The sequence below is a fragment of the Trifolium pratense genome, linkage group LG4, assembly GCF_020283565.1.
Source record: "Trifolium pratense cultivar HEN17-A07 linkage group LG4, ARS_RC_1.1, whole genome shotgun sequence".
Lineage (NCBI taxonomy): Eukaryota > Viridiplantae > Streptophyta > Magnoliopsida > Fabales > Fabaceae > Trifolium > Trifolium pratense.
Window position 1 is genome coordinate 12,928,310 of NC_060062.1, and position 140,868 is coordinate 13,069,177.

At 33.5% G+C, this 140,868-nt stretch overlaps 18 protein-coding genes, 1 long non-coding RNA gene and 4 other non-coding genes across 29 annotated transcripts in view; 15 read left to right on the plus strand and 8 right to left on the minus strand.

Annotated features, from left to right (window-relative positions):
* Positions 1 to 4,409: 4,409 nt before the first annotated feature.
* On the plus strand, positions 4,410 to 10,795 carry LOC123882002 (protein STRUBBELIG-RECEPTOR FAMILY 3-like). Of its 5 annotated transcripts, none has more exons than XM_045930774.1 (17): positions 4,410 to 4,606; positions 4,930 to 5,148; positions 5,737 to 5,866; positions 6,212 to 6,283; positions 6,374 to 6,439; positions 6,526 to 6,597; positions 6,712 to 6,783; positions 6,873 to 6,944; positions 7,030 to 7,095; positions 7,261 to 7,326; positions 7,460 to 7,875; positions 7,967 to 8,445; positions 8,667 to 8,938; positions 9,377 to 9,515; positions 9,660 to 9,796; positions 9,884 to 10,040; positions 10,335 to 10,795. In XM_045930774.1, exons 2-17 carry the CDS (start codon positions 5,040 to 5,042, stop codon positions 10,431 to 10,433), a joined length of 2,424 nt encoding a protein of 807 aa, XP_045786730.1. In that variant the 5' UTR covers positions 4,410 to 4,606; positions 4,930 to 5,039; the 3' UTR covers positions 10,434 to 10,795. The 5 variants fall into 5 exon arrangements, with proteins under 5 accessions (XP_045786730.1, XP_045786733.1, XP_045786731.1 ...); XM_045930777.1 differs by having other exon boundaries at positions 4,968 to 5,148; XM_045930775.1 differs by having other exon boundaries at positions 4,434 to 4,606; positions 4,981 to 5,148.
* Positions 10,796 to 13,278: 2,483 nt separating this feature from the next.
* Positions 13,279 to 20,046, plus strand: LOC123882004 (secretory carrier-associated membrane protein 1-like). Of its 2 annotated transcripts, XM_045930780.1 has the most exons (13): positions 13,280 to 13,611; positions 14,553 to 14,609; positions 15,483 to 15,584; positions 15,674 to 15,736; positions 16,343 to 16,376; positions 16,457 to 16,579; positions 18,149 to 18,211; positions 18,296 to 18,389; positions 18,861 to 18,906; positions 18,992 to 19,059; positions 19,279 to 19,327; positions 19,478 to 19,543; positions 19,631 to 20,046. In XM_045930780.1, the coding sequence occupies exons 1-13, from the start codon at positions 13,552 to 13,554 to the stop codon at positions 19,715 to 19,717; spliced, it is 912 nt and encodes a 303-aa protein (XP_045786736.1). In that variant the 5' UTR covers positions 13,280 to 13,551; the 3' UTR covers positions 19,718 to 20,046. The 2 variants fall into 2 exon arrangements, with proteins under 2 accessions (XP_045786737.1, XP_045786736.1); XM_045930781.1 differs by lacking the exon at positions 15,483 to 15,584 and having other exon boundaries at positions 13,279 to 13,611.
* Positions 20,047 to 21,092: 1,046 nt separating this feature from the next.
* LOC123882003 (H/ACA ribonucleoprotein complex non-core subunit NAF1) lies at positions 21,093 to 24,658 on the plus strand. The gene is made up of 3 exons (XM_045930779.1): positions 21,093 to 21,755; positions 22,609 to 22,686; positions 22,861 to 24,658. Exons 1-3 carry the CDS (start codon positions 21,219 to 21,221, stop codon positions 24,130 to 24,132), a joined length of 1,887 nt encoding a protein of 628 aa, XP_045786735.1. The 5' UTR covers positions 21,093 to 21,218; the 3' UTR covers positions 24,133 to 24,658.
* Positions 24,659 to 29,198: 4,540 nt separating this feature from the next.
* On the minus strand, positions 29,199 to 34,298 carry LOC123924391 (protein ULTRAPETALA 1). The gene is made up of 3 exons (XM_045977268.1): positions 33,192 to 34,298; positions 31,062 to 31,386; positions 29,199 to 29,555 (listed from the first exon to the last, which is right to left on the minus strand). The coding sequence occupies exons 1-3, from the start codon at positions 33,403 to 33,405 to the stop codon at positions 29,381 to 29,383; spliced, it is 714 nt and encodes a 237-aa protein (XP_045833224.1). The 5' UTR covers positions 33,406 to 34,298; the 3' UTR covers positions 29,199 to 29,380.
* An 8,590-nt stretch (positions 34,299 to 42,888) lies between these two features.
* Positions 42,889 to 47,977, plus strand: LOC123921419 (beta-glucuronosyltransferase GlcAT14A-like). Of its 2 annotated transcripts, XM_045973958.1 has the most exons (5): positions 42,904 to 43,226; positions 43,850 to 44,328; positions 46,356 to 46,431; positions 46,562 to 46,677; positions 47,180 to 47,977. In XM_045973958.1, exons 2-5 carry the CDS (start codon positions 43,977 to 43,979, stop codon positions 47,686 to 47,688), a joined length of 1,053 nt encoding a protein of 350 aa, XP_045829914.1. In that variant the 5' UTR covers positions 42,904 to 43,226; positions 43,850 to 43,976; the 3' UTR covers positions 47,689 to 47,977. The 2 variants fall into 2 exon arrangements, with proteins under 2 accessions (XP_045829913.1, XP_045829914.1); XM_045973957.1 differs by having other exon boundaries at positions 42,889 to 44,328.
* A 1,639-nt stretch (positions 47,978 to 49,616) lies between these two features.
* LOC123924174 (protein LTO1 homolog) lies at positions 49,617 to 56,914 on the minus strand. Its single transcript, XM_045976964.1, has 3 exons — positions 56,655 to 56,914; positions 52,566 to 52,757; positions 49,617 to 50,266 (listed from the first exon to the last, which is right to left on the minus strand). Exon 3 carries the CDS (start codon positions 50,244 to 50,246, stop codon positions 49,836 to 49,838), a length of 411 nt encoding a protein of 136 aa, XP_045832920.1. The 5' UTR covers positions 50,247 to 50,266; positions 52,566 to 52,757; positions 56,655 to 56,914; the 3' UTR covers positions 49,617 to 49,835.
* Positions 53,454 to 53,882, minus strand: LOC123922128 (uncharacterized mitochondrial protein AtMg00310-like). Its single transcript, XM_045974874.1, has one exon. The coding sequence runs from the start codon at positions 53,880 to 53,882 to the stop codon at positions 53,454 to 53,456; it is 429 nt and encodes a 142-aa protein (XP_045830830.1).
* Positions 56,915 to 59,652: 2,738 nt separating the features above from the next.
* Positions 59,653 to 62,927, plus strand: LOC123924742 (uncharacterized protein DDB_G0283697-like). The gene is made up of 2 exons (XM_045977708.1): positions 59,653 to 60,154; positions 61,398 to 62,927. The coding sequence occupies exons 1-2, from the start codon at positions 59,963 to 59,965 to the stop codon at positions 62,670 to 62,672; spliced, it is 1,467 nt and encodes a 488-aa protein (XP_045833664.1). The 5' UTR covers positions 59,653 to 59,962; the 3' UTR covers positions 62,673 to 62,927.
* A 1,076-nt stretch (positions 62,928 to 64,003) lies between these two features.
* LOC123924743 lies at positions 64,004 to 66,113 on the minus strand. Its single transcript, XM_045977709.1, has 4 exons — positions 65,873 to 66,113; positions 64,777 to 64,847; positions 64,561 to 64,641; positions 64,004 to 64,266 (listed from the first exon to the last, which is right to left on the minus strand). The coding sequence occupies exons 1-4, from the start codon at positions 65,976 to 65,978 to the stop codon at positions 64,255 to 64,257; spliced, it is 270 nt and encodes an 89-aa protein (XP_045833665.1). The 5' UTR covers positions 65,979 to 66,113; the 3' UTR covers positions 64,004 to 64,254.
* An 813-nt stretch (positions 66,114 to 66,926) lies between these two features.
* Positions 66,927 to 67,667, minus strand: LOC123922130. The gene has a single exon (XM_045974875.1). The coding sequence runs from the start codon at positions 67,665 to 67,667 to the stop codon at positions 66,927 to 66,929; it is 741 nt and encodes a 246-aa protein (XP_045830831.1).
* A 3,094-nt stretch (positions 67,668 to 70,761) lies between these two features.
* Positions 70,762 to 74,123, plus strand: LOC123924757. Its single transcript, XM_045977726.1, has 2 exons — positions 70,762 to 71,180; positions 73,201 to 74,123. Exons 1-2 carry the CDS (start codon positions 70,850 to 70,852, stop codon positions 73,896 to 73,898), a joined length of 1,029 nt encoding a protein of 342 aa, XP_045833682.1. The 5' UTR covers positions 70,762 to 70,849; the 3' UTR covers positions 73,899 to 74,123.
* A 2,539-nt stretch (positions 74,124 to 76,662) lies between these two features.
* On the plus strand, positions 76,663 to 78,675 carry LOC123882157. Its single transcript, XR_006799707.1, has 2 exons — positions 76,663 to 76,961; positions 78,396 to 78,675. It is a non-coding gene; the product is annotated as an uncharacterized LOC123882157 (long non-coding RNA).
* On the plus strand, positions 76,831 to 76,970 carry LOC123882592. The gene has a single exon (XR_006799913.1). It is a non-coding gene; the product is annotated as a small nucleolar RNA snoR134 (small nucleolar RNA).
* Positions 77,250 to 77,337, plus strand: LOC123882582. The gene has a single exon (XR_006799905.1). It is a non-coding gene; the product is annotated as a small nucleolar RNA U36a (small nucleolar RNA).
* Positions 77,419 to 77,510, plus strand: LOC123882526. The gene has a single exon (XR_006799854.1). It is a non-coding gene; the product is annotated as a small nucleolar RNA Z223 (small nucleolar RNA).
* On the plus strand, positions 77,662 to 77,778 carry LOC123882536. The gene has a single exon (XR_006799863.1). It is a non-coding gene; the product is annotated as a small nucleolar RNA Z278 (small nucleolar RNA).
* A 657-nt stretch (positions 78,676 to 79,332) lies between the features above and the next one.
* On the plus strand, positions 79,333 to 85,376 carry LOC123921308 (external alternative NAD(P)H-ubiquinone oxidoreductase B1, mitochondrial). Its single transcript, XM_045973799.1, has 10 exons — positions 79,333 to 80,044; positions 81,081 to 81,351; positions 81,580 to 81,783; positions 82,112 to 82,362; positions 82,593 to 82,812; positions 82,918 to 83,022; positions 83,284 to 83,547; positions 83,645 to 83,766; positions 84,828 to 84,947; positions 85,049 to 85,376. The coding sequence occupies exons 1-10, from the start codon at positions 79,956 to 79,958 to the stop codon at positions 85,134 to 85,136; spliced, it is 1,734 nt and encodes a 577-aa protein (XP_045829755.1). The 5' UTR covers positions 79,333 to 79,955; the 3' UTR covers positions 85,137 to 85,376.
* Positions 85,377 to 87,361: 1,985 nt separating this feature from the next.
* On the plus strand, positions 87,362 to 92,053 carry LOC123923304 (external alternative NAD(P)H-ubiquinone oxidoreductase B3, mitochondrial-like). The gene is made up of 10 exons (XM_045975990.1): positions 87,362 to 87,453; positions 87,997 to 88,258; positions 88,667 to 88,876; positions 89,087 to 89,337; positions 89,797 to 90,013; positions 90,151 to 90,255; positions 90,582 to 90,845; positions 90,957 to 91,078; positions 91,220 to 91,339; positions 91,676 to 92,053. Exons 1-10 carry the CDS (start codon positions 87,362 to 87,364, stop codon positions 91,761 to 91,763), a joined length of 1,731 nt encoding a protein of 576 aa, XP_045831946.1. The 3' UTR covers positions 91,764 to 92,053.
* A 477-nt stretch (positions 92,054 to 92,530) lies between these two features.
* LOC123923209 lies at positions 92,531 to 93,026 on the minus strand. The gene has a single exon (XM_045975893.1). The coding sequence runs from the start codon at positions 92,927 to 92,929 to the stop codon at positions 92,663 to 92,665; it is 267 nt and encodes an 88-aa protein (XP_045831849.1). The 5' UTR covers positions 92,930 to 93,026; the 3' UTR covers positions 92,531 to 92,662.
* Positions 93,027 to 97,455: 4,429 nt separating this feature from the next.
* LOC123921146 (protein THYLAKOID FORMATION1, chloroplastic-like) lies at positions 97,456 to 101,969 on the plus strand. The gene is made up of 5 exons (XM_045973561.1): positions 97,456 to 98,029; positions 99,077 to 99,344; positions 99,579 to 99,795; positions 100,634 to 100,749; positions 101,643 to 101,969. Exons 1-5 carry the CDS (start codon positions 97,825 to 97,827, stop codon positions 101,743 to 101,745), a joined length of 909 nt encoding a protein of 302 aa, XP_045829517.1. The 5' UTR covers positions 97,456 to 97,824; the 3' UTR covers positions 101,746 to 101,969.
* A 9,129-nt stretch (positions 101,970 to 111,098) lies between these two features.
* Positions 111,099 to 111,896, minus strand: LOC123922131 (pollen-specific leucine-rich repeat extensin-like protein 1). Its single transcript, XM_045974876.1, has one exon. It carries the CDS (start codon positions 111,894 to 111,896, stop codon positions 111,099 to 111,101), a length of 798 nt encoding a protein of 265 aa, XP_045830832.1.
* A 4,971-nt stretch (positions 111,897 to 116,867) lies between these two features.
* Positions 116,868 to 124,207, minus strand: LOC123881687 (diacylglycerol kinase 5-like). Its single transcript, XM_045930409.1, has 13 exons — positions 124,052 to 124,207; positions 123,579 to 123,785; positions 122,750 to 122,872; positions 122,517 to 122,645; positions 122,086 to 122,171; positions 121,671 to 121,794; positions 121,308 to 121,356; positions 120,794 to 120,876; positions 120,554 to 120,621; positions 119,513 to 119,587; positions 119,182 to 119,269; positions 118,783 to 118,899; positions 116,868 to 117,343 (listed from the first exon to the last, which is right to left on the minus strand). Exons 2-13 carry the CDS (start codon positions 123,771 to 123,773, stop codon positions 117,023 to 117,025), a joined length of 1,458 nt encoding a protein of 485 aa, XP_045786365.1. The 5' UTR covers positions 123,774 to 123,785; positions 124,052 to 124,207; the 3' UTR covers positions 116,868 to 117,022.
* A 16,355-nt stretch (positions 124,208 to 140,562) lies between these two features.
* LOC123922132 overlaps positions 140,563 to 140,868 on the plus strand; it is a 1,266-nt gene continuing 960 nt past the window's right edge. Inside the window, exon 1 of the mRNA XM_045974877.1 lies at positions 140,563 to 140,868. This exon is cut by the window's right edge and continues 43 nt beyond it. Within this exon, the coding sequence (XP_045830833.1) occupies positions 140,563 to 140,868 (306 nt within the window).

The window sequence follows — 140,868 nt, forward strand, 5'->3', positions numbered from 1 at the left end:
TACTCCCTCTAGTCCTAAATATAAGAAATAAAATATTTTTTAGGTTCATCGAAGAAAAATATGTATCTAGTCTATATTATAGACCAAGTACATTCGTTTTTCAATGAATCTAAAAATGTTTCAAGGAGTACAATATAACGTAGTTACTGTGTTAAAGTGTAACTAGAGATTTGATTAACTAGAGATAGGAACTACAATATAATATAAAGTTTCATTCAATTCTTGTTTATTTAGCTGTATATTCATACTTTAAATCTTTAAATTGTCATATTCTTGTTAGCATTTTAAAATGAGATTTGGGGTGTCAAATAATTTGACAGTGCACTCTTGATTTCTTCCAAATTTTTTATTTAATTAATATCATTTATTGATGTGACATTAAAATCTTATAATGAAAAAAATTTAGTTAGAAGGGGAGAACTCATTTTATGCACGCAAAAAAATCTCATACAACATGAAGTGAGTTATAAAAGACATATCGATCAACAAAATTTGATTGTACCAAATTTTGATTTATATGTTTATTTATTTGTTTATTTATTTTTTGTTTACAATGAGTTGAGGATCGAACCTATGACCTCTAACATACTACTCAAATCCCTCACCACTAGACCAAACCTAGTGACTTGATTTATATGTTTCTTATGAAAAAGAAAAAGAAATGATATAATATTAATAAGGAAGTGATAAGTGTAGAAATCGTCAAAAATAAAAGGCTAAATTACACTTTTGACCCCCTATGTTTCAGAAAGTTGCGATTTTGGCTCCCTATGTTTCAAAATAGCAGTTTTGGCCCCCTATGTTTACCTCCTTTTACAAAAGGTCAATTTTGACCAAATCAACGCTGATGTGACAAGTCACTTAAGTGACTCAGCTGCCACATAAGCTTTTTTGTCACTTATTATTATTTTTAAAAAATAAAAATAGAAAAGAAAAAAAAAAAAAAAAAGCACGTGAGGTAACCTGCAACAAAAAAAAAACACATAACACGTAAAACTGTTTCTTCTCTCTTCTCAATTCCAAAAATTTCTCTCTTCTCAATTGCAAAACTTTGATCGATTTCGACTGTGAATCAATTGTAAGGTCTCTTGTTCGATTTCTATCGTGAATCAATCTCAAATTTTGTTGTTCGATTTCTCTTTTCCTGCTATTTCGTTTTGAACCCTAAAGTACCTTTGTTGGAGATGAAGACCATATGTACTGCGTGAAGGTGAAGGTTTGAGTAAGACAGAGGAAGATTATAAGAGCTTTGTTGAAGAGGAATGATGAACTGAAAAACAATGAAATTTTTTTGTGATTGTCGTGGTAATCTTGGGATTGTTGTTGATGTTATGTTTTACCGTAATTTGCATCATCTATTAATGAATCAAATTGTGTGGTGTTGTTGTTATATTTCAAATCAATTTGTAATGTTAGAATTGAAATGAAAATGAAGAAGAACTTGTTCTATTTTAATGTCCTGTTATTGGTAGCCTAAACATCGATCATCTAGAGATTCAATTATTGTGAGTTAACAAATTTGCTTCTCATACTGATTAATCAATAAAACAAATTGGCCATCTAGAAATTTGTTGTATATGTTATTCCTCAATATGAGATGTTGTAACAACAATATCATAAAATGAGACTTATAACAGCTGCTTTAACATGATATTGTCTTATCAATACTTCTAACACAGTGAATGTATTGTTGAGATAAAGCCTATTATGCTTTGTTAATCTTAGATAGCGGCGCGTAGCGCCGACCCTCAAAAATGCTATAGAGGTAAGAAGGAATGCAATATAACGGTGAGGATGAATGCTATAGCGGTAGCGGAAAGCAGCCTTATAGCATAGCGGAGAGATGGTCTAACGCTACGCTATACCGCTATATCGCCGCTATTAACATCATATTCTAACTTAATGGCCTGTTATGCATATAATTCATCATAACTTTTGCTCACCATACAAAGGCCTATTTTGCATATAATTCATCATAACTTAAGTGTAGTGGAAATAAGTCTAAACTGAAAGTTCCAATACCACAAAATTTCAATATCAATCTGTCAATAAGTGTAGCATTGCTATAAATCCAGACTGGAAGTTCAAGACAATTTGATCACCAAACTGGAAGTGTACCAATGTTTTTTTTTTGTTACCGGTTACCTCACGTGCTTCTTCCTCTTTTTTTTTTCTTTTTTTTTTAAAAAATAGTAATAAGTGACAAAAAAGCTGATGTGGCAGCTGAGTCACTTAAGTGACTTGCCACATCAGCGTTGACTTAGTTAAAATTGACATTTTGCAAAAGGGTGTAAATGTAGGGGGCTAAAACTGCTATTTTAAAACATATGGGGCCAAAATCACAACTTTCTGAAATATAAGGGGTCAAAAGTGCAATTTAGCCAAAATAAAATAAAATGAAGTGATAAGTGTGCAAATTGTTTTTTCTTCTTCTTGATCTATTAGAGAGGGGTAATTTAGGGTCAATTTAGGCCTAAAATCAACCACCCAAATTATTTTTTCTTTCTATTTTAATTAAATAAGTGTGATTTCCACGTATATTTAGTATTTCTTTTATTTGTTTTTGTGATTTCATCGTCCTTTGTTTTGATATTCCCGACTTAGTGCGGAGTATTGTTATCTCGTTTTGGTACGGTGTTCATTTGTTTCAGGTTGAAGGATTAAGGTTGATTCAGTGCAGATCCAATCAATGACTTTGGTGCCATCAACGCTACAGATCCGAAGGCATGAATATTTCAAAAACTTAAATATAGTTAAATATGTAGGCTTATGCAATATGCCGTTTTATGCTATTAACACGGATGCTGTGAGTTTGTTCGCAGATTCATCTTTTTTGTTTTTAGCGATTTTGAATTTGTATTGCATCGATGTACTCTTATCAATTTGAATGAATGAATACCTTTTATTTAGTAAAAAAAAGTGTACAAGAAAATAATTAGTCAAAAAAAAGAAGAGTGTACAATAAAATAAATAATGAATGCTTCAAAAAAAATAAAATAATGAAGTGATAAGAACCGAAATTAATTGATAGGGGTCATTGTCCATTACATTACATAGATTTTCTCCGACCTTTTAAGCTCTTTTCCTTCTTTTCCGGCTGCTTCTTCCTTTTCGCAATAACAGTCACTTTTGGTAGCTACAATGATCAATTGACTTCTTCTTCATCAGTCTTTTATTTATGAAAAAGGCTGAGTAATGTTTCAAAAATGATATAATTATTTTAAAATTTATGTAGTCAATATATTTAATATATAAAAAATGTTATTTAATGTAAAATTTATTTTTTTATCTTTTAATTAGTGTTTTTAGAGCACTAGTTAACATTTATTTATTTATTTTGAAATCTTTTACTCCTTTATCTTTAGTTATAAGATTTTTTGTTTAACAAAATTGTCTCTAAATTTAAGGACGAAGATAGTATTTAAAATGCTTAAAGAGTGTCGTTGGGGCACTCGTTCGCATTTCTCTTATTTTATTTTTAGGGTCTTGATAACATTTGACATAAGACACATTTTTTTTAGTCAAATAGTCTAGTGGCTAGAAATTCCACCCAACACACTTTAAAGAATCTAAAAGTAGGAAATTTGTATTGAAATAAGTAATATTTGGACTTATAAAATATTGAATGCACAACTTTTAAGGTGAATATTCTCATTCTCATATTAAGTTTCTTACATATGCCGTTATGAGTTATGACACATTTCAGCGTTCTCTTTATTTTTATTATTTATTTTTTTAGTATTCTCAATATGGAAATTAATTATTCCACATAATATTGACGTGGAAACCTTGTTATAGTTATCCTTTTATAGTCTATTGGTACATTTTTTTTCCCTACATAGTTCTTCTTGCCTATTGATAAGTAAACATAAGATTTGAATGCTCGCATAAGAATTCTTTCGCACCATTCATCATTTCTCTTTTTCTTATGTCTTTTTTTAAGCACTGATCTAAACTATTCATTTTTTTTTTCTTTCTCTTATTTTTCTCTCTTTATGAATCCATCACTCTTAGACGAGGAAAATGAGAAAGAGTTGAACCAAAAAAGTATGAGAAAATCCAAATTTGTAACCGTATCCAACAAAAAATGATAATATGAATATTTTTTAAGGGTACGTCTTGCTAATGTGTGCTTGAAAACACATGTTGAGGAACTTAAAAGTAGAATTATTGTATTGAAAATACAATAGTTTGACTTTTAAAAAATAGAATGCACAACATTTAAAAAAAATATTTTTATATTAAATTGTTTATCATGTACCATTAGGACACATGTTAGCGATTGTTTTAGAATATTTATTGAAAAGTTAAATATTTTAATTTCTAATACATTTATATATTGTGTCAAAAAAAAAATACATTTAATATAAAAACATATTTAAGGCTTTCAAAAATCTACAAAGAAAATAGTACTTTATAGCGTTGCTAATACTATTACGCTATTTGTTTATTGTTTATGTATTGACTCTTGACTACACAGTACACTTCCTTAGAGAGAGAGAACCAGACGGTGCTGCTGAGAAGCAACAACAACAACAAAGAAAGAGACTTTCAATAGACAACCTTTGCTGCTTTTACTACCTTATTCTCCTCGTCTTTCACAAAGGTTAGGGTTTTTATCTCTACTTTTATAGTTACTACTTCCTCTTATTGTTCTTGTAATCATTCTTATTATTATATTATTAATTTTTCCTTTATTTTTTTATGCAATGCAATATGTGTGCTTACTTACTTACGTTTCCATTTCAATCTTAAACTTCAAGTTTATCTTTTTCTTATATTAATAATAATCTATTCAGCTCAAAAATATTCTAACTTTTCTTTACTTGTTTTTTTTTTTTTTTTTAGAAACTAAATATCAGGGGCATTTTGCATCATTGTTCTGTTCTTCAGTTAATTTGTTGAGCTGTGCTTCTCTTTTTGTTTCAGTTTTTGGAGTTATTGAGTTGTTGAATTGATTTGACCAGTCTTGTTGTTCAGTTGGAAATGGTGGTTTTGTGAAGTTGGTTAAAGAGGTTTGAAGATTAAGGTGGTGTTCAATGGATTGGAAGAGATCTATTTTGAAGATCTATGGACATGTTGTTCTATTGGGATTTTTGTTGATTTGTATAATTCAGATTTCAACTGCTGTTACTGATCCTACTGATGGTAAGGATTCCTTTTAACTTTGTTTCTCAAGTAAATCACTCTAGATTATCTATTGGTATTAATATTAATATTATAGTGTGACGTACTTTAGGGTGGAACGGAACAGAGACCACTAAAACAATTATGTTGTGGAGTGTAATTTAGAACCATTGTTTCGATGATGGTTGAAGATTATCTTCTTCTCTCATATGATATCTGCCGGCAATAAAATAGGATTTTATGTTCTCAACTGTGAATGTTTGTAACTATGTAGCACCGACATTTTAGACTAAAAGTGTGTCTAGTGTTTGACATATGTCGGTGTTGGCGTGGACACCGACGCAAGTGGTTAAATTTAATCACCTCAAATTCTACGTGTATTGTCAGTGTTCAGTGTCTGTGTTTGTGTTAGTACTCATAGCTGGTAACTACACATTAAATATTCAGTCTTTGTCTTATATTGATTGGTGTGTCGACGGTTACTTAATTATGTGTCTGATTGGGAACCAGAACAGAAAATTTATGAATTAATGCTTTTAACATATTCTTGATCGATTATGTCATATATATGTGGTTTATAAGATTTCTAAAATTTTGTGATTGTATCAGTTGCTGCACTTAATAGCTTACATTCTTCATTGGGATCTCCTCTTCTACCTGGGTGGGTTTCTAGTGGTGGAGATCCGTGCGGAGAAGGGTGGCAAGGCATTCAATGTAATGGTTCGTTCATACAAAAAATGTACGTTACATCTTTATCCCTTTGACCTGATTCTTCGTATTGAATTATTTATTGATATCTCTTAAGTTTATTTGTTTATGGACATGCTTTATAATCGGACATCATCTATGTTTGATTTAGTAGTGTAATCACTATTGTACCGCGATACACCATTTAGGACAATGGTTCTCAAATGGTGGCACTATAGCACTATAGCATAGTAGAATTTGAACCAACTGCTATTTCCCACAATCCGCGATTGGCAACACTAGTTTGATTCAAGTAGCTAGCTTACCCCACTTAGTGGAGAAAAGCTTTTTTAACAATAGAATATCGTAAGTTTTCTTATCATCTTATTTGTGACAGTGTTCTAAACGGTGCAAATCTGGGAGGAGAGCTGGGTGATAAACTTGCAACATTTGTTTCAATCTCAGTAATGTAAATATTCTCCTTGCTTTATGCATTTATCTATAATATATATGTTTTTTCCGCATTATCTTCATTGCTTGCTGTGTATTATGGAGGTAGCGATCTGAGCAACAACAACATTGGAGGAAGTATTCCGTCCAATTTGCCAGCTACCATGAGAAACTTGTAAGTAATAACTCATATCTGTAATACTTTTCCTTTCCGTTAAATTCTGTTAAAAGACATAATGGATTTTAACTCATTGCTTGCAGTTTTCTTTCAGCCAACCTGTTTACTGGAAGTATTCCAGCCTCTTTATCGGCTTTAACTGGACTGAGTGACATGTGAGTTTGTTGCTTGCGCTATATTATATTTATTATTTTAAATTTGTATGGTATCTGATGTTACTTTTCGTGCAAGTTTATTTAACTACATTATAACAAATCATCTCCTCTCAGGTCTCTTAACAACAATCATTTAACCGGAGAAATACCAGATGCATTTCAGTCACTTACACAATTGATCAATCTGTATGGCCTCATTTTAAACGATTTGAATTAAGATTATTTTCTTCTTTATAGTTTAGACATATTTTATAGAACAATTAATTGTTTTGCAGAGATTTGTCAAGTAATAACTTGAGCGGGGAGCTACCTCCTTCGATGGAGAACTTGTCATCTTTGACCACCCTGTTAGTATTTTGTCTTAGTAAGATCAAACTATGAGCTATTTTCATTTGTCAATTATCATTGAACTCACAATTTCCTTGCTGGCAGGCGCTTGCAGGATAATCAATTATCTGGGACACTTGATGTTTTACAAGACCTTCCTCTGAAAGATTTGTACTTTTCTTAACCATGTTTCATATAAATTATGACTGATATATTGTTAAATTTTCATTATAGATTGTAGAGCTTTCAGCGGATGCATATAGGATTAGATGCTATCTTTTAAATTTTAGTCCCACTTGATTTTCTGTTAAATTTTCATCTTTCTTGTTTGAGCAGGAATGTCGAGAATAACCAATTTGCTGGACCGATACCTCCGAAGTTGCTAAACATCCCTAAATTCAAGTGAAAACCTAATTTTTTTTTTTTTTTACATATTGTGCTCTATTCTGTGTTATTTATTGATTTCAGTTACATCAGAAATTTTAATATGTTATTTATTGCTTCTGTAACTAAGATGTTGGTGCTTATGATGCAGACAAGCTGGAAATCCATTCAATGATAATTCCACGGCAACTCGTGCTCCCGCACCTCGCTCCCCAGTGATAGCACCGCCAGGATCACCACCAGGAGCACCGTTTTTTGTAGTACCATCTTCTGGTTCTGGCCCTGTACCTACTAAACAGGCTGATGGACCGACTGCAGCGACTAAGTCAAATTCTGGGAAATCAAACAAACATACCAAAAGGGTGGTTTTGATAGCTATTGGCAGTGTTTTGGCATTCATTATTTTGGTACTAGCACTCGTTCTATTTATTCCAAGATGTGGTAGAAGGGAACGACGGGTTGACCGAAGGTCCAGGCGACATCAAATTGGTGCATATGGGGATGAAAGACAACAAAATCCTAGAGATTTAGGGGCTATAGTTCAACCACCAATTCAAACAGAAAAAGGCAATTAAATATAGCTTTTAGTCCTTCATTTAATAGTGCCGCTGATTTATCGCTTAAATCTGTTAAATAATTTTGATTTGTTTTTTAACAGTACCAATACCGACACGGGATGTCTTGAGGCCACATACTGATCGCCAAGAAGAGCCTAGGAGAGCATGGGCTGTTCCAAATGCACAGGATAAGCAAGAGAAGGATGTGCTAAGAATGATGGCAATACCAAAGCCGGTTCATCATGAGATTCCAAAGCCGGTTCATCATGAGATCGATATCAGTACACCAGAAGTGTATTCTGTGCCTCCGCCTCCACCACCACCTCCTCCTCCTCCACCGCCACCCCCACCGCCACCTCCTCCTGTTCTTCCTACTAAGAAGATGATTGTTGAGCCAACAATTCCCCATAGAGGAACTAATGCCGGTCCATCCTTAAGAAGTTCAATTCAACCTCCTACTTTTGCGAAATCTTTCACCATCGCATCCCTTCAACAGTATACAAATAGCTTCTCTCCAGAAAATCTTATAGGAGGAGGCATGTTGGGCACTGTGTACAGGGCAGAGCTCCCTGGTGGGAAGGTACGATTTTTCCTCGACCTGTCTTCCTGGACTTAAATCACCCTTAGACAGCCAATAATAAATACATTTGTTTCCTTTTTCATGAATAAAATGGTTAATGGCTAAATGCATATATTGATCCATCACATGTTTAACTACTGAACTCGGTGGATCAAATATTGTTTCAGATATGCCTTGATTGGATCCTTATTTTGACGTTCACTATTTTTGTGAATTTTTAGCTACTTGCTGTAAAGAAACTCGACAGAAGAGCCTCTGTTCACCAAAAGGATGATGAGTTTCTTGAATTGGTAAATAGTATCGACAGAATAAGACATACAAATATTGTTGAGCTCATTGGATACTGCTCAGAGCATGGTCAAAGGCTTCTGATCTATGAGTACTGCAGTAACGGATCACTATATGATGCACTTCACACAGATGAAGAATTTAAAGCAAAACTATCATGGAATGCTCGCATTCGGATGGCACTTGGTACAGCTAGAGCCTTAGAGTAAGTCAAGTAATCAATACTGTAGATAACAAAATTGCTCAAGCTTTTTTAATTTGTTGTTTATAACAGGTTCAAGGTTTCATTTTTTAAGCACTTATCATGATAAGTGCTTACGCTATAAACACTTAATTAAGCTGTTTATCTAAACAGGGTCATTGTGCTCTATTCTCGTTATAAAAGACATGATAATTGCTAAACTCCATTTCAAAAACTAGTTCAATAAAAAAACATACGCTACTGAGTGCTATCCAAAAGAATGATTTTTATCTCAAACAATAAGAAATCTTTGCATAATCTCTTTACAAATCTATACGATATTCCAGCTTATTGCAAAAAAAGACATTCAAAGTTGAGGGATGGGAAGATTTTTCTTTGCTTTAAGTTGTTTAAAGAGAATCATTTGAGATTCTAAATTTAATACTTCTTGTCCATAACAAGGTATTTGCATGAGCAATGTCAGCCGCCTGTGGTACACAGAAATTTGAAGTCTGCCAATGTTCTCCTTGACGATGATCTATCTGTGCGCGTATCTGATTGTGGTTTAGCTCCATTGATAGCTTCAGGGTCTGTAACTCAGGTATGAAATTATTTGAAACTGCAGAAGTTATTTCGACATTATTAGGGTAATGGTAAAAAATTTATAGGTTTGTATACCTCCTGATATTTTAGCAGTAATTAATGTTAAATTGCATATATAATATTCCATTCCATGTATTGTCAGCTCTCGGGGAACCTGCAATCAGCTTATGGTTATGGAGCTCCAGAATTTGAATCGGGAACTTACACTTACCAAAGCGATGTATACAGCGTTGGAGTAGTTATGTTAGAACTTTTGACCGGCCGTCAGTCCCATGACAGGTGAGAATGCATATGCAAAACAAAATACTTCAGCATCTGTTTGGACAATTTATGCAGTTAATTCATTGTTTGGAACATCTCTATCAGGACACGTCCACGAGGGGAGCAATTTCTTGCTAGATGGGCAATTCCCAAACTTCACGATATTGACGCATTATCAAAGATGGTTGATCCTTCTTTAAATGGAGTTTACCCTGCAAAGTCATTGTCAAATTTTGCCGACATTATTGCTCGATGCCTTCAGGTGAGTTTTTATCAGTTTCAACATAAATCTCATTTATTGTTAGCTTGTTTATCTCTATCCAAAGAAATTAGTATATCAGTTGTTGTGTTGTGAAGCACGGACACTCCTCAGATTAGGTATATCCTGATGTCGGACACCAACACAACACCGACACTTATAATTACATTGAATTGTGTCATTTTCTCAAATTATTATCGGTGTTGACGTGTCTGTGTCCGTGCTTCATAATGTGTTGCCATTTTTCTCCTGAACTCTGGTCATCTAACTCCAATTAATTTATTGCTTTTAATGCAGCCGGAGCCCGAATTTAGGCCAGCAATGTCAGAGGTGGTCTTATACCTACTAAATATGATAAAGAGGGAGTCTCAAAAAAGTGATTCAAATGAAAAATGAGGATGGTGGTGATATTTGTTCATGAATTGATGTTCAAGGATTTAGCTACTGAATAAGATTAATGTGCAAAGATATCAATCATCATATACATGTTACCAAAGGAAGGCCCCATTTGTTGTCTCCACACTTTATCACTTCATGCTAACTGCTCAACATTCAAAAGAAGTTATGTCCAATCCAATCAACTTCATAGGATTGTAGTGACCAACACTCCTTTTATGTATGTAGTCTTAATGTCTTATGTTATCTGATAATTTCTAGTTCATTAAACTATGACATGATAGTGTTTGCATAGGTGTGTTAACTAACCCATTTGTTTGATAATTGTTTCCAAATTCTTAATAATGAAAATGTTATTCTCATGTGCATGCATTTTTGTGGTTTTTATGTTAATCCTTGATAACATAAGTTTGTTAGTCATTTGTACAAATTCAACTCAAGCATTGTAATTTAATATTGATAGTTCTTTGTAAGCTTTCAAAAGATTATGTATGCCTTTTTGTTTGTTGCTGCAAATTTGGTGTCTTAGAGTATAGTTGCGTTTGTTTTTTTTTTTGAACGGCGAGTATAGTCGCGTTTAAGCTTCAAAATTCAGACGAGAATATAGCCCGGTCTACGTTGTGGTTTGTTCGTAAGATTTGCAATTGTTAAAACGTTATTGAGCAGTGTAACATCACTTAAATGTTGTGTAATTTGATCCCTTCTCTACTTACTAAAATAAACGGACACGTGTTAATGTTTAGCAAACTTTATGAAAATTTAAATTGATGGGCACTCACTCACCTATGAATGTCACTATGTCGCTATTAAACCAAATTTGGACGATGGTGTGTCACATAATAGATCCAGAAAAAGAATGTCTGCTACGTGACGCTTTATGCTAACCCAAAATTTGACATTTTTTTGGGTACATAATTTGACATTTACCTTGAGTTTAATTTAGTACCAATATAAAATTGATATTATATAATGTCTTTGCCAATTAAGTTATATTCACGCATACATATTAAATTAAACTTTACAAGTTATCAGTAATCAACCGGGTACAAAGAGTATCCACCGAAAAGATAATTAGATGAGATGTTGCGGGTGTTTTATAGCTTTGTTCAATACTAGCTTGTGTATGCAACATTGTTAAAATTATCATAAAGTTCAAATGATTAATCTCTGCACTGCGAAGTTAATTTCAACTAGTACGGGAAATAATTTAGTAATTGTTGTATGAGGGCTTCTGGATAGTTGGCAAGAACAATCTTTTAGTTAGAAAGTAGCTAATTGAAGAAGATGTATACTAATATACAAGTAAAAAATAGTTGGGTGTATCTTAATATATTTGAGGGACACAATCGTTTGCACCGAAAATCTACATTTGTTTACAAATTTTTATATGTCGCAATCAAGAAACAAAATCATTTGAAACAATACTATCCTTGTAGTTTCAATTTATTTAGGTTTTGACTCTGTAATTTAATTCTTATACTATTTTTTTATTAAGAAAAACTATTTATTCAAATAATAAAGTACATTAGAAATATAAATTCAACATTACTAAAATGAAAATGATAATATGCAAACTGTTAATAACATAAAACGACATATTTACCATAATGTCTATAAATCATGTGACAAACTCAAAATAACTAAAATACCTATGTGTAACAACCACTTCCCAATCCAACTCCATCAAAATTTTAAGCACATTTTGCTTGCTGATGAGAAGGGGACAGTTACCCGTAGGAATGTCTTCTTGTAGTTTTCTTTTTCCCAGATGTTATCCCTCTTTGTAATAAAAAAAAAAAAGAAAGTTATTGTTGGCATACACGCGTGTTTGGTTTTTATGTTTAATTGCATTAGATCGCGTTCAACTTAAAGAAGCAACTTATAGCATACATGTCTCTTTTATTAATGAAATTAAAACCAATGAGATTCCTAAAATTCATGTGTAAATCTATTTTTTTTTTTTTTGAATTCAAATTAGGGGCCAGCCCAAGAAAGAAATTAAACACTAACTAGCCGGGGGGAAGAAACAACCCTAAAATCATCAGATAAGACTTGCAATAACTCTACGGTTCTTGGTAAGCCATCCAGCCAACATCCTGATTGCATCTCATATTTGTACACTATGGAAATAATTTTATGCAGATTTTAACTCGTTTAAAGTCATCTTTAACAAATAATTTTTTCCTTTCTTTCAAAAACCTTGAGTTTGTCCAATATTTTTATTTTATTTTGTATAACTTCAAGCTTTAGGACAAAGTTTAAAATTACATATAAATAATGTGAACACATGAGTTTTTGTGTATACTTTTCATAATGACAATAGTATCATTGATTTATTTTAGTAACAACAAAAATCTTTTATTAACAAACTCACTATAACATAAGACACATTTTTTTTGTAACAACAATTTTTTTTTTTATTAACAAATTCACCATAACATAAGATATATATATTTTTCTTGAGATTTTATCAGCTTTTATTTATTTAATTTAATCGCTTTTATTTATTTTTCTCGATCATAAAAAAATGGAAGAATGTACTATATATTTTAGAGTTTAATGGATATAGCAGACAAGGTAAAATTTTTTTACACACTCAACCAATCACAACTTTTCCGCCACGTCACTCCACTTAACCCCACTTTATATAACACAAGAAATGTTGAAGCATTTTTATGTGATAAACTCTGTCTGTGTTTATGTCCATTAAAGTCTATGAAGTTTATTATTCATAAATAAAAAAGAATTAGTTTCTTAACCGGTGATTCACTTTAAAAATAATAATTAAAAAAGATACTTGAAAAAAATAAATAAATTAAAAAGATACTAAAAAGTAGTTCAAAACTTGAAGCGGTGGTTATCTTTTATCTATGCATGAAGCCTTCCGTTTCAATTTATCACATTCATTCAGAGTGTATCTTTGGTGTGCAGTTTCGGCGAATAAAGAGACAAAATCGGAAGCCGAATAACCCGTAGATTCCAACGCCCTATATCTCTTTCTCCTTCTCTCTCTCTGTGTGCACATTCTCTATACTGCACACTAAATTCACACACACACCACTCGCCGTAACTACTCCATTCATTCCGATTCTCAAAGATCCCTTCATTCTCTCACACAATGAGCCGCTACGATCCAAACCCTTTCGAAGAAGAAGACCTTCACGTCAATCCCTTTTCTGTTAGTTCTTTTTTTTTACTTTACTTTATTTTCTGTTCTTCTTTTTCACTTTTCGTTCTTGCTTAATTGTTGTTGATAATCGTGTTTCGCTTTGTAGTTTAAGTTGGATTGAATTTTGATAATGATTTTGTAATGCACAATATTTATCATCGGTAATGATGAAATGTGAATGTTAAGTTCGCAATTTCTTTAGTGAATTCTCTTCGATTGCAATTATGTTGAATTGATTAACCTAATAATTTGAATCGTTTTAGGCTGGTAAAATTTGATATAAGATGTTGAAAAATTCATTTGTACTTGTTTTGTTGATCTGATGCAAATGGATCTGATTTTGTTAAGAGAGGAACTATATTGTTGTTATTGGATGAGATATGACTTGAAAATGTGTTTATAAGTGGGTGACATCCGTCATCTTACAAGCCAGTTTTGTAGGATTTTGGACGCAAGCAAATTTTAAGATGATATCATAGTTTATTTAAGATCCATTGGACCACCTGTTATCAGGCCACTCAAGTTACACTCCTGATGTTTGGACTTGGGCTTAAGGGGGTGTGTTGATGGTCTTTATGAGATATGACATGAAAATGTATTTATACGCGGGGGATCTCCCTCACCTTACAGGTTGGATTTGTAGGGTTGAGTTAGTCATAACCCCAATTTTAAGAAATATGCATGAAAATTAGCATCATGTTTTCTCAATCAATTATTGACGGCATCATGGATTCTCAATCAGTCAGTTCTTTAATGAATATATAGAGTTCACATCTCACAGAATTCTTATATTTCTTGCATTTGATCTTTAAATGGGTTTTGTGATTATTAAATGAAAATTGATAATGTATTTATACCCTTAGTGATTTGGAACTATATTGAGTTCTTTTTGGTTTGTTTTTTATTTGAAGGACCAAAACATTAAGCACTTTTTTTGATATTATTATTAGGATGGAACAGCCAAAGGACAAGGATCAAGTTATGGCGGGGGAGCATTTTACACTACAGTAAGTTTTCCCTTTTCTCTAACTTATACCATTATATATTAACATATAGCACTTTGCACGATAATATTTTGACAAAGGAATCCATGATTGTTTTACCTTTTGATACACATCCTCTATATTTTGACTGTGCAATTGTAATAGGTGTTGCTAGAATTTGAATGTTGAAGTGATTTTGTAGGATTTCTCCCTATTTAATCAATCTAGAGATTTATATGTACTTGATAGGTTGGGAGGGACCCATTCGTAAGGTTCCACCTGAGGAAAAGATTTTGTGCAAGGTGCCTGAGATAGGTTTAGTTTTTAATTTTATGGTTACACATGTTGGTAATTACTGATTTGTGTTATTCGATTGTTGAAGTTTATTGCTTGTTGCTGAGTTTCAAAATGTTAGAATGGATTCCCTCTCTTTTTTACTTGTGGAGGGGGTCAAATTGAATTTGCTAATATGCTGTTTTGTGTTACCATACGTGATAAAATTATTTTAATTGCAACCAAAGGGTCTAGAGTAGGTAAAATTTGGACCGACTTTACTAATATGCTGTTTTGTGTTACTTAACACTGAGAGCCAGTTCGTGGAAATTATTTTATGATGGGTTTTCTATTTTCTTAGTACTTTTTGTTTCTTTCTTTTATCATACGTTGATTTGGTAGGTCTAGTGTAATTGCTTGGTTGTGATTTCAGACCATTTTATTTCTGATGATTTGTCAACTTTATAAATGGAGCAATCGTTGTAAAAATTATAAGGGAGTAGTTAGAAACTATAATGATTTGGTGTCCCTTTTGCCATCACTTTTGGGCTAGTTTCGTAAAACTTCTGTTTCTTTTCAAACATGAAACTTAAAGAAATTATTGTTTATAAATTTACAATGTAGAACCCTGGAAGTGTTCCTTCTGCTACCTCAAAACTCTCACCCCTTCCTCCCGAGCCTTATGATCGTGGGGCAACTATTGACATCCCTCTCGATAGCTCAAAGGTAGACTGGATGTGAAAATGTTGAAATATCAAAACTATCTGTTTCAATGTTGTTATTGCCTTGAGATTTAATTATGTCCTTCATTTTAGGATCTCAAAGCAAAGGAGAAGGAGCTTCAAGCTAGAGAGGTTGAATTGAAAAAAAGGGAACAGGTGATTATTACTTCATTACTTGATATCTTTAGAACACAAATACATATCTTGTGCTTCATAGTCGTGGTGGCTCACACGATGCTTGCAATTATGTGGTGACCAAATTGATAGTTTGAATTATTTTTGTAGACAAATTAATTTTTAATATTTTATATTGGGTCAATTCATAGTGAGACAAGGTAAAGAAAGTGATTTACACTGAAATTCAATTTAGAACTGAAACTAAATTCAAAACTGAAAATCAAAAACCACTGAACGGGCCTTAGATAGTCAAACTCAATATTTTAAGTGCTAATAAATTATTGCTATTGGTTAATATTTGGGACCTAACTGTGGTGCTTTTGCACTTTAATAAATTCTTTGTTTTGATGCATGGCGGTTGGCCACTTGCCCTTTTTAATTTATTACATTTGTATATGGATAGACCTTCTGTTGAGTACTTAGTTCAGTACATTAGTTACCTCTACCTTTCATTTTTGGATTTTAATGCCACATTACTATAAATTTACTTGGCCATAGTGATATATCTCATGATATTTGTGTATCTCATGGAGTACTATCATTTGTAGTAGTCAGGAAATTGATGTATCTCATGATATTTTGTAGGAACTAAAACGAAAAGAGGATGCCATAGCACGAGGTATTTTAGTTCATATATTCACAAAGAAAGTAACATAAACAATCTCTATATTTTGGTATTTTACAATTTCTTTTTTCCAGCCGGTATAATCATAGAGGAAAAAAATTGGCCACCTTTTTTCCCCATCATTCATCATGACATTGGAAAGGAAATACCGATACATCTTCAAAGGATGCAGTATGTTGCGTTCGCATCATGGTTAGGTATGTTGAACTCCAGAACTATTGTCTAGAATGTTCAGGTCATAACTATCTACTTTCTTGCCGATGATTATTATTAACAAAATCTAGATTTTTCTTCTTGTAAAGATTCATAATTAGTACTTGTAGTTGAATTTGTTATTCATATGGAATCTTTTACTATAATTTTTTTTTTTGGTACTAGAAGTTTTTACTATAATTAACTAGATGAAATACACAGGCATGTATATGACCAACTCAAGATGAAAATTGTATTACCAAGTCTTTCACTTCATATTGACAGATCATGTTATTAGTAATTTTGCCAGATGTTTTTATTATGTTCTTGCTGAATGTGTTGCCCAAACTTTACTATTTAAAAATGATTGGCGGAAATTGTTCCCTTCAAAACAAGCATAAAAGCTACCGCATAAGCATAGACTGACAAGTTTTTCCATTATTTAAGACATAAGAACTACAATAGGTACAATAGGGTAGCTTATATACATGTAGAGAAACAAGGCAAACAACTAAATACAGTTAACAAACAAGAAAACATATTTAAGTTTTTTTTTACAAAGAAAACATATTTAAGTTAAAAGCAAAAGAAAACAGACATTTGCTGTTTCTGCCTTGTCCCTTGAGAATGATGGAGTTGGAGGCCACCTTAACAATTTGAGAATGCCGTCTCGTAGTAGAACCCTCTGCTTTCATTTGTGAGACACATCATGTGCTATAAACTGGCCATTTGTGGGAGGGAAGGTGAGTGGTGAGTAAGGGGTGAGGAGGAAGGGGCAGAGAAGGGAGAAACTTTTAAAATTTTAAAAATGAAATGACGTTAATGCAATAAAACCTTACAAAAAAAAGCCTCACACGTTACGCTGGTCCATCTGTGCCTTAGCTGACATGTTATGCTGAAAAGAGTTTCGTTTTAGTAAATCTGTAGATATTCTTTTCTGCTAAATGCATTATTGGCTTGTGTGTGTTTCCCATTCATTGGTTTATCGGTTTTTTATTTGAATTATTTGAAATTGACATTTTCTCCATTCTCCAATGAACTATAACAAACTTAAAAAAAATTGGCCAGGCATGGAAAATGTTGTGATAACATCTAACTTTATTTAATTTTCTCCATTCTCCAAGATAAGGTTAATGCCAACTTTTATTTTATTTTCCTTTGGGTGAGCAGGTGTGATCTTCCTTTATCCACCTCAGAACCCATTAAAAGTCTCCCTCCCCCATTTCATTAGAAATATATCGCATATATCAGAATTTCTAAACATATCTCATAATATCATCATTGTATTTTAGAATACTTTAGAGTATTTTGGATAATTTTTTAGGAGCGGTTTCTATATTCTATTTCATGATTTGTTTTCTAATATAATTAGAATTATGAGTTTAGTAATTCTACAAATCGGGTTTAGTATCACATAAAAAATAAATATCAATTTGAGATCATACATTACTTCATGCACTCTTTCCCTCTGAGCTATCTAAATCACTACTTTCAACAGCATAATTTTTCTTATCATTTATCTTTGACTATTGTTGCCTTGTATCTTAGTTTTACAACTTTGTAATAATCTGCAGGTTTGGTTCTGTGTCTTTTGTGGAATATAGTAGCAGTTACTACTGCTTGGATCAAAGGAGAAGGTTTGTCTTACAACTGAAAATTGACCCAGCAGTCTTTTTAGGTCATGCTTCATTTACACGCGTTTTTTTTTTTTTGCCATGCAGGTCCAACCATTTGGTTTCTAGCTATTATATATTTTATTTCTGGTGCTCCAGGATCCTATGTAATGTGGTATCGCCCCCTTTATCGCGCTATGAGGTAATGTTCAATATGTTTTAATACTATTTTTTTTTGTTTAGCATACAGATATCTGTTCAAGTTTTTTTTTTCAGCCTACTTGTTTATCTAAAAAAGAAAATGTAAAAATTGATTATCTATATCTTCAAGCAAAGCTTCAGTCAATTATGAAACACAATATTTTACTGTAAAAGCAACTGTAATTGTAAAAAATTGACAAGCTAGTAGGTACAAAATTCACCTCATGCAATACCTTGAACTGTTCTTTTTTGGGAGGGGACACCAGAAAAGGGGAAGAAATAAGAGGGTCGACAGAGTGGGTGGATTTCTATGGATGGTTTACCATCGTCCAAATTGTGAAAAAGCATCGACACATAAATGCATTTTATGAATATTTATATTGTGAACAGGAACCCCTAAATTATCTAGATTCTTTGATGGGTTATTATTGATTTTATTTTGTTCCATGTTCCGTACCATCTTGTTTTACAGGACAGACAGTGCTTTGAAGTTTGGCTGGTTCTTTGTCTCTTACATGGTAAGTTTATATATTTTCTCACTGTACTCACTTATTATGCACTAATTTTGTGAAATGCTCATCTTTTTTTGTTTTCTGCAAACAGTTGCACATTGCCTTTTGCATTTTTGCTGCAGTTGCTCCACCAATTATCTTCAAAGGAAAATCTCTCACGTGAGTTGCTTCTAATAAGTTGGAAAAATTTTACGGTGCATAATTTTTATGTATTATTGTGTTAGGCTTGAACGTATGTTCTCCATGGTTTTGACTTACTGTATGCTCTCCATGGTTTTGACATAAGCTCATCAATATGGCAAAAAAGAACATTTTTTATTTTATTTATTTCGTTCTGCTCAAACTAATGGTTGTAATGTATACCAACAATGTGAACAGAGGTATTTTGGCTGCAATTGATGTGATAGGCGGCAGTGCATTGGTTGGGGTATGTTCCAATTATCTATTTCTTGGCTTCTATAGTTCCCAAGTTTCTTGGGTAATTCAATAGTTGGATATTACCATCTTGTTCCAGAGGGTATATTTTGAACTTATAATTTCACATTAAAATGATGTTGATACTTGTGCTGAACTGCAGATATTCTACTTCATCGGGTTTGGATTTTTCTGTCTCGAGTCACTGATGAGCGTCTGGGTTTTTCAGGTTTTTATAATCTTAGCACTCTAACAGTGGTAACTTGTGTTCTTTTGACTCTGGTTTCTTATTTGACTTTTAATTTTATATTGACAGCAAGTATTGATGTACTTCCGTGGAAGCGGCAAGGCTGCAGAGCTGAAGCGAGAGGCAGCCAGAGGGACAATGATGGCAGCTCTATAACTTGGCATTACCAAATGTGTTCACCAATGTTATACCCCAAAACCTTTATTTCTTCAGTTACTAATTTCCCTGCACTTTTTCCGCCTTTCTTAATACTTGGATGTTTTTTCCTGGCTGCTGGGGCTAGGGTTGAGTTAAACTACACAATTAAAGAACTCACATATGTTGTGCATATATAGAAAACATTGTTTGAGATTGCTCCCTCAACCCACTTCTTTTCCCATAGAATATTTTTATAACAAATGGTTCATCAATTCAAACGAGTTACATGTTCTGCTGACATGACGCAAAGCAGACCAAGGTCTTCAGCATAAGACTTTACTCGCTAAGTTTTTCTATTCGCACGACTTCTATTTATATTTTTCTGCATATTGAATGTTTTTATACGCTTTCGGAATAAAAGGTATTACAATATCCATCATCTTCATTGGATTGTTCTTCAGCTTGGAGGGTTGGGTTGTTCTTCAGCTTGGAGGGTTTTATATTTTGAAGTTTCTTTACTTTTGACCTTTAGAGCAACAAAGTTGTTTTTCTTTGATGTTTCTTCGTTGAGCTCAATTTCTTGTTTTTCTTTGATGATTTTCATTGAGCTCAATTTCGTAAACTCTTGTGAAACCAAGTAGTTATTTTGAGAAGTATGGTAGAGTCCAACAAACAGCCTAAGAAAATAAAAAAATTGATTTTAAAATTGACAATCTAGTATAAGATTGTTTGATTGTTTTTTTATTCTTTTATGTTAATAGTACTTCAAGAAAAAAGAACTTCGACCTATGAAGCATGAGTACTTAAATATGAGCATGTTCATGTGCTTTCAAAGAGCTCACAATAACTTCAAAGAAGATAGAACAATCTCACGATAGATTATCAATGTCCTTAAATGTCAAATTCATTCAATCCAAGAAAAAGGCCGAGATGAAAAGACTTATTCCAATATCCTCACGATATGCAAAAAAATATTTTTTTGACAAAATTAAAAAAAAAACATATTTAACCCTTTAAACTATTATATTTATTATTTTTTTATATTATTTAAATTTTTAATCAAAAAAATTAGTTAAACCAATTACAAGAAAAAAATGATCGTACTTTTTTTTTGTTACAAGAAATGATACTACTCCTTCCGTTCCAAAATAAATGACGTTTGACCACTATTACATTTGTCGATCTACAACTTTGATCGTTAATATTTGTAATTATTTATTATGAAAAATTATAAAAATTAATTTTTTTTGTTAAGTAACCTAGTGGCTAGAAAATATTCATCGAGACAAATTTAACATCTTATACGTTAATATTTATATTATTTATTATTTGTAGAAAAATAAAGTGAAATTAAATTATGTCATATGAATAGTACTTTTTTAATGTGAAATGTACTTTTAGTCAAAACCCCCATGCGCCTATAGTTAGGGTTTAAGCAGCGAAAGCAAAACAGCTCCAATCCTCGCTCTGAACCCATCATCCAATTTTTATTTCGATTCCGACCAATTTCACTTTAACAATGGTAACCCTAAACAACAACGGTTCAGAACCTGACCCAAAACCTATTGCGGCGGAGACACCAGAACCGGTACCCGAAAATATTAGTAACAACAACGGGTCGGAAATTGACCCGAACCATGTTGCGGCGAAGACACCGGTAACAGAACCTGAAAAGCTTGATACTTTGGGTGATGAAATTCCTATTGAGAAAATTGTAGAAAAGATTACGTTAGTGGAAGATTCTCCTTCAGTTGAGGTGAATGGGAATGAAGAAAAAGATGAGAAAGAGGATGATAGTGAAAGTGAGAGTGAGAGCGAGAGTGGAAGTTCGGAGTCAGAGGCTTCTTCATCATCATCATCGGCGTCATCTTCATCATCCGAGTCTGACAGTGATGGCGATGAAGATGACGACGAAGATATGAAAGATGAAGATGAAGAGGGGGAGATAAGTGATTCTGAGGAAGAGAAGATGGTTAGTTGGAGTCCTACTGTTGATGGTGATTTTGATGAGGAGGATGTTGCAGTAGGACCAATTAGGTCAAAGAATGAAATTCAGGTATTTTTAGTTTCTTATTTGTAAAATGATTTTTTGTGTAGCATCATTGAGAATTATCTGTCTTTTTATACTTTGATAATTCAATTATATTTTTATCACCGAAACATGTTATCGAGAAAGTTGTTGTCTGGTTCATCGGTGAGAAAAATTGATTTTGACTAAAATTGAGTTGAATGTAAAGTGATTTTTATGTTTGGATACATTCATCTAAAAGTGAGTTGAACAAAAATTGAGTGCAAAAATCAATTCTAAAATTAGAAGCTACAATATCTAGCTTCAAGTAGAATCAATTCGGGAGGCAAACTCGGTTCTACTTTAGCAAAACCAAACATGTCAAAGTATATTATACATCTCTAGAATCAATTTTGACTCTTCAATAAGTGAAACTAAACATACACAGTTGGCAGCTGCCAATGACATTGATTTGTAGGGGTCTGGTTTGAACCTGAAATTTTTCCCACTTCTCCTCCACATTTAAAAGTGTGCGAGTCTATTCACCAGGTTAAAATTAAATTAAATACTTAACAACACTGTTACAAACATGTGGTGGATTTGTGTCCCTTTCTTTATAGTCCCATGATTGATGTACTTAACTGCAGTTTGGTTTGTTCTTGGGGGACTGTTTTGTGCTAATTTTGAAAGTCTAGGATTGGTCCTATTTGTCATGTTAATTTGAAGGTAGCTTTGGTTGGCATTTAGAATTGAAGAGAAGTTAAAATATGAGAAACTTTGAAAATCTCTTGACGCTAAATGTGATGCAATAACTATGGATGAATTTTTTTTTCTTTTATTGAATAATGCATAATAGTTTGACTAATTTTGAAAAATCTCTTGACTGGTGTTGACTTTGCAGAATTTGCCTCCAGTTCCTCCGGTGGATGTGACTTTAGAACCGCACCATAAAATGCTACCCGTTGGAGTTGTTATGTCGGTAAGCTTACAGATATCTCATCACTTATTTGAGGATCAGAATAGACGTTTCAGTATTGATTGCATGTTCTGTTTCTTTATTTTGTATAAATTTTATGTTTGTTATTAGATTTGATTATGAAGTATATCAGATGGGGTACCAATAATTGTTAGAATCAACTTTCTTATTTGACAGACTCTTGGTGCTCAAGTCATTGTCGAAGGAGTGGAGAAGCATGAACCTCTTAATGAGGGTTCTATTCTCTGGCTGACTGAAAGCCGCAAACCACTAGGTTTAGTTGATGAAATCTTTGGACCAGTGAAAAACCCGTATTATATTGTGAGATACAACTCTGAAAGTGAAGTCCCTGCGGGGATCCAAGGGGGAACAACTCTGGTCTCATGTGTTCCAGAGTATGCGGATCGCGTGCTTAATAATAAGGATCTTTACCGGAAAGGCTATGATGCATCTGGTGCGAATGATGAAGAGTTGTCTGATGAAGTAGAGTTTTCAGATGACGAGAAAGAGGCTGAATACAGGAAAATGCAGAAAATGACAAAGAGAGGGGTAAATGATCAAAATCCTGACAAGAGAAAAAACAATAAAAAGAAATTTTCACCAAGAGATCATAGGTTACCCACCATCCCCAATGCACCTGCGGCAGCACAGCGTGTATTACCTACTTTCCCTCATGCACCTGCAGCAGCACAAAATGTATTACCTACTGTCCCTCATGCACCTGCAGCAGCACAGAATGTATTACCTACTGTCCCTCATGGACCTGCAGCAGCACCATTGGTTAATCATGGAAGTTGTTCTCCTTATTTAGGCATTGGACAAGGTGGAACTACCACAGTTTCTCAAGTTCAGCCTTTAAATGCAGGTCCTCACTTTGCTGCAAACGGAATGTGGACAAATCAGACAATATTTCAACAGCAGCCACAACCTTCCCAGCTTCCAAATGCATTTCCTTCAAATGGCATGTCATATTATCCACAAAACACACAATTTTCTCTACAGTTTCCTGTGCCAGGAAATCCATTTCAACAGCAAATGAATCCCAATCACGGAACTCACTTCCCAACTATGATGACTGGCGTACAGCCCAATATATTTGCACAACAACCAATGTATGCACCGGGGTTTGTGGGTCAAAACCAAATGCCATTTGATTCAAGACCACCCTTCCAACAGATTCAGCAACAACCTATCTTTCAAATGCAGCAGCAGGGTTTTTCACCCAATGAGTTGCAGCAACGACCTATCTTTCAAGCACAGCAGCAGGGTTTTCCACCTAATGAGTTGCAGCAACGACCTATCTTTCAAGCGCAGCAGCAGGGCTTTCCACCCTCTGAGCCTAGTTCTATTTCTAGCAACCCCTCTCAATTTCATCCAGGTTCATCAGGTAGCCGAGGGAGACCAACATTTCGTGGTGCCGGTAGGAGAGGATGGCGACCTTCTAGGTGACGTTGAATTGATTGCTTGAGTTGGGCTATTCTGCAGGGATTGTACTTGCAAATTTTCCTGCAGCCTCTCGAATTATGAAAGGAATTGATGGGATCCTAAAAGGGATGAGTCGAGTTCCTGGTCTTTTAGTTACATGTGTCATTTGTACTTGAAAGTATATGTCATCTAATCATCTGTACTTTTTCTTTTGTAATCCACGGGATCCCCTGTTTTCTTTTGTAATCCCTGTGGTTTATAAGCTTAATGCAGCAAGCCCATTTTTCTTTTGTAATCCGAATGTCATCTCATCATGTGACTTTTTCATGCCTGAGCTAGTGAGCTCTATCATTCTCTATACATCAGGGAGGCTGCTGAAGTGAATCAAAGCGTCTTATCGAAAGCACAGAGAAGGCGGCAAGTAGGGTAGGAGTCACAAGTTTGATTTAACTCTTTTAAAGTGAGCGTTGTACTTTGTAAAATAAGCATGTATCACAAACCTTGAAGGGTATGTTTGTTTTAGTTTTTAATATAATTGATTTTGAATGAATTTATGTCCATTTAGTGTTTAGGAATGATGTTTTTAACTGTGAATTTTAATGTAGTGTGATTCTTGGGAACCAATTATAATAGGCTCTTGCTAACGAGTGTCCTCGGCACTCTTTAAGCATTTTTTTTTGGGTGATAAGCACTTTTTAAGCATTCTATTTAAAGAAATTATTATTCTAGAAAGTGAAATATTTCAATTCTCAATGCATTGACTTTACACATTTTCATAAAAACTTACTATTTAAGATACTTAAAGAGTGTCTCGAGCACTCGTTAGCATTTTTCGTATAAATATTACTTATTAATAATTTGTATTTTGGTACCGGCTTCTATCGGACAACCAACTATTGATTACTAACAAAACCAATTTTAATAACCACATTAACAAATAATTAACTCTACTGAAAAATAATTCAACTCATAGCGACACAAATCCTAGGTAAGTAGAGCTAGCCTCAATTTACTTTGGTAGTCTGTCATTTAACAATTCCAGGTTCAGTTTCTATGTCCTGGCTCTACTACTACACCATACACTCCTCATTAATAGAGGTTCTCTCAATTCAGTTTCGTACACAACAAAAGTGTAATAAATACAAGATGCGTCAAAACAACAACCTAAAAACGAAATAGTTTATGGGCCTGTTTGTTATATATATTTTTTTAAAATAGATTTTTGTAGTGTTATATAATTTTGTGTAAAAAAAATTTATAAAGAAACTTTTTATAAAAGTTTCAAATAAAAATTTGGTTTGAATAGTTATTCTTAAAATGTGATTTTAGGTATTTGATCATTTTATTGAAACTTTTTTGGATATCAAAATTTCGAAAAATCACTTAATTTTTGAAGCTATTTCAAATAGATTTGTCCTTTCATAAAAATCATTTTTGAAATACAACTTTTTCAAAAAATTGTGATTTTGACTATGCTTTGATCTTCAATAGTGTGTATTTATGTTATATGATGTCAAAACTAGTGTTTCAATTTAGAAAAAACAAATATAAAAAAAAATCTATTTTTTTAAAAGCGGAAACAAAAATCTATTTTTTTAAAAGCTGAAACAAATGGGCCATATATTATAAAAAAAATTGAAATAAAATTCTTTGATAAACACATTCACATACAACACACAAAAATAGCTTCATTTTATCTCAACTCTTCCTTGTGAAAATTTGACATCTTAACCCTCTTGTTGGGTCCATATTAATTTGATGACGTGTGAACTATTGGCGCAGCAGAAGCATGAACTTGATTGTTCTTGAGCGCGGCTTGCTCCTTAAGCAAGTGCAAGATTGGTTTACTTCAATCTTGTGTGACAACAAGAATATAGAAAATGTGAGAGAGTAAATATTAAAATGGGAGAGGACCCATAAACTTAACGTCTTAAGGTTTTGGGTGAAAATGTGATGTTAGAGTCACTTGTAAGGTTGCTTAATGTCCAATATGCCAATCCTATCAAGTGAGGCTCCCCCTCACGGCCCAACAGTGGTATCAGAGCCTGATTGATGGAGCAATAAGTGAGTGGTAAATGATTGTGGACACGGAAAGACTCACATTTGAGGGGAGATGTCGAGATCTGTCAAGTGTGAGAAAAAGTCCCACACTGGTTGGAAGAGTTGAGGTTGAACACTTTATAAGTGAGAGGACCCATAAACCTATAATGCCTTAAGGTTTTGGGTGAAGATGTGGTGTTAGAGTCACTTGTAAGGTTGTTCAATGTTCAATGTGCCGATCCAATCCAATGAGGCTCCCCCTTCTTGGCCCAACAAATTTAACGTGATTGTTGGCTTTCATGGTCATGTGATTATAGGTACTCTTTTCTTGATCATATGATGGTATTCGCCAATAAGTCTAGCTCTCAATGTGCCAATCCAATCCAATGAGGCTCCCCCTTCTAGGCCCAACAAATTTAACGTGATTGTTGGCTTTCATGGTTTTCATGTGATTATAGGTACTCTTTTGTTGATCATATGGTGGTATTCGTCAATAAGTCTAACTGTTTCTCTCGGCATCTGTCTTTTAAGTCATTTATTTTGCAAAGAATACATGTCTTTCTCATTCATTAAATATGATTTATTGAATCATGCATGTAATGTTAGAATGAAATTATATATGTAAGAAATACAAAGTAATCGTAAATTTTCTCTAATACATTTATATATTTATATATCTATTCCCTTTATCCCAGTAATTGTCACATTTGTAAAGAGAAAATGAAATTTTTAATTTTCAATTTAATAGTATTGCTTATTTTTGCAATTGTACACTCTAATTAATGGTATGTTTATCATTCCCTATTTATTATTCTAAAATTTTCATTTATGATATTAGAAATAAAACAATAGTTAGTATGAGTAATTGGTAAAATCATAAAAAATATATATATATATATATATATATATATATATATATATATATATATATATATATATATATATATATATATATATATATATATATATATATAAAGCAAAACCCTTTATTTTTCGTTTAATTTTAAGTAAGATTTAATCCTTTATTTATTTTTTTCACGATTTTTTAGCCCTTTCTCCATTTTAGCCCTCTCTTATGTTATGGTACTCTTATGGGTTTTTTTTCTTGTGCACTCTCAATCATAAATATATGTAATGTGCCGAAAGAGCTTGAAAAATTGTATGCAAACATGAATGAAGGACCAAAAAGGACAAAAGTGATGCGAAAAAAAGATAATTTTGCAAAATTAAAAAAGTTATTTATCATTTTTTTTTTCTTAATCTGTGCGAGTGAAATGATCAAATGTAATTTTGAGAAATATTGTAAGACGGAGGGATACTATTTATCAAATTTATAACAGTTTAAATAATCACATAAAATTTTCTAATGTTCTATTATTTTATGCACAAATTACAAGTTGAATTAACAACCACCTTCAAATGAAATTTAATTCTCTCATTTGTCTTCATATATTCTTTTGTATTGGCCTCTAGAAGGTCACTCATCCGACATGCTCATGGCCCCTGCTTATGATCCTTGACAAAACTTGATTAGTTTTGTGTTCTATTCCGTGACGGTGGTAGATGATAACGATCATCGAAGATGAATTACATTTGGATAAGACACAAAAGACAAAGTTGTCGAAATTGGTGATTCTTACAAATAGAGTACTATTAAAGTTCAAGCAAGGGGTAATTTTCAAATATTCTACCTCAAGGTTGTTAAACATAATAAGAGTCTATGTAAGCTTTGAAATAGAATGAGATTGGGAATCTACGACAACAACGAGAGATTAAATTTCATTTGAAAAATGGAGTGTGGCTGCATAAACCCTTTGTAAGCTATCTACATAGGCTCCACACATTCTCACAAGTGTCACAAGTGTTTACTTAATATGTATGAAAATAATGTACAAAACAACTATTCCAATATCTAAATAGTTGTAAACATGTACATTGTAAACTTGTACAATGAGTTAAGTCAAGAGTTTGATAACTATGGATGTCCTTTCATATATGTGCTTACGTTTGTCTCGTAGAAACGCAAAATCTTTTAAATATAATAAAATTATTATGTTATAAAAAAAAAATCATTCTATTATGGAATCTCTTAAATATCTTATTAAAAATGTTCTTAAAAAATAAACATAATTTATTGATAGTAAATCACCATATGTGACAAATGAAAAATATAATATTAGCAATCATCAAATTACATGGAGATAATTGTTGGTGACAAATAGTAAAATGATACATTGCTGCATAAAGATTTCCCTTTATGAAAATTAGGCATTGCAACAAAATTTGTAACCACCCGAATCCGTACCAATTTTGACGAGAATTCTTACTTTGACCGGGTGTAAATGTGGATTTTCTCTGATATTCAAAGTCGAGGTCGAGCCCGAGGTGTAGATGTGGATTTTCTCTGATATTCAAAATCGAGGTCGAGACGGGTTTTTTTAATGGCGTATATATATATAGTTAAAATTATCTTCTATAATTTGTTTTTCTTTAAATTATTTAAAATCTATCGATTATAATTATTTTATGTAGAATTGGATTGAATGTTCATTTTCTATAAATTGGAAATAATAATAAAATTAATAAAAATGCTATATAGCAAAAACATTAAAAATAACATACATAAATTGGAAGCAAAGTCTTCACAAATCTTAGTTCAATTGGTAGAACGTCATAACTGATATTCGAACTTCAGTCGCTCCACTTTGTGTGTTGAATTTTCAAAGACATATCATTTCATCTATCTACCAAAAAAGAAAATTGGAACTAAACCTTAAGTAACTCAATTTAATAGTAGTATGTTTTTATCTGCACTCAACTTTAAAGCTACTACCAATTAGCACCTACCATACAACAAATAAATTTTGTATGTGTATAATACGGTACCTTATTTAAAATATACCTAAATAAAACTTATGGAACTCAATTAGCCACTTAAGATTGCTCCAACGGCCAAAAAGTAAAGGAACCACTCCATAAAGCTATGTAATCAAATATGAAAACCCCTTGGAAGCTCATAGAAGAAAGAGGAAGAGAATAGAGACATTGTGTAAGAGAATAAATTGTTAACATTGAAATTTATGATCCAGTAAATGAGAACAATGAAAGATGATGAACTCATCACACTGGTGATGTCCAATTAGGAAAATTAAGCATTTCTAGTTTTCTATAGGCATAACCAGCCCATAAGAACAAGTATTGGGAACACAGTGCCATTGCTAAGGACTCAGAATCAAGCTTTTGCATTGCTAGTAAAGTCAGTACATGTCTGGCAGCTGCAATCCGAAAAGCGGCAGATGTCACATCCAAAGCACACACAAGAAGTGCAACCTTTACATGTTGGAGATCGACCACATCCTCTGTAAACTCTTCGACTTCCTCGTTCTTCTTCATCATCGCATGTTATCCTGAAAAGCATGATATTACCAAGAGGCTTCATAAAAAGGAGGTATTTCTACCTGAATAATTCTTTTGAAAAGTGAAATTTCATGTCCAGTAAAACCAGCAATACATATCAAACAAATATATAATCATTCCAGAGGGCATAACAGTCTAAGTAGCGTCAACAATGATAATCTAGATGGAAGGTGAACCATGTTGACAACTCGGTAAAGTAAAGCTACTTCCCATAATTGTGTAGCTTTTAAGAAAATTATATTCCTTCTGCTAAATGGAATTGAACACAAATGCAAAGCAAACCCAATATAAAGATCACATTAAAACTGATGTAAAGGACCACTAGAAGAACCAGTTCAGATATTAATAAATTATACACTTAGTAGTAATAACATGGATTCTTTTTTCTTATAACCATTTAATCAAACTAACATATTCAGAAAAAGTACTAGCCTCTTTTTAGTTCAATAAAAGAAAGCAAGATACAAGCCAAAAAGACAGGCGTGTCAGGTGATTTTTAAGTATGTTTGTGTTGGTGGTACATGATGGAATGAAGTGGAATGGAAAGGATTCCTTCAATTCCACAGCAAGATAACAAAGGAAGAGATTGGTTAAATTTTTAAAAATGGATGTTATCTCATTTCATTCCACTTCATTCTACCCTATACCACTAATCCAAACATATTGTTCCATAATGTCTCATGAGGTATTTGAACGGAGGCTCTATTCTATACAATACCACTTCAATTCTTTGTTGCAACAAAACTGTTCAATCTACGACAAGAAACATATACTTCACAATTTTGTAACTGGTCATTACAACACATATCAATCATATGAAAAATTTGCTTCAGAAAACTCTTTTTTTTCAAACTGGGTCTGGCTAAGTTCTTTTAGCACGGAAACATAAACGGTATCCTAACCAAGACTCGGCCTTAAGAATTAATTAGCATATGTTGTTAACAAATTACCAATCAAATATATTGCATACCCCAGATGTTATACGATAGATTTAGCAATTCTTTATCATAGTTCTGTAACAGTAACAGTCCATATGTAGTCTGACAATGCCTAAAAGAGACCGCACCAATGATACATAATTGCTCAACCGTAAAACAGTAATCTGATATGCTTACTTGAGTTTTTATAAAGTAATTTAGAGCAAAAACTGTCATAAGATATAGAGTACAAAATATAAGATATCATAGATTAGGACTGGATTCAATTATTTGTACAGCAAACTGCAAATTAGTAAGGATTGATAACAATATTCAAGATTTGTTGGACCACCTTCTATTGAGTCACTTTGGTCACAACACTAGATGTCAATCAATATAAAAAAAGAAGATAAAATATGCTATTTGGTGCAAACAAAATTCATTTGAAGCATGGTGAATTTATGAGTGTAGACTAGACAGACATTATTAAATCCAAGTCACAAACATTAAAAGCATAAGTTACCGACTTATTTTTTAGTTCGTGGTGAATGTGTACATTGTAAGGGAAAAGAAGCATACTTGTCATATGGAAGATCAGAACACTTCCAATTTGCATCTGCCACAGCATCATGGTGAATGCGACATTCCTCTTTAGATCTCAGACGAAATCTACGCTCTTTGTTACACTTAGTACAGCGAACAAACTCATCGCGGTGACCAACACGTCCACTTAGGGACCTCTGAGAGCTATTAGCACCTTTTAACACTTGATTGTAGTATTTGAGCAGTACTGTTTTGCCCAATGGAACCTTCTCACCATTAATTATAACCCAGATATTATTCTTCCATTTCCTTGCCGTCTCTCTTCCAGAATGTTTCTCAAATGCAGAAGGAGTCAACTTGTCTATCATTTAAAAACCATATGCAAGAAATTAATGTCATGGACAAAATCACTGTCATTACTCAATTCATAATTTTTGGGTTTCATAGAATGCAAGAAAAAAAAAATCAGAAATTAACTTTTAATTTCCATCATGGATGCATAAGGGCTAAGGCACAGTAAAATTACACAATCGCGTTATAAAGCTCCTATCACTAGGTGCATCACTGTGACCAAAACAAAATCATTAACTAATATTATCTGCAATTACTAAATCATACTAATATAATGACAGTGAAGCTATAACAAGAGAATCATTTACCTACATTTTCCACCACATTCATAAATTAGAGTCATATAAACGACATAAACTTGTATTCATCCCCCTCAAAACACTACCAGAGGGAGCAAGAAATATTTTCTCTTATCTTCTTTTTCTTTCGATTATCCATGAGTAAAAATTTAGAATTTTCATCCCAGCTTAGTCAAATGATCTATTCCCTAGCTAGTTGCTGATCTTTCAAATTAAATCATGAAGGTATGGTAGGATATAACTCTATGAATCATATTTTCTCAAGTTGGTATATTTCATGTATAAAATTTTGAAGTAATTACTTAAACACATCTCATGTAGTGAAATGTGGCAAACAAAATTCCCAAAGTAGCTGTCACTATTACACTTCCTGTTTAAATCAGTAAATCCTCATATGTGTCAGCAGAGGTACTGTATTGGTCCTTCTGCATCAACAGATATTCTACCAAGTTGATGTACTTGTATATATCATTGTTCAAGTAATGAAAGTAATAAAATAAGGCGCACCCTCGACCATTGTTATCAATGTAGATGGTGGATTATTTTGGCCAGCCAAAATCCACCATTTAAACATGGCCTTGCGGCCTATAGTGGATAACTGGATATATTAGATGTTGCAGCCTATGTATGTCGATTGGCACAAAATCCACCATGCTATAACATGGTGCCGGCGTGCTACTATGGCAGAAATTTGACAACATTGCATGTACATAGTGACGGAAAATTATTAGATTCTAAGTTTAACCTTGGTGATAGCATATATTCACCTCAGTTACCAACAAAAAAGGCTACATAAGTGGCATGGATATGTGCCTCCAATACAAAGAGCCATCATAATCATTCACACATAAAATAAGAGTGTGTCATCAAAGACAAGAACATACATAACATACATATTATAGATTAACAATACCTTTGGATAATTACTGCTGTATAGTCTACTCTGCAAAAGTAAACAGACTTCAATGACTTTGAAGAAATATAGTGTAACGACCTTACATTCTAGGATCTTACCACGTACAAATCAACTATAGAAAAGTAATATTCAACAAAAAAAAAAAAAACATATTTAATTTAATCTCACAAAAAGACAGTATGCTAATCAAGAATATTCAACATTGCATAATACTAACATTCATCTAGCATGATCATAAAGAGTATCAAAACAAAAGAGTTCATTGAGACAAATCAACATACACTTAAAGTGTCAAATAACCATCACAAATTCCAAACACAAAGCAGATCAAAACAACCTCATAATAAAACTCTTGACTCTTCAAAGTCAAACCCTCACCAAACCATAAACTATAAAATATTAACACAAACACATACACACCATACACGACACTGACACATAAACACCAGTGTCATATTGGTGTATCTGCTCATATCAGACATCGAACACGCCTTTAATCAGAAGTGTAGACAACTATCAACATGCACATAAACAAACAATGAGAGAGAGAGAGAGAGAGAGAGAGAGATGGAGAGAGAAAGAAAAAGAGAGAGAAAAAACCTTCTTGACAACCAGGGGTGCATTCACAAATAATTTGAAGGAAGCCACTAAGATAAACCCTAAGTCTACCAACAGCATCACCATATCTATGACTAGTACAACCACACATAACTTCAACATAATCATCAAAAAAATTCACTCCACTCATCTCTCTCAACTCTTCCTCACTAAACAACATTGACACCCCACTTTCATTTTCCAACCCATTTGCCATTTTCTCAATAAAAAGACTCTGTTTTTGAAGAGAAAACTATATGGGTTGGTGTAAAATCAAAAGTGCAAAGAGTGTATATATATATATATATAGGTTTCAAAGATATTAGAGATCTGAGGATAAAATGTTAAAATATTTTAGAGAGAGAAAGAGTGGTTGGTGATGTGGTTGAATGAATGCAATGAATTAGCTGGCGTATAGCAAAACAAATGTTGTGAGGTTAAAAGGGGTACTACTTGCATGATACTATGATGATAGTTGACATCACGAGAGAGAAGAAAAGTTTATAGAGAAATCATCTCTTATGTAACTATAGACTAGGGATAGAAAGAGGTTTTTGATTTTTGTGCTTTTGTTTGTGTACGAGTGTATCGGATTCGGATCCTCTCATGTGGGGTGGCACCGACCCAATAGGCGGCACCTACCCAAATTAGAATGTATCTATGTTTTTAGATGGTTTGGATTCTCTCCATTGGTAAAATGGTGTTGCTGCAATCGCAACCACTCATTTCAATCTACTATATGTGGTCAATAATATTAATCAGTGGATGAACAGCTGAGATAAGCATAGAACGAAAAATGTAGATATGTGTTTCGATTGGCTTTTTGTTTTTTAGTAATACATTTTTTTTTAATGATGATGTTATTTTAGAGTTGTATTGCACTTTGGGTGGGGATACTATTACTATATTTGATCTTGGTTGAATTAAAAATGGAACAAAAATTGAGTGGTGTTCAAAAGAAATGGTAGAAAACAAAAAGGTGGGGTTTTTGGAAGGAGAATTTGATTCTATTCTCTGCATAAACTGCAATTCTTTTTTAGGATATCTTGTATGAGAGACTTATTACAAGCTTGATATTTTCTCAATAAAAACATATAAGTATCAAAATGTATAGAATTAATTAAATGTTAATTTAGTTATATTATTATTTGACAAATTTGGTCCTATATATGCATCAAGAGTTAAATACTTTATTTGTTAGTTTCATTTTCTTAATTACTCAGAAATTAAGGGTTATAAATTGTACAAATCCAATTAAGCTTTACTCAAAGATGAGCTTAATAAAATGGAATGGGAAAAATGATGGGTCTATAAACCAAAGATAGTGACTACATAACAAGTTTGCAATAATTTTTTCTATCTTGTTTTGATTGCTACATGAGACATTACTACAACCACAGCCACAACCACAATAGTGATAAATAATGTATGCATGAAAACTTATAAGGCACTATTTCTATCCCAATATATATGGCAGAAAACTTATAAGAACAGAACTTGAGAACTTGCTACAGACTATTGAATAATACTACAGTTTTAAACTATTTACAGTGTGACTTACTAATCAAAGGAATATACATCATAAATAATTAAGATACATGAAAATCCTCCCTATAAATAATTAAGTTACTATTAGTTGCTAAAAGCTGTCAGAAATAATACATTTTTAAATAAAAAATGATACTTTCAACAAAGCTCTGAATTTGTTTTAGTTACTACATGTATTTCTTATAGAAAAACAGCTTTTCATGTGCCTAAATACTTTCACTTTCAAGCAACTTTTTTTAATCTAAAAAACCTGTGATATTATAAGTTAAGGTGTTTGGGTGGTTAGACTTCTCTATAGATGAAAAGTCAAGGAGATTAATGAGTTAGAACAACAATGACACACTCTTTAACATAGAAATCTCATGGAGATTAATTTGAGTTGGATCTAACTTAATTTTATAAAATCGACTTATAAAGTATTGTTTCCATTTATAAATATATGGTCAGATCATCTCTAATTTAACGTGAAATTCTTAATACACTCTTTCACGTCCAACATTATTGAACTTTGGTGTGTGGATATAAATGATGGATATGACCCCATAAGGGAAACATATACCATTTAGAATAATTTGCATTGAACTTAACTTAACCCTACGAAATCGATTTGTAAGGTATTGCTCAACTTATAAACATATATATGTTCATTAGGTCATCCCTCATCCAATATGAGACTCTTAACAGATTTCACTAAACTCCAGTTTTAATTATTTATTTTATGTCTTGAAAAGCTTGGCCATAATATTCTTGATGCGTTATCTACGAGGAAACCAAGGTCTTTTAAAGGCAGAGGTACATGTCGGTTCACATATATAGCTTTGCAAATGATTTTATTGATGCGGCAAGTGTGAAGTAAGTTAAGTCTCAAGTTTGAATTTTATAAGTGAGAGTATCCATAAATATAATGTCTTAAGGTTTTTGATAAAAATATGATGTCCAACTAACTTGGATAAACTAAATGTGAATGATCACCCGACTGCTTCCTCATGACCCAAGAGTGGTATCAAAATTGATGGTTCAACAAAAGATTCGACTGACTCCATATATTTAAAGTTTTCTTAACAAAAATGATCAGGTGGCGAGTCTCGTTGAATAGTGGCAATTATTTTAAATTTAGGAGATGTTAATTTGATACTCCCTCCGGCTTTATTTATAAGCAAAATTCAAAAAAAAAATTGTCCTTAAATATAAGCAAAAGTAATCAAATTTAACTCTATTTAATGTTATTGTTCCAAAAATACCCCTCATTAATTGTTCTACTTTATAAGATGGATGCATAGTCCCAATGTAAATTTAATGCATTGTAAAGGATAAATTAGTAAATTTAACAATTTTCTTAATAAATGTGAAACAACAAATTCAGGCTTATAAATAAGTGTTGAGGAAGCATCATCCAAAAACCTATAATAATTGAGTCAAAATAAAAAGGAAATAAAAAGGAATAGATATTGTATTTAAAATTAGACTTAACTACACATTTGGTGCCTTACGTTTATTTTAGGTTTCAATTTGGTCCATTACATTTAAAAAGTATCAATTTGGTCCCTTACATTTATTTTAGGTTTCAAGTTAGTCATTTCCGTTAGTTTTGTCACTAACACCGTTTGAATAGTACACATGTCAGTGTGTTCAACTGCCACGTGTATGTCCACATATGCAAATTGGCTGCCACATGTGACAAAATTTACGGAAATGACTAACTTGAAATATAAAATAAACGTAAGGGACCAAATTGATATTTTTTAAACGTAAGGGACCAAATTAAAATCTAAAATAAACGTAAGGGACCAAATGTGTAGTTAAGCCTTAAAATTAAAATGCTCTAATAGATGAGCCTAACGCTTCTGTTTCGTGAGAAGTCACTTGATTGATGATTTGTTCTTCAAGAGGTACTCAATTTGAGACTCGAGATGATGCTAACGCCGCAACTCTTGCGGACAAATTGAATTGGAAATACTAGCTAGGTGGCTGGTCATTCATGGCCGGTCTAGTCTCATATTGACTGCAGCTGCAGCACCAAGATTCCATACATATGATATGTGATCTGCTCTGTAACTTAAAGTGCAGGCAAACAAAGTACTGCGTGCCATCATATAGATTTTATTTGATTTGCAGAATATTTTACATTGAGAGAAGCCGCACGTTGTTCATAAATAATCTAGTATGATATCATGTACACCATTTTACCTATTTCTTACATTGTTTTGTTAATATTAAATTAAAATATTTTATATGATGTACAACATCTATTTGGTTTTTCGTATATGGATTTAATTAATTGCGGTTGTAAATTTTTATATTGTAGTAAAATGCAAAAAAAATAAAATAAAATGTGGTTGATGAAGTCGAAAAGACAGTTGTGTGTAGACTCCAAGTCATTTGTAATGCAGCCACAATTTCAATTTCAGACCACAGTATAAAATTTTGGTCTTAAGTACAAAGTGATATATTAAAGTTAAAACCTTATATTCAAAAGAAAAATTTGTGCAATAAATACATTGGTTATTTGCTCCCATAAGAAATTGAAAATTTCATTCCTAAAGTTTTATAAGTATAAAGGCATACAATGGGCATTATTAAAAAAAAAAAATAGTCATAGTTTTTGTTTTTTTGGTTTACAATATTATCAATGAAGATCGAACCTAAAACTTCATATATACTGTCTAAATTCATCACCGCTATATGTATTTGATTCACCTTAGATATTATCATACATATCCTGTCAAACGCATGAAGTTTTAGACAGTATACATGAAGTTTTAGGTTCGATCTTCATTGACAATATTGTAAACCAAAAAAATAGTCATAGTTTTTGTTTTTTTGGTTTACAATATTGTCAATGAAGATCGAGCCTAAAACTTCATGTATACTGTCTAAATTCATCACCACTCGTTAGCAAAACTCTTCTCTAAAATGCCCAAGATATATGTATTTGATTTGGTTGTCTCGAATCAGGAATGTGTACTATCAAAAAGTCATTGCGGTCGTGCAGTAAGATATTATTGATTGTCCGATCAAGATCAAATAATCCTAATTTTAATTATAGTGCTTTTAAGAATTCTTAAATAAAAATAAGATTATATTTTATAGAATGTCCAATCAAAATTGGACGGCTATAAATTAATATAGTGACTGGATGACTGAATAGAGAAAACAATGACCGCATGATCACATAGAGAAAACAACTACATCTAATTCATTTCCAGTTGTATCATCTTTTAATTATAGGAAAAGTTAATATGCACATTAAGAACACATTTTAAAAAAAATAAATAAAAAAAGGCTAAACCATTGAGAAAGAAAAAAGGCAAAATAATAGTAATTCCTTTTACTGTGCCATGCAACAATTGTGGCCACCAAACTCTAGTGCTCTCTTGTCCCAAATTACTACTACTATTTGCACAGCCTCACAACACTATTCCAAATTTCAAAAGATAACTTTTACAACTTCTAAATGGTGAACTATTATATGCTGTGTACTTTTTCAACGACAAAGCACTCATCATCATCATTTCAAACTTTTCCTCTTTAATGATCATAGTGTAAGATATCGGTCTATTACACTATGATAGACCGATATCTTACCGATCGGAGATCTAATGTGTAATTTAAGTTATCCAATAGTAATTATAATGTCACGTAATAAATGACGCTTAACGAATATTGAATAGGTTGTGTGATACTATATTAAAAAGAAAATTAGATTTTACTTATAATACGAGAAGTATCAACTATTATAAACACATTATTAGACTACATTTTATTCAACGAAGAACTCTTAACAAATTTATTTAGGTATTGACTGTGTGGCTCATCACTTTAGCCTGAATTTACAAGTTAGCTAGTTCAACAAATTTGTATTGTTTGTCCAAAAAAATTTGTATTCACATCTAGGATTTTCTAACTTTGCAACACATGGACGTTTGTTACATGTTTTTCCAATTTGAAACGGGCATACATATGTGTAAGTTCTATGTGGCTTAGTCCACATTTGGCACAAAAATGAAGTTGTTTGGTTTGGTTACCACTTTATCAACCTAATATTTTTGACTTGTTGGGACTTCTACACTCTCCCACGGAATCCTATGAATTCCTAGAGTTCATGCATTGCCACATATTTTTGGTCAATGCATTACCAGATCTCACATACTCTTAATTTTACAAACTTACACACTTTTAATATTCTCTCTTGATAATAAATAAGGATACAGGTGAAATGAAACATCTAACATATTGTTTGATATAAACTTTTAATTTAAAGGTGAATTTTGTAAAATTTGTATTCATTAAAGCATTATTAAACGGTGTAATATTACTCAAATGTTATATCAGTATAATTTGACCCGTCCCCCATGTATGTACTCCCTTTGTCCCGAACAAAATGTGTCTACCCCCTTTATGTAAGACCTTCGTACTAATGCCTTCAAGATCTCATCGACCATGGGGGACTCTAGATATTCATACCGTGTCTAAATTTGCATGCTGTGTTAAATATACAATCTCATCGAATTGAAATTTTTTGCGGTTAGCAGATTTCCACATTCACACAATCAAATCACGTTGGTGGCTATAAGACCATGGTTGAAAATCTATGTTGTCTGGTCTCGATTCAATGTGGAACCTATTTCATGCAAATTCATATATACGGATGGAATCCGAATTCAAAACTATCATCACCACCGCTAGTATGGATGTACATTTGCATGAGTCTTGATTTAAAACAGCGTGGAACTGCATGCTGTAAACAAAAAGACAATCTTGGTCCATTTACCTTTGGTCTACGTACACCTACCATATGTGTTGTGTCCTATGAAAGCTACATATAGATCTCACATGGTTCCATTTTTCAATGGTATGAGTGAAAGAGCATGCTTATGAGTCTGCATCGCAACAACTCTCACCAACACATGGTCATGCTAAAGCTAAAGTGAGGCGTGATTGTGGCCTTTCTGCTAATATGGCCAAAATAAGGATCCAAATCCCATTAATTAATTTGTCTTTTTGTGAGAAAAAAAAATCATGTAATGTTAAGTATAGTATAGGCGCAAATTTGAAGATGATTATGCTTACAGTTGCTCATCATATAAGGCATTGTGCTTCACATCATGTGAAACTTATTTCTCCTCATTATTTCATCCAATAATTGATTATTTATATGTATGTATGTGTTGTGTGCATGCTTGATATCTAAGTGGATTTGTCAGAATTATAGTGAGCTACCATAAGTTTATAAAAGATAGATTCACCTTGATTACGACAAATTTTGTGTGATACTTCTAATAAATCCTCCAAAATCATTCATTTCTTCAATTGAAAGCTCACAAGTTTGATATTTAACTAAAACAACATTGGCCTTAAACTATCCTTTTCGATTCATGGTTTTTTTTTAAAAATTTGTTGTCTTAACGATCTCCGATTTTCAATGAAAAGAGGTTTGATAGTTTTGTATTAGACTAAAAGATAAATAGAATATGACTAAAGTTTGTTTTCGTCAAAATACAATTGTAAGTTTTCTCGAATAATTGCTCAAACTATATTTACATTTATGTTACAACTTTGAATATTTTATTCTTTGTGGGCTCATGTTGTCTTATTCAGGCACAAGTCCACTTTGTTGAATTAGTTAACTTTTAGTTTTGTTTGTTAGCTGTATATATCTTGTTAAAGTAATAGAGGATTTTATACAATTATTTATTTAAAAAATTAAATATTCCAATTTTCAATAAATTTATTATTTAAAATTCTTAAAAAAGTGTTTTAAAAATACTCGTTAGCATTTCTTTTATGTAATTAGTGTCAATCTTAACATCAAATTAAGCATTAGTACTCCACCTAAAGCTTGTCATTGAACAAGAAGGTTCCACAACTTGCATGTTCATATCATTGATGCCAATTTGTGAAGTTTTCGGGTCTTGTATGCCTAACATCTCATGGAAACTTACATCGGTTGAGAGATGGTCTGACTAAGTGTTTATATACTAGAGGCAATCCTTAACTTACAAGCCAGTTTTGTAAGAATGAATTAGGCCCAATACTCATTTCTAATATTAACTGTCCTCCTCTTGAACATGGAATTGGAGATGTATCCAAGATAAAGCTAAAAGAAAATACAAGTTTGCACCTAGTAGAGAACCAACAAAAGAGATGATTACAGTGTGTAAAACAAAAACTAAACGATTGATAAAGATGATTACAAAACAGGAGATAAATAATTTTCTTTTTGTAGCAAATGATACATACAACTAGGTGGAAATAAAAGGTGAGAGCACTAAGCCCAAAATACAAGAAAATCCAAAGCAAGTGAACCATAAATCAATTGTTTATTTGTAAATACTTGCAAATTTATAAATAATAAATAAAAAATTATTTATTTGTATCATTTGTTTTACATAAGTTCAACCATAAATCAATCCAAACATGTAAATATGAGTATTGTACTAAATAATTTTTTATCCGAAAACTAATTAAGAGCATTAACAATAGAATTTCTAATTTTTTAATACACGTGTACACATCACTCATTTATAATTTTTTAATAATGATACAGTACTTCTTACTAAGCACTCAATATCTCCAACTCATTTACACTTAAAAAATTATAAACAAGTCTCACTAAAAACTCTCCATCTCACTAATAATTCTAATCATTACAAATGGATGTTGTTTTATTGAGTGAGGTGTATAATTATTAGGAAAATGTTAACATGTGCACCAAAGGCACATGTTAACATGACCCTTATTTATTATCCTCCTAATCTAATGATAAAGTCGTATTATTTTTAGTTCAATTCAATGTATGATATTGTAATATTATGCCAAATTATTTGTTGGTCATACTAACAAATAAAATATAAAATCATATCATATAAATAAATTATTCCCGTGTGTTGCACGAGTGGGAAATCTAGTACAAAAATATATAGCTGGTATTCAGTGCAAAAATATATAGGCATCTATGCGTATTTTACAAGCAGTTTCTATTAAGTACAATTCTTTTTTTTTTTTTTGACTTAAGTACTTAATTAATTGTAATTTGCTCTAATTGAAATACCTATTAAGTTCCAATATTTAAAAAATATGTATCTACCATTAAAGATTGTCTGAGGGATAGAGGAAAATTGGTCTGAGCCAAGTATAGCCAATGTAGAGAAGTATAAGTAAACAAAGGGGGTGTAAATACGGGAAACTTTTATTTTACTCTTTTCCTAGACTGAGTGTTGAAATTTTTTCTTTATCATTTTTCATCAATTTTTTTTTTTTTTAAATTTATATTTGGACCATTTAACCGGAGCAGTAAGTGGAGAACAACAGAGACAGTATTATTTGCTGTTATGTCTTATTCTCTGCAAATTCAACTCTCAATTTCTCGAGACATACAACAAAGAGAATCCCCCAACTTTAACGTTGGTTTTATGAAAACTGCACACTTGGAAGAAATAACGTGTAAAGCAACCCAACCACAAAATGGAGGGGTGTTTATTAGTAGTAGGTACTGTATCAAATATCAATATTATTATTAGTATTTTTTTTATATAAAAGTATCAATATTATTAATATTATTACTAGTACTTTTTGTACGGTTTTACTTCCTCTAATTTTTACTACAAGTACGGCTAATTTTATGATGAGATAATTTTTTTACCATGTATAAATTGATTTTCACCATTAATATTAGATTAAATTAGATATAATGCAAGATATTAATTTAATGGTAAAAATAAACTTATATATAATTAAAAACTTTTTTTTTTTTGGCTTTCACCACCAGTTTAATCTGGTTCGGGGATCAGTCTAACATCAAATGATTTCAATCCCTCCAATTACAGTTGCGGGGATCAATCCGTAGTATAAAAAACTTAATTTATTTATAAACGTATAAATATAATGTCTAATGATAGTTGTTGCAGAGAAATGTGAGAATATACACGAGTGCAGTTTTTTTTTTTTTTTGAGCAAGTACGTGAGTGCATCTTTGAATGAGCAACTTCTAATTTCTTAATATTTAATATACGAGAAATACATATAACTCAAATAAATAGTATTCAGACACACACATAAAAATATTTTTAAAATATAAATCATTTGAATTTTTCTTTTTCTCTCTTTTTTAAAAATGAAATGCAAACGTGAATAGAATAGTATAGTACATTAAAATCCACAAAAAATAATAAAGATGAATGATGAAATATTGCCAACTATGAAAGTAAAGTCACCGTCCCAGCAGAATACAGAATGGCCAAGCAAGCAACACCAACAACAGTACATACAAAAACTGCAACATCACAACCCTTTCCATTTTAACTTAACTCATAATCACTTTTCAATCTTCATTCTCTCTTTCTTCTTCAATTGGATCATCATCATCATCATCATTTTTTCCAACAAAACACTGTTCTTTTGTTCCTTTTTTTTGTTCTTTAATATTGCAGTTACATAGATCTTATTCTTACTTAGTTACAACAACTCCTTCAAGACAAAGAAACGTAAAAGGTGCATTTAAATCTCTGCTACTAAAATCTGAAATTGAAGCTTTTTTTTTTTCTTCTGAGTTTCTTTTCCATAATATAGAAAGTTATTTTGTTAAGTAGCTGAAATTATCAACACCCACCTTCAAAGATTGTAGCTTTATGATGAAGGAGTAATCTATTTTGATTTTTGAGCTTATTTCAAGAAGTGGGTCCCAATTATTGAAACCTAATATTTGTCATATCATATGCACCTTATATAGTTCCAAAATCAATATCTTAGCCATTAGGGTGTGGATTGATGCAGATTTAAGAATAATGTTTTATCCTGCAGAAAATCATGGACCCCACCTTTTTGTTGAAATGCTTGTTAAAAGGGTAGTTTTAGTTTTGTTGTGTTTTTGTTAATTATCAATCTTCTGAAGATTTGTGAGGTTTTTGTTGCTACTTTGGGTTTCAACTTATAGGGATCTTGGTTTTTCTGCAAAAATTCGATTTTGATATTAGCAGTGTTACAAAGAGTATGAGGAAAAATGTTGGTTCTTATTCAGGAAGGATGTTTAGTGACAAGAAATGGATTATACCATTTTTTGCAAGTTTGTTGGTATCTGTGAGTTTAGTTTTGACAGCTATTCTTGGATCGTTTAGTTCTGCTGGTGGGGGCGAGGAGTTGCCGTTGGTTGATGTCATTTCATTTAAGGGATCAGAGGATTCCGGTGGATTATTTGTGGAGTCGGATTTGGAAAGGTCTATAAATGCTAGCGTGGTTGTGAAAATGGAGGCGCCTAAGTTTGCATATCTTATTTCAGGCACCAAGGGTGATAGTCATAGGATGATGAGGACGTTAGAGGCGATTTATCACCCAAGAAATCAGTATGTTTTGCATTTGGATCTTGAGGCGCCGCCTCGAGAAAGGTTGGAGTTGGCAAATGCAGTGAAAGCTGATCCGATATTTAGAGAAGTGGAGAATGTGCGTGTTATGTCTCAATCCAATTTGGTTACCTATAAGGGTCCTACGATGATTGCTTGTACTCTTCAAGCTATTGCAATACTACTGAAGGAGAGCTCAGAGTGGGACTGGTTTATAAACCTTAGTGCCTCAGATTATCCTCTTGTGACACAAGATGGTTAGTAACTGATCTTTTACTTGCTTCTTTGATGTTATATATGCTGTTTTCCTGTAAAAAATGACTGCATAAACAATGATGTTCTTGGTTTTGAAAGAATATGGCGAGCCGTGAGCCTATACAAATTTGTCCTCCAGATTTAAACACACGATGCTATTTTTAGTAGTTTAAAAATTTGAGTGCCGACTAGCATACATCATGTATAGTTTGCTTTTGGTTTATAGCATAGTGTTGAATTATTTCCATTGGGCGCTACACTATTGTTTTGAGGACAGAAATCATTGTTAAAGTCGAATCTTAAAGTTTCAACGACAGGAAAGATTATTGAAGTTAATTGTTAGTTAATGTGCTCCATCCCTTGATTATATTGTTGATGTTTCAGGATTGTTCTCTAGGTTTAATCATTAGGTTTGTTCAAACAACTAATCAATGAACTAACTGTTTGTATGCTCTCAAAAAAATTGTTCTTTCTTCCATTTTAATGTTGTCTTTTGTGATAGAAGGTTAGCAAGCAAAATTGGGCTTGAGCTAATAAAACAAGTTTACCATGTTTATTGCATATTTCACTTTTTCCTTTGTAATTCCATTATTTGATTGTGTTGATAGTTCCAGGAAATTCTCTTTGTTATCTTCCTATAAGTTTTCCATCACATTCATTCTAGCCTAAAGTATCGGCTTTTTCCTAATCACCAACAAATGCAATATTGATTTAAATAGCCCTCCATAGGTTAGCAAGCCGTGTCTAGCTTTGTTAAGCAACGACAATAAAATACCAAATCTTATCCCGCTTGATATCATACTTTGAAGTCTTTGGTGAAGATTTTATGTATGCCTTGTCACCATTACCATTACATCATTTTGTTTCTGCTAGAGTTCCACCAAATGCCATTTTATGTATATATATGAGAGATCGTTCTGGATATTAAGATCACTTTTGTTGTTGCCAGATTAAATTTGTGAGCTAAAACTTGTAAGCATGTATTATATGGTGCTTATTTTCTGAAAGTTTAATTATCTAAGTGCACAAGGGTTTATCAACCCTTAGTCCCACTAAAACTAGGGGAGATACTATTACTGCTAGGTATTAGTCCAATCTAAACAAGGGAAAGTGTATTATCAAAGGAAACTTGAACAACACTGCACATATTGTAAGAGAAAATTCTCCCAGCCAAGTGAAACACCAATGGTCTCAAGCTAAAAAGCCGATGCCCAAATAGGAAACAGGCATGCCCCTAAAATATTGCTTTCCTGCCTATATAACAAACTTGGTCACTTTCTCTCACATTTAACCAACTCTTTTCCCTCCCTTTTTCTATCACACGCCTTGTATGAGACTAAGTTGGGCCTTAGTTGTTTGGAACTTCAGGGGTACACTTTGAAAAGCTACTTTATAACGAGATCCCGAAGTCAAAGGGACCCTTTATTGTAGGCTGTCCAAGAACCATAGGAATTGGGTTCTTATCAGATACGCCTTGTTCACAAAAAGAAAAATCACTTTACAGGAATATCTTTGAATCTAAGCAGTTGCTGAATCTTCTCAAGAATCACAGCTTCGTTCATGAATATATGTTTGACATGGACTTTAAGACGATTGGGTTATTTTCATTACAAGATCCATTATGATTGTACTATTAGAAAAGATGGTGTTGTGTGATATGGACTGAAGTGTAAAACATTCAAGATGATTATCCTTAGGAAGTAAATGGTTTAAATTCGTGTTGGGAGATTGACAAGTACAAAATGAATTCTGTTTTTGCCCCAATAAAATGTTTACTGCCACAATAGCTATCTGCTTAGGGGGATTTTAGTCAATAATGTGCGAGTCTTCTTTGCTACAAAATACAAATATATTAAAATTTTCTCTATTACTATAAATGAAGAGCCGTATAGTTCATATCTTGATGTTCAGAGTCTGTATTTGATTGAATTACATACATATCTCAAGTCAAGTCAAACAACGATGACATCTACCCCTTCCCTTTTAGAGGCTTTGTACATCGCTTGATAATTGTTTCCTGCTTTTGCAGATATGCTTCATGTTTTCTCTAATCTGTCAAGAGATCTCAATTTCATTGAACATACACGCATTACCGGTTGGAAATTGTAAGTGAGTTGTATAATTGCATATTTGAAAATTGCTGTAAATTCAACATTTGATGAGGTATGTGGCTTTTTTGCCGGTTTACTGTTTCGGTTGATTGACATTTCTTTCTATTACTGCTTATATGTTCAGGAACCAAAGAGCAAGGCCCATCATTATTGATCCTGCCCTTTACTTATCGAAGAAATCTGATTTAGCATTGACTTCTCAAAGAAGAACACTACCCACACCTTTTAAATTGTTCACCGGTATGTTTTGTCTATATTTCCGTACACATTTATTCGTTTATTGTTTTCTACAAATTTAGGCTTTGTTTGGTGAAAAGCTAGCAGATGGTGGATGAGCTTATTTTGTCTTAACTTATAGAAAATAAGCTACTTGATGAAATTTGAAGTGTTCGGTGAAGTTAGTAGTTGAACTAACCGATAAATATAAAATGACATAAAAAGGCACTTCTAATAAATATTTAATTTTTTTCAATTAAGATAATGAGAGCAAATTTTATACGCTATGAGCTCAAATGCTACTTCAATTAGCATCTCAAAAACCGTTATAATCTTGTGAAAAAATGCTGCAAGCCAATGGTTTGACCTTGCCAAACAGAGCCTTAAATTTAAATTAAAAGGCCCTTTCAAGGTAGCATGGCTAAGATCGTAAATATCTGGTTAGCTAGTCAGAGTAAATTTATTTGCGATTTGATGGCAATCAACACAGTAGTTCCCAATAATTTTGTTTATCCTTTGTGAACAGGTTCAGCTTGGGTTGTACTAACACGGTCTTTTGTGGAGTACTGTATATGGGGATGGGATAACTTTCCACGGACTATGCTTATGTATTATACAAATTTTGTCTCTTCGCCAGAGGGATATTTTCACACTGTCATTTGTAACACTCAGAAATTTCGGCACACAGCAATAAGCCACGATCTTCACTATATTGCTTGGGACAGTCCACCAAAGCAACATCCCATCTCTTTAACAACGAAGGACTATGACAAAATGGCCAAGAGCAATGCTCCCTTTGCCCGAAAGTTCCCCAAGGATGATCCAGTCCTAGACAAGATTGACAAAGAACTTTTGGGTCGGACGCATAGATTTTCACCAGGGGGGTGGTGTATTGGGACATCAGATGGTGGAGCAGACCCGTGTTCTTTGCGCGGTAACGATACAGTGTTTAGGCCAGGACCTGGTGCCGAGAAGCTACACAAGCTGCTTCAGGTGCTGTTATCTGAAGAATTTATAAGCAAACAGTGTTTGTGACAATGGGGTACACTAAAAAATTTATAATGTCAAGTGTACATAAAGTGGTTACATATATTTGATATAAAAAGTTAAAATTTTGTATCGAATAATATAGGTTCATACTTCATAGTACCTTTCAGAAAAGAAAAAAAAAGGTTCATAGTACGAAACAACAAGCACTCACAGTAGTAGTTTTTTGGTGCTTGTTTCGGTTTAGTTTTGCCAATTCGAGTCAACCATTTGTGCTATTACAACCTTTTTATTTTTGTTGAGTTACAAAAGGCAATCAAGTTTAATTTTCATAGCAGATTTTTATGGGTTATCTATTATGGAGAAATTAGTAGGTCTGCAATTTTACAAGCACTTTATTCAACATTTAACATGTGTGAAGTTGTGAATCATGTCTATGATAGGCAGTATGTGTAATACAAGAATTTAGGTGATTGCTCTTCTCCCCGATTTCCTCACAGACAAAATACACTATCGTGAGATATCTTCCGGTGAAATGGAGGATTCTCAGCAATTCAGGAGGTGAAGAGAAATTAGTATGAATTTATCTTTTTTTGAGAGATGATAACAAGTCCATGTAATATGTGGCCTGAATGCTCCAATCTGGTTAGACTTCAAAAGTGATGTTTTCTCTTCCCACCTCCCATGAATCTTTTATACTCTCCAATATTTTAATTTTGTCCTTGCAGGAAAATTTAGTTCGCAGAAACCGAATTTTTTCTAGTGCAAATTCAGAGTAAATTTCGGTTTTTAGAAACCGAAATTTGTTTTTAAGGCAAAAAAAAAAACTTCGGTTTCTACGAACCGAAGTTTTTTCAAGGGCAAAATTAGAAACTCATGAGGGATAAAAGATTCACAGGGATTGGGAAGAGAAAACATCTTCAAAAGTAGCATACTATTTCTGCTGAATTATTTTGTTGAGCTAGCTGCTAGCACCAATATTTGTACTACCATTGGTCCATTGAGGACATGCCTTTAATTCAAACTTGAAAGCATAACAGACCATTCACCACCAGAGTTTGTTTTTAGGACGTTTATCATTCATAAGATATGGCCCACTTTTGGAGTGAATGCACGTGGAATCAGATAAAGTGCTTTTACTTTTTGAACATTTTGTTCTTCAACTTTACTGCATGTACACAGTACAAGTACATCAACTTTTTTTTTTCTGAATCAACACGCAGTACATCAACCTAAACTGTTATTTTCGGAATTGGATCCTATGAAGTCAGCAACCATGCAATCAGGCTGCAGTCAGAAGTTGCTAACCGTCTGATCAAAATTGAACGCATAGATCTTGATGCAGTTTTAATTTTCTAAAATATTAAAGTTTCTGACTTTAAATTTAAACCGTCTGATCTCAATCAGACGGCCCTGATTTTGCTGACTGCATGCAGTCATGGTCTTTGAATGCACTCAATCTGCATCCGTTATTTCTCCTCCCATTTGCATCAAATCATACCGTTAAAATTTGAGAAAATGTGTTTACTCGTGTTCTATAAAATACATCGTAGCTGTTGTGAAGTTTTTTTAAAGCTTTTGTGAAGTTTTCTTTCTAGTGATGACTGCCACTTGGATTTTGTCCCATATATAAGCACAATTTAAGAGTTTATTTGTCCCAATTATAAAAGATTACAAAGTTTGAGATATATTTATTTGCTTAAATAAATTTCAAACCCTTTCAATAACTATAAATACATTTTGTTAAGCGAGTATAAAAACATCTAATGTCAATGTTGTAGTTAGAAGAGGAGTGCTAGCAACACACTCTTTAACAAACACACTCTAACACACTCTCTTCTATTGGTTAAAATTTATATGGGTCCCATAAAAGTTATATGGGTCCACATTTTTTTATGGGGCCCATGTGAATTTCAACCAATAAAAGAGAGTGTGTTGGAGTGTGTTTGTTAAAGAGTGTGTTGCTAGCATTATTCGTATTTAGAATAAGCTTTCAACTTAATTTGAGCTCAAGTTTGGTTAATGAACTCTTTGTCGCAGTTACCTAGTAGTTATATGGCAAAATTAAAAGTGGAAAGCTTGTAGAATCTACTCTTTCCAACTTACATATCCAACTTTATAATCCATCCTATATCACAACCCTAATTTTTTTTTTCCCCTTTAAAATGGAAACAGAGTAAAAGGCAAAGTCTGGTTCAAAACTGAGTGTCGTTGGCCTCAGCTGGATAGCCATTATAGTTGAGCTTGACATGCAGTGAAGAAGAAAGCATCTTGAACTTGAGCCTGAGGCTATCCATGATCTCTTGCACTTTTAGATCTTCTGGATCCATGAGAGGGTATTTGTCGATCAAGTCCTGCATCTGGGCAATCACAGTTTTAACACGGGAAGAGAAGCAGGTTGGGTCGATCTTGATGGCAGATGTCCAGATGTGGATGCAGCCGCTGTAGAATCCGAGTTCCTCGCCGACCTCAAAACCGACCTTCAGCCCAACCTGTTTCCCCTCGTCCCTGCCAGAAATGAGGCCGTCACTGTAACCTTCGTCGTAGCCTTCCTTCAAATGTAACTCCTCCAAATTCACCGAAGATTCAAATGGGTCATCCATCATCGTAAAACCCAATAGACAACCTACCAAAATGGACACCTTTCAATTTGACATTTTTTTTTAAAAAAATATATAAATATTATGGTCGAGAAAAGAGTGGGGTTTAGGTTATTTTCATTTATGTAGGACTGTTCATGATTTCGTTTAGCAAAAAATAACTATTCAAATTGAACTGAACCAGAATTCAATCAGAACCAAACAAAATTTTCTTCAACCCAAACCAAATAAGAGTTGTTTAACACCAGTCCAAAAACTAGTTCAGTTTGTAACAACCAGATAAAAAAACTAGTTCCAGAATTAATTCAAGTTTAGAACTGGTTTGCCAGGCTCTAATAGATAGTTTCAAACTGGTCTTGCAACCAAGTAAAAAAAACCAGTTACCAGCAACAAGAAAAAATCTAGATCATCTACTTCATTGACCACATGTAAAAATCCATCATTACATTTTGAAAGTTGAAACAATCAAAGATGAAAGGAAGTAGCATCACATATAAGCTTTTTAAGAATGTTAGTCCAGGTGGGAGTGAAGGAAAAAACAATTTCTTATTGCAGAAAGCATCACAGAATATATCATAACTATATATGATTTCATAGAAAGAATCACAAAATACAAGAATTAATCTATCACTACTTGCAGCAGTATTGACATGCACATGTAATTTGCATCAACAAGCACTACTGGTTCAGTCAGAATAAAGGCTTGCAACAGAGAAAAAGCCCAAATTATTAGGTATTCAACAAAGAATCTCCAACTCAGCCATCTTGTGCTATAGAACCTTCTCTTTGCAAAGAATTTGTGAGATTCAGAGACTTCTAATAATGGATCTCAAAATTCTTGACAAATAGAAGGTTCTGTAGCATAAGATGCCTAAGCAGTAACAGGAGGTTTTTGGAGAATCATTGTTGAATACATTAGCAACTTCACTTGGGTGCTTATTTTGACTCTTCATTTCCTATAATCCTTTTACATCATTTGACTACTAAAAGCAAACAACTTTATTACATAATTGTTCCCTTACATTTTCCAAGACCTTTCAAGATGTTGACAAACTCTAGTTTTTCCTTAACATATCTTTAGGTGAGAGGTTTTACACATCAGATGCATCATGTTCTTTTGTATTGCTATTTTTTATGCCTTCACATGATGAAGTCAAGTCTCATAGATGTTTGAAATGTATTTTTGTAGATCAAGTCAGAAATAGGAATAGCTACCATGAAGTCAATTAAGCATCCCTAAATTGTTCTATTATATGAGCTCTCTCTTTGTAACTGTCACGAATATCGAGGCCTGATTCATACTTACAAAACCGGCTTGTAAGGTGAGGATTGCCTCCTCTTTATAAACTCTTCTCAAGAGTCCTATCTATCCGAAGTGAGACTAAATCCCACCGAGTGTTGGCCGCTAACACACCCCCTCACGCTTCAGCCCGGCCCAATGGGCCTGAAGCGTGAACGATGTCGGAAGCCCAACGATAGACCCGATAGGCTCTGATACCATGTCACGAATATTGAGGCCTGATTCATCCTTACAAAACCGGCTTGTAAGGTGAGGATTGCCTCCTCTTTATAAACTCTTCTCAAGAGTCCTATCTATCCGAAGTGAGACTAAATCCCACCGAGTGTTGGCCGCTAACAGTAACACCCAAATGAAAAATCTTGTCTCATACATTATGAAATCTTTCATTATCCGTCAGAGTTAGTTCCAATACCAATATAGTAATAACAAGGTACACTAATTTCAATAGATAATAATTCTATTTAAATATCTGCATGCATATATAACAGTTTTTGGCCCCTTTTGATATTTTACAATAGATTGAACAAGGATCATATATTAAAAAAAAAAGTTGGTCAAATCTCAACAAAACTAGGCAAAAGTGAGAGCAAAGTGGCAAGGGTGGTATTCAATTCAGGGATCAAGTAGTCACGAAAGGTACTTAATGTTCACCCCTGTAATTGAGACTCCATGTATCATCTAAAGCCAGTCTAATTTAAATGGGCTATCAAATTAAATAAAGACAACCATTCTCCAAAAATGTCAGAGATGGGGAGGCGTACCAATATATAGAAAAACAGCGTCGAAAGCAATACTTTTTTTCAAAGATAAAACTATGTTTGTCAAAAATATACAAGATATTCACTCATGGGTATATTTAATAAATATTCCTTAATTAAATCATTGGAGATAGTATATATGTTACTCATCAATATAAGCACAAAAAGAGAACCAACCAAAACTCACATTCTCACCGTGCAACAATATATATCACTATAAGATTCACCAACACAAGTAAATGAGTAATTTAAAGCCTGTGTATATACCTGAGTAAGGCCACCAAGGAGCTTGTCACAGAGATACTCGGAGTCAAAAGACCTCAAGTGAAGTTGCTATAACAAAGTTGCAAAAATAGCGCTTTCTTCTTTAAAACAAATTTCAGAGACTTCAACAGTCCCCTGGATTCTATTCTATAACCACTTATGCACCACTAAGTAAGGTCTCTAATCCTCCTTCACCTGTCACCAATATTAACACTTCATTCACATTGGCTGAAACATAATTATAGTGCATGATGATATTTACTACATAATATTCAGATAACCATTACAAAATAGAATTATACTTTACAAGGCTCAAGTTCTCTTCACGCTTTTATCATTCATGCAATGAGTAAAAGTAAATAATTCAAAAGATTTAAATATTTAGCAGATTTCAATGCCTAGCGTAGTTCTTAAAGTAACTTCATGTCTGCTTTTGGTGAGCCTCCACATGAAGTTTTTTATCTTGTTAGGAACCGGAGCTTTCCATATTTCCTTCCAAACCTTATTCTTTCTAGTAACCGAAGGTCCAGGAAGGGACCTCTCCTTCTCATCACAAATAACATGGTAAGCTGAACGCACAGAATAAGCACCATCCCTTCCCAATTCCAAACTAAAGTATCAGACGGTAGGTGCAGAGAAAGAGGAATGCCAATAATCTGCTTTGCGACATGGGTCAAAACAAGAATAAATCACATCCCGCTTCCATTGTTTGGTTTCCACATCAATCAATTCCATTACAAGAGCATCATCAGATAAAGGACAGTTGTTGTTCCTAGAAGAGATGATCTTCATGTCCGGCACCCAAATGTCCTTCCAAATTCTCACTTTCCGGCCGTCACCAATTCTCCAAAGACCACCCTTCTCAACAAGGGTTTGGGCGCTCAGAATGCTTCACCAAGCATAACTAGGTTGATACCCTTCATTAGCACACATGAAATCATTGTTTGGGTAGTATCGACTTTTGAAAATTTTCTCAAGTAAAGATGATCCTCCGGTAGCTAGTCTCCAACAGTGCTTCCCAAGCAAGGCTTTGTTGATCTCTTCTATACCTCTGAAGCCCATGCCAGTGCCACCATCATTTTTAGCTCTAGAGAGTCTCTCCCAACCCATCCAATGAATCTTTCTTTTTTCCTCATTCGACCCCCACCAAAATTTGGCCAACATAGAATTAATATCCTTGCAACATCCCACCGGCATTTTATAACAACTAAGAATGTAGTTAGGAATTTCTTGTGCCACAACTTTGATTAGTGTCTCTTTACCTGCTCTAGATAAGAATCTCTCTTTCCAACCTTTAACTTTCTTCCACACACGATCCATGACAACGGAAAAGACAACCTTCTTTGACCTCCCAAAAGGAGAGATTCTGCCCACCCGAGCGAATTTGCAAAAAAAAGGCATCTCTCTTGATCTGCAGTGTTCACTGTGTCATCATGAGGTGGAATCCACCGATCACTTATTTCTTCACTGTGATTTAATGAAACTTACTCTTTTTGCTTCCCACCTTGGATCTCACATGCCTTTAAAAGTTGATTTATATGACTGAATTTTGAGTTGGCTTACATGTCATGATACTTTAGGCACTCAACTATTTTGTACCCTCCTTTGGAAATTTTGGGCTGCTAGAAACAATGTAGTTTTTAGAGGAGACAAGTTGGAACCAATTTTTGTGGTTGACGAAGCTATGTCCTTTGTCCAGGAATTTAATGAAGCAAACCCTCCAAGGAGGGGCCGTGTTTCTCTTCCTTTGATCACCGTCACGCCATCGGTTTCAAGCCCATCCTTTTCTGTTTTTGTTGATGCTGGCTGCAATTTGAATGGCCCAACTGTTTGGGGACTTGTGCTTAAAATTCATGACAGATTTACAACTTTCAGTGCCTGCAAGTGTGATGACATTGCAGTGGATCCAGTTATGGCTGAACCATTACGCTGGGCAATCCGGTTTTTCCGAGAGCAAGGTTTGCACTCTGTGAGTATATTTTCTGATGCAGCAAATGTGGTTGGCTGCATATCTAACAAGGTGAAGATTGATGCCATTGAGATGGTAGCTCAAGATTGTAGGGAATTGTTGTCTAGTTTGCCTAATGTTAGTGTCTTGTTTGTTAGAAGAGATCAAAATATTGATGCTCATAACTTAGCTTCTTTGGCTAGATTAGTGGGAAATAGAACTTGGGTAGGGGCAGCTCCCAATGCTTCTGTTATGTCGAATTATGCAGAAAATTCTGCTACTAATTGTATTATGTTTGGCTGAGTTCCAGCCTTTTTCTAATGAAAGTATGTTTCCTATAAAAAAAAAAAACTTCACGTCTGCTTATGTAGCAAACATGTAAACAAACTATTGAGAAAAAAATCAGAGGGAGACTTAATTTCCACAAGAAATGGATATGCAATCAAGCAACCAAAAACAAGTTTACAAGCATAGCATCTTGGATTTAAATGCCATAAATTATTTATCATAGGTTATTAACTTTTAGCACCACCTTTGGTATTATAGTGAGGATTAGAGCTCCATAATCCCCACTTGTAGCATCCCCCAAGCATCACATGCCCCATATTGCACAATTATTAGAGCGCGAATAGTGACTAACTAGCATATAGGCCCCTTAATTGGCAATAAGGCCTACATGATGAGCACTTAGGCTTACATCAAAGTCTTTGCATTGTGTATTGAATGAATGACTACAAAAATTCTATCGCTGAAATATTCATCATGAACTATATCATACATTCTTTCTTTTTGCATCTTAACTAAGACAGAGTTGTTAAACAGTAGCGCTATAGTGCTATTCCGTAGCGGAATTTGAACGAATTGTTATTGTTCCGCAATATGCTATTTAGTACAAAATATTGAACAAAAGTGGCAATAGCACCGTTGCATAGCAGAATTTGAACAAAAGTGCTATTGTCCACAATCTGCAATTGACAACACTGAACTAAGATACTACATCACATGGTTTTCTCATAAAGGCAAGAGTATTAACATCATGATTAAGTTCTTATCTCTATAAAAAAGAGGCAGCAATGACACATCCAAAGGATCATATGTAGCTAAAGTAGAAATAGCATTTTCACAAAGAAACAAGATCAAAGCAATCACTTCACTAACATGTATATATAAACAAAAAATAGATTTTCACCAATAGCCACTAAATTTCAATTTATTCTACTCATATAGAAAAACAAACAGCAATAGATCCATAAATGATATCATGGCTACATTCCCTAAGCTACCATATCACCCAAAATCTTAGACATGCAAAAAGGAAAATGACTTTATTAATAACACGCTCATTTAATAAATATCGTAACTAATAATGTTGAAATATCTTTATATAATTATATTAGCTATTTATCAATTAGAAGCCTTAATTGATTAGTGATCAAATTAAGTAAAAAGGCTAATTAGATTTCTATTTAAATAATTGGTATGGGCTCAATATGAGTGGATGTTAGGATGACCCAGTTCGGAATAATGGGAACCCGAATTGGTCATCACACTATGTAAAGGCTACGGTCCCCAATATACCGGACACGGAGCATATTGCCTCTTCTCCCCATCTGAAGAGCGCTTAGGGCATAAGGAGTCCTGGTTGAGGAAGAACCACAAGCCAACGGGTGCTCGTCATCCGATTCTGCTAATTTGTGTTTCAGGTAAGTTCATTTGTGGATTCGTGTATTCCTATAATCCCTTGATAAATCAACATGTCGTAGATTCTGATTTATGAACATGCTCGTTTGATTGTTTTGCTTCCGCAATAAAGTATGATTATGGTTTCAATCATTTAATATTTGATCATGTCTTGTAATATTAAGTTAATTCCAACATATAAACCCACATATATTCAACAAACCTTAATACACACATTTCTTCAAACACATGGCATGCAAATTACATAAAACAAAAGCCTTAACAGTGCCTTAACAGTCAAGAATGGTAAACCGAAATATACTTTACATGAAATTTACTCAGCCTAAGCTGAACCCAAATATAACAATCATCTCATCCCAAGATACACTATATCAGCCAAAGTAATGGGTATGAAAAATATTGGGAACATGGATAATTTGAGCAAAAGGAAGAACGAAACTAACCCTTGTTGAGATATGTGACTAAGCAGCAAGAAGGAGAGTAACCGTCGTCACCGTCTGAGACAGAGACGTGGTTCTCGGAGAGGATGGCCGAGACCCGGTTTGAGATATTGGGGGAGTAACAACGGTGAACTGAGTTTGATGGATGAAGACAAAAAAATTCACAATTTGTGCTTGAGAGAAGAGAAGTGGAAATAAGCGGAGAAAAAATCGCAGATAAGCTGTTTTGAGTGGGAAGTGATTAACTCGAGGGAAAGTTAAGGTGATTTTACAATTTACCCTCTGTTTGGTTTGTGCCCAAGCCCATTTGAATTTAGTTATGAAAAATAGTTTATAAAAATAAATTTTTACTAAATAAAAGTTTTGTATTTATGTTTTTTCAAAAAATAAATTATCTTTATTTATTTGTATAAATTTAAAAATAAATCAATTTATATGTCAAAAAGAAAAGAAAAAAAAATCAATTTAAACAAAGTATAAAAAAGTCGTTAGTCTAGTCCACAATTTTATCTTAAAAAACTCACGTATAGAAGTTCTATCTTTTTTTAAAAACTTTGTTGTATTCATATTTCTTAAATAAAGTATGTAATATCTATATCATATGCATAATAATCACACAAATTCCTGGCCGAGTGATAAGGATGTATACACTTATGCCTTGGTCGCAGTTCAATTTTCATGAGGCAATATTTGATATTTTTTATGAAATACTAGCAGGTCAGACCGCGTCTGCCTGTGTTTAATTTATGTCAAAAAAAAAAAATTATTTTATGTTATGGTGAGTTCGTTGATAAAAAATTTTTACTGCTAAAAAAATGTGTCTTGTGTTATGGTGAGTTTGTTAATAAAAGATTATTGTTGCTACTAAAAAAAATCAATGGTATTGTTGGTATTATGAAAAGTCCACATCAAAACTCATGTATTCTCTTTATATATAGTAGTATAGATTTATTTAAGTATAAACTGGTCTGTTTCAGTGTGGGTTATACCGATATAACCAATTCACCGGTATGAGCGTGACGGTTTGTTTGCCAAACCAGTTCTGTAAGTCAACCAGCCCGCCAACTCATCAGTTTCTCTGTGGGACCGATCCAACTGGTCGGACCAGTCCGACTAGCTGGGCTGGTCGGTTGTATTGTATTTTGATTTTAAATTTATTCATGGGATTCAATAAATTGGGGACATGGGTAAGACCACAAAAATTAAATTTCTTGTTTTTCATTTCATTCAATTATTGACAATTTTTTGTACAAATAAGAAATGATAAAGTCGTTATAGACTCACACACACAGTGAGGGAGAGAGTTGGGGTTCGAACCCCAATAACAACGTCTGATTTAACAATTTCGACAATTTTTTACCAGTTAACCTAGAACATGTGAAGTAGAAGAAAAAAAATGATTTTAATGGCATTCTAATATACTTGTAGGCGTAACTTACAAACTATAAATACAATTTTCCTTTTACGAGTAATGGAGAGAGATAATTGAGAGAAAAAAAGGAGAGGATTCCAACTCCCCTTTTACATCGAAGAAAATAAAGTGCTTGTGCTCACATCATTTCCACTTCTCACACGAGCACCATGACTAATGAATCCTTATAGGTTTTACGTTTGCTGGAACTCACTCAATTGTTTCATACTTTTCATTTATCGGTAGTACATTGGATTTGACATTAAGTTTGATTAATTTATTTGTATATTTTTTGCCAAATAGTTTGGTGATTAAAATTTAAGTAAAGTAATTGTTTTCCGTCTTCGTGAACGTAGTTCAGTTGATAGGAACATCAGTGTTCGATGATCAAACCCCAGACATCTTATTTATTCACCTTAAAGGTGGAATTTCTAACTTGATAATAATAATAATAATAATAATAATAATAATAATAATAAAAAAAAAAATGGTTTTAAACTACACCCAATTCTAGGAGTACAACCTTTACGTATGCAATTTCGAGTTTGGATACTCTCATGCTTTAATGTGTTATGTCATCTCTCTAGCCTTAATCTAATGGCTGAGATTACAAAGAAAAATAAAGTGGTCTAGAGAGAAGTAACAATCTAATGGTGAGTTTGATCTGCTAAAAAATAAGGGACTGGACAAGACAATGTCTGTTGTACTGTGTTTGATTTTAAAACTGTTCCTGATACTGGACAAACTGAGGGTCAAGAGACAGGACAAAAATTGAAATTTTTGTCCCCACAGAACCACGGGACAACTTTTTGTCCTCAGCACAAGTTGTCTAAAATACCAAAATAACATTTTGTCCATCAAATATCGTACAACACAAAGTTTGTCCAATACCTTAAACGTTTGTCCTGTTTTGTTCTGTCTTGTACTGTTTTGTTCAGTATTTATATTTTGCAGATCAAATGAACCCTAATAGTTGTAATTAGTGCAAGACAAACAACAAAAGAGGATCAACATAAGAGAATCCGAATTAATCGATCCTCGGGTTAATACAAATCCATGCAATTTCCCTATTCATATTATGTTTCATATAAAAGACAAGTGTTAAATCGGTCCTCATATTATGTTTCATATTATGTCTCATATTATGATAGAGGAATTATTGATTTTTCATATACCAAAGACAAGTGTTAATTAGAATTATGTTTAAAAAACAACGAATACATCTAGTAATTTAGAAAAATTGAGAAAAACAATGATCCAGTTTCAATTGTGTCAAAAAAAAAATCAATTGAATACCAAAAAAAAAGTATCAATTGCTAGAATTACTATGTTTAAAATACAATGAATACATCTTCTACTAGTAATTTGGAAAACAATGATCAAATATAAGTTTTGCAAAGGTCACTCATTTTAAAATTGAGAGATTTAGAAACGATTTGTTTCAAAAAAAAAAAAAGAAACGATTATACTCATTTTAATATAGTTTTTCAAATATAGTATTTATGGAGTATTGTTTTTTAGATGTTTATAATTAGTGACAGGAGTACTCCATAAATGCTCCATAAATACCGTTGCAAATATAATTAAGGAGGGGTGTTAACTTAATAAAGAGAAAACATTGGAAACCGAATATGAGAAGTCTTGGAAATCAGTGCATCATCACCTGCCTGACACAATTTCCATGCATACATAACCACAGATATAACGCCATCTATGATTAGGTGGCACTTTCTTTTTGCATGACAAGCAACCTCTCATCAACAAGAGTTACATAAGGAAAAAAGAGAACCCACTTCATTTTTCATTGCATCATTCTTTTTTCCTTTTAAGGACTAGAAAAACAAATTTAGAAGCCAACCCTTCATATTTAACATCATCACCTCTCTAGAGAAAGAGAGAGATGGGTTACAGCAAAGGGTTGCATAATGGAGGGAGTCAGAGAGGAAAGCCTATTTTGTTGATATTAGTGATGATATTTGGGGCTGCACTTCTTGGTGTTATGGTTCTTCATAGATTTAGAGAGAAACGTATCTACAACCTTATTGTCAAAGAGAAAGATCATCAGCTTCTTGCCCTTCAAGTTCTCTTACAGGTCAGTTTCTCTCTCTCTCTCTCTCTCTCTCTCTCAAACAGCCGTTTTAATTAGTCCTAAAGATGGTATCACCATAGTTCTTAAATATGTTGAAATTAAAAAAAAAAATTACTAGTAATTTTATGGACTAAATTGACTGTTGAAATACATAGAATGATTTTGTAATTTTGATAAATTTAGGAGTTACAAGCCTATAGTAACAGCCATTTTAATTCATAGTTTCTAAATATATTGAAATTAAAAAATAAGTATATTCTCTTAGTAATTTTATAGTCTAAACTGACTAATAATGAAATATACATTTGAGAATGGTTTTACAACTTTGATAATATGAACAAAAAATATGTATATGCTGTTGGTAATTTTACAGTCTAAGTAGTGTATTTGAGAATGGTTTTGTAAATTTGATAAATTTAAGAACTAACAGGCTTATAGCAAACAGCACCAGAAACAATCAATCATTACAATGTCCATTCACTCTTTGTTCTCTCTGATTCTGTTTCTGTTCTTCTCACTTTTACTACGTGTTAAGCAATCAACATTACACGTATTCAACAACATGCAATACAAATTTTTGAAACCGCTGTTTACAGCCAACAGAAAAGGTAGTGGAGGTTACTGTATTTGGTCAGTTAATTTGAGGACCAATGAAGAAACTTCTCTATACTTTTGCCAATCCTGCTGTGTGTTGATGTTGCCTTAGTCCTTTGATGACTAATACACACACACCAAAGTAAAAGTAGAGAAAGGACCACTTCAATAGACAAATCAAATCACCCTAAACTATCATCTAATTTTGGATGTATTTGATTGATAGTATTGGGTGAAATGGAATGAGATGAGATAATATCTAGTTTTTAAAAAATTTCAAGTCTATATGATTTCACTTTATTCCATTCTTCCTTAATCTAAAGTCCCCGTGAGCATAGGTTGGTTGGGACATTACATGTAATATGCAAGGACCGGGGTTTGAACTTGGTACTCCCACTTATTCACCTTCAAAAGTGAAATTCTAGCCACTAGGCTACTTGACCAAAAACAATAAAATACCCTGAAGTTTATGTTTTGAAGTGGATTGAAAAAATATTCTCTCCATGGTGAACAATAATAAAGATGTTGCATTTTCTATATCTTTTCAATTCAATTCTGCTGATGTTTGGTCTGTAGTATTCATTAATAAGACCTGCAGTGACTATATGATTGATTGCCTTAATTTTTTTTATGGTTTTCTTCAATTCCATAGAAGGAAAGAGAGCACACCAAAGGGTTGAGTAGGAAGAACGAAGAGACAAAGGCGAAATTATACGCCCTGAGTAGTCAAAAGATGGAGCTTGCTAGAACAATTGCTGAGATGAAATCTACCATGAATTCACTTAAAGATGAGCAGAAACTGATAGAATCAGCGTTTGAGGAGAAGCAGAAAGAGCTCAGAATGATGCAGGAAAGAAGGAGCAATTTGGGACAAAGAGGATCTCAAAGAATATCATCAAGAAAGTATCGTAAGAAAAAGGAAGCAGAGATAGAGGTGAGCGTTGATGAACATCCAACCATATTTGATCAAATTGTGGCAGAAAATGGAAAAATGGAAGCACAGAATAGAACTCAGAATGATAATCATGAAAAAGATGAAAATTCCAAATATGAGGGTGATGAAAGTAAAAGCAAATTAACTGATTTCAAAGATGGAGAGGTTACAGCTGAATTACAAGAAGAGATTAAGACTAACGAGGAGCTAGGGAAGAAAAATAATGACCCTCGAGATGATGTTGCCACTGCAAAAGATATTGAAGCTGAAGAAATGGATTATAAGAAAGCAATCAGTGAAGAGCATCAAAGAAAACTCGAGATGAACACAGATGGGGGAAAACAAGTTTCCAATGCGAAGCAATTGTCTGGCGTGAAGAGGAAACATGGCCATTTGAGTAAAACAAAGGGGACGCGCTGGAGAACCATTGTCAAGAATAAGTTAATGGAGAATGGGATTTTTGAAAGTCATGGAGAGGTAAACATGGGAAAAAGAAAGGTTTACAGAGAGGATAAGGATGGAACAGTTGGAAGAGACTCTGGTGAGGTAAGGGATGGCAATAACCAAAGAGAAGCCGAATCACAGGCCATATTGATGAAGCCTGAAAACCATCAAAACAGAGAAGATAGTAACAATACAACAGTGGATAAGACTAATCACCAGGTGACAGATAATGGAATCAACAATGACACAGAAGAGCATGAAGATGGTACTGTCCAACAAAACTGGATCAGGAGGCATATCAATAATGCTAGCAAAGACGCTGAACAAACAAAATCCAACCTCTTCCATGAAGAAGAGCCTGAAGAAATTGAAGTTTCGGATATGCAAAAGCAAAAGCAAGAGAAAGAAGCAGTTGATGATGGGGATGATGGGGAGGAGGATAATAATGATGATTTCTCCAATGAATCCCAACCTGAATTTGAAGATGAAAATGAGAAAGAAGAGTACAAGGAGGAAATAGACGATTCAGAGTTTCAGCATGGTTTGTAATTAAGTCATATTTAGTATGTTCATCTAAAATAGTATTCTGTGGATTTACTGAGCTTGAAAATATTTTAAACTAGTGACTAAAGAGGGTATTAGTATCATCTTAGGAATATGATGTCTGCAAAGCCAAATTTCATCTTTCCCTATTTGTGTTTTTTCAGTAATATCAGACATTTCGTTCACATTTTAGACCGGTTTATTTATTGTCTCGAACATTGCAACATTGCGCAAATTATAGTAATTTATCCTGTGGTAATGCTAAATGTCATTTACACTCTCTCTAGTTTCACAAAAACACTCACCTCCTCATAATAGAATTGTGAATTACTATATTTTAGTACCATTGGTCCTTTGAATTTTATATATTTTGGAAGTGCGTTTGTTAGTGATTTCCTGTGACATAAAAGTGTCATTTTGTTTTCAACCGCCTCCATAGTTGTTGTCACATTATATGGAGGATGTAACAAATGCAAAAGAGATTTGTCTCCACCTACCCATTAAATAAAGCAACATCATCTCTTACTGTTTTGAAAGTTTAGTGTTTACTCCTCCCATGTAACCTCGTTCTCATGGATGAAACTTCTCAAAACCTTGTAGTGTCTTACAAACCAATTCATTATATTATAAGGGTAACACTTTTTCTAGTTTTTTATTCATATTCATGTTAATGTTGTCACAAATTTCTCACATGGGTCCTATTTTTATCGTTTTAAAGATTAGCAGTTTCAATAAACAAAGCACGGTGGATATGTTAACTGTGTAACAGGTTATAAGTGTTAATAAATGATGTGTGGAAGCGAGTGTGTCAATTGTCAATAAGAGACAAATAAGGGGGTTAGTGTTTACTACTTAGAAGCTAGAGGGGGTGTTTGTGCTGTTTAGAAAGACTTTAAGGAAGGTCATTGTGTGCTATTTCACCTTTCCTTGTTTGTTTTGGTAATATCAGACATTTCACTCACATTTTAGACAGATTTATTTATCACCTCATGCTTTGTGGCAATCATGATAGTATTCATGCCAGTCAAACACACAGTAGAGATTGTTCATTGTTCGAATGATTATCCTTTCCACTTAACCTCAAAACTTCATCGGCAACCTCAGGGGTCATGCTCGATAATAGTATGTAATAGTATGTGCAGCGATTAATTTATCAAATATCATTTTTTTCAAAAATGACTATATGGCTCAAACCATTATGGTGAGAAATGAGCTACTCTGTTTGGCCCTAGTACTAGGATCATGAGTATTTGATAATATGGAAAATTATAGCATAGATTAGCTTCCTTCAGGTAGTAATAATGTCAATAAAAGTAATTAACTGCTTGCAAACGTAGTTGAAAATTTAAATCAATAATTGGCATAAAATGGGCAAATATATAATGTTAAAAGTAACATATTGTTATGTTATGGAAAGAATCATCTCCCAATATTCATTGTATGCAAGGATTAAATTGATAACAAGGCAAAAGGATTTCTTGCCAGCAAACAAGACTGAGTCTGAAAATCCCGGAAAAATGTCCCGGGCACACACATTATTACCAGGAAGACTTTGTGATGTAATATGTTGCAAACCTCAATGTGCCGCTTAAGCCAGTTTCTGCAAAAAATCAGTGCATTCAGTGAGTAAAGACTAAAGTTTTGACAACTACCAAATAAGATTTAAATCAGAGTAATTAACATGACAATACACAAAACAGAAAACTGGAGATTTTCTTCTGTAATAAATCTAGTTTTCCAATTAACAAAAAAGAAAACTATTCTTCTATCTGACATCATAACAACATTGCAGAACTCAGTTATAAACAAACAAGGTAAACCACACTGATAATCAATGTAGCTACAAGCTAATAAATACAGTTTTCTTAGTTGTAACAAAGATAACTTAATGTACCTCTTCTTTCTTGCCTCCTGCAAATGTCTTGTATCCACCATAGATAGCTACTCCCCAACCAGTTAGAGAGACAATCACAAACTGGAAGCATAAAACAACAAGTCAAAACTCAAAAGAATATTCAAAACATTTTCAGTTTCCAAAACAATGATCCAATCATCTCAATGTAAAAATTAACAATTCATGTTGATCTTCAAACATAAACTAGAGACTCACGTGCTCTTCCTTCCATTTAGAAGGACTCATTGGGTCTTTCCAGCAGGCAACTTTAGCGGGACCATGGTGATCTGCAATAATCAAAAGATAAAGCCATTTCACATATACTAGAATTGTGTACTAAATGCAAATCTAACAATACACAAACTCAACTTCTTCACAGAATAAAAACAAAATAAAGAAAGTCGAAACATTTTTTTCATATATATCATAAAGCCCCATTATGCAAAGCCAAACTCAATTATTTTGTTCCAAGATTACAAAATACATAAAGAATATGTAAGATATAGATAACTTTTATGTTATTATAGGTGCGAAGCGAAGCATCCACCGGCTTGTGTGATGACTAATCTCTGTCGGGAAACATGTATGGCCACCTTTAGTAGGCTCTCCACTCTCAACCACATATTTTTTCCATTCATAAGACTCAAAATGCAAGACCTTGTTTAAGGGATCCGAGCTCACTTCCACTCAGGCCAACGTGATGTTAGCACATCCAGATTAATTTACTTATTTTGGTGTTAACACTTCGGTTCTCGGGGGAAGGAGACCCTATTAAGTAAAACCTAGCAACAAATTGTTCCTCCCATGAATAAAACTCGAATTCTCCCGAATGATTCGACCTATGGGAAGCGCATTAACCACTTGAGTCCAATCACTTAATTTTAATCAAGTTTAACTAATCTACATTTGTTGTGCCATTTATAAACATCAAACTCTCCTTTCCTCCACACTAAGACCCTTTCCTCCCTTATCATTTCACATTAAAATTTCAAAGCAAAATAAAATTGAAGTTTAAAAAATCTCGCTTATTCCAATCACAAAACAATTCAAACAAAAAAAAAAATTGCACTTTCAAAATCACACTTATTCCAATCAGTACTTTGCAACATGCAATCCAAACAGCGATCACTAGTTTTCGGCAAATATCACAGACCAAACAATAGAAGGTGAAATGAAATTTTCAGCACTTTCGATTTCAATAATTCGAATGCATAAATCGGAATTGAGCTGAATCATGAGTTTAATTCCGGAGATTTTGATCGAATGAAATATGGGATCGGATAATTAAATAAATAAAGAAATGGAAAATAACCTGCAGCTCCGGCGAGGCCGCGGCGGTGGATAAATTGAATCGGAGATTTGGAAACGGAAGCAGTAATGCGAGTTAGAGATGCGGCTCCACGTAGGAGAGAGGCCATGGCTGTTGAGCTTGAAATTGAAACGGAGGAGAGAAAGGGCAGAGTGTGGTAGTCCGATGCCGTTGGAAGACGGAAATGAACTTTGCGGGTTATTATACGACTGCGTATTCTACGCCTATTCTCTTTTTACGGTTTGGTTTTTTTTTGTTCGCTCCTTTAAAAATGAATTTTATCTGCTAAAAAATAATAATATATTAGATCGATAATTTCAGTTGTTTTGTGTTTGATTTTGAAGTATTTATTTTGGGATTGGACAAACTTGGGGGCAACGAATTGGATAACAACCAAATTTTTGTCGCTTAAGAATTACGAGACAACTTTTTGTGTTTGACACAAATTTTAAAATATCAAAATAATTTATAAAAAAATCAAATCTTTGTTCAGTAATCTAGATGTTCCAAATTCAATCAATATCCTTATCTTTTTTTTATGAGCTCAATATCCTTTTTATTTTTACTAATTATTTTTTTGTTGTTGATAAACAATATCCTTATAAATGAGTAACTTGCACTAAAAGTTATCAACAATCTTCCCTATATTCACTCACTTGTTAACTAGCTAACAAAATTGAATTTTAAAACTATCACAAACTCTAACAACAAACTTGTTTCTTGAGATACAAGAATTTGATCTAGGCTACGATTGAAATAACTCTCAACAAAATTAATACCCTACGATTAAAGACAATAATTAACCCTTTATTTTCCTATTCCTAGAAACTTTTAGTAAACAAAATCAGAAAAATAAATAATCACTACCTCAAAAAAAAAAAATCACAACATCTCTAAAAAAGAAACAATTAAATCATAACATGTTAAATGATAATCAATCCATTACAATATATAAGCATCAACATATATGATAATTCATAATCCATTAGTAGTCACCATAGCTAGTGCATACTAATGTTGCCGGATAAAATAAGTAAGATTAACTAGTAAAGTAGGATTAATTTGAATTTGGAACCATCCAAATAGGTGGTGGATCCATCTTATTTGCATCCGGAGCTAAGAACTTAACACTTGAATTTTGAAGATTGAAAATCCCCCAATCATGTCCACCATATGAATAATCCAAATTCATCTCTTCCCACCTATCATCACTGAAATAAATTGAATTTCCTTCGCATCCTGAATTTGCAGTCACAAACTTAGACTCATTGGCACCTACAAATATAGCTCCACCATCTAAACTCTTAATCTTTTCCCACCTTTTCTTCACAAAGTCAAGTTTATACACACTAAAATGCTTTGTTCTATAAGGACAAATTTCATAACCTTCATATGATAAATTGCTTCCTTCATAAACTACTTCACCATCACCATTCACAAAATTTCCAATAAACCTTTCTACCAATAAAAATTCTCCTTTAGCTATCACTAAATATAATTGACTAGAAAATTTATCACATGGAAATTTTGTTTCTTCTTCCTTATCTTTCTCCATGATAGGGTATTTGACAAACAAAATCTTTTGTGGAACTTTTTGACTAAAATCCCACCCTTCAATAGAACAATCATCAGCCAAAGCATAGAGCATATTGTTATCAAACACAATGTCGTAATAACATCGTTTCGCATCAAAGAGTTCGACCCATGAAGCATTACGGTTGCTACAAAAAGCAATCTTGCATAACGGGTAACCATACATAACAGCAAGAGTGTATTGTGAAGGAGATGGAGAACACATCAACACTGCTTTGGATATGAAGGTTTTTCGAAGGTGTTCGGCATAATAAGAATAAGATTTAACACTTGCATGCTTAATGAGTGAGTTAGGAAAAGATGGAAGGTCAATGCAAGTGTTTGAAGATGGGTTTAGAAGCTGAGGACAACCATTGTTGTCAAGAAAGATGAGGAAACCGTGGGACGAACCGACACACCAAGCACCGGGGTGATCCTTGAACATGTTGTTCCATTCGTAGCGTTTGTTGTCGATGAGGACAAAGATGCTACGATGAACATTGGTTGCGTTGTCTTCATCGTCAAAGTATGATTCTTGAAAGAGCGAGGGAAGGATGGCATAGGGAACAACTTTTGAGAGGGAAGCCATGTGTTGTTGATTGATGTAACTAAGGTTGTAGTTGTGACTTTTGAGTGACACACAAACTTATACTATAAATAGCGAAAATCTAGTTTGTAATCCCTACTATATAGCTAAATCTTATCGATTAAAGGATTCCAACTAACTAATACAGATATATTGATCGTGAGATTTGTTATGATTATTATTTTTATATGTGGATTTTCTTTTCTTTTTTTTTGGATACAAATTGTTAGGATTTTTTTATCATGAGATTTGTTACGTAGGATTTAAATAATACTAAGATTTACTTGCTATAGTTAGTTGGGATTCATATCTTTTTTATCAAAGGTTCAACATCTGGATTCTATATAATTTAATTAATATTTTTTATTTAATTTTATAAAATTTGTGTTTTGTGTTGTTTTTAAGACCTTACTAAAAAAATTGCTATAGATTTAAAATTTTGTTCTTTAGCCTTCAAGTTGCTCTTAATATAAAAAAAAAAGTTGCTCTTAGACCCTAAAAATACGTTTTTGCCCTTAAATATAGTTTTAAAAGTCACGCTCGAAACCAATTAAACATTTCCATCACAGAAAATTATTGGATTAGAAATCTATATTGTCGTAATTGATTTAGTTGGTATTTTCTTTTATGGTTCATATTCCGGATTGGGATCATCCCTATAGTAATTGGATGAATTTTGTTTTCGAAATGAAAGCATAAGAACTCAACAGGGATATCAGTTCGAAACATAATTTTTGAACCCATTAAACGCAGAGTTAGATCGTAACATATCTTCTAATCCAAATAGACATATGGTTCGGAATGTAACTATAACATCCATACAAAATCTATCTAGAATATTTAGATGGACAAAAAATACTCGTACTAGATACATTAAAATTATTAGGGGTGCTCGCGGTTCGGTTTGTATCGGTTATGAGATAAAAAGTCATCCAATCCAAAGAGGAAATAACATGCGGTTTGGTTCGATTTTTGGATGATTACAAAAAATATCTTATCCAATCCAATTTTATGCGGTTTACTTCGGCTCGGTTGATTCGATTTTATTCAGTTTTTAAATAAACAATATATAAATACTTGTAATATAAAAATATATTTTATCTAGAAAAAAAATTAAGAAAGCAACTACATTTCAGAAAACCATATTTTTTACGATTGCAAGAGAAAATTAAAGAGCATTATGCAAAAGGAAAAGAACCAAAGAAATTTCACATAAACCAAAGAAGGATCATGTACCATGAATCCCAAAAGAATCAAATCGTAATGGAAAGAATGAGGTTTTCTTAAGTTGAACTTTTTTCGTCGAGAAAGTTGAGATGCTATACTACGATCAAAATAAGTATTAAAATATCTATAAAAAAATTAAGAATGATGCTATATTATGGGACCATGGATTTGGAGTAACTACAAAATATCTATAAAAAAAAATTAAAAATCAAAATAGAATAGGTTAATGTAATATATCATATTAATAAAAAAAGACAAATGCTAAATAGTACCCAGGGATATTGGTTAATAGGTCGTTTAGGGAGCAATGTTAATGTAGCTTTTTTGACTAGTGTAGCAATTTCTTAATTTGCTTACATTGCATCTAAGGTGTTATTTCCATTGAATTGTAAGGGTTGAGTACCTCCTTGTACTCTTTATAATTCAAACTTTGCTTATAAAAAAAATATATTAAACTGATAAGTTAGCTGATAATTTATAGCATGTAGCTGATGGGTGATGACTCATAGCTTATAGCTGATAAATTAATTACAATGTTTGGTAAAATTAAAAGTTGAACTAGCTTATAAGTGTAAATTATAAAAAAGGACACTCTTAATTAATAATCAAATTTATATTTAAGATAAAAGTTTAAAATAAAAGTAACGAAAATCATGAGATAGAAATTAAATTTTGAGCGCTTTTTTGTGGAGGAACTTTTGAGCACTAAACTTAAATGTCACAATTTTAAGCAAGACATTAAACTTAAGTGGTTAATGGACTATCATAGAATAAAAATTCGTTTGGATTGATTTATTTTTTAGTTTATGTGTACAAATAAATAAGCTTTTATTATACATTATTGTAAGCTTTTCAAAGTAGTTTATAAGAAAAAAGCTTATAAAAATACAATTTTTGTTAGTTAAAACTTATGAATTAACATAAAATTTTAGTATTTATTTGTATAAGCTATCATAAACTCAAAAATAAGTTAAATGCAAAGGGACACTAAATCGTTCAAGAGACTCTGAGTTTAACGAAGGAGGAATGCATACAAAAAATTCAGTGTAATGAGAAAAGAGATGAGGTTGAAAGAATTCGAAGGAAGCACAAACATATTGTCCATTATTGAAGATTATTTCTTTGAATATTAGAGGGTGGGGAGGGAGTGCTAAAAGGAGACGGCTGAGTTCGTTTCTTCAAAATTGGTTGGCAACGACATGGAGTTTTTGGCGCAATCGCAATAACATTTTATTTATAGGTGATTTTGTGGATGTTTTCTCTTTAGTGAACCAAATTATGTATACCGCTTGGTTTTGGCTTATAGGGCATACAGGGAGTAATGCTAATTTGGCCTTTCCCGACCGGTGTAGCAATTCTTTAGGGTTTTCTTTGTATTTAAGGAGATTGTTCCTGAATTGTAAAGGTTGAGTACCCCTTGTACTTCTTATAATTCAACTTTTACTTATAAAAAAAAAATTATTTATTAAACTTTATTTACATCGCAGTCACACTTTGCAAAAAAGGCACTTATTATTTAAGCTGAATTTCGGGTTTGGGAGGTTTATGATAAGTGTAGACGAACGATGTTGTTCTTCTTCTGAATAACCATAGCCATGTCCACCACCACATTCCCGTCACTCCTCTCCTTCAAATTCAAACCCTCATTCTCCTTCCCACGCCACCAACAATTCCCAACAACCACCACAAAATTCCAAGCTTCTTTTAACCCTCAATTCACGCCAAACCGTATTGGGTTTTGCCCCAAACCTCTAAGATTCACCCCAGTGAAGCGTTTTGCCATAAACGACGATGAGAGTGCTGTTGCTGGGTTGAGTGAAGCTGAGAAAGAGGCTCGAGAGTTGAGTTCTTTGCCGGGACGGTTTAGGAAGTACCTTAAAGAAGCTCCCGAACCTCCTCTCAAATGGCCATGGTATTGGTTTGTAGGTCAGTTCCTTATCTCTCTTTCATTCTTTGTAGGGACTCCGTCAATTTTATTTTTTTTGGTTTACAATGGACCCGAGGATCAAACGCAGGACCTCTGGCATGCTACCCAAACCCCTCACCACCGGACCAAACCTAGTGGTTTAATCTCCGTCAAATTTTACTCATATAGTAATATGACTAAATTGATAATAAGTGAATAAAGTTAGATGCCAAATTGAAAGTACTCCATCCGGTCACTATTATAAACAAAAAAAATTACATTTAAGTTCATTGGAACACTAATGTTTATAGACTAGATATATCAGTTTTTCAATGAACATAAAAAATGGTTTTTTTGCTTATAATTAGTGACCGGAGGGAGTAAGTTGTTAATAGAAACTTTGGTTTTTGGCTTATAAGTAGTGACCGAAGGAAGTAAGTTGTTAATAGAAACTTAATTGATAGTAAGTGGTTAAAATATAAGGACCACCAATTTGACGATTTAATAGAGTTAGAGATTTTTTTGAAATATTCATAAAGTCGGGGACTGATTTGGTGGTTTACTCAGTAAAATTACTCATATCAGTGTCTTACAAAGTTTTTTTTTTTTTTCTTAAAGCAAAATTGGAAGTGTAGAAGCAATTAAATGATTTGATGATATCCCAACTAAGTCGGAACTCCATCAAACCAACAACCAACAACAACACCCCAAAGATAACATTGATAAGAAATAAAGAAAACAAAAAAGATGGGGAGATCAACCCTATCAAAGAAGATCAACAAAATCGAAAATTAGGGAGACCAACCCTATTACGGAAAAAGTCATCCCTAATGCAAGTTGGCAAGGAATCCCACCAAATAACCCCATTACAATGAAAACCCATATTGGCTAACCTATCAGCACAATTGTTACCTTCCCTATATATATATATGAGAAATGGAAACTTCTAATAATATTTAAACAATTAGCCCATCTGTTTTGCAATTTCCAGGGAGCAATTAGAGAATTGGTAAAAGCTTGGACCGTCGGTAGAGAGTCGCATTCCAACCAAAGAAACCTCCAACCTCTATCATGAGCCACTTGTAAAATTACTCATATTAGTCTTTCTTAGAGTCTGCTAGGGACTAAATGATAGCAAGGGCGTAAACGTAGAGATCAAATTGAGTGTAAGTTTTTAAAATATAGGGACTTAAGTGATAGTAAGTGGTTAAAAATATGGACCAACTTGAGAGTGTAATAAAGTCAGAAACATTTTTGAAATATTTATAAAGTTAAAGTCAAAGAACTATCTGAGAGCAACTTACAATGTTTTGGACTAATTTGGTGGTTTACTCAATTAGTTTATCTTCGCAAAAAATCAAACAAACATTCACATGTACCTTTTGTTAGTCATTTTGCTTTTCAAATATGTATTTGTTACTTGTTAGGTTGGTCCTCAAATGCGTCTTTTATCAGACACTTTGGTAAAATAAATTATTAATAGAAGATGCACTCAAGGATTTTTTTTGCATTTATCGTACATTTAGAGACTATAGTAAAATTGTCTTGCATATTTAGGAACAAAAATGGCTGTTCACTCGAAAAATACCATTTTCTTTACCTCAGTGACTTGATTAAAGTATGGATTTTCATGATGTTTTTTAGTGTTTCATGACTTGGCTAAGCATCTTATGTTGTCATGTTATTTTCATTGAACATTGTTAAGCATTATGTGTTGAGACTTCGACACGGTACGATTTAGCTACATGAAATTGTTCATTCCTATTGAAACTCAGTTCCATCTATGTAATATTTTGTTCGAATGTTAATGATGATCAATGAATAAACTGTTCTATTAGAAAAGAAACCATAGAGTAATTTCCGTTGTCAATGATTGATGTTGTATACAAAGATGAACTTAAACTTGCATGTCAGACTCAGAGTTAAATGTTGTATGCTATATGTTCTCAGTTCCCACTGGTAACCCTTTTGTTTTGCTCAACTGTTATATTTCCATAATGACATGGCTGTGTAACAATTTGATTCTGTGTCGATGTACAGTGTTGGCTTTTCTCATCTATGCATGGAGAGCTGTTCTATTTGAACTGTCAAACTGGAAGAACGCTGCATTAGGAATAGTTCGATTCATCGGATACATCTTGAAATATGCTTTGGCATTAGTCTACCGATTCATAGGAAACCCAATCACTTTTACAATCAGATCCATTGAGAATTTGATTTACGGCGTTCAGACTTTCTACTATTGGATAATTACCAGTGCCCCTATACCAGAATTGACCACCGTCATCACCCTTGCATTGGTTATTTTAGCTGTTGCTGAAACTACTGTTCCAAACTGTATCAGCGACCAACCTTATGTTCTGACCGTAACTGGTCTTATTGGCTATGCTGCTGTTAGAGGCATTGTTTCTGAACAACTGTTCTGGACCCTTTTGGTTGGGATCTATGGTTTTTCAAAATTTATCAAAAAGAGAGACAATGTTTCTTCTGCAATGCCTGTTGCGGCTATACTTGCTGCTGTTGGCGAGCCTTGGGTTAGATTTGTGGCGATTGTTTCATACACGGCCCTGGCTATTTATGAGTATTCAAAAAAGCTTTCGGAAAGGAAAGAAGGTGAAGAGATTGAACCACACGAGAGGAAGCTTCCAGTTCCGCTTTTTCTTGCAGCTTTAGCAATCGGCTTACGAGTTGCTGCTAAGTGGGCCGGGTATCGGCACTTAACATGGATGATAGTATGACTGTCAAGATGTAACTCATCTGAGTGTGAAGAATAATGATGTTTGATGGTCTGTAAAGTTTGAAGCAAGATATGGTTACATAGCTTTAATTTTGTTGCAATTGTTGTAATTTTTATTAATCACTTCTCATCCAAGCTTGTCATAGTTTTTTTGAACAAATCCAAGCTTGTTAATTGACCTGTTATGTGAACCAAGCTTGTTAATTGAACCACACGGGACTTTCAATTGTTATGTTTCAAACATTTTGGAAAAAATCATACAAATTAAAGAGAGGACATGTGACTTTATTAGGAATGTTAGATTGATCTCACAAATAAGGAGGAGCTAAAGTTATTCTACCTTTGGCATACTAAAGTAAGTGAATCCACATCCGACGAGAATGGTTCCCGTGACAATTTCACGGGAGGGAATAAATTGTTGATATACACCTTTGATTTTATTTATTTTAATTAGGGTAAATGATCATTTACCCCCTTACAAAATAAGCAAATTTTCGTTTACCCCCCTATGCAGTTTTTTTTTCTGTTTACCCCCTGCAAAAAATAGATTCACTCATTTTGCCCCCTGTGTATACAGCAGGACATGTGATTGTGCAAATTTGCTGACGTGGCTTGTACATGTGGAAAAAAACATTTATATTTATTTTTAACTTCCACGTCAGATAATATTTTTTTCAAAAAAAAAATTTAAATTTTTTTCCTACAAAATTAATAAAATGAATTTTTTTTCCAAAATAAAAAGAAAATCCTACAAATAAATTTTTTTTCCCTACAAAATTTTAAAAAATTCCTACAAATAGTTTTTTTCGTACAAAATTATTATTATTTTCCTAAAATAAAAAAATGAATTTTCATATTTTTCTCCCAAATAAAGTTTATTTTCAAAATAAAGATATTAAAAAATTATTTTCAAATCTTTTTGATTTAAAAAAAACATAATCTTCGCCGGTTTGCTTCCACCGTCGTGATCATATTCGTCGTCGTCTTCGACTTCGTTATTGTCTTCTGCTTCCTTCTATTTTTCTAGTTCTAGGACAAATGATTTTGGTATAAGAGGAAAATACGAATAAAACTTCTTTTTCTATTTTTTTTAATTCAAAGAGATTAACAAAAAAATAATGTTTTGTTTTTAAAAAATAAAGATCATGTTTTTTTAATTCAAAAAGATTTGAAAATAAATCTTTAAAATTTTTATTTTGAAAATAAACTTTATTTTGGAGTAAATATTTATTTTGGGAGCAAAATAAGAAAATTCATTTTTTTTTGTTGGAAATTTTTTTAAATTCTTTGTAGGAAAAAAAATTACTTTTTTTGCCGAAAATGTTTTAAAAAATTTTGTAGGGAAAAAAATTTATTTGTAGGATTTTTTTGGGGAAAAAAAAAGAAAATCCGTTTTTTTATTTTGTAGGAATTTATTTTTTTTAAAAAAATATATTATCTGACGTGGAATTTAAAAAATAAATATTAATTATTTTTTCCACGTGTACAAGTCATGTCAGCAGATTTGCACATTCACATGTCCTGCTATACACACGGGGGGCAAAATGAGTGAATCTATTTTTTGCAGGGGGTAAACAGAAAAAAAATCTGCATAGGGGGGTAAACGAAAATTTGCTTATTTTGCAGGGGGTAAATGATCATTTACCTTTTTAATTATTCAAAGTACTTGCTAAAAAATAATGAATGTCTTAGATTTGATTGGACCCTCCAGTAATTGGAGAGGATCCAGTATCGCATCCGACCTTTCATTCATGTTTCTTACATTCTTTAACGGAACGAGACACTATGGATGGATGTTATTCTTAAATGGCTTAATTAGATTATTGGTCCCTTAAATACATTTTAGGTTTCACAATGGTCTCTTAAAGAAAAAAAGGTCTGCATTGATCCCTTAAAGAAAAAAAAGACCCAGATTGGTCCTTAAAAACATGTTTGCCATATTGGTAAATTTTAACTCCAAATATAACAAAAAATTCTACTGGTTAAAATTTTAAAAATTAATAAGGTTTTTTGTGGACCACTTATACTTAATGACATCCGCAATTCAGTCAACTAAAACTAACGTTTTTTTATAAAAAATTGGCGGAAAGGACCAATTGAGAAACATATGTGTCTTTAAGGGACCAATCCAGACATTTTTTTTCTTTAAGAGACCATTGCAAAACCTAAAATATCTTTAAGGGATCAAAAGACTAATTAGGCCTTCTTAAATACACACTAATTTAATTCCCTGTTTTATATTATACAATTGGTGTATACAAAGTGTTTCAAAAAAAAAAATTGGTGTATACAAATGCAAATTAAATCCAATCAAACACATGTGTGCTTGATGACACTTTTTTTTTTCTTGCTTAACTAAAGTATTGATTTCGATCCTTAGCTTGGACATACAACAACGTGAGTTTGTTTCTCATTTGAGTCTTTCAACAAAAAAATTAGTCTTTGCAGTAAACATGAATATATTCGATTTACCAACAAAAAAACCCAATTAAAAATTAATTTTTTTTTTTTTTGGTGATAAAAATTAAATTTTATTTGACCAAGCATAAAAGAAAATTAAATTATAAACCGTCAAATAATCCCGTGAAATTTTGATTAACTTAAACTAATTTCGTCCTAAAACCTAACTATATGTTTATTTAACCCAATTGAATTGGGCCGGGTAACCCATCACAGAAGCCTGAACACAACACTTTTTTTTTTAGGGTTTTTTATGCGCCTATATAACACTACCGTATGTTCTGTTTCTTTCATCATATCAACGATTAGGGTTTTATGGGGCAGCTTCAAACCATAGAAATTTTTGTATAGCTATTTCTACCAAACATGTTTGTTTTAGGAATCAGTTCCGAATCTGAAATATACTACACAAACATTGCTATCAGCTTTACTTAAAGTTATTTTAAGTTTCCATCACTTATATATGAAATTGTAAGCATGTTGCAACCCCGGGCTTCTCTGAATAACCAATGATGTGAAAGCCCCATTGCACATGCAAAATCGATACCATTCGTGTTGCAGTTCATTTCACTAAATTCCACGATAGATCTGTGTCAAAGTAATGGTAACATAGCTTAATTTACATCTTCAATTGTTTAATTTTTTGTTTTCATTAATTTTTAATTCTGAATTTGCCTCGTTAAACCTTCAGCTTGTTTTCGAACACAGTCACATCGTGTTCTTTGAATTTTGAGCTAGTCCTAGAGGCATAAATTGAAACGCGGCCGTTTTCACTTTGAGGTTTATGATTTTCTCTTTTTCCTTATGAAAACACCGTTTATATTATAAATTAAATGTTAAAAATTTGTTAATTTTTTATTTTGTTTGATAATTACAATTTTCTTAGAATTATTGGCTGTGATTACAAATTATCCGCGCTTCTGAGATCTTCGATGAAGCACAATGGATTGATATATGGTTGAATTTCTTTATATGAGCCAGATTTTGATTTTTTATAAATTCTTTTTTTATTTTAGTTTCTTTTATTTTTGATCTTTTAATTTTGATTTGGTTTTATTATAATTTGGCTATGAGGATTAATAATCAGCTTTATGCCAGTTCTGCTTCTGAAAAATCGTGATTGTTAGAGCTGTTAAAATGTTCTGAGCCTATTGATTGAGAACTATTTAGTATATTTGTATAATATGAGGACTATGATTGGTTAACGAGTAAATAGTTTATGGAACAAATTATTTTTATTTGTAATGTTGATTTTCTTGGCCAATGTTTTTCTCCAATACTTTGTCATGTTGATTTTTGACATTGCCTATGATGATTTAATCCAACTTTTTTGAGGTGTTGTGGAACCAAGATCCTGTTTTACAGGGTGAACCTACTTGGTGAAACTACATTCATATGATATTATTGGATTTAACTGAGGCAAAACAATGTTAATTTTACTTTTAGAGCTGTTACATGTTGAATTGAGTTCTTGTTTTTGTTTAATGGTTAATCACTTTGAAATTCATTGAGTTACTGTTATATTTTTTTTTGTTTTATTATTGATTTTGTCCTTAAATTATCATTCTTTCATCAATGTAGTGCATCAAATTATTGAAATTTAGTCTCATCAAATTCACCATTGAGATATAGATCGTGTTTCCAGTGGCATTGACGGCGAGGTTAGAAGAAGCCAACACAGTGATGACCTGTTTGAACAATATAACCGGTCCTCTGCTGAGGTGATTTTTCTAGGTTCCGTTTGAGCAATGTAGGTTTCTGACTTGATGAGGGCAACCGGCTATCAAGTCAGAAATCTATTGTTAGGGGACCTGTCAGATTGCTGGTGTCTTCTAAGTTCCTGTTCTTTGCCACTTGGAATATCTCCGATCTCAAAGATGACATCAGGAAAATCAAAATGCCAATTGCCACCAGCGCATATTTTAGATTGTAGCTTTTATATGTGTGCTACATTCATATGACAATAATGTATTTAGCTAAGGCAAATTGATGTTAATTATACTTTTTGTTATAAGTTTAATATTCTGCTGTACTTTAGGCATTGTTCGCCTTGGACCTGGAAGAGCCGGTGTCGAAGCTCATAGGCTTGGAGAGGTTTGAAGTCTTTATACTGCCATCAGAGGAGATGAAGCGGAAGTATTAGTTAATTTTCAGTTAATGAGTTTCACTATACGCTGTACTTTCTTAAGTTTGTTTAGAGTCTGAAATGCTTAATCTGTTGTTTAATGCCACGAGTTAGGTGTTAAATAATAGCACAATTTCTTTTAAGAGTATTGTTTCAAGTTGTTACAAATCCTGTTTTAATCATCTTTAAGTATTCATGTTGCAACCCTGTGTTTCTCTTTAATATTATACATTATGCAAAATCTCCAATGCATGTGCAAAATCGATTTTGTTCGTGTTGCCATGCATTCTAAATCTAAGAGTGATCTGTGCCCAAGTAATGTTAATTCGTTCACTTTCATAATGCGGATTAATCGAACTAGCAATTAAGAAATAGTAAAACCAAAATATTCAAATAACACTAGACATTATGAATGATGATGACTCATTGGCTCCAAATAAATTTCTCCAAAGATAATATGAGAGGGTATATAAAAGGGTGTGTTTGAGAGTTTGTCCATGACATTTCTCTTTAAAAAATAAAAATGAAATTTAGTATATTTAAAACTACTTAAAACATATTTAACCTTTAATAAAATATAATATTATAAATTAACTCATAATTGATCTTGCCTATTAAAAAAAACTCATAATCAACCAAGTGGTTCAAGTTATTATCTATTATATACTAATTGGTAGCTGATATTATCTATTATTTACTAATTGATAGCTGTCAATCTAACAGAATTAACTAGTATTAGTCAGCTGTTATTTAATTAGCTTAATGTCCATTTAATTGGAATTGGATTAGCATTAGCTTAGCTGTCATGGTTTTGAACTTGTATAAAAGATAGTAATTTGTAACAAGTTTCACAGTGAATAATATACACAGAAAATTCCCTACTTTGCCATGGTTTTTTGAATATTAATACAAGTGGTTAATGAGCTTCACTAAAAAGGACGGATTTTCAGAGAATCCGAGTTCGATTTTTGGGTAGAATAATTTTTTGGCCAGACTTTACTTACTTGCAGCCGAACTCTGGATTATTAGGGTCCCTATCCCTCCGGAACCAGAGGGTTATAAACAAAAAAACTCATAATCAATCTTTTCTATACAACATTTAAATTTAACTACAATTTTTATTGTATAAAATTGTCAAAAGTGATGTATAATTTGGTTAGATATATAAGGTTAACGAGATACTTCATCAAATCCTATATATAAGAAAATATTTACTTTTTACATTAAACTATGTATCAAAAATATACAACCTGAGAGGAGTAGTTTGTTAGTCAAGATAAAAAACAAAATTACTGAGATAGTTAGAAAATGGGATAACATCCATCGCGGGTCAATGAATCATGTGTTAGTAGCTGACATAATTGACATTGAAGTATAAATAAAGAAATAAGTAACTATAAGGAATGGATCCATCCCATCCGATTAAGAGCTGAGAAGTGGGAGTTGTTGGTTTTTGTTTGGTAGTTCATTCATATGACGATTGCTTCCTTCTTCATCAGAGCCTCTAAGGCTATAAACAACCACCCTTTCTGCTCCGGCCTTCTTCTTCTCTGCACTGTCAGGTAATTTCAACTCTGTCTCTTGGATGGATCTGTTTTGTACAATGGTAGAAGTTGCAACTGAATTTGGGTAGAAAATCCACATTGCTTGTTTGGAGATTTCTAATTTTAATTCATATCAAATATCAAAGAAACACCTAGTTAGTTATTTAGTACTAAATTATTTGGATTTTCTTCAGTTATTTTCCTTTTACTTTTAGATTATTAATTACTTTTTTCATTCCAAATTATAAGTTGTTTTGACTGGATTATGTACAAATTAAGAGATGTAAGTGATATTGGATGGAAAAAAGAAAAATGATGAGTTAGTTTACAAAATCGTCGTTCATTAATGGTATAGGAAAGGAAATGATAGAGTAATAAACAGTTAAAAGTATAATCAATAGTTAAGAGTAAAAGTTTGTTGGTTCAGTGTTGATAAGGAGGACCACAATTTGATCCCCACAACTACGATTGGTAGAGAGCTAGAACCACTTGATGTCAAAACTGACCCCCGAACCAGATTAGGGTGTCGAGTGAGCCGGATACTAGTGTAAAAAAAAAACTAGTTAAGAGTATAATAAGAAAAATAACATTAAATGTTTTATTGGTATCTAAATCAACTTAAAATTTGGAACAATTTTTTTTTCTTCTCAAAGCGACTTATAATTTGAAATGGAGGGAGTAAAAGTTACCATCTATGCCGTGTCAGTTCAGTGGAGACAAGAGATAAAGTTCAATTACATATTTAAATGTAGGTTTTCCTCTTTTTCAACTAAGCAACTTGCTCATTTTCTATTTAAGGAAAGACCTTGCTATAACACTTTCCTGAGTTAGCTTCTTAATGGATCCGTTGGTGATATTAATCTATTTAAATCTTCAAATCAATTAAATTACATATAAATGAAGTAGTTCATACAATAAAACAATGTATTTAATTTGATTAAAGTCATACATTAAGGCATGTTTTGCTTCTTGCTAGTACTTATGCTGTATTTAACAGTTTTTAGTTAACAATTTTTTCTATTCCATTGGATCTACTTGCTCTTGGAAATTGCAGCGGCGGAGGTGTGGTGGCACTCTCAGAATCACAATCAGAAGCTCAACGTTCTAATATTGAAGATCATCAGCCCCGAAAAAAGAAAGTTGTGGTCCTTGGAACTGGATGGGCTGCTACCAGTTTCCTCAAGGGTTTGGATGCTTCATTATATGATGTTCAAGTTGTTTCGCCTCGTAACTACTTTGCATTTACTCCCTTATTACCGAGTGTCACTTGTGGAACAGTTGAAGCACGAAGCGTTGTAGAACCGATCCGAAACATCATTCAAAAGGTGAATAAAACAAAACTAACAAAATGTTTTTTATGTAATGATAAATAAAATGTTCTTTGATCCTTAAGTCATAGAACATGATCACTAGAGGAGTAACTTTGTTATGTGTCTTGAGATGTTCACCTTGTGATTATCTCTTGGATTTCCCCTTTTCTTTCCGTTGTTTTTCAACGGTATTTTGACTAGTCATTTAATAGCGGAGTTTGTTTTGTTTCTTTCCCATTGTAGAGTAAAGGAGAAATAAAATTTTGGGAGGCAGAATGTGTCAAGATTAATGCTGCAGACAAAAAGGTTTTTTGTCGGTCTAATATTGAAAACTTAGTGGGAAGTGGTGATTTTTCTCTGGACTATGACTTCTTGGTTGTATCAGTAGGAGCACAAGTAAATACTTTTAATACCCCTGGTGTCAAGGAGAACTGTCATTTTCTGAAGGTAAATTTCTTTGTTTTGTGTATAATCATTAACAATTATTTGGATTTAAAGGGTCTTCATCTTCAATAGTAAAGGATTTAAAGTGCCAATCATTATACGTGATTCATGACAGGACATTATGTGTTATTTAATTCATTTAACCAGCTACACATATTGGGAAAAAGCTTTGGCTTATTTGCATCTTTATAATTATCATTACCAACACCCTATATTTTCTGTAAAATTGGGAGATTCACTAAGTCTTTGAACTTGTTGGTGAGGAAAAATCATTATCAACACCCTTTATTTTCTGTAACTGATCGAAAATGTTCTATATCATGACTTATAGAATGTCGAGGATGCTCAAAAGATCAGACTATCTGTGATAGATTGTCTTGAGAAGGCTGTTCTTCCTAGTCAATCTGAAGAGGAGCAAAGGTCAAATCTTCATTTTGTAATCGTTGGAGGAGGACCAACTGGTGTCGAATTTGCTGCAGAGCTGCATGATTATATCCAAGAAGATTTGATCAACTTATATCCAACCGTTAAAGATAAAGTGAAGATAACATTAATTCAATCTGGAGATCACATCTTGAATATGTAAGGAAGATGTTATCTGTCTCAATTATTTATCTATTCTACAAATCATTTATTAGTAGGTCATGAATTTTTCTTTCCTACAATTTAAGCCTTATTATAACTGTAATTTTTCATGAGTTTCTGACATTGCTAATCTCATAAATATGATCAATCATTATTCAAGTCTGACAAGCTGTTTGAATCTTTATAAAACTCACAACTTGGTGAAATTTTTGTCTTCGATCTCGTAGGTTCGATGAAAGAATAAGTTCGTTTGCTGAGCAGAAGTTTAGGAGAGATGGTATAGAAGTTCAAACGGGATGCCGGGTTTTGAGTGTTAATGACAAGGAGATTACAATGAAGGCGAAATCAACAGGAGCGGTTTCCTCTGTGCCACATGGATTGATTATCTGGTCCACCGGAATTTCTACTCTTCCAGTTATACGGGACTTTATGGAAGAAATTGGTCAGGTGCTGCTTAATTCCAATTTCCATTCATTTCTGAATCACAGTTTTCCAATCCTTTCTTCACTTCTCGTGTAAATGTGTTCTTGGCTGAAAATTAACTATGTGCAGGTTAAAAGGCATGTACTTGCAACTGATGAATGGTTGAGAGTACATGGATGTAAAGATGTGTTTGCAATTGGTGATTGTTCATCAATAAATCAACGTAAAATCATGGTACCTCTTAAGCCTTTAATATCTCTTAGACTTCTATGCTTATTTAATATATCATGGTGCTGCATGCTTTTCAAAATTAATACGGATGTGACCATCCTGCTTGGGTTCTGATGAAAAAGTTAAGCTCATTTTGCTTGTCATTTGATTATTTTCAATAACTCAACAGAGCCGTTAGATGTACTTAATTGCTATAATTAACAGTTATGTAGATCACTATTGAATTTATATATGCACTGATTAACCCATTATCTCTGCTTCTAGGATGATATCTTGGACATATTTAAGGCTGCAGACAAAAATAACTCTGGTACCTTAACTGTAGAAGAGTTCGCAGAAGTGATGGATGACATAATCTTAAGATATCCTCAAGTTGAATACTATCTACAGAAGAACCATATACTTGATTTGAGGGTTCTGTGGAATGACCCAGAAGGGAATGAAAGAAAAGAAATAGACATAGAAGGGTTTAAACGGGCCCTTTCTTTCGCAGATTCACAGGTGAAGACTCTTCCAGCAACTGCACAGGTATTTATCATTTCACCGGCAACTGATTGCTTCCTTCTTATGTAGATTACTTTTTCTGTCCAAAAGTATTATGTGGAGTAACTTTTTATGTATGTAGGTTGCGGCTCAACAAGGTGCATATCTAGCTAGTTGCTTTAACCATATTGATCTTTGTTTAGACCATCCAGAAGGACCTCGACGATTTTCAGGATCCGGACATCATATGTTTCGTCCCTTCCGGTAAACCACATGTTTAATGCTTATATTGTTTTATGTAAAATTAGACATTGTTTTCTGTATTACTTGTATTGTTTTTTTGAGTGGAAATTGTAAAATTTTCTGCTATTGTTAAGAGCCCCACATCAGATGAAATTTCTCCTTAAAATGAGTGTACAACTTGGACTGTTGAAGGAATCTCTCTACTTATAAGTTGGTTTTTGTAAGGATGAGTTAGGCTCAACACAAATTCTAAGAGCTATATCTGAATGGATATCAGGGTAATTGGTATAACAGTTAAATAATTAGTCTTGCATACCATAATTTAGTGATTGCTTCAAAGTCGAAAGAAGAAATTGATAAGATGTACATTTAGGTGAAGTGGGCTGTCCAGTCCACAGCCTATGCTTTCTACGTAAATATTAATTTTTAATGGCTTGTATACAAAGTGATAAGAATTTATTGTTTTGGTTTGAAGCCTTGAAGGTTTATATCTTAACATCCACAGGGAGGATCTTTTACTTTCTTGAGAGGAAACATTTTTTAGTTTACTTGAAACCTCGTTCTTATAATGTGAGTTTGATTATGTCACAATTAGAATCCAGACCTATTGTTCAGATCATATATCATCAAATGTAAGACTCCTTAACACCCCCCTCACGTCCAGGATTGGACATATGGAGCGTGACTCGAGTGGTTCAATAGCATTGACCCGAAAGCGGCTGACCTAACGGATCTTGGATAAAGTCTGATACCATCTTAGAATTCAGGTTAAGCCTAACTCAACCCTTACAAAATCGACATGTAAGGTGAGGATTGTCAACCACTTACAAACACATTTTCAGACCATATCTCATCATATGTGAGACTCTTAACAAAAACAACTATCTTTTTATTTTAAGCATCTGCGAGAATATCAAAGGTTTCGACCAATTGAAAGAAACTACTACCTTTTGTTGACCAAAACTGGCATCCAACTTGGTTGAACATATACTGAATTTGTGATGATATATTGTTGTAATGAACTTTGCTTTCTTTAATCACTAACTAATCAGTGAGAGGATGATTTCTTATATTATGAAAAGGTATAAACATTTTGGGCAATTTGCTCCACTGGGCGGGGAGCAAGCAGCAGCAGAACTTCCTGGAGATTGGGTTTCCATTGGTCACAGCACTCAATGGCTTTGGTATTCTGTATATGCAAGGTAATGTTTACAATGCAAAGCACATTTTGCTTGTTTGTTTTTTCATCTTGTTAAACGTATTATATTATAGATACGAAATATTTACTTTGTTCTACATGCAGCAAACAAGTGAGCTGGCGCACACGATATTTGGTCGTGTCTGATTGGACTAGAAAATTCATATTTGGAAGGGATTCAAGTCGAGTTTGATTTACCAACAAACAATAAAGTGTGAATTATTGTGTCCTGTTGTTTCTCCATTAATTCTTGTATCTAATACCTAATGTATAGTGATCTACACCCTTGATTGAAACAGTTTGAGAAAAAATTGCAGTTCAAAAAGTAAAAAGAGTTTGAGAAAGATTTACGAGCATTGTTATTTGGACATGATATTATGTGTATATGGAGAGTGTCCTATTTACGGGGTCACTACACATCTATTTTTTGCTACAATTACTGGCCGGTTCCGAGATTTTGGAGGCCTCGCGACAAATAATAAAAATGGACGACTAATAAAAATACAATTTTTTTAAAAAGAAATATTGATAGTGTTTTTAATAAAAATTACAACTTAAATTTTGTAATTAATTCTTTATTAATATAATTTTCTTGAAAAAAATAAATAAAGTAGTCAAATTTATTTATAAGTTATAGGGTCGTTTGATCGCAAAATATAAATACTGGACAGAACAGTACATGACAGTACAAGACAGAACAACACAAGACAAACGTTTAAGGTATTAAACAAACTTTGTTTTGTACGATGTTTGGTAGACAAAAGGTTATTTTGGTATTTTAGACAATTTGTGCTGAGGACAAAAAGTTGTCTCGTGATTCTGTGGGGGACAAAAATTTCAAGTTTTGTCTTGTCCTTTGGCTCCCAGTTTGTCCAGTACCAGGAACAGTTTTAAAATCAAACACAGTACATCAGGAGTTGTCTTGTCCAGTCCTTATTTTTTAGCAGATCAAACGCACCAATAGAGTTTTTTTTGTCAGAGTTATAGAGTGTTTTTATTTATAAAATAAACAATAATAGTTGTGTAAATTCATTATAAAAGTCTTAAATAAAAAAAAACTGTCCTAAGGAAAGTCGAACTCACGACCCTGTAGTCTTAAATACCAGTTAGATGTGTGCACCAACAGGCCAAGGAGTATTTTGTGAAATTAGTTGTCCGAACAAATATTTAACCTATATTTTAAATGATGGGTTTGAAAAAAAAAATTGAGGCCCCAACTTTTTTGAGGCTCCGAGCTGGAGGCCTGGTTGCCTTGGCCCAAAACCGGGCCTGATTACTAGCTTCATGCAAAATGAACATATATGAATTGATCTGCACATCATATTCGTATACACTATATATTGGTGTAACTATTTTTTACACCATCAAATCATTAAAAACTTTTGATTTTAACCAATTGTAATTGATATGTTAGACTTTCTACTCACATTAGCAGTGACTTCAATTTTATTTTGGAGTTTTACAATTGGTAGAGATCATACATGAATTTCATCGTAAATCTTTCAATGTGATTTGTTGACGATGTTAAAAATTTTATATTAAATATGAATCTAAACTCCACCCAATGTCCGACTTCACTCAATGTGATGATTCAACCCAATGAAATTTAGATTTCATCCTAACCTAAGAGGGGTATTACAGACCCGTTCAACTTGATGGGGGAGCGAGAGATATTCCTAGTAGTCGATTGCGGACACTAAGAGTCTCATACTTGAAGGAGAGATGTTGTGATATGTCAAGTATAGTTGAACACCATATAAGTGATAGAACCAATAAATTCAATGGCTTAAGATTTTGTGTGAAAATAGTCAATAGTCAATATATTAATTCAACTTAGTGAGACCCCTCCTGATTGACCAACATTGGTAATCAATCAGGTGATAAAATAGAGCTCATCTAATTTCTTCCACTCCTTCAACATTCAGGTCATTTACATAATTTAAGCATAAGTTAAACAATTTTTTATTTAACAACTTCGCCAAAATTTGACATGTTGTTTGTTTGATTTATTAAGATCCGATAATTAAGTTGTCAACATTAGTGGCTTATCCTTGACCTCAGTGTTATTCTTCTTGTTTCAATACTTTTACAACATGATTTGTTTTTGTCCATACACTATTTTTCAACTCCGTATACATAGGAGAGATCTATGTAACACAATATGCATTTGTATTACATCTCTTGATTTAATTAGTCAACATAAGAAAATAATATTAATTAGATAAACAAAAATGCACTACATACTACGTGGCAGTAGCAACGTAGAAATCTAAAAATATGTAATATTGTGTTTTTGCATGCACTCATTGAATTGTCTTCTTCTATCTCATTTGCAAAAGAAAGCATAACAAGGTGGTAAAAAGTGTAACACAAAAATAAGAACAAAATAAGATAAATTAGCTAGTTAGGGAATTCACTATGAGTTGGTCTTCCTTTTATAACACAGCCTCAAGGGTTTTTCATGAGTATCCATCTTGGTCCAAGGCTGTTGTTGTATGCACATTCATTAGGTATATTTAAATTATCTCAAACTTTATGTTCTTATTATTTTTCAAATGTTTGGTTCATTATTGTTCATTATGTTAGCAGCCAACACTCGGTGGGATTTAGTCCCACATCGGATAGATAGGACTCTTGAGAAGAGTTTATAAAGAGGAGGCAATCCTCACCTTACAAGCCGGTTTTGTAAGGATGAGTTAGACCTTGATATTTGTGACATGGTATCAGAGCCTTGTAAGATGAGGATTGCCTCCTCTTTATAAACTCTTCTCAAGAGTCCTATCTATCCGATGTGGGACTAAATCCCACCGAGTGTTGGCTGCTAACACATTATTCTCCTAGTTTAATTTTGATACACTATATGAAAATGTTTACACAGTCAACAAATCTCAAACTCCTGAGGGCCTTGCTGCCACGATAATTATGATTAAAGTTAAACATTTATAATGATCAAACGATTGATTTAAATTCATTGATATTCATGCAAGTTAATTTGGAATTTGATTGATCAATGTTTTTTAAGATTTTTCTTAACACTTTTTTGTTGGTGGCAGTGGTGGAGGTATAGTGGCATATGGTGATGGCAGAGCAGCATATAGTGATTCTGGTGATCAAATCCCAAAAAAGAAAGTGGTGGTGCTTGGAACTGGTTGGGCTGGAACCAGTTTTGTGAAAAACATGAAAAACTCTTCTTATGATATTCATGTGGTTTCACCTCGTAATTATTTTGCATTCACTCCTTTGCTACCAAGTCTCACTTGTGGCACAGTCGAGGCACGGAGCATTATCGAACCAATTCGAAATATCAGCAGAAAGGTACATACATTCTATCGCCTGTTTGGATAAACAGTTTAATTTACATCTTATAGTATGAGCATTTATCGGTATACATATACCTGTTTGGATATACACTTTTTAAACTGTAGTTTATAGCATAAGCTAGATAAACGTAACTTACAAAAATAAGTCGAAAACTGCATAAGAGCATGTTATAAGCTGTTTTCATATGTTCTCATAAGCAGACTCACTCACAAGTGTTTATGTCAGTAGATACGATCAAATAAGCCAATTCAAACTGACACTATATATCATAAGCCATTTTCAAATTATATTTAAGTAACTTAATCAGTGAAGCTTAACCATTTTGAATATTTTGCACACCCTTCAATAGATAGTTAGTTGATAAATTATGCATAATGTTTTTATCTTTTGATTCTGCAACAGAGTGGTATAGATATTGAATTCAGTGAAGCTGAATGCTATAAGATTGATCCAAAGAACAACAAAGTTTACTGCAGAGCTGCTGCTCAAGACAAAAAGCTTGGTGGCATGGATGAATTTTCCATTGATTATGATTACTTAGTAATAGCTATGGGAGCTCGTTCTAATACCTTTAACACGCCCGGTGTTCAGGAGCATGCCTACTTTTTGAAGGTAGGAAATAATTTTTCAAGAATGCATTTAAAAATAGTTTGAATTAGATGTTATTATCACAGTTTTTAAATCACGATTGCGGTTACACTGTGAACTTTTATATTGCGGTACAATGCAGACAAATGTGATCGATGCATTTGCAATTGCAGATTATAATTTTGTACTATGGTTATAATAAGCTGAAATTTCTCTTGAATTTCTATGAATTAGGAAGTGGAAGATGCTTTAAGAATCCGGAAAAAAGTGATTAACCTTTTTGAAAGAGCAAGTCTCCCTTCTGTACCGGTGGAAGAGAAGAAAAAGCTTCTAAGTTTTGTAGTTGTTGGTGGTGGTCCAACTGGTGTAGAGTTTGCTGCAGAACTACATGACTTAGTGCATGAAGATTTGTCGAAATTATATCCTTCTCTTATAGACCATGTCAAGATTACTCTCCTCGAGGCGGGCGATCATATCTTAAACATGTAATGTATATATTCTTTAGCTATTTTTAGATATTAATTAATGACATTGGTTATAAATTGCGGCTGCGTTGTGGATACATGATACAGCTGTGATGTCGTTGTTGAGGCCTCTAAGCAATTATAATTGCGGACTGCAATTGAGAACAATGCTAAGGCCATTGCATGAATGAAATAGCTTCAATTTTGTTCATACAAATCTTAATTATTTGATTTATCTACGGTTAAAAAGTTTTTCGATGTATGCTTGGAATCTCGGTGAGTTTGATGAAGTCACAGTGACACTGTGATTTGGTTGAAGCCACCGGCCAGACTCAGGCCTTCAATTTTTTGACAGGCCAGACTTAGCCTTGGCAAAGCCTAGCCCATTCCCAACCCTATATTTGGCATTTTTTCTGTTATTGATTTATTATATTTAATTTGAACCTATGATTAAAAGTTTCTTGATTCATTACATTACAGGTTTGACAAGAGAATAACAGAATTTGCTGAAGGAAAGTTCAAAAGAGATGGAATTGATGTGAAATTGGGATCTATGGTTGTGAATGTTGGTGAAAAAGATATATCATCCAAAGAAAGAAGTGGTCAAGTTGTTACTATACCTCATGGGATGGTAGTTTGGTCAACTGGTATCGGTGCTCGTCCTGAAATCCTCGATTTCATGAAGCAACTTGGCCAGGTTTGTTTAGTGTGTGTTCCTCTAAATTCAAAATTTTGCGCAATTGTGTGCGGAGGATAACTTTGGTTTACCAAAAAAATATTTTCCGAATTTAGTATTCAAGTTTTTATTGCTTTGAATTCTTGTATGTGACACAGATTAATCGGCGTGCATTGGTCACCGATGAATGGCTAAGGGTGGAAGGGTGTGACAACATCTATGCTCTAGGTGATTGTGCCACTATAAATCAACGTAGAGTTATGGTAAGCACAATCTCTATATGCATCAAACTTTTTTTGCTCTTAGTCCTCCGATTCTTATAAAAAAAAGACCCTAGTAATTCACCGATACTTGACTAATGTCTGGTCAATGATTGTTTTAGTCAGGGATCGACCTAAGGTGTTTAAAATCAATTTGACCTAAACTAAAGTTCATTAACTTGAATTCAACCACTTGGTTTATATAGTTTTCGCTCTTAATTTTTGTAATCAAAGTAAGAGAAGGAGAAATGTAAACAGAAACATTTTCTGAATAGCCCCTATTGATATTTGTACAATATATTCTGATTCTGGTATACTGATTTTATCAGGAAGATATAGCAGTGATATTTAGTAAGGCGGACAAAAACAATTCCGGAATGTTAGATCTTAAAGAATTTCAAAACGTTGTTGACGACATTATCGAGAGATATCCACAAGTTGACATTTATTTAAAGAAGAATCAAATGAAAGACATGGCTACTTTGCTAAACAAATCTCAGGAAAGCCCTGCCACTACTGTGGACATTGAATACTTTAAACAAGCTGTTTCCAAAGTTGATTCTCAGATGAAAAATCTTCCGGCAACAGCTCAGGTACATGTACATTATACATTTTATACTTGTATATGCATGTTTCCTACAAAAAATCTTAAGGGTCATCTTATATATGTTTTGGTTGTGGATTCCAAATTTGAATAATTTTAGGTAGCTGCTCAACAAGGAGCCTATCTTGCAGACTGTTTCAATCGCATGGAATTGTGCGAGAGATATCCAGAAGGTCCTTTAAGGTTTAGGGGAACAGGACGCCATCGGTTTCATGCCTTCAGGTATTGAGAATGTCCATTTTATTTGATATCACAATACCTTCATATACCTTCATATACCTTCATATACCTGAACCTTAACCTTATGCATGTTTACCACCATATTTGATATCAAAATCCTAACAAAATCCTATGAACAAAAAGGTACAAACATTTTGGACAATTTGCTCCTCTTGGTGGAGAACAAACTGCAGCTCAACTTCCAGGAGATTGGGTTTCAATTGGTCATAGCAGCCAATGGTTGTGGTATTCAGTATATGCAAGGTATTGTATTCAATAAATATTATAAAACTCTACTTTAGAGGCTTAATAAATGTTTGCTATATACTCCCTCTGATCTCATTATATGTTGTGGTAATTTTTTAGATTCATTGAATAACTGATATATCTGGTTCATTATAGGTTCATTGAATAATTGATGTATCTGATCCATAACTGACTAGATACATTAATTATTTAATGAACCTGAAAAAAAGAATATGGACTAAATAGTAAATAATTAGTTATTCAATGAATATGAAAAATGAATTTTATAGCTTGTATGAGACCGGAGGGAGTATGGTATAATTTCATCATCTGATAATTCTTTAAAACATGCAGCAAACTAGTGAGCTGGAGAACAAGAGCTTTGGTGATATCTGACTGGGGAAGGAGATTTGTATTTGGCAGGGACTCAAGTGAAATATGAGATCTTGTTAAAATCTTGCACTACATTGTTTTATTACCATACTTTATAGTATATATTTTTTTGGCACACCAAAGTACATCACCCTAACACATTGAAGATGGACACAAAAAAAGAGAAAAAAAAAAGAACAGTGTGTTTAATATTTTGATCCAAAAATATTTTGTTATTCCTCCCTTCCCCCATCTTATAGTATATTCATTCACATCTAGTATTTGGATCCATGTTTTGATTTTGTACTTATGGTTGTTAATCAAAAGAAAGGACAAGATTACATGTCAAGATTACTTAATATTTCCCCCTGGTCATAAATTGGTTGAAGGAGTATGACATAAGTTTGTTTGCCCGAACAAAATCTATAAAACTAGCTTTACTTTACAAGTAATATTGGAGAAGTCAATATTGAAGATTCAAAATTTATTTGACTAAACAGCTTATTTGCAACACTTATATATAAGTTTATATAAGCTATTTTTATAGTATATTATTAAATTGTTTTTGTATATGCTATAAGCTATTTTGTCGAACTTATAAAAATAAATTTAAAAAAACTTATGAAAAAAACTTATGAAACATGTCGTAAACAGTTTTTATAAATTCTGCCAAATATATTCAGTTATTCATATGTGCATCCTCCAAGCTTTATTTTTGGTAACAATTCAGTATACTATTCAAATTGATTAAAAAGAAAAATGAAAAATTTGAGCCTTTTTGCTTTTTAAACCAGACAAGTTTGATAAATAAAAAATACTAAATCAAAGAACACAAAATTTAGAAATGTTGAAACATATCATTGATCAAAATTTACATGAATATTACTTGACACAAACAATTAATGGTCAAGCAATGTTTCCAACATACAAACTATACAATATAGCCCCATACATAAATTGCTATTGGCCTTAATTTGGACCCCAGCAGCTTAGGTACATAACTGTCCTCAATGACTCCTCTGGCTGATTTGCATTCTCATCTCTTAGTCTCTTAGAAATCATATCAGATGATGAAGAAGAAAGTTTTTTTGTTTGAGAGAAAGATCTAAGATTGTTTTTAACATGTTGTTGAGCTGATTTCAAAGCATAATTCCATCTACAAATGCCTTGATCTTTTAAGGCTTCCACTACACCAACACTAGCTGCTACACTCCAAGCTCTGATTCCTGAACTCATGTTTGAATTGTTGATTGAATGTAAGTGATTTTAAGTAGTGTTAGATTGTTGTTGGATTTTGAGGTTGATAGTTTTGAGTGAGTGAATGAGATAATGAGGTGGTGGTTCTTATATATTGGATTGAATTGCCGATGTTTTAGGAAAAACCAGGGGTAGGATGCTAGTGGTTTTAAGAAAGCCACTGGTTTATTTTATGATATGATTGATTCATAATCATGTTATTGGTTACAATGTACACGTGTAGTATTTGCCACAGAACATGTTGCTTGCCAAATCAGTGATTCAATATAGTTTTTTTTTTTTTATTTAAAATAATCAGATGTATTATGTGCACAATTATAAAGATTAATTCTTCAAACCGAATAAAACTGCAAAAGATGACAAAATTCTCTCAAGAAAATATAACATTGTTGCATTTCTTAAACCAAATTCGAACCTAACCTTTGATTAAATCAGAAGAAATTCTTTACTCAATTTTATGTAAGTATATGTAAATATAAATTGTACTGGGCAAATCCCACTTGGGTTGGTCTGATGATATTAGCTTGGCATATAAGAATATGCTCCTCTTTAAGGTTTCAGGTTTGATTCTCTCTGGTGCCAATTTTGGTGGGCTAATTTAACTTCTTCAAAAAAAAAAAAATATACCGAGCAAATTTTGAAATCGCCTGTTGGGCTGAAGAGTACCCTTTTATTTGGGCAACACCCATTTAGATGATAGGAGGCCCATATGGCTCAAAGGGGAGAGGGCTTCGTAACTTAATGAGATATAGGCAAAACAAGCGTTAACCGCCAATTCACGAGGATAGGTTCGGACTCAGTCACATGGTAACGCCTTTTTCTGATGTTTGGGCCACGTGAGGCACGCTCCGCTGCTTTTGGCGGGATTTTCTGCTCCCCACTCATGAGTCTTTTTCGCCAAGATAGATATTCTATGTGCCTATATATATATATATATATATATATATATAGGAGCAAGATCTAAGGGTTGGATCATCACATTCTTTCATATATTCACCTATTCTAAGATTTAGACTCAGAATATTTCAAACTAGGTATCGTTATAAACTTTCTCCATAAGAACATAAATCAACTTATACTTAATTTACTTTAAATAAAAAAATAAACCTGTCAAACTTAGTTATTAATTACCGTGATATATAACCAATATTTTGGTAGAGTAGCTCACTTGGTAACCCAAAAACACTTAACTCATGAGATGACATGGATCTCTTCTTAGTTATCAATTATAGTTGTATATAACTCATGTTTTGGTGTCATTAGAGTAGTTCACTGGGTAACCCAAAAATGCTTAAATGAGAAAATGACTCTCATATCTCATAAATCCATTAATCCAGAGTAGGAAAAAGGACTTGCAGAAAAACATAAATTAAAGCCTCTAAGAAAAATTTTATAAAAACGACAACTTTGTAACTCCTAAAATTTTTTAAGTGTGTGTATAATACAAGCAAATGTAACAGTTAAATCTCTCTATATTAGAACTTAAATTAATAAAATATTATATTAGTTCAACAACGCCTCGGCAAAAAGTTGGGAAGGGATTCTCTCCCGTACTGGATAATATCCGGTGAAATCTCCACCTTTGATTATTTTTTTAATAATTAAAATTTTGTGGGTCAAAGAGAATGAATGAGTGTGATAGCACCCAGAGAAAATGTGACTTGAGACAACCTCCACCCGCAAAAAGTTAATGTTTTGACACTATTATCGATTGAAAAAAATGTTAAATAAAATGAGTTATAATAATGTAATAAATAATTTTGTCTGAAAAAATAATATTTAAATAAAAATAAAATAATTTTAATTAAAAATGTTTTTTTTAAGCAAAAAAGGCTAACTTTAAAGTAGTTTAAACTTTATTTATTATTGAGTCGGGCTTAGTTTGAAACCTTGCCCAGAGTCCTAGCAAGCTAATTGCAAATATATTCGTAAATGTCTATCTATCTGTAATTTTATGAATTAATATATTAAGGAAAATGATAAAAGGTACGAATTAGTCAAAGCAAGAAACATAAGAAGGCTTATTTTCATGAACACATGCCCCCCATGATTTCCACCAAGAGTTTAATTGCTGTGCACCGTCGGTGTAATTTTTTTTTACACATACATCCAATAACGCGTTGCCACATCATTTAATGAATGTGACACATCATGTGTTTTTAATGACCATACATGATGTGTCTGTATATTATTGGACGCATGTGCAAAATATCTTTACACCGACGGTGCATATAAATTAAATTCTTCCACCAAATAAGGAAACAAAAGCTTCTTCATTAATTAAAAAATGACACGTCATGTTTCTTGCAATTCTTGCGTTTGACTATTCGGACCATTTAACACTTCTGATATATTAATTTGCCTAATAAGACACATTTATAGATCAAAGTGATTAATATAATACATATTTTTTAGTAAAAAAAATATGTGCAATTTTGATACATTAGTGGTCTCGCAAACTAAATAGAATTTAATTTATATGTATCGTCAGTATACAATTATTTTGCACATGCATCCAATAATATACCGACACATCATGTATGGTAATTAAAAATACATGATGTGACAACGTGTCATTGAATGTATGTGTAAAAAAATATTTACACCGACAGTGCATAACAATTAAACTCAATTAAAAATACATGATGTGACAACGCGTCATTAAATATATGTGTAAAAAATTTTTACACCGACGGTGCATAACAATTAAACTCAACTAAATATCTGTTTATTTGATACATTAGTGGTCTCACAAACTAAATATCTGTTTATCCATAGAATGAGCGTAAACATCGTCATCTTGCTTGTTCCGGTGAAACAGCCAAGGAATACCTTGCACGGCTGTATTGATATGATTCATTGGCGTTTTCAGAGATAAAACAAAACAGAGAAATTGTAGTTTGGGAAGAAAAGACATGTAAAGACAGAATTATTATGAGAGATACATTAACATCATGAAATGTTATTCTCATGGATCATGGATGTAACGTTGAATCCATGTGGGTATGTCGTAACGAGAAAGTCTTGTAATAATATTTTTTGGTTAGATGATAAAAAATGGAAAATGGCAAAATAAAAACTGAAAATTACATTATCCTAAAAGACACCCCTACAATGTATATTTTAAGGTTTTTTTATTTTTAATTTTAGAAAGTATTGAATTGAAATATTTCAATCCTTAATCAAATAAATTAGAATGAATTTTTAAGAGATTTGCACCGATTGAGTCTCGACAATTTTTCGACATAAAATGCATTATTTGAAGAGTGTAAAAAAAGAACAAATAAGTTTTTAATAATTAGCTACTCACCAAAAAAAAAAAAAATTAATAATTAGCCTCTCATAAAGCTTAACCTCATTCATAAGAGTATAAATTATTTTTTTATATGAACATGTTCCTTGACAGAAGATTAACACCACTAATTTTTTTATGATGGATGGAACATCCAAATTTGCATCCATGAAGATAGAGTTAAAAGTTCTTTAAGTTATATTAATGCATAGACTCACACACTTTTAATTATTGAGAAAAAGAAAATGTTATTTTAAAATATTTACGTTTTCTTAACCAAAAAAATTACATTTTTATAGGTAAAATCTAACCCGTACTTGACACGGGTGAATTATTCTGGTAAGAGTATTATATATTGGACAAAAAGCTATCATAAAAGTCAAATTAAAAGCTTCCCTAAAAATTCCTAACAATCCCATATAGACACAAGTATTTGAGCATGTTATTTAAGTAGGGATATGAATTATAAGAAATCTATTTTTTTTCTTTGATAAATAAATGTTAGTGATTTATTGACATCTCAACTATATTGACATTCCAATGAACTATCAATTCTTTGCACCACCTCAAAATGTATTTATTCAATTAAAAAAAGAAAAAAAAAGGTGAGGGACATAAATCATAGCCACAAAAACAAAGTTAATGAAAACCATAAAATTAGACCGGTCAAATTCATCTCTAAGGATGAGCTTGGTATGAGTTGAGATGAGTTATAAGACCATCTTCAATGGTGGTACTTATATTTTTAAGTACTAGTATCTAATAGGTACTCTCATTGGAGCAAAAAAATAAAATTGTATCTAATAGGTACTAGTTTTATAATAAGACATAGTACCTAATTAATTTTTGTGGGACCTATTTAAATTGATGTTGAGTTATTGGATAGATGTGCTACTAGTGGTACCAATTTAGAACTTTTGAAGAAGTTTTGGGTTGGAGGGATTGAGTACTTATTATGTACTATTATTAAAAAAATTATAAATGAATGATATGTACATGTGGGACCATTTAAGTACTAAAAAATGAGTAGCTCCATTGTGGATGCTCTAACGGATCATAATTGGATCATTTGGATCATTTTGAAGATTCTAATTTGTCCTTAAATTATAAAAAAAATTTAGACCGAATTTATTTAAAATAAATTTATTTAAGACGAATATTTTTTTTTTGTCCATAAATCTTTGATTATAAATCAAATATCAACATTACTAGGTTGGACGTAGTATTCATCTGAATTTAAATCATACTTTTGTTTGTGCTTTTCATAATATTTTCCACCTTGTCCATAAATAAACTATTTTTTAACCTAAAAAGAAGTTTAATTATTAGTAAATTATTATTAGATATTCCACATGTCACAATACCATTGGCCCCTGGAAAAAATTCACAAGAATTTCAATATCACACTTAATGGATAAGCTTATGATTTTATTTTTCCATGTAATCCACAGAACCCTCACTTTCCTTACGACAACATCACTCACACTCATTTTCCTCTGAATATTTATTCATTCATTCTTCTCCGAAAATCTCATCCCATGCCGGAAAATTTCTAACTCCGGCCACCACTCTCTCTTTTCCGATGGCCACCGTAACTTCTTCATTCTCCTTCTCAACACTCACTCAATCTTCTCAAAACAAACAACTAACCTTTTCTTCCACTCGCTTCCTTAGTTCCGATTCAGATACCGTTCGCTTCCGTTTTAGCTTATCGTCAAACTATGTTGGAGTTCGAACTTCCAATTCCATTTCCAAAATGGTTGTTCGGTGTTCCTCTTCTGTTTCAGGTTTGGAAATAAAAGCAATAACTTTCAATAAGTTCATAACTTTTTTTCAGTTTAGAATTGAAGTGTATGGATGTGAAATTTGGTAAGTTTATGGATTAAAAATTAGGAATTTAGAGTCTAAGGGTTGGATTTTGGTGTGATTTAATGATTTAGTATTTTAACTTGATTGATTAGATGAAATTTATTTTATGCGGATAATGTGTTTGATAATTGGTTTGAATAAAAAATCCAACTAATGTGGCTTTCTAGTTTACACATTATGTTGCAAAATTTTGATGTTTGAACCTTGTTCTACAATTTTACTATAATCAATGATGTAATTGCTTGTGGGATTATGTAAAGTGTGAGCAATGTATTATTTGACCCGGAAATTTATTGTTTTGATGCCACCTTGTGTGTGTCCCTGAGAGATTTTTGTGTAAATTTTGATCTGAATTTCTTTGCTTTCATTCAAGCATTAACTTAAGAAAATGCTAAACAGTGCCCCGGGACACCGGTTAAGGATATCAAAATGGAAATTTTATCTTGTAAATTGTGCATTCAATGCCTGATGTAAAAAGTTATCCTCTCTCGTCATTAATTTTGTCATTTGTTTCCTTTTTTTAGTATGCTTAACTAGTGCCTCGGGGCACTGTTTAGCATGACCCTTAACTTTATTCTACAGTTTTATTCTATAAGCAAGCATCTCCTATTAGACACATGGATTCATATCATGATCATACTATGTCAAATGTTTTGAATAATTCAAATGTTGGTTCCTTTCCTTCAATAATGCAAATTTGTACTGCCAAAAGCTATGAAGCATGGACACTCCTCAGATTAGGCGTGTCCCCATGTCCGACACTGACACGACATCGATACTTATGATTACATTGAATTATGTCATTTTCTCAAATTATTATCGGTGTCGACATGTTAGTGTCTGTGGTGTCCGTTGTCCGTGTCTATGTCTGTGCTTCATAGACCAAAAGGGAAAAGAAATAAAAATAGAAAATAAACCTTGTTATCAATAGTTAGTCATGGGATGTCTACATACTTGATCTGCAGACCCTCCAACTGTTTCTGAGACAAAGTTAAATTTTCTCAAGGCATATAGTCGACCAATACCTAGTATCTACAATTCCGTGCTGCAGGAGCTCATTGTCCAGCAACATCTGATGAGATACAAGAAGTCATACCGTTATGATCCTGTATTTGCTCTTGGCTTTGTCACTGTATATGACCAACTCATGGAAGGGTATCCTATTGATGAGGACAGCGATGCCATCTTCAAAGCATACATTAACGCATTGAAGGAAGATCCAGACCAATACAGGTTAGAATGAGTGTTTATATGTCTTTGTGTTTTTATTTTTTTATTTTTTTTTATTTTTTTTTATGTTTTCTACTCAAAATGTTCAAAACTCAATGTTTTCTACTCCAAATCAGTTTACCATGTAGCATTGTTTGAGGATTTTTATGTTAAAACTTATAACCTAGATTTTGTTAAATTGCACTTATGAATTCTTTGACTTAGATCAAATGATCTCTTTATTATTTCCCTCTGCAGAGTAGATGCACAGAAGTTGGAAGATTGGGCTCGTGTTCAAAATTCAACTTCCTTGATTGAGTTTTCATCCCGAGAAGGAGAAGTTGAGGGGTTTCTAAAGGATATAGCAGAAAGAGCAGGTGGAAAGGGCGATTTCAGTTATAGTCGTTTCTTTGCAGTAGGACTTTTTCGTCTTCTTGAGTTGGCAAATGCAATGGAACCAACAATTTTGGAAAAGGTTACCTAATTCATATAAATCGTCATGATATATTGATTGATCCCAACTCATTTTATTACTCTCTCCGTTTCAAAATGAGTGTCGTTCAAGGATTTTATACACGGATTAGTAAATGCAATAAAGTTGTCAAAAGACATGACACTTTTACTAAACTAACCTTATAAACTATTGGTGTGTTTCCCACCATCATATATGCAATTTGGAATATAATGTTTTAGGAGTAGTCAACATAGTATTTATTAGAGGGCACAATTGAAAGAAATTAATTAATTAATTATACATTGAAAAGTGGAAATAACATTCATTTTGAAACAAATTATCTTTGCTAAAGGAAACTAATTGTGGAACGGAGGTAGTATATATTTCGTTTTTACAATTTAAAGTTTAATCTATCAAGTCCAGCTCTGTAGATCAGTTCTAGAAAACTAATCATTCTAGACAGTTAACTTATTTAAATGTCCTATTCCATCCTTATTTGGATTAGCTGAAACGATTCAATGGCTTTGTATCTTGATTTTTCTTCCACCAATTTCAGGCTCTGTTAGTGGGGTTATTTTCATCATTTCCTTTATTTAATACAGAAAATTGATTTTACTAATTTACTTCTGCTAAAATCATTGCATTATTCAATAACTTGGAAGGAAAATGATCCATTCAACTGTAATAAACATTTAGGACGTGGCACAAAAATTGCGGATAAAACTAGTAATATTGAGCATACAGATGATATGACTATGGCATTGCATAAGATTCTCTGAATGTTAAGATTGTGAAAGTATCTATATGCTACCACTAATAATTTTTTTTTATCAAATAACCTCTTGTGTCTATCCGACAGCTTTGTGCATCTTTGAATGTCAACAAAAGAAGTGTGGATCGAGACTTGGACGTGTATCGCAATCTGCTTTCCAAGTTGGTTCAAGCTAAAGAGCTGCTGAAAGAATATATTGACAGGTAAAACGTTGCTATGCTATCAAGTTTTTCTCACTTCTATTGGGTTTTTGCCTATGATATAGTAGTATATTCTTTGAATGTAAATTTATGACATTTATTGTTCTTATACACACATTTAGTCAAAATTGAATCTATATTCTAATTTTCCTTTTTTTTATAAAAATGAGATCACAAACTTCCCAACAACTTACTAAGAATGTTTGTATCGACTTCTAATTGAAAATGGAAGTGGTTATTTATTTACAAAGGGCCCGTTTACTTTCTAAAAACATTTTTTGTTTTCATTTTTTAAAATTTTGTCATTTTAACTAGATGAAAGACTTATGAAGTGAGTCATTTTGATGGAGAGAAGATAAAATGATAGCTAGGAATGATGTATTTCAAGAAATAATTAAAATAGCTTTTTTGACATTTTTATTGTTTCTGGAAATGCAAGACAATTGTTCACTTCAAGTGTCTCTTTTCTCCTTGTTAACAAGTGAAACTAACACAAATTTTAGCAAATGAAAATAGAAAATGTTTTCACAACGTAAATGGGTCCTAAGTTCTTCAGCTTAGGGTTTAGGAAAAGCATTCAATTCTAAATAATGTTTTTAGAAAAGATAATATAATAAACGTACTAGTAATATACATAGAACTTGCATTTGAGAACTATTGCATTTAATCGAAATTTTAACTTGAGGTATTATAGTCAGCTTATTTTAGGGCTGATACCAATTCAATATATGATCTGTTCGATATTGCTTCTGTCAGCTTGCACTCACGCGCGCACCTTGTCTTTTTAGAAATCGAAGTCTTTAGATTTCTGAACCTAAATATTCTACATGTTATGAGTATAACTTGCTTGTTTATGCAATTAGATTTTGATTATTTCGAATGATCTTTTGCTTCAGGGAGAAGAAGAAAAGAGAAGAAAGGACTGAACCACAAAAGGCTAACGAGGCCATTACAAAATGTTTGGGACAGGACCGAACTTTTGATATGATCACAAGTTAAGAATTCAGTTTCCTTGACTTACCTTTTGTTTGTTCTGGACATTGGATATCAGAATGAGGCACTTATATCATCTCGGTTTCGCATACTATACTGTATGTATTTGTTGTATCTTTTATGATGGGTATTCAGGTAACTTGTTTCAGTTTAAACACAATTAATTTACCCGTTCAACACAATCTTATATATTCTTTTCTTACATGTATTTTTTCTCTTGTTCATTGGTATATGTATTTTGTACTTGCAGCTCTCACATACGTACCTGAAGGCATATATAGTTATTATATTCTGATAGCTGAAATTATTCATGTTTCTCATAAATTTACCTATCGAGGAAAGGTGTGAAATTTGCATGCTTTGAATTGGGTTAGATACTCCTTTATATATTTATTTATAAAAGCATAGAGATGTGCAAAAAACATCGCTGTACATAAGAAAACATCTCAACTATGTTTGCACTCTAACTATTACGACACAACTGAATATTATTGGAAAAAGAATACAAAGAAAACATGGGGACATGCACCAAACTCATGGAAAAATAATTTAAAACTGTAATTAGGTAAGTTATTCTGATTACAGAAGAAATATGCATAAATGGGAACAGATTGTCTCCCATGAAATTTTTCTCTATTGAAATCCTAACCATTTTTTTTGTTTGCCGATGATTCAATTAAAAACAAATTTTAAAGGCTGAGATCCCCACTTGATACCATTAAGTGAAATTCTCACGGGAGACAACCTGCTCCTGGCATAAATGAAACCACGAGCATCAAGTTATCAACATAAGAATAAAGAAATTGGGCATTTTGTTGTATTTTGATACCTTTGCTTCTGTTTTGTGCACTTCTTGTGCTGAAATAGAATTTTTTTTTTAATAATAATTTGGTTCTTTGGTTGATTAAAAAAAATTGTATGCAAACAGATTCTAGATTTTCTTTATATAGACATCACTTCCTTCTAGATTATTGGATTTTCCTTCATAATCAGATTCTAGATTTTCTTCATCCACACAATCAATCCAAAGAAAAGATAAAGAGGAAAAAAGAAGAAACATACCAAGATTATTTTACCTAGTTTAGCCTAATTTGACCTGCGTATGGGGAGATAGCAGCTCTATTTGACCCTTCCTCCAATGATTCCTAGCTACTCAAGAAGTTTAACATGTGTTTTTCAACCGTAGAATCCAACCAAAAAAGCTCAACCCTTAGCCCTTTTATATAGGTTTGTTGTGTGACTAATATGGCTTTTTGCTCCACCTGCATGGCTGAATTCTTTGGCTCAAAACTCATTTTTTTCTCCTATGATAACCCTTGCATCCAATACCCACAAGTCAGACGGAAATGCAAAACACATGCCAAAAAGCAAATTAAGAGAAAATGAATATATTTTTGAGACTTACTTTTGCCACCTTACTGATTTGGGGGCGCGCCCTACGAATTTACCAATATATCTCTGTCCGCTACTTAAGTAGCGGATTCTACATAGGAGGACATTTTTTCCTCAAAAATCTCATTTTTATAACGTCCGCTACTTAAGTAGCGGACATTATAAAAACACCCTGCCAAGATTTTTACAACGTCCGCTACTTAAGTAGAGGATTTTGTCCGCTACTTAAGTAACGAACGTTATAAAAATCTTGGCAGGGTGTTTTTTCGTCAAAATTTTTCATTTTTATAACGTCTGCTACTTAACTAGCGGAAGGGTAAAATGGAACACGCGTAAGACGCACGAGTAACCTAACATAAGTGTTGGAACAAAATTGATTTAAAATTGTTGCCCCTAAATCCATTAAGGTTTTGATGATAACAAAGTATTAAATGTACAATTGGAGATACTAAAAATTTATTTTAAGTGTGCAGAACTTATATACAGGCAAGCTCTAAAGAAAGCTCAGAAGTTAATTCTCAGAGTTTCTCAGGAATTAAGAGGATAAGGATCTTCAGAAGTTATGTGCATCAGAGGATGAAGACATCAGGACTTGTTAAAGTTTGAAGTTAATCAAACTCTGATGTATATCTTGGGTTGTGTGAAGATTCGTATTTGAAGGTCAACTCTTTTACCAATGAAGAAAATGACCCTTCAACCTTGATCAGAACAGCTTCTTACATTTTGTCTGTCCTTAAGGGAGAACGTGACTTGTCTGGCTTCTTAGCTTAATAAGGAAAGTCTTCTCTGCACCTGGTCAAAGTTACTGAAACTCTTGTTTAGTTTTAGTAACATCCAAACTGCATCAAGACAGATACATGAAGACAAAATGTTATCTTCATCAACGGTCTGTTGTAACGACTCTTTTTACAGTATTATATAATAGAAGAAGTGAATTGCAACAACAACACACGCACGAACAATTCTTCATTCGCTAATACAAGCTCTCAACCTCTGAACTGATAATCTTACTCTTAGCCAAAATACTTTGAAGTCTTTGTGTACTCACTGTATTTATTCTTTAAGGTTCTTTAGAGAATTGTATTAATCTTACAAACTTTATTTACTTTATTAAGATTGAGAAGTCTCTTGCTGTGTGCTTGAGCATTGTGGTGAAGTCTCTTGCTAAGTGCTTGAGCAATTGTAATCTTGTGTGATTATAGTGAAATTTCTTGGAAGTGCAAGAGGACTGGACTACTCTCGTTTTGTGAGAGGAACCAATATAAATTCTCTGTGTGTTGTTTCTCTTTATCTCTTTACTTGCACTGTGATCGTTCTTGTTTATCCGCTGCTAAGAACTTGTGTGTTAAGTTGAAAAAGTTTTTAACTTACCAAAACACAATTCAACCCTCCCCCTCTTGTGTTTTCACACCTTCAATAAGTAATTTTCTATAATTTTTTTTCGGTAAGATGGATTTGGATTGTGATCTTGATCTTTAGACTTTCTTTATATAATTGGTAAAAGAATGACTTTGGATAAAAAAGACGCTTTTCGATAACAAACAATATTCTTCTTATTTTCAATTTATCTTTTTACGGTTTTTCAAGCTTTTACATGATATGCAAGAAAAACTTATGAGAAAAATAAGAATTTACTAACTTATACATTTCTTAAAGAAATTGCTTTAAAATAGATAACATTAACAATATATATTACAAAACTAAGGCTTCACTGGAGGAACCGGATCAGGTGATTGTTCTCGGTTCGGACCTGTAGGGACTTGCATTTTTATACCATGAATAAAATTGTAATCATTAGACCTTGTCATGGGAGGAACTGGATCAGGTGATTGTTTTTTGTTTGGACCTGTAGGAACTTGCCTTTTTATAACATGAATAAAATTGTCATCATTTGACCTTGCCACAGGAGGAACTGGATCTGGTGATTGTTTTGGATTTGGACCGGTAGGAACTTGCCTTTTTATACCATGAATAAAATTGTAATCATTAGACCTTGCCACGGGAGGAACAGGATCAGGTGATTGTTCTAGGTTTGGACCTGTAGGAACTTGCCTTTTTGTAACATGAATAAAATTGTAATCATTTGACTTGCTATGGGAGGAACTGGATCAGATGATTGTTCTCGGTTCGGACCTGTAGGGACATCCCTTTTGATTCAACGAACGAAAATGTAATCAACTAGCCTTGCCACGAGTGGAACTAGATCAGGAGATTGTTTTGGGTTTGGACCGGTAGGAATTGTTCTTTTGATGTCATTACTTTTTAGACGATCACTAAAAACATGAGAAATGAACAAGATAGTCATTGCGACAACCAAATAAATCTTAAATGTTTCCATTGAGTTTGAGTTTCATGTATGCGAAGATGATGTATAAATAACAAGACTATAGATAATTACTTTAAAAAAGAATTTTCACCTTTAAATGAGCGTTTAATTAAATTTGTTATGTATATATTTTATTTTTATATATTTTATATTTATAAGTATACATTTCAAAGTGATTTTCTCATTTTTATTTTCCATATGTTTTTCTATAACTAATTTTACTTATTCATTTGCATTTTATACCTATTAATTAATTAAAGTCATAGGAATATTATCACACCAATATTTGTCCATAAATATATTTATTCTCATATAATTACTATTTATTTGGTTCCAACAATATATTACTCACCTATCCATCATGTCCATATTATGTTCAAAAAGGATTTTTCTGTCGATAAATGTGTTAGTAACCTGTTGCTTTCCATATCTGTAAAATATGCATTTGGGACTGCTTATATCAATTAATTAAGTTTTTCAGATTCTTACTATATCTATATTCTATATAATATACATTTGATAGTTTGATTTTATCATTTATATTTTCTAACTATTTTTCTATAAATATTATCTCTCATCTCTTGTGCATTTTTTACGCAATAGCCATTAAAGACGTGCATCTTACGCAATTTTGGAATTTTTCTACTAAATTCGGGTGGGAGATTGTTGTAACATAGAATATACTAGTGTTTGTGAATTGAAAATACAAACTTGAATTTTAAATTAGATAGTAGCGTATACTAGTGCGTGTTATTTGATAATAATCATCAACTCTGACTTTAGTTAGTTTACACACACTATTTAGTTTCCAACGCTGAGTGCTAAATCCTTTGAAATAGAGTTTAGATCAGAAGACACATGTTTATAAGCACAATTTTTTTAGAAGCATTTGAGACTATCTTTCAGTTAGCGGGTCCATCGTGTTCAAAAAATATTTCTTTTAATCCATAACGTATTCAAAAACACAAAAACAATATACATACATACATACATATATATATATATATATATATATATATATATATATATATATATATATATATATATATATATATATATATATATATATATATATATATATATATATACCCCATAACGATTGTCTAGAATATCGATAGAAGTATACATGACGGAATCAGGATACAATAAAATTACATTGCATAAAGTCCAAATACATGGTTAGGATTACATAAATCCATGAAAGGGATTTGTAATTGAGCTAACAACTGCAATAATAAATAAGATAATTCTTGTAACAAAACTTGAACTCCATGATCCTCAGCCACGATGCTTCGCGCTTAACATGTTGTCTGGAAAAATAAGTAGGCGTGGGATAAGACTACTAAGACTCCATGATCCAACCAATTGTAAAATCAACACCTACAATCCAATTCATCATTGACATAACTTGCAGTTCTTAAACATAATTTTATCGCATTAATGAGCTTTGGGTTTAAGTAACTTCACCAAACACCTAATCTAAATTTTACATAATAAACAATGGGGAAGGGTTAGCTTATTTATGTATAATTCGTGCTCATCAATAAGGTTTTATGGACATTAGGAGTACAATGGGAATGCTAATACTCCAAAGTAATGTATCTATGACTTAATTACTAATGTCCTAATTAACACTATTGATAATAATTAAAGTTGGGTTGTTACAATATCTCTCATAATAATTTACACTTGAATCATATTTCTCATTTTATTTATTAAATATATACTATACTAACGTTTTTATTTACAGTCATATAATCTATACAAATTAAATCTTTAAAAAAGCATAAATAAATATAAAATTATTAACTTTAAAATGTTATTTCAGTTAAGACAATATTTAGCGTGTCGTGCTACGATCATGGGTAGGGCTTAAATTTCACGAGAAAGGTTGTACTCCAAAATTCTCTATGTTTGTTGGTGAATGAGCCTTTTAGCTCATTTTGGTGTCGTTTTGATTATTTTTTATTTTGTTGGGTTCAATAATTTTTCTTGTCTATTAAGACTTTTTTTACAAATTGTTTGAGGCATTTTTTGGATTGATGGCGTCAAAGCATCAACCTTCAATACTTTAACACTGTTTGTTGAATTAGAATTGCTTGCATCTTCACTTTTCACAAGCCGGATTCATCGTATTATAAAAAAATTTCGATATCCTGTTTAACATCCATGGTACTCACTTGAAATCTATGTAGTATGGGTACTCCTAAAATGGTGAAGTACCTGTATCGGGTACGTATCGGTACAACTTGAAGTTTGAGAAATACTATTGACTTGATGTATGATGTGATTCGGAAGAAAAAAAATAATATATGCAACTAGAGGAGAAATATAAAATTAAATATGAAAATTAAGAGAAAATGAATATATTTTTTTACGGTAAGATGAATTTGGATTGTGATCTTGATCTTTATACTTACTATATATAATTGGAAAATGGATGACAGTCGATAAAAAAAAGCTTTTTGATAACAAAGAATATTCTTCTTATTTTCAATTTAACTTTTCACGGTTTTTCAAGCTTTTACATGATATCTAAGAAAACCTTAAGAGTGGAATTTACTCACTTATACATTTCTTAAATAAATTGCTTTGAAACATAGATAACATCAACAACATATATTACAAAACTAAGGCTCTATCGGAGGAACCGGGTCAGGTGATTGTTCTGAATTTGGACCTGTAGGAACTTGTCTTTTTATACCATGAATAAAATTGTAATCATTTGACCTTGCCACGGGAGGAACTGGATCAGGTGATTGTTCTGCGTTTGGACCTGTAGGTACTTGCCTTTTTATAGCATGAATAAAATTGTAGTCATTAGACCTTGCCACGGGAGGAACTGGATCAGGTGATTGTTCTGCGTTTGGACCTGTAGGTACTTGCCTTTTTATAACATGAATAAAATTGTAATCATTTGACCTTGCCATAGGAGGAACTGGATCAGGTGATTGTTCTTGGTTTGGACCTGTAGGAACTTGCCTTTTTATAGCATGAAGAAAATTGTAATCATTTGACCTTGCCATAGGAGGAACTGGATCAGGTGATTGTTCTGCGTTTGGACCTGTAGGAACTTGCCTTTTTATAACATGAATAAAATTGTAATCATTTGACCTTGCCACAGGAGGAACTGGATCCGGTGATTGTTCTGAGTTTGGACCTGTAGGAACTTGCCTTTTTATAACATGAATAAAATTGTAATCAACTAACCTTGCCATGGGTGGAACTGGATCCGGTGATTGTTCTGCGTTTGGACCTGTAGGAACTTGCCTTTTGATGTCGTAACTTGTTAGACGATCACTAACAACATGAGAAATGAACAAGATAGTCATTACGACAACCAAATAAATCTTAGATGTTTCCATCTCTTGAGTTTGAGTTTCATGTATGCAAAGATGATGTATAAATAACAAGACTATAGGTAATTGCTTTAAAAAAGAATATTCACCTTTAAATGAGCGTTTAATTAAATTTATTATGTATATATTTTATATTTATATTTATATATTTTATATTTATAAGTATACATTTCAAAATGATTTTCTCATTTTTATTTTCCATATGATTTTCTATAACTAATTTTAATTTCTTTTTCATTTGAATTTTATACCTATTAATTAATTAAAGTCATAGGAATATTATCTCACCAATATTTGCCAATAAATACATTTATTCTCATTAATTATTATTTATTTGCTTCCAACAATATATTACTCACATGTCTATCATGTCCATATTATGTTCAAAAAGGATTTTTCTTTCGATAAATGTGTTAGTAACCTGTTACGTATTCCATATCAATTAATTAAGTTTTTCAGATTCTTACTATATCTATATTCTATATAATATACATTTGAGACTTTGATTTTATCATTTATATTTTCTAACTATTTTTCTATAAATATTATCTCTCATCCTTGTGCATTATTTACGCAGTAGCCATTAAAGACGTGCATCTTACGCAATTTTGGTGGGAGATTGTTGTAACATAAAATGTGAATTGAAAATACCAACTTGAGTTTTAAATTGGATAGTAACGTATACTAATTCATGTAATTTGAAAATAATTATCAAGTCTGACTTTAGTTAGTTTACACACACTACTAACTTCCAACGTTGAGTGCTAAATCATTTGAAATAGAGTTTAGATTAGAAGACACATGTTTATTAGCACAATTTTTGTAAAAGCATTTGAGACTATCTTTCAATTAGCGGGTCCATCGTGTTCAAAAAATATTTCTTTTAATCCATAACGTATTCAAAAACAATATTTATATCTGTCTATATCTCTCATAATAATTTACACTTGAATCATATTTCTCTTTTATTTATTAAATATATACTATACTAACGTTTTTATTTACAGTCATATAATCTATACAAATTAAATCTTTAAAGAAGCATAAATAAATATAAAATTATTAACTTTAAAATGTTATTTCAGTTAAGACAATATTTAGCGTGTCGTGCTACGATCATGGGGAGGGCTTAAATTTCAAGAGAAATGTTGTACTCCAAAATTCTCTATGTTTGTTGGTGAATGAGCCTTTTAGCTCATTTTGGGGTCGTTTTGATTATTTTTTATTTTGTTGGGTTCAATAATTTTTCTTGTCTATTAAGACTTTTTTTTACTAATTGTTTGAGGCATTTTTTGGGTTGATGGCGTCAAAGCATCACCCTTCAATACTTTAACACTGTTTGTTGAATTAGAATTGCTTGCATCTTCACTTTTCAAAAGCCGAAATCATCGTATTATAAAAAAATTTCGATATCCTCTTTAACATCCATGGTACTCACTTGAAATATTTGTTCATTTTTCCACGTTGGGCACAACTAGTTGTGAAAATTAACCCTTGTTCGACACCAATAAGAACAAGAGTGGAGCAAATATCAATGACATATAAACTAAACAGTCCAAGTAATTAATAATTAATTCAACCAAGAACAGATATAGATCCATATGTGTAAAAAAGTCCACACAATCAATCAAAGGGAAAAAGATAAAGTGGAAATAAGAAGAAACACACCAAATATGTTTAACATGTATTTCTCAACCATAGAAACCAACCAAAAAAACTCAACCCATAAGTCCTTTTATATAGGTTTGCTGTGTGTGGGACTAATATGGCTTTTTGCTCCACCTGCATGGCTGAAATCCTTGGCTAAAAACTCATTCTTTCTCCAATGATAACCCCTTGCATCCAATGTGGAAATGCAAAACACTTTTGCCAAAAGAAAATATTTGCACATAACTTACAACTTGAAGTTTGAGAAATACTATTGACTTAATGTATGATGTGATTCGGAAGAAAAAAAATAATATATGCAACTAGAGGAGAAATATAAAATTAAATATGAAAATTAAGAGAAAATGAATATATTTTTTTACGGTAAGATGGATTTGGATTGTGATCTTGATCTTTATACTTACTATATATAATTGGAAAAGGAATGACAATGGATAAAAAAACGCATTTTGATAACAAACAATATTCTTCTTATTTTCAATTTAACTTTTCACGGTTTTTCAAGCTTTTATATGATATCAAAGAAAACCTTACGAGTGGAATTTACTAACTTATACATTTCATAAAGAAATTGCTTTGAAATATAGATAACATCAACAACATATATTACAAAACTAAGCCTCTACCGGAGGAACCGGGTCAGGTGATTGTTCTGGATTTGGACCTGTAGGAACTTGTCTTTTTATACCATGAATAAAATTGTAATCATTTGACCTTGCCATGGGAGGAACCGGATCAGGTGATTGTTGGGAGTTTGGACCTGTAGGTACCTGCCTTTTTATAGCATGAATAAAATTGTAATCATTAGACCTTGCCACAGGAGGAACTGGATCAGGTGATTGTTCCGCGTTTGGACCTGTAGGTACCTGCCTTTTTATAGCATGAATAAAATTGTAATCATTAGACCTTGCCACGGGAGGAACTGGATCAGGTGATTGTTCTGCGTTTGGACCTGTAGGTACTTGCCTTTTTATAACATGAATAAAATTGTAATCATTTGACCTTGCCATAGGAGGAACTGGATCAGGTGATTGTTCTTGGTTTGGACCTGTAGGAACTTGCCTTTTTATAGCATGAATAAAATTGTAATCATTTGACCTTGCCACAGGAGGAACTGGATCAGGTGATTGTTCTGCGTTTGGACCTGTAGGAACTTGCCTTTTTATAACATGAATAAAATTGTAATCATTTGACCTTGCCACAGGAGGAACTGGATCCGGTGATTGTTCTTGGTTTGGACCTGTAGGAACTTGCCTTTTTATAACATGAATAAAATTGTAATCAACTAACCTTGCCATGGGTGGAACTGGATCAGGAGATTGTTCTGGGTTTGGACCGGTTGGAACTGTTCTTTTGATGTCGTAACTTGTTAGACGATCACTAACAACATGAGAAATGAACAAGATAGTCATTACGACAACCAAATAAATCTTTGATGTTTCCATCTCTTGAGTTTGAGTTTCATGTATGCAAAGATGATGTATAAATAACAAGACTATAGGTAATTGCTTTAAAAAAGAATATTCACCTTTAAATGAGCGTTTAATTAAATTTATTATGTATATATTTTATATTTATAAGTATACATTTCAAAGTGATTTTCTCTTTTTTATTTTCCATATCTTTTTCTATAACTAATTTTACTTTCTTGTTCATTTGCATTTTATACCTATTAATTAATTATCACACGCCCATAAATATATTTATTCTCATTTAATTATTATTTATTTGCTTCCAACAATATATTACTCACCTATCCATCATGTCCGTATTATGTTTAAAAAGGATTTTTTTGTCGATAAATGAGTTAGAAAACTGTTACTTATTCCATATCTATAAAATATGGGTAAATGATCATTTACCCCCCTGCAAAATAAGCAAATTTTCGTTTACCCCCCTGCACAGATTTTTTTTCTGTTTACCCCCTTGCAAAAAATAGATTCCCTCATTTCGCCCCCTGGGTGTACAACAGGACAAATGACTATGCAAACCTGTTGACGTGGCTTGTACATGTGGAAAAAATCATTTATATTTATTTTTTAAATTCCACGTCAGATAATATTTTTTTAAAAAAATAAAGAATAATTTTTTTCCTACAAAATAAAAAAAAAATTCTGTTTTTTTTCCCCAAAATTTTTTTTAAAAATTCCTACAAAAAAAATTAATTTTTTTCATATAAATGATTTTAAAAAAATTTCCAACAAAAAAAAATTCCTCCCAAAATAAAGATTTACTCCGAAATAAAGTTTATTTCCGAAATAAAAATTTTAAAGATATATTTTTAAACTTTTTGAATTAAAAAAAACATAATCTTTATTTTTTAAAAATAAAACTTTATTTTTTGTTATTCTCTTTGAATTAAAAAAAATAGAAAAAGATTTTCAAAAAAAATATAAAATAGAAAAACAAGTTTTATTGGTGTTTTCCTCTTCTATCAAAACCATTTGCCCTAAAACTAGAAAAATATAAAGAAGCAGAAGACAATAATGAAGTAGAAGATGATTTCGGCGATTGAAGAAGACGACGACGAATACAATCATGACGGTGGAAGGAAACGATTACGGCGAAGATTTTGTTTTTTTTAATTCAAAAAGATTTGAAAATAAATCTTTATTTTTGGAGTAAAATAAGAAAATTCGTTTTTTATTTTATTTTAGGAAAAAAATACTCAATAATTTTGTACGAAAAAAAAAAGTTATTTCTAGGAAATGTTTTTTAAATTTTTTTTAAAAAAAAACAAAATTCGTTTTTTAAATTTTGTAGGAAAAAAAATATTTTATTTTTATTTTTTGAAAAAAATAATATCTGACGTGGAATTTAAAAATAAATATAAATGATTTTTTTCCATGTGTACAAGCCACGTCAGCAAATTTGCACATTCACTTGTCCTGCTGTACACCTAGGGGGCGAAATGAGAGAATCTATTTTTTGCAGGGGGGTAAACAGAAAAAAAATTTGTGCGGGGGGGTAAACGAAAATTTCCTTATTTTGCAAGGGGGTAAATGATCATTTACCCATAAAATATGCATTTGAGACTGCTTATATCAATTAATTAAGTTTTTCAGATTCTTACTATATCTATATTCAATATAATATACATTTCAGACTTTGATTTTATCATTTATATTTTCTAACTATTTTTCTATAAATATTATCTCTCATTTCTTGTTCATTTTTTACTCAATAGCCATTAAAGACGTGCATCTTACGCAATTTTGGAATTTTTCTATTAAATTCGATCGGGTGGGAGATTGTTGTAACATAGAATATACTAGTGTATGTGAATTGAAAATACAAACTTGAGTTTTAAATTGGATAGTAGCGTATACTAGTTCGTGTAATTTGAAAATAATCATCAACTCTGACTTTAGTTAGTTTACACACACTATTAGCTTCCAACGTTGAGTGCTAAATCATTTGAAATAGAGTTTAGATCAGAAGACACATGTTGATAAGCACAATTTTTGTAAAAGCATTTGAGACTATCTTTTAGTTAGCGGGTCAATCGTGTTAAAAAAATATTTCTTTTAATCCATAACGTATTCAAAAACAATATTTTTATATCTGTCTATATCTCTCATAATAATTTAAACTTGAATCACATTTCTCATTTTATTTATTAAATATATACTATACTAACTTTTTTATTTACCCTCATATAGTCTATACAAATTAAATCTTTAAAAAAGCATAAATAAATATAAAATTATTAACTTTAAAATGTTATTTCAGTTAAGACAATATTAAGAGTGTCGTGCTATGATCATGGGGATGGCTTAAATTTGACGAGAAAGGTTGTACTCCAAAATTCTCTATGTTTGTTGGTGAATGAGCCTTTTAGCTCATTTTGGCGTCATTTTAATGATTTTTTATTTCGTTCGGTTCAATAATTTTTCTTGTTTGTTAAGACTATTTTTAATAATTGTTTGAGACATTTTTTGGGTTGATGGCGTCACAGCATCACCCTTCAATACGTTAACACAGTTTGTTGAATTAGAATTGCTTGCATCTTCACTTTTCACAAGCCTAAATCATTGTATTCGGAAAAAAAAAATCGATATCCTGTTTAACATCCATGGTACTCACTTGAAATATTTATTCCTTTTCAACGTTGGGCGCAACTAGTTGTGAAAATGAACCCTTGTTCGACACCAATAAGAACAAGAGTGGAGCAAATAACAATGACATATAAACTAAACAGTCCAAGTAATTACTCCCTCCGGTCCTTATTATAAGGAACACTTTGGGAAAAAAATTTGGTCCTTTTTATAAGAAACTTTGACCAATTTTCAAATGTTCTAAATGTTCAATTTCACTTATGCCCTTATTTATTATGAAAGAGAATTTAAAAATAAGTAAGTTAGTTGAATAAAAAGTAATTAAATAAGGGTAAACATGGAATAAATTTAAATTTATAAGAGTATTAAATGAAAATAACTATGTTAAATGTGTTTCCTTGGTCTGTGTGATTTTTTTAAAATGTTCCTTATAAAAAGGACTGGAGGGAGTAATAAATAATTCAACCAAGAACAGATATAGATCCTTATGTGTAAAAAAGTCAACACAATCAATCAAAAGAAAAAGATAAAGTGGAAATAAGAAGAAACACACCAAATATGTTTAACATGTGTTTCTCAACCGTAGAATCCAACCAAAAAAACCCAACCCTTAATTCCTTTTATATAGGTTTGCTGTGTGTGGGACTAATACGGCTTTTTGCTCCACCTGCATGACTGAAATCATTGGCTCAAAACTCATTCTTTCTCCAATGATAACCCCTTGCATCCAATATGGAAATGCAAAACACTTTTGCCAAAAGAAAATATTTGCACATAACTTACAACTTGAAGTTTGAGAAATACTATTGACTTGATATATGATGTGATTCGGAAGAAAAAAAAATAATATATGCAACTAGAGGAGAAATATAAAATTAAATATGAAAAATAAGAGAAAATGAATATATTTTTTTACTGTAAGATGGATTTGGATTGTGATCTTGATCTTTATACTTACTATATATAATTGGAAAAGGAATGACAATCGATAAAAAAACGCTTTTTGATAACAAACAATATTCTTCTTATTTTCAATTTAACTTTTCACGGTTTTTCAAGCTTTTACATGATATCTAAGAAAACCTTACGAGTGGAATTTACTAACTTATACATTTCTCAAAGAAATTGCTTTGAAATATAGATAACAAAACCAACATATATTACAAAACTAAGGCTATACCGGAGAAACCGGGTCAGGTGATTGTTCTGAGTTTGGACCTGTAGGAACTTGTCTTTTTATACCATGAATAAAATTGTAATCATTTGACCTTGCCACGAGAGGAACTTGATCAGGTGATTGTTCTGGGTTTGGACCTGTAGGTACCTGCCTTTTAATATATTCCATGAATAAAATTGTATTTATTAGACCTTGCCACGGGAGGAACTGGATCATGTGATTGTTCATGGTTTGGACCTGTAGAAACTTGCCTTTTTATAGCATGAATAAAATTTTAATCATTTGACCTTGCCACAGGAGGTACTGGATCGGGTGATTGTTCTGTGTTGGGACCTGTAGGAACTTACCTTTTTATAACATGAATAAAATTGTAATCATTTGACCTTGCCACAGGAGGAAATGGATCCAGTGATTGTTCTGGGTTTGGACCTGTTGGAACTTGCCTTTTTATAACATGAATAAATTTGTAATCATTTGACCTTGCCACGGGAGGAATTGGATCAGGTGATTGTTCTGAGTTCGGACCTGTAGGGACTTCCCTTTTGATTTCAGCAATGAAATTGTAATCAACTGGCCTTGCAACGGGTGGAACTGGATCAGGAGATTGTTGTAACATAGAATATACTAGTGTATGTGAATTGAAAATACAAACTTGAGGTATACATTGGATAATAGAGTATGTAATTTGAAAAAAATCATCAAGTCTCACTTTAGTTAGTTTACACACACTATTTAGTGTTTAGATCATTTGAAATAGTGAATGCTAAATCCTAGTTAGTTCCAACACTGAGTGCTAAATCCCTTAAAACAGTGTTTAGATCGGAAGACACATGTTTATATGCACAATTTTTATAGAAGCATTTCAAACTATCTTTTAGTTAACGTGTCCATTGTGTTCAAAAAATTATTTTTTTTAATCCATAACGTATTATCTATCTTTTAGTTAACATGTCCCTGTTAGTTGTTAATTGTGACTATGTTAATTTTTCTTTATTGATTTTGTCTTCATTTTCTTTTCTACCATTTTCTTACATACGGTACTGAAACACATGCTTTTGACAGCCCACCACAAGTGAAGCATAATGCCAATAGTTAAGAGTTACTTGAAATCCAAGCAACTGAAAGAATTGTTGTATGTGAAACAATTATTGTATCCTATAACTTTTGCAGCCATAAGGCTGTAAGAATTGAGCCAATTAATTGTAATAATGTTAGAATCAAAGGTACTACAAATATTAGGAAGGGGTAAACGCTTAACTTCTGTAGGAAATGTCAAACTGCATAACTCTACAGAATTAAGGAACTAACTAAGATGAGAAATATCAACATCATCTGGGATTCTAAATGTATCCGCTGCACCAAACTTCCGATATTCCTCTGCTACAGAGTCTTCTTCTTCATCGCTGTCATCTTCTTCAGCGTCCGGGCGTGGTGATGACGGATCGTAAACGCTTTTAGACTTGCAAAAATGAGTGGCAAGCATGTTAACCTGACCATGGTGAGTAATCTCTACCACAACAGTATCATCATCAACTGGAAGAGGTTGTTTCCAAGGTTCTCCATCGATCCTCATGAATGTATGATCTGCTCCACCTTTGCAAAACTCAAACCGGATTCTATGTGCCTAATGAAACAAAAGAGAAGGTTAAATAAATGATATCTTGTATTTAGCTTTTTGTAGTGTAGTCATATAAGTCATGCTTATATGAAATATCATATATGAACTTCAAAATAATTTAAAATTCATGCCATAAATCAAAAGACCGAAAAAGAAAAGTATCGAGTTGCACAAAATTGACAAAAAAAATAGTGTCTGCTACACAAAGTTTAAGTGAAACATGCAATTCATTATATGAATCGAGATGCAATACTAACCAAAATAGTTATACATACAATTATCACTTTTTGATTAACACCAACATCAATGTGAAAGAGAATGTTTCAGTTATTTCCATAATTGGAGTTGAAGGACTTGGAAAGACTATGCTTGCTCAACTTGTATACGGTGACAAAAAAGTGCAACAACATTTTGACTTGAAGAAATGGGTGTGTGTTTCTGATGATTTTGATGTAAAAGGTATTGCTGCAAAGATCATTGAATCAAACATTAATGTTGAGATGGATAAAATGCAGTTGGAACTTCTCGAAAACGTTGAGGGCAAGAGATATTTGTTTGTCTTGGATGACATTTGGAATGAGGATCGTGATCATTGGCTTCAATTGATGACACTACTGAAAGACGGAGCAAATGGAAGTAAAATAATTATCACCACGAGAAGTGAGCAGGTAGCCAAGATAAGTTGTTCATCTTCAATCATCTTTTTAAAGGGTCTCGATGAAAAACAATCTTGGAGATTGTTCAGTCAATTAGCTTTTGAGAATGAAAAAGAACTAGAGAATAAGAATTTGGTGTCAATTGGCAAGGAAACTGTGAAACAATGCTCAGGGGTTCCTCTCGCCATTAGAATCATTGGAAGCCAAATGTTTTCCATGGAGGATTGGTCAACATTCAAGAACATAGATCTTACGAAAATTGATGAACAAGGTGGTAATAAAAGTTTTCAACTTGTCAAACTAAGCTATGAATGATCACCCACACCCTTTCATTTGAATAAGTGTTTTGCCTTTTGTTCTTTGTTTCCAAAAGATTATTTAATTGAGAAGCAAATGTTGATTCGACTTTGGATTGCACAACGATTTGTTCAGTCATCAGGTGAAAGTACAAGTTTAGAAGATATTGGTGATTCCTATTAATCCAAATTATGTTTACCTGCTTTAAGTCTAATTAACATCCCTTTCTTTGAGGTAAGTATGTTACTTCACAACTTACATTAAGTTAATATTAACTAGCTAGTTAGCAAGTTAATTTGTTTACATTGTGTATTAGTCATATATCATTATATAATGTGGAAGAATTGTTCTATTAGCAGTCTCATAATAAATCCTTTGGAAATTATGTAAAAAAATAAATTGGTGTAGATAAAGGAAAATAGGCTGCAGTCTCATAATAAAAACTGCAAAAGAAACTGTGTACCGGGTTTTATTTCACCTCGTCATGCATACCTGAGCAAGTCGAGTTCCATGTCCTTTTGGAGCAAGCAAAACAAGCCCATGCCATGCATCTCTAAAACCAACAACTTCTATAAGGCCATCATCCACATATGGTGGTGTCAAATCTCTCTGCATAATTAAAAACAACCTCAACTAAAAATAACACGAAAATTAAAAATAACTAGCGTTAAAAGAGTATTAGATATTTACTATTGGTCTAGTACTTAACTAATCTCTAAACTAACAGGAAAAATATTTCACAAAATAAATAAATATTTAGAATTAGCATATGAATTTTCTGCATTCTTGGTCTGTATTGTAATTGGTGGGATACAGTTCCATTGCAGACTAGGTTCAAATGTAAGTGACAGATAGCAGATGAAACAAAAAGAATTAGCATATAACTATTACATCACGTTGCTTCCTCTTGTTTGGTGTACCCCATGGATTGAATCCACCAGAAAAGCTTGGCAAGTTAAGACATACAATTGACCTGATGCTGTACATAAAATACAATGGAAAGAGTCATCATTGTTATTCAACAAGTAAACCGATGCAAAGGCAATAGACAACAGAACTAAGAAGTTGATTTGTTTAAACAAATCTATACAGCGAGTAAGCCGAGTTTTATTGCTAAAATATTTGATCTTTGTCAAGTTCAAAATACTGGTGTTTTTTTCACTAACATGTATATGTTTTTAATGTTTTAATAAATATATAAATAGTATATAAAATGATTTACCTGGGAGGTATGTACAGGTCTTGCCATTGACCAGGTTTTTGCATGATCTTTACTTTTGTAAGTTGTGCTATGTTTCTGCATTAGAAAATCAAATCATATTTACATATATGTAGACAAATGGAAAATTGTAAACATGACTCAGCAGAGAAAGCAACCAAATATACAAGAAAATCATTAAGTTTCATTTTCTGTTTTTATAATCTCACTGGCTAGGAGCCACAACAACTGTTTTACCAAATAAAGTTGGTGTTTTAGGAGAATATAGAGACGCGACGCTCTTATCCTGATGAAGTGACAGCAATATTTTTAATGCTTCCATGTTCCGATCACTAACCACTATGAGTCTATGACCAGCATCTTTTGACATTATGTTGATAGTCTTTTCCCTAAGCATTCATTACCAAATATAGATTATTGATGCTGAAGCCACATTAAATAGTGCCCGATAATTGAAGTTTTTTAGAGGAGCTAACAAGTTCTCGGATGGGACTGCAGAAAATCATTATAACGTCTAAAAATAAAATTAACATGTCTATATGGGGTGGGAATAAGTCTAGGAAATAAAAAAGAGGAGTAGAATATTTTTCAATACACACATAAATTCCAAATGACCTGACCAATCATGTGGATGACTTGTGTTGTATTCATGAAAACTACTTGAATATAACGATATTTCATTTGATCATTTTAAACTGTCTAAGCAATTGACTTATATATTTATCAAATTCCTACTCGGATAGAATGAAACTCAGCAATAGAGAAAAATTCTGCATAGTGAAAATCAAGATCTATAAGCCCAAATCATAAAACCTAAAATGAAGTCGAGGTAGCATACTATATAGATAGAGCCCTAGTTGTTTTGTGTCAAATTAACTATCAATAGGTATATTATAAAAACTTAACACCAGAACTTTGTTACAGGAGTAAATATTTATGCATTTACATTTCATCAAATTTGAGGTGGGAAAAACAATGTAAAATTTATGAGGCGAAAATATGCAAGGTATCTGTCCTATCAAAGGCAGATCTTAGTGAACTGACCTGGAAGAAGGATGGATTAAAGAGGCAAAAAACCATCCTTGTGTGCATCCAAGCTTAGCATACGTTTTCTAAAATGCCGATCAAAATTAGGAACATCATATCAGGTTTAAAAAGTAGATGAATGCGAATACATTTCTCTTTTCAAACAATTCTCTAGATTTTCCATTCCAGAGTTAGAAATCAAACAAGTAATGCTATCAACTATCTGCAAACATAATTACTGAAGAAACAACTGCATACCTGATTCACCAACTGGTTTTTGAATTTTTCAGGATTCATCTTTCGTTCAGAATGAAATGCATAAGATACTTGAGCATCCATACCTATATAAGATATGACAGATATTTCATCATGTACTGAAATTAGGTGGATTGAGAAATAAAAACGATAAATTATGACAGATATTTCATCGAAGATATAAATTATTCTAAAAAACGATAAACGAAATCAAGTGGTATAAGAGAAACAGAAATGAAGCTGGTCAGCAATACCTATGTCAAAATTTTGAGCTTATGTTAAAAAGTGAAAGTTTTTAATGTTAATATTTATTTATGCTGGTACGCACATAGTCACATTTGATATTATCTAACATGTAAGAGATCATAGATTGAAAACAGACCAAATTTAAATGACATAACAAAGCGCCAACTAAATGAATTAATTCTTACATAATATGAAAGCATTTATATGGTTCCACAATCCACAACATAAAGTTCAACTTTAGAAGAAATAAAGAATAAATATTCTTACTTACCCATGCTGAAGTAATTCCAAAATCCCCCGCGAAAAGTGTGGCAACCTTCCTGAGAAACAGTTAGAAACAAAGAGGAATTAAGCTGAATAGGAAAGAAGATAGCTTTCTACAAACTCAGAATTAAAATAAAACAAATCCCGGAAAATAAGTATTGTGATCCCTCAATTTTGATATCCACAAACTTAAATATTAAAATCAAGAACAAAGGTGGATAACATCTACAAAAACATTTTGGTTTTACTTCTTCGCAGTATCCCTCTAGCAATTAGGCTTCTTTCGTTGATAGTGAAAAACGGATATTTACAAACCTAATGTCGTCTGATTAATCTTCAATGTAGTTAATGGTATGGTATGATGTTTTACCATATTGAGTTCATCTGTGTCAGAAACACGATGGAAGGCATGCAAAGAATGTGGCAGCTCAAGTGGCGCAATTGGATCACAGGAACCTTGTTTTGGAGCTCTCATCCTCATAAGAATATGCCAGCTGAAATATTAGAAGAACAAATAACAAAGCATTTTCAGAAGAAATATATGCATAAACTGAACACAGGATACAAACAGAAGCAGCTCTTAAACATTCATATATTTGTTTCTGTGTGCGAGCGAGCATGCAAACTTAGCAAAGTTAAAAGTTCAAGCAATAAATAGAATAACTGTATCTCAGATGGCAGTTGCACCAAATCATCTAGTTATAAAAATTAAGCCATGTAAGTAGAAGAATAATAACAAAACTAAACTAGTTATAGAATTGTAGAATAGGCTCAGAACTCATTACTTGTCTATTTTCATTTCCTTAGCCTTCATGACTTGATCCAAAAATGCCTCAACTGAGCGTTGATCTGTTCCCGGGTTCTTCTTCCCCTGTAAAGCAACAAAACCTAAGTGTTTCATTATTTATCATCAAAATCACAGTTACTGCTGAAAAAACTTCCACAACTTCCAGAACAAATGAGAAGCATCGTAGAACCACAAATCTTTATATATACAGGGAATATGGGCTGAAATTTGAAACATAGTATATATGATAAACATGCACGAATTTAAGCAATAAATTAGCATACTAATATGCTCCCTCTCTCTTCAATCAAGAAAAGGGGCACCAACACAGTAAAAGCTCTTCATGTGAAAATGATGGATCATAAATCATATAGTATCAACACAGTGACAGAAAAAGCATAATGTTTTAAATGTACAGAAGTTTCCTACCCAACCAAACGCGAAAGGCAGATTATTCCCGGTGCCCAGGGGGACAGTAGCTATTGCCGGCGGATGAGATAATTCGAGATCACAAATAACTCCAAGTAGCCAACCTGCTGTTCCATCTCCCCCTGCAACCTAAAGGCACTCGAAACAAAGAAAGACCGTACCAACATAAATTTCCTTTGCTTGCTTAAAAACATGGCACCATCAACTCATAAATTTTTTGTATCACAACTCACAATTAACCTCAACTTCTCCATGGTCTTCATAGCAAATTCATCACCCCTTTTCTTGAGGCTTTCCAAATTAGCATAGATTGTGCTAAGCACCTTATCAGGAGCATTTTCCCCCAAATCAAAGACCTGAAATTTACATTGCTCAACTCAGCTAAATTACCGAATTTGCATAAATGAATCACCATTTTAATCTTTAAAACTGTAAGGATGAACAATTTGATCCTGAAACTAACAAAATTTCAAAAGAATTCACGAAATTAAAAGTCCTCGATAGTTTGACTTTTTATGGCATCAGTTTAGTCACTGCAATTGTTGTGAAGAACTAATGTAATCAGCCATTTTCAAATTCACGTATCATTTTGAAGTTTGCTAATTTCAGGAACCACATTGCTCAACTCATACAATATATCAAGGATTCAATCCGTGATTCTCAGGAAACAACTCATGAACTTGAAGATTATGGAAATGAAAGCACTCCATGCAAGACTAGTGAGTAGATTATGGGCCCATTTGGATTGACTTATTTATGTTTATCGACTAACATAAGCAATTGCATTTGCGAGACTATCTTGAAGAGCTTATGGAAACAGTTTGCAACTTGTCTTTATCTATGAGGTGTTTCATCTTGTTTCTAAAAACTCTTCTGGATAGCTTATGAAAACATGTTATATTAAAACAATTCGACTTTATTTTATCTTTTGTTATAAAAATAGCTTAAACATACGTCATTTGCACTTTCATGATAATTTTAACCTAAGAACCAAACTAATCTGAGAGACACCAATCTCACAATTTGTTTATCGAAACATGGCCAAATGCTGGTAGTATATACCTGTTTTTCGTTAAGAAGTGTACGATACGTTTGTAATAGGTCCCCTCCAAGCTGACCACCACTCTTGGAGTTAACAAAAACCAACACAGGACACTCAGGCACGACAAGAACAGATTCATCAGATTTCTCAACCTTGAATTCCGGCGAAAGAATGTAATCCGGAATCTTAAAGTTTTTCAAAAAATCATCAGCCATTGCTGCATGGAACTGCACAAAATCATAGACACAGATTATAACAAATAATTCAATAAATTAATAATAATTTAAGCAATGTGAAAAATATAGACATAATTTTAAACATTATTTATGTGTTTGAAACAGTAATGATTAATTTAAAAGTAAACATGATTGATTAACATAAAATGTGATTATTTAAAAAGATAAACGCGATTTTGAATGCAACATGGTGATGGTAGCGAATGATTGAAATGTGAATTGAGAGGGAAAGATAGTGATGGATGAGTATGTTGTACCTGGAGATAGAATGAATGAGATTGGAGAAGAAAAGTTGACTTTGATTTGGATCTGAAAACGAATGAATTTGATTTGAATTGATTAATCAATGGAAAGCGAAAAGTTCATTCATGCGGAATTCGAGGTGTATCTTCATTTTAGCATTGGGATCCGTGTGGGGGAATGGGGAGGGTGGGGACCAATAAATTGGACAAGGTTTGAGTGTAGTTTGTCATTCTAGACTGCACTCCGTTCGATCACATTTGAGCCGTTTAATATAGGATTCGACGGTTAGATTTAAAGTCAAATTTTATATTATATTTAAAAATTGTGGTTAGAATTTTAATCATTCGATCTTCATCAAATAACTATGTGCTTACTGAATGTGGTTTGACTGCATTGAATCTATTTCTCCAAAAATGACATGTAAATTGTGAATGTTGTGTGCTCCCCGTTTAATCAAATTATTAATCGGGTCTTGTTAACATGTGCATATAAGGCACATGATAAGGTATCTTAATATAGAAATTTAACATTTAATGATACAAGACATTTAATGCTTGAAAAGTTAAAATGCACAAATTTTAAAGCATTATTTCTATTTTTACTATCTTAACATGTGCTATATATGCACATGTTAACATTCTCCTTATTAATTTGGTTTCTGTCTATGGAATTCAATTTTAAATAAGTCTCGAACTTTTTAATATCTTAATTTAATTTCTCTTTCTTTTTAGTTTGATCCTCTGATGTAGTGTTAAGTGTCGCTTCTCACGTGGATAATGACATCATACAATTTAATTAACACGTGTGTTTGATTCGTAAAACAGCAACAACAGGACAAAACTGTACCGGAAAGATATAGGGCGATAATATTTTTATATTCAAAAATAAAATGGGTATTTTCGTATTTTTTTATAGTTGTTGTTTACGTTGGAATTTGGTAAACAACCGCTAGTTTAAGTATTTAAACTCGCGAGATCAACTAGTAAATCTCAGGACAATTTTGTGTTTATTCGCTTTAAGAAAACTGTTTGAATGTTCGTTCGAATAAGGAAACAAACACTTAGGAATTAAAGTATTTTAAAGCATACAAGAGAAACTAATTCGAATCGCCTCGAAGTAGCAGTTTCCCAAGCAAGTATCTAGATTCAGACTTGTAAAACTTTACTGGAAAACAAATTGCATTGAATGAAAAACAATTACAAATAAAGATGGTTCACAAAACATACATTTCTCCCTCGAATTCCGTTCGTTCGATCGCTGAGTACTTAGAATTTTTAGAGAGAAAGTTTGTATAAATTTTTGTGACCTTTGTTCTGAATGAAAAACTGCTATATATACTACTACTAAGTGGTAACTGTTTCTTGATCATCTGGACGTTCCTTCATTTGCCACGTCGACCACGTTCTCCACTTTCATCTTTCATTCCTTCAGCGCGCGCCAAGACCTTTTGGGCCGTTCGTTGTTTCTTTTTTGGGCTTGGCCCAACTATCTCTCGATTCGATTTTGCGCCTTCGATAGCCTCCTGGTAAGACCAAAACTATACGCATCCTCTGCAGCTCTCGAAACACTTCTCTGCTTCGACATAGGGAGTTCTCGACACCAACTTTGAAAGTTTTATTTTGATAATATAACCTCCAAAATAAATATTGGACCCACCAATTATATTTAATTGATAAATACCAAATTTATATCCAACAAATTGCCCCCCAAAAATGCCATTTTCGACTGTGTCTATCGAAAGAGGAAGTGGCGTTTTTGAAAGAATTAATGGATATCTTTCTTTTCCATTTATCCCTCCTATCGTTTAGGCTGCCATTCAAAACTTTGGATTGGCTCCAAAACTTGTTTTTTTTCTTTCCACCTGTCAAGGGGTTTGGACACTTGTCAACATAGGAAGTTGAAAAAAACTTTGCTATTTTCCTCAATCCGTGTGCCTCTATAAATAGCCAGATTCTTCCTTTATTGCGTTTTTCTCCAATTTTCGCTCTGTCAACTGTTCATCTTCTTCTTCATCTTCTGCGATTCTTTCTTGGATTCTTGCTTTCAAAAGACTTCTTGTTCTCACCTTTCTGTTTATCACCAAGTTATTACTTCTCTTTTCACTTGAATTCTCCTCAACTATCTCAAACAACCTGTGATTCCCAAATTTAACCCTAATCCGTTCTTTTACACCATCTTTACACCTTCATCAATGGCGTCAGATTCAGGTGTCAGAAAATTCCTTCCTTACGCCGGTAAGTGGACCACCGCCACTCTTTCTTCTTACGATGAGGATGTGGTTCCAGAATCATCGCTGCGTCTGGACTTGCAAAAGTTTTGGGAAAGTCAATTAATCTTTCCTTATTCTGTTGATAACCTTGTGCATGCGTTTGGGGGACCCAAACCAAGTGATAAAAGCCGTAATTCCAAGGTTCTGTCTATCTTTCCTGTTCATAAACCTTGTGCTCCTAGGGTTTTCATTAGTGAACCCTATAATTTTAGCTATATCAAGGCGCCTAACAGAGTGTTTCGATCGGCTCCTTCTTTGAATGACCAATATCTTGGCTGGTTAGACAGGGTACAACGTGATAAGGCTGATATTTGGCAAGCCTGTGGTATTTATGACCTTATTCAGCTCTCTCGGACAGGCCTTAAATACCAGCAAGAGATGATTATTGCTGCTTTACACTTCTTTGAGTCTTCTACCAACACCTTCCACTTCGAATGTGGCATGATGACTCCTACACTGCTGGATGTTGCTGCCATTACTGGCTTATCGCCTCTTGGCGACACTTATGATCCTTGCAAAGCTTCCGACACCATCAAATTTGATTTTCGAAACAAGTCTTACTCCAAATACATTGTGGAAAATCGAAAGACTAGTGACGAAGTGAGTGACGAAGAACACGTTGCTTTCCTAACCTTGTGGCTATCGCAGTATGTCTTCTGCACTCAATCTCTCCAAGTAGCCAAGAAATTCATCCCTATGGCTATTCAACTACATGAATGTCAGCAATTCAATTTTGCTCGACTTGTTCTTGGATGTCTTCATGAATCCATGAGGGATGCTTGTGAACACCTTAAGAGAACAGGCGATGGATCTACCTTTTTGGGTGCTGGCCCTTTTTGGTTGCTGCAATTATGGCTAACTGCTACCTTTCATGCTGAGCTCGATCTTTTCTTGCCTGAGCCATACTATGAGGAATCGAGAACGCGCCAAATCGAAGGCACAAGGCTGGCGAGGATGGTGCCTAGGGAAAGAGGCCTCGGTTATGATGTAGCTTTCCAACAGTACTTTAATGCTTTTCTCAGCCTGAAGAAATTCAAGCCTAGCTTTGCTCCTTTTGTGGATAGGCCACTTGGTCCTCCTTGGTTTACTCACAGATTTCCTTCTCCACCGGAATTTGAGACGGTAACCACCAACATTTGGAATGCTTACTTGATGCCTACAGTCTTGTCTTGTCGAATTGGCTTAACTCAAATACTCCCTAAGAGCATATACTTGGAAGAGAGGGAGGTTTGTTTAGGCAAGCATGGCATGACAGAACCACAGTTCCATTCATTCTTGAACCACTTCAATCAGCCTTCTTATGAGCTTACCTCATTCGACTTCGCTCCCTCACATGCCTGCACTAGGGAATTTTTTACCTGGTGGTCTCGACACTATGAAGGACGCCTGGTTGACAAGACTGCCTTACTCACTGCTATCTCTAATGGGTTCGACTCATCTATTCTGAACAAGATTAAGTCGAAATTGAACGCCAGAGGTATTCTTTTGGTTCTACTTTTACTTGCATAATTTTTTCACCTTGCGTGCTTTTCTCTTATGCGCACTTCTCCAATGCAGGGAGTAAGTCGAAGGCAGGTTCTAGCAATTCTAGCAAACCTCTTCCTCCACCACCTAAGGTTGAACTAAAGGTAGGCCTTTGCCTTTTTTGTGGCTTCTCACACTTTTGTAGAGTGTCCATATTAACTTTGATATGCCCTTTCCAGATTGCTTCGCGCAAAAGGTCTCATTCAACTGAAACTTCTTCTGTTTCGAAGAAACAAAGACCCATTCCAGCCACTTGTTCGAGTGCTCCAGATAAGGTATCCATTTAGCTTAAGACTTCTTTTTCTTTTGTCTTGAATGTGAACTTACTAAACTGTGGCCTGTAGGATATTCCTGTTCTTTCGACCATCCCTGAGCAGACTGACGCTGTCACTATTCAAGATCTCCCTCATAACGCTGAACCCATTTCTGATGAGAAGAAGAAAAAGAAGAAGAAGAAAAAAGAACACCAACCCAACCAAGAAGGTACTCCTGAACACAAGTCCTCTGAGATTGAGGCACAACCTGATACTCTGGCATCACCTGAGGACCCTCCTTTAGAGCAATCAGAGAGGAAGAAGAAGAAGAAAAAGAAGCACAGAAAGTCTCCTGCTACAGCCACTGTTGTCGAGGCTTCTGCTATTGCAAAAGAAACAACTTCACAGCCTGAAGCTTCTGATACTCCTCAAACCCAAGTAGGCCATTTTTACTTCTTTATTCCTTCTTCAGCCCTTGACTGTGTTACTCATTCTTTCATGGTTTCATTTATTTCAGCCAAAAAGTTCTGCCCAGGTTATTCCTCAAGGTGAGCCTGCTCCTAGCAAAGCGGCTGAAGGGATGGTCGAAGGACCAAGTGGTACGCATCCTGCAAGTGTGGCAGAAAAACCTTCATCTCCTCAGCCTGTCGAAACGGCCGTCCTTACTGAAACCTCATCACCACCCAAAGCTCCTGGCTCGCCTCACCACGCTTTCGAAGATGATACCCTTAAGCCTGGCAATGAAGAGGACCAACTTGATCAAGGCCTACCGCAACAAAATCCTTTGACGGACCCTGCCCAAGTATTAGCTGAAAATGATCTTCCAACCAATTTTCAAGTTGACCCTGCTGCCAACCTTTCCAATGAACAAAGGCCAACTGTTGATGGCGAACATTCCACTACCAATCAACCACAACCAAGTGGGTCAAACCATGAGTCCAGTTCACCCAGTGCTGACCTTTTCGACTCTGATGATGGGAACTCCTGCATTGGTGATTCACTTGGTGAAGAGGGAACCTCTGTGTCGAAACCTCCTCCTACTGTTGTCTTACCGGCTGAACTTGCCAAAGAGCTAAGAGATTTAACCCCGGCAGATGCACTTAACAAGCTTTTATCAAGTCATGGTGCCTCTAGCTCTGCTGTTGGGAACATGGAAGACAAGGAAGATGTACTTGCGCAAGACCAGTTTGAGCACGAAATCAGATTTAGGCGAGAGATCCTTAATGGGGATATGCTGGGCCTGCTTGAACGTGATTCTTCTATATACTACAATATCAAAGCCCTGTTTCGCAAGCTGCAGAACCCAAGGACTGACGAAGCCATGTTCCTTTTAGTGACTCAGGCTGAAACCTTTTTAGAACAATTCGTTAGTCAGTCTCAGCTCCTAACCAGGACTAGCAGCCTTTTGACATCTCTGCTTGCAACCCAGCAGCACCATTTCGAGCAAGCTAATAATTGCAATACAGAAGTCACAACTATCAAAGCTGCCTCTGATGAAGCTCTTGAGCAGCTTGTGGCTTGTGAAAACAATATTGCTCAATGGCAATCTGAAATCGAAGCGCTGAAGGAAAAGGTTCGACAGGAAGAGGCTAAGATGGAAAAGCTAGCTGCAGTAGCTATCGAAGCACAAAAGGTTAAGCTTGATGAGCTAGCACGTGAAGGTATCCAACACTACAGTGATGGTCTAGCTGTCCAGAAGCGAGTTGAGCACCTTGCTAGTGATAAGGAAATGCTACAACGTAAACTGGCGTCTATTCGAACTCAGTATTACCAATTTCAAGCGGCCAATCGAAAGCCTCCTTCAACATCCCAACAACAACCTTGACTTTATAGATTCTCCTTTTAGTCTCAAGTTTTTTTTTTTATTCTCTTTTGGATGTCGTAATTGTAAATCCTTTAACACTAGCAACTGTCAAACAATTTCGTACATGCCTTTTGAATGCATGCCAGTTTTGGCTTTTTTTTTTTTTTTTTTTTTTTAATGCTGCATGTTCATATATTGGCTGAGTATTTATTCCTTTGTTGTTGTTTGCTTTCCTTCTTTTGGGCCACTCTCCCAAGCCTTATTAATGGCACTTTGTAAGGAATGAAGCGAACATGTTTCCAAAGCAGTCAACATAATTAACTACATGGCTTTGAGCATTAATGCAATGGCATTTCCTATGCAAACTGAACGTGGTTAGTTGTAACTGCCTAGCTATTAACGCGTATTAATCCTTCTATAAATACCCACGCCTTGCAACTCTTTTGTTCAACACTTTGCACCAATTAACGCATCAACACCTCTCCACAAAGAATGGATAACAAGAAAGATCTTCCTTCCCCTACCCCGGGCTCAAGTACATCACGTCCTCTTGGAAGGGGACGAATCAAGATTCCAGCTTCCAAACCTCCACGCACTAGAATCCTTCGCCCTAGGCCGGCACCAGCCAAGGTAGTGGAAACCATCATTCTCTCTTCTGATTCTGCAAGCTCTAGTTCAGATGATGAAGATGAGGATTACCTTGAGTTCCTCAGTACCCTAGAGCCTGATGAAGAATACCCAGGAACTCCAACTCCTTCTTCTGAGGATGAAGACTCTCAGATCTCAGAACTTTCCAATTCTGATTCGAAAGATGAGGGAACTCGGGTTCAGGGTAAACCTTAAGTGGTTATCTTTCAACAATTCAACCATTTCTTGTATTTCCTTGAACATTCTTGAATGATTGGTTGTATTGTTGATTTTATATGAAATAAAACTTGATTATTGGCATTTCCTTTTACCATTTCGCAAATTTTACTCTTGCGTTATTCATTTTTTATGGTTATTTCTTGCAACATTGGCTTGTATTTCTTTAAATATTTGCCATTCATGTTGACTGAACGTTTCTCAGGGGTTAACTCTTCAATCTCATAAGCTCCATTTGACAAAACTTGAGAAATCTTAAATGGTCCTTCCCAATTGGGTGACCATTTCCCAAAGACTCGATCTCGTCTATCCATGGGTAGGATGACTTTCCAAACTAAGTCTCCTACGTCAAAGAGTTTGGATTTAACCCTTTTGTTATATGCTCTAGCAATTCGTTCTTTTTGTCGAATCAAAGCATCCAACGCCTGCAACCTTTCCTCATCCACGTCTGTTAATTCATCTAACATTACGTTCTTATAGTGATCAGGAGGTAGTTCCCATTGCCTTTGTACTCGAATCGACTGCATCATTATTTCAACAGGTAACACGGCATCGTGACCATATGTTAGTCGAAAAGGTGTCGAACCTGTTGACTCTTTAGGGGAATTCCTACATGCCCATAGGACTTGATCCAAGGTCTTATGCCAATTCTTTGGCTTTTGGGCAACATGCTTCTTAATTAAACTAATTATAACCTTGTTGGCTGCTTCAACTTGGCCATTTGCTTGAGCATAGTAAGGCGTCGAAGTCATTAGCTTAAAACCCAATTGTTCAGCAAAATCTTGCATCTTTCGACCAACAAACACCGTTCCTTGGTCTGTAGTGATCGTCTCAGGAAGCCCAAACCTATAAATAATATGATCTTGGATAAAATTGATCACTGCCTCCTGATCCACATTTGTTAGGGCAACAGCCTCTATCCATTTGGTAAAATAATCAATCCCAACTAGTATATAACGTTGGTTCTTGGATGACGCGGGCCTTATCTCACCAATTAAATCTAAAGCCCAACCTCTAAAAGGCCAAGGTTTGATAATCGAATGCAACTCACTGGCAGGAACGCGTTGTATCCCTGCGTGTTTTTGACACTCTTGACAGCCTTTCGCATATTCTATGCAGTCCTTAAGCATGGAAGGCCAATACAAGCCTTGTCGAAACAAAAGCCATTTCATTTTATGGCCTGCTTGATGGGCACCACAGGCTCCACTATGGGCGTTTGAAATTGCTACATACGCTTCGTTTTCATTTAGGCATTTCAACAAAACCCCTTCAGGAGTCTTCTTAAATAGTTCATTTCCCATGATTGTGTAATTCAAGGCTCTATACTTAACCTTCCTATCGGCTGTACCTGTTGGATTTTCTATGTATTTAACAATGGGTTGTCTCCAATCCGTGTCAGCCAAATTGTCAATCACGAAGACTTCAGTCATTGCTTCATCAAAGTGTGAATCAGCCCTTTCGGACTCCCTTTCGACATTTAGCTCATTTGCCCCCAGCTGATGGGGTATTACCTCACATGAGATTAGTTTTTCTTTAATTTCAACTATCTCATCTAATTTTTTCCCCGTTACCTTATAACCAGAAGCAATTTGGGCTAAGTCATTTGCTTCTTGGTTTTCGATTCGAGGCACGTGTTGAATGTCACATAAATCAAATCGTTTTATTAGCGAGAAGGCAATGACAAAGTATTTCATCAAATGTTCTTGAATGCACTTATATTCCTTTGTCAATTGTTTTATTACTAACTCAGAATCTCCTCTGATTTTAACATGTTTTGCCCCCAAGTCCAAAATAATCTTTAGACCTACAATTAAAGCCTCGTACTCGGCTTCATTATTGGAGCATGTTCCATTAATCTTGTACTTAAACTTTGTTGGAATCTTTGAAGGAGAAATGATTAAGATTCCAATTCCTGTACCATGTTTGTGCTTCGAGCCATCAAAGTACAACATCCAAGGTTCATGTTCTACATATGTTATTGGGGTCTCAGCCACCGAGTGGTCAACAAGAAAGTCAGCCACTACTTGACCTTTTACAGCCCTCAGGGGTTGGTACGTCAATGAATATTCAGTTAAAGCTAAAGCCCATTTCCCAATTCGACTATGCAAAATTGGTTTTAATAACATATGCTTAATGATGTCAAAATGAGAATAAACATAAACATGAACTGGTTTGATATATTGCTTAAGTTTGGTACAAGAGAAATACAAACATAGACAAAGCTTTTCAATTGGACTATATCTAGTCTCAGCATCATTCAAGATTCTACTTAGATAGTAAATAGCCTTTTCTACGCCATTTTCATCCTCTTGTGCGAGCATGCTTCCAATAGTTGAATCTGACGCTGCGATGTACAACTTCATTGCTTTGTTTCGAATAGGAGGCATTAAAGTTGGAGGCTTTGACAAGTATGCCTTGATATCATCAAATGCCTTTTGTTGTTCCGTTCCCCATTCAAATACATCACCTTTCTTGAGCCTCAGCAGTGGAGAAAAAGGGTGAGCTCTGCCACTTAGGTTTGATATAAACCTTCTCAAGAAATTGACCTTTCCTAGCAAAGATTGAAGCTGTTTCTTTGTTCCTGGAGGTTCTGTCTCCATGATAGCTTTTGTCTTATTTTGATTAATTTCTATGCCCTTCTTATGCACAACAAAGCCAAGGAAATCTCCTGCATGTACACAAAAAGCACATTTCAGTGGATTCATTTTTAATCCACATTTTCTCATTCTTTCGAACGATTTTTTAAGATGTTCGATATGTTCATCCTGGGAGGAGGATTTTACAACAATATCATCAATGTAAACCTGCATAAATAATTCGATAAAATCATGAAAAATTAAGTTCATGGCTCTTTGGTATGTTGCTCCAGCATTTTTTAATCCAAAAGGCATCACTACCCACTCATAGGTGCCTAAAGCACCAGGGCAACGAAATGCAGTTTTTGGCACATCATCTTCGTCAATAAAAATTTGATTGTAACCTGAATAGCCATCTAACATACTCAAATATTCATGCCCTGCTGCTGAGTCAACTAACATTTCGGCTACAGGCATGGAATATTCATCCTTGGGTGTAGCATTATTCAAATCTCTAAAGTCTATGCAAACCCTAAGTGATCCGTTTTTCTTAATAACAGGAACAATGTTAGCTAACCATTCCACATACCTGGTTGTTCGAATGAACTTGCATTTGAGCAACCTTTCAATTTCTGCTTTGATCTTTGTCATGATTTCCGGTGCAAACCTCCTTGGAAGCTGCTTCACAGGTTTCTTATCTGGTCGAAGGGGTAGCCTATGCTCCACAAGATTTCTGCTTAACCCAGGCATTTCGTTATAGTCCCATGCAAAGCAGTCTCTGTATTTCTTAAGCAACTCGACCATTTTTTCTCTTAAGGTTGGGTCTATATTGGCACTAATGTAAGTTGGCCTTTTAACAGAGCCATCTCCAATATCAACCTCCTGCAAAGGGTCTTGGGCTTGCATTCTCTGAATCGAACTATGTGGATCTTTCTCAAAACCCAAGGGCTCATCATCATAGATGCAATCTAACCTTTGCTTTTTCCCATCATTTACTTCACTAGCCTCCAAGGCCAGTTCGTTCCTTAAGTCATCGTTGGCTTCGACAGCCATATTTTCTTGAACATTAATGGCCTCAAGAGCCATTTTGATTCTATTCTCGGCTGCGTAAGCCGTAATTCGATCCCATGCTGGGGACTCAATCATCAAACTCATCATGGTTGACCCATCCAGACACTGGTGGGTATGCATCCTCACACAAGGGTTTCTCTATGTCTTCCCTTTCCCAACAAAAGCCATGGGTTGGATGCAACTTAACTGAGTGGTATACATTTTTTGATACCACTTCATTTGGATCGAAGGCAGCATCTTGCTCACCACAAGGAGCAATCGAGGCCAGGTTTTTGTCGAAATTCTGTAAAGTCACAGTGCCTGTCTCTGAGACATATGCACTCTGATCTGCTTCTACGTTCTCGACTAAACCATCTTCTCTCCAGATGATTAATCTTTGGTGCATGGTTGAGGGAACAGCTCCAACACCATGTATCCATTCTCTACCTAATAACAGATTGTAATTAGGTTTGGCAGCTATGACCATAAACAAGGTCTTTCGAACTGTACTACCAACACAAACTTCCAACTGCACTGCCCCCAGGGAATGACCAGTTTTTCCTTCATAGTTGGCCAACACCACATTGTGGGAATGAAGGTCTGTGTCATAGAGACCTAATTTCTTCAACATGAAGTGAGGCATGATATTTACCACGGCTCCTCCATCCACTAAGACTTTATTGATTCCCACATTATTGACTTTTGCCCTAATGAACAAAGCCTTCAAGTGGTTCTGCATTCCCAGATCTGGCTTTTCGAAGACAGCTTTTTGCTCTTCAACACAGCCATTTTGCATAACATAATAACACATTGGCTTATGATCAGCCAAATTAAGGGCTTCGAAGTCCTCTTCCAGCTCATTGACTTCAGTAGGTATATCATATTCCAGTGGCAGAATCGACACCACATTGACCATAACATCAAAATCAGACCCCTCATCCAGGAGATCATCATCCTCCATGTCATCCTCATCTTCTGCCCCTCCTTGGGCATTTTCAGCTATTGGCTCTTCCAATATTATGGAAAGCCTCTCCTTTACTGGCCTTTTGGCCATTTCCACCTTTTCAACCTTCTGGGTTGCAACAGCCTTGCCCCCAGCCTCTTTTGCTGTCAACTTTTGTTTCCTCTGGAACCTTCGCCACTGAGTGCGGGTCATAGGATTTTTTCCCTTATAGTTATTCCTATAAGAGTATTTGTTGACTTCAGTGGCAGCATTCACTGTTTCCTTCCCAGCTACCACTTTTGAACCCTTGGGTTCAGCTACAATGTTCACGTTAACATTGCTAGAGCTTCCATTTTCCATCATCCTTCGATTGAAAGTGACGTACTGTCCACTCACCCATTGGTTAACAGGTGCTCTCCCAGATGGTTTGAAAGTGTTTTGGGGGCCTAGCCTTTGCTGGATCGAAAGGCCTTTGTTAATAGGTTTTCCCCAGTTGGCTCCTTTGTAAGGCCAAGCTTTTTGATTTGGCCTGGATTTTGGCCATTTTCTCTTGTTTTCAGCATAAGGTACAACACTTTGAAGGCCTGCAGTAGCCTCTTTGTCGCACACAGCACTGCATCTAGGGCAAAGCATCACTTCAGCATTCTTCAGCTTGCACCTATTTAGGAAGTCCACCAATTCTTCCTCAGCATTGGGGTACACCTCACGTACCCTCTTTTCATACTCCTCTTCAGGCACAGCCTTGATTGGAGCAGTAGCATCCATCACTTCGACCATGTTGCAGTCATAGACTTCGACATAGGTAGCGTCTGCAGGTGGTAAAGGGTCTGAATCTACCTTCATTGGAGGCTTAGCCTTATCAGCATACTTCAGCCTTCCTTCATTCAGCGCTTTTTGCACCAAATCCCTGAAAACAACACATTGATAAGTTTTATGTCCCAAATAATTATGAAACTTACAATAACCTCTTTTCTTTCTTTGTTCTATTGGTGGTATTTTCATATCTTTTGGCACAATAATTTGGCCGTCAGTCACCAATAAATCAAAAATCTCATCACATTTAGTGATGTCGAAGGTATAAGTCTTCGTAACAAACTTATCATTTTTTGGTTCGATAGGATTTTTTCCATTCGACGGCCTCAACAATTTGCAAGTGTAAGGAGGCCCAGGCTTTAATTCAGCCACATTAATATCACTATCGTCGAAATCTAAGTAATCATCACTCATTTCATAATCAATTTCATTATCATAGGAATCAACAAAACCTATTTCTTTCTTTTTGTGAAACTTAGAATTTCTAACTTTTTCAGCTTTTAACCTTTCGATTTGTCTCACTCTGTCAGCCAACTGTGACATGTCTCGAAGGTATTGGGTATCCAATTTCTTTCGAATTGAATAATCTAACCCACCAGCAGCCATTTCCACTAGCTCATGTTCAGGCACTTGAGTAAAGCACCTGGATTTCAGCAAACGAAACCTATTTAGATAGTCATCAATTGACTCTTGGTTTTTTCTTTTTACACTGGCTAACTCTTTCAGACTTATCTTAGTTTGGCCCATATAAAATTGTTCATGGAAAATCCTTTCCAATTGGGCCCAACTATTGATCGAATTGGGAGGCAAAGTTGTAAACCAAGTAAATGCATTCTTGGTAAGCGAATTAGGAAAATACTTCATTCGCAAATTTTCATTATTCGCCAAATTCCCAGACTCAGCTAGATACCTGGCAATATGTTCTACGGTTGACTCATCAGTGTCCCCAGCAAACTTAGTGTATTTTGGGACTTTCCAACCTCTTGGTAACTCAGTTTGCAGCACATATTCAGTGAAAGCAGAGACAAAGTTTGGCCTTCGACAACCCGTGTTTAGGCCGTTTTGGGCCAAAATCGTTTCGACCATGTTAGCCAAATTGTGTTGGCCAAGCAAGTTATTGTTTTGCACCTCTCGCACTACCTCGTCAGGATCCTGGTTCCTCCTAACCATTACCACTGGGGGGTTCTGATGTACCACTTGTGGATTTGGGTTCATAACAGGAGGGTTTTGATTTACTACTTGAGGCATTTGATTAACCTTGTGAGGATAATAAGTTTCCTCTTGTACAACTGGCGTAGGTGTTGGGTTAGGAACTGTTTCAGTGGCCACATAGGTTGGCCTCTGCTGCACTGGGGTTGAAGACATTGCAGGTAATATTACTTGTGGAGTAATGGGATTTACTCTAGGAGGTGGTGGAGGTGTCCCAAAAAAATCTGCAATTCGACTCATTTGAAATGCCAACATTTGATAACTCTCATTGGTATTCTGAATTAATGGATTAAACACAGTACCCATTTGTTGTGTTAAGAGATTAACCATTTCATGGTTGCTCTCATCCATTTGCTGTCTCAAAGACAGCACAGATGCAGTCGTTAAGGGTGTGGGAGTCACCCTTGATGAAGTATACCTATCAGGTTCGAAACTTGGCATCCCTAAGCCAAGTGTGGGGGGAGGCCCGTACATAAAGCCCTGACCTGATGGTGGTTTCGAACGTCCAAAACCAGCAGTCACGGACGGAATTGCCATAGTTGGCACTGGCAAGGTTGGAATAACATCATGCACAGTCGAAATAGTTGGACTGGAGAATATTGGAACATTCACCAACTCAGATGTTACCAAACTTTGTGGAGGCGGATCGACTCCACCACTCGAACTTGCTTCACTACTCATCGCACTAGAACTTGGAGTTTTACTAGGATTAGATCTCTGAGTATTTTTAACCATAACCTAACTTATCATGAGTTATATGCAAGTAACAAGTTTTTTATTCCACAATATAAAAATAAACACAACTTTAACAAACACAAAACCCGTCCCACTGGGCGTGCCAATTTGTTTACGTTGGAATTTGGTAAACAACCGCTAGTTTAAGTATTTAAACTCGCGAGATCAACTAGTAAATCTCAGGACAATTTTGTGTTTATTCGCTTTAAGAAAACTGTTTGAATGTTCGTTCGAATAAGGAAACAAACACTTAGGAATTAAAGTATTTTAAAGCATACAAGAGAAACTAATTCGAATCGCCTCGAAGTAGCAGTTTCCCAAGCAAGTATCTAGATTCAGACTTGTAAAACTTTACTGGAAAACAAATTGCATTGAATGAAAAACAATTACAAATAAAGATGGTTCACAAAACATACATTTCTCCCTCGAATTCCGTTCGTTCGATCGCTGAGTACTTAGAATTTTTAGAGAGAAAGTTTGTATAAATTTTTGTGACCTTTGTTCTGAATGAAAAACTGCTATATATACTACTACTAAGTGGTAACTGTTTCTTGATCATCTGGACGTTCCTTCATTTGCCACGTCGACCACGTTCTCCACTTTCATCTTTCATTCCTTCAGCGCGCGCCAAGACCTTTTGGGCCGTTCGTTGTTTCTTTTTTGGGCTTGGCCCAACTATCTCTCGATTCGATTTTGCGCCTTCGATAGCCTCCTGGTAAGACCAAAACTATACGCATCCTCTGCAGCTCTCGAAACACTTCTCTGCTTCGACATAGGGAGTTCTCGACACCAACTTTGAAAGTTTTATTTTGATAATATAACCTCCAAAATAAATATTGGACCCACCAATTATATTTAATTGATAAATACCAAATTTATATCCAACAGTTGTATACCGTGGACAAAAAAAATTGTCATGTGGTTTAGTGAGGGACAAAAAATCTTGTTTTTGTCATGTACCTTGCTACCTAATTTGTCTAGTCTCATAACTAGTTTCAAATAAAACAGGGTACAACAAAAGTTGTCAAATCCAGTCTTCTATTTTTTAGCAGATCAAACGCAACTTATCCCTAGTGAAGGAGGCATCAATATTACATTTTAAGCGATGGGGTATCCCACCTATTTATTACAGTACCAGGCTGAACCTATCTTGCACGATTCTACACTATGCGGACAACAACCCAATCATGGATCAATTCCTCGCACGATTGATTACAACGCTTTGAGCATCAAGTGTTATTTCAAACCTTATTGTTGTGTTGTTTCCAAATGCTCCATAAAATTTTGATAACTTGAGCTGCATCTTCTTCGTTCATTCCCTGTAACAAATTAAAAATGGCATTAATAATTAATATCAACCTCATATGTAACAACGACAATAATAACAATGAGAAATATGCTCCTATACCAAATACTTTGACTATTTGAACACATGAAAATAAAATATGGAGACTGTCTTTTGTTCTAGCATCACATAAATGCATCATCTACTACTTGCTCTAAGTGTAAATATAGCTTGACATATACTCCGCAAAACAAAACTTGGATTGTGTTACATTGCTTTATGGGAAATACCTAGTCTTAAAGAGCCTCAAAACAAGACATTGTGATTGGTCATTAGACGCCATCCTTGCTTACCAAGCATAACAAGATTAAAAGTATGAAGATTCTTGAAACTCATATCACTCTGTTGCTTGTGTATAGTGAGTCTATTTCATGACAACCAATGAATATCTTTATTTTTTTTATTTGGAATGACAGCACGAGAAGAAATTCATCATTTTCTAAATCTTGTCACATAAAGAAAATGAAATTTGAAAAATTATCAGAATATAGTTTGAAATATATTGAAGTACTGATTTGATCATAACATCATCACCGACTTTTGAGAGACATTTGCTACTCCAAGAGTTAATCTTCCTCCAAACTCTCTTTAATAAAGCTAAAAATAGCGATTTTTTTCCTTCTGTACCCCCACTTTTTAATTTTATTTCCGTAATACCCCCATTCTAAAAATAATTATGGTAATACCCCTGTTTGGGGACAAATCTGCTGCGCAGCAGGCACCTGCACATGGCGGAATTGAGAGTCTCGCCATGTCAGTGTGTATGGCGGAAATGGCAGGCTAGCCATTGACTAAGGATGGCGGAAATGGCAGCTTAGCCATTGACTAAGGATGGCGGAATTGGGAGGCTAGCCATTGACAAAGGATGGCGGAATTGGGAGTGATGCCATTGACTGGCATCGATTTCAGTGCCTTGTCTTTTTTTTTTTTTTCACGTTTTTTACGCCCAAAAATGGGCTTTTTTTTTTTTAAATATAATTAATAAATTTAAACATTATTAATAAAAATTAAAATAAATATAATAATTGCGAAATATATTTTATTTGAATAGTAGTAATAATACACACTAATACTACATGTGTCCACCGGTGCGAAATATATTTTATTCGAATAGTAGTAATAATACACACTAATACTACATGTGTCCACCGGTGCCACAAGGGGGACGATTACGAGGACGAAGTCCAAGTCCAAATTGTTCTTCATCATCGGCGTCATTATCCTCCTGCACTCCAAAAAAAGATCTAGCTAAAGGGGAAACGAAAGATGCATGGAACTTCTTTCTTAAACATTTGAGAGAGAATGTTACTCCACAAGAAAATATATGCATGATTTCAGATAGGCACGCATCTATTAAAAGTGCTTATGAAAACCCTTCAAATGGATGGAATGGTACTTCCTCTCATGTGTATTGCCTTCGACACGTCGCACAGAATTTCGTGAGG

What these genes read in the sequence shown, in the direction of transcription:
- LOC123921419 (XM_045973957.1), top strand. Translation starts at nt 43,725, where the DNA reads ATGAGGAAAAATGTTGGTTCTTATTCAGGAAGGATGTTTAGTGACAAG. An exon ending in CGCATTACCGGTTGGAAATT is followed by an intron (nt 46,432 to 46,561) that starts GTAAGTGAGTTG and finishes TTATATGTTCAG; the next exon opens with GAACCAAAGAGCAAGGCCCA. An exon ending in ACCTTTTAAATTGTTCACCG is followed by an intron (nt 46,678 to 47,179) that starts GTATGTTTTGTC and finishes CTTTGTGAACAG; the next exon opens with GTTCAGCTTGGGTTGTACTA.
- LOC123924391 (XM_045977268.1), bottom strand. Translation starts at nt 33,405, where the DNA reads ATGGCAAATGGGTTGGAAAATGAAAGTGGGGTGTCAATGTTGTTTAGT. An exon ending in CACCCCTGGTTGTCAAGAAG is followed by an intron (nt 31,387 to 33,191) that starts GTTTTTTCTCTC and finishes TTTAAATGATAG; the next exon opens with ACAAGTTGACTCCTTCTGCA. An exon ending in TCTGATCTTCCATATGACAA is followed by an intron (nt 29,556 to 31,061) that starts GTATGCTTCTTT and finishes CATGCTTTTCAG; the next exon opens with GATAACATGCGATGATGAAG.
- LOC123924742 (XM_045977708.1), top strand. Translation starts at nt 59,963, where the DNA reads ATGGGTTACAGCAAAGGGTTGCATAATGGAGGGAGTCAGAGAGGAAAG. An exon ending in CCCTTCAAGTTCTCTTACAG is followed by an intron (nt 60,155 to 61,397) that starts GTCAGTTTCTCT and finishes TCAATTCCATAG; the next exon opens with AAGGAAAGAGAGCACACCAA.
- LOC123882004 (XM_045930780.1), top strand. Translation starts at nt 13,552, where the DNA reads ATGAGCCGCTACGATCCAAACCCTTTCGAAGAAGAAGACCTTCACGTC. An exon ending in TTCACGTCAATCCCTTTTCT is followed by an intron (nt 13,612 to 14,552) that starts GTTAGTTCTTTT and finishes TATTATTATTAG; the next exon opens with GATGGAACAGCCAAAGGACA. An exon ending in TGCGTTCGCATCATGGTTAG is followed by an intron (nt 16,580 to 18,148) that starts GTATGTTGAACT and finishes AATAATCTGCAG; the next exon opens with GTTTGGTTCTGTGTCTTTTG.
- LOC123923304 (XM_045975990.1), top strand. Translation starts at nt 87,362, where the DNA reads ATGAGTTGGTCTTCCTTTTATAACACAGCCTCAAGGGTTTTTCATGAG. An exon ending in TTCGAAATATCAGCAGAAAG is followed by an intron (nt 88,259 to 88,666) that starts GTACATACATTC and finishes ATTCTGCAACAG; the next exon opens with AGTGGTATAGATATTGAATT. An exon ending in TCATGAAGCAACTTGGCCAG is followed by an intron (nt 90,014 to 90,150) that starts GTTTGTTTAGTG and finishes TATGTGACACAG; the next exon opens with ATTAATCGGCGTGCATTGGT.
- LOC123924743 (XM_045977709.1), bottom strand. Translation starts at nt 65,978, where the DNA reads ATGGCCTCTCTCCTACGTGGAGCCGCATCTCTAACTCGCATTACTGCT. An exon ending in CGGCCTCGCCGGAGCTGCAG is followed by an intron (nt 64,848 to 65,872) that starts GTTATTTTCCAT and finishes TGATTATTGCAG; the next exon opens with ATCACCATGGTCCCGCTAAA. An exon ending in CTAAATGGAAGGAAGAGCAC is followed by an intron (nt 64,642 to 64,776) that starts GTGAGTCTCTAG and finishes TTATGCTTCCAG; the next exon opens with TTTGTGATTGTCTCTCTAAC.
- LOC123924174 (XM_045976964.1), bottom strand. Translation starts at nt 50,246, where the DNA reads ATGATGGATGACCCATTTGAATCTTCGGTGAATTTGGAGGAGTTACAT.
- LOC123922128 (XM_045974874.1), bottom strand. Translation starts at nt 53,882, where the DNA reads ATGGATCGTGTGTGGAAGAAAGTTAAAGGTTGGAAAGAGAGATTCTTA.
- LOC123922131 (XM_045974876.1), bottom strand. Translation starts at nt 111,896, where the DNA reads ATGACTATCTTGTTCATTTCTCATGTTGTTAGTGATCGTCTAACAAGT.
- LOC123881687 (XM_045930409.1), bottom strand. Translation starts at nt 123,773, where the DNA reads ATGGCTGATGATTTTTTGAAAAACTTTAAGATTCCGGATTACATTCTT. An exon ending in ACACAGATGAACTCAATATG is followed by an intron (nt 121,357 to 121,670) that starts GTAAAACATCAT and finishes ACTGTTTCTCAG; the next exon opens with GAAGGTTGCCACACTTTTCG. An exon ending in GACCTGTACATACCTCCCAG is followed by an intron (nt 119,270 to 119,512) that starts GTAAATCATTTT and finishes TTTTATGTACAG; the next exon opens with CATCAGGTCAATTGTATGTC.
- LOC123923209 (XM_045975893.1), bottom strand. Translation starts at nt 92,929, where the DNA reads ATGAGTTCAGGAATCAGAGCTTGGAGTGTAGCAGCTAGTGTTGGTGTA.
- LOC123921308 (XM_045973799.1), top strand. Translation starts at nt 79,956, where the DNA reads ATGACGATTGCTTCCTTCTTCATCAGAGCCTCTAAGGCTATAAACAAC. An exon ending in CATATGTTTCGTCCCTTCCG is followed by an intron (nt 83,767 to 84,827) that starts GTAAACCACATG and finishes TATTATGAAAAG; the next exon opens with GTATAAACATTTTGGGCAAT. An exon ending in TGGTATTCTGTATATGCAAG is followed by an intron (nt 84,948 to 85,048) that starts GTAATGTTTACA and finishes TTCTACATGCAG; the next exon opens with CAAACAAGTGAGCTGGCGCA.
- LOC123921146 (XM_045973561.1), top strand. Translation starts at nt 97,825, where the DNA reads ATGGCCACCGTAACTTCTTCATTCTCCTTCTCAACACTCACTCAATCT. An exon ending in GTGTTCCTCTTCTGTTTCAG is followed by an intron (nt 98,030 to 99,076) that starts GTTTGGAAATAA and finishes CTTGATCTGCAG; the next exon opens with ACCCTCCAACTGTTTCTGAG. An exon ending in AACCAACAATTTTGGAAAAG is followed by an intron (nt 99,796 to 100,633) that starts GTTACCTAATTC and finishes TCTATCCGACAG; the next exon opens with CTTTGTGCATCTTTGAATGT.
- LOC123922130 (XM_045974875.1), bottom strand. Translation starts at nt 67,667, where the DNA reads ATGTGTTCTCCATCTCCTTCACAATACACTCTTGCTGTTATGTATGGT.
- LOC123882003 (XM_045930779.1), top strand. Translation starts at nt 21,219, where the DNA reads ATGGTAACCCTAAACAACAACGGTTCAGAACCTGACCCAAAACCTATT. An exon ending in GGTCAAAGAATGAAATTCAG is followed by an intron (nt 21,756 to 22,608) that starts GTATTTTTAGTT and finishes TTGACTTTGCAG; the next exon opens with AATTTGCCTCCAGTTCCTCC. An exon ending in CCGTTGGAGTTGTTATGTCG is followed by an intron (nt 22,687 to 22,860) that starts GTAAGCTTACAG and finishes CTTATTTGACAG; the next exon opens with ACTCTTGGTGCTCAAGTCAT.
- LOC123882002 (XM_045930774.1), top strand. Translation starts at nt 5,040, where the DNA reads ATGGATTGGAAGAGATCTATTTTGAAGATCTATGGACATGTTGTTCTA. An exon ending in CTTACACAATTGATCAATCT is followed by an intron (nt 6,784 to 6,872) that starts GTATGGCCTCAT and finishes ATTGTTTTGCAG; the next exon opens with AGATTTGTCAAGTAATAACT. An exon ending in CTTCAGGGTCTGTAACTCAG is followed by an intron (nt 9,516 to 9,659) that starts GTATGAAATTAT and finishes ATGTATTGTCAG; the next exon opens with CTCTCGGGGAACCTGCAATC.
- LOC123924757 (XM_045977726.1), top strand. Translation starts at nt 70,850, where the DNA reads ATGTCCACCACCACATTCCCGTCACTCCTCTCCTTCAAATTCAAACCC. An exon ending in GCCATGGTATTGGTTTGTAG is followed by an intron (nt 71,181 to 73,200) that starts GTCAGTTCCTTA and finishes GTCGATGTACAG; the next exon opens with TGTTGGCTTTTCTCATCTAT.